The sequence below is a fragment of the Vicugna pacos genome, chromosome 15 (assembly GCF_048564905.1).
Source record: "Vicugna pacos chromosome 15, VicPac4, whole genome shotgun sequence".
NCBI lineage: Eukaryota > Metazoa > Chordata > Mammalia > Artiodactyla > Camelidae > Vicugna > Vicugna pacos.
This window is the reverse complement of record NC_133001.1, coordinates 5,595,073-5,720,429: the sequence shown is the minus strand read 5'-3', so window position 1 is coordinate 5,720,429 and position 125,357 is coordinate 5,595,073. Positions and strand designations below refer to the sequence as shown.

General features: G+C 50.8%; 2 protein-coding genes across 2 annotated transcripts; both read left to right on the top strand.

Annotated features, from left to right (window-relative positions):
• Positions 1-19,355: 19,355 nt before the first annotated feature.
• On the top strand, positions 19,356-112,500 carry LOC140685994 (uncharacterized). The gene is made up of 111 exons (XM_072938381.1): positions 19,356-19,412; positions 23,241-23,339; positions 24,693-24,714; positions 26,195-26,283; positions 26,875-26,985; positions 28,642-28,714; positions 30,783-30,921; positions 32,269-32,367; positions 33,048-33,108; positions 33,221-33,256; positions 33,332-33,399; positions 33,518-33,584; positions 34,535-34,697; positions 35,236-35,300; positions 36,887-37,040; positions 37,938-37,996; positions 38,879-38,993; positions 39,432-39,493; positions 40,405-40,519; positions 40,959-41,020; positions 41,932-42,046; positions 42,486-42,547; positions 43,459-43,573; positions 44,013-44,074; positions 44,986-45,100; positions 45,540-45,601; positions 46,513-46,627; positions 47,067-47,128; positions 48,040-48,154; positions 48,594-48,655; positions 49,567-49,681; positions 50,120-50,181; positions 51,093-51,207; positions 51,647-51,708; positions 52,620-52,734; positions 53,174-53,235; positions 54,147-54,261; positions 54,701-54,762; positions 55,674-55,788; positions 56,228-56,289; positions 57,201-57,315; positions 57,755-57,816; positions 58,728-58,842; positions 59,282-59,343; positions 60,255-60,369; positions 60,809-60,870; positions 61,782-61,896; positions 62,336-62,397; positions 63,309-63,423; positions 63,863-63,924; positions 64,836-64,950; positions 65,390-65,451; positions 66,363-66,477; positions 66,917-66,978; positions 67,890-68,004; positions 68,444-68,505; positions 69,417-69,531; positions 69,971-70,032; positions 70,944-71,058; positions 71,497-71,558; positions 72,470-72,584; positions 73,024-73,085; positions 73,997-74,111; positions 74,551-74,612; positions 75,524-75,638; positions 76,078-76,139; positions 77,051-77,165; positions 77,605-77,666; positions 78,578-78,692; positions 79,132-79,193; positions 80,105-80,219; positions 80,659-80,720; positions 81,632-81,746; positions 82,186-82,247; positions 83,159-83,273; positions 83,712-83,773; positions 84,685-84,799; positions 85,239-85,300; positions 86,212-86,326; positions 86,765-86,826; positions 87,738-87,852; positions 88,292-88,353; positions 89,265-89,379; positions 89,819-89,880; positions 90,792-90,906; positions 91,346-91,407; positions 92,319-92,433; positions 92,873-92,934; positions 93,846-93,960; positions 94,400-94,461; positions 95,373-95,487; positions 95,927-95,988; positions 96,900-97,014; positions 97,454-97,515; positions 98,427-98,541; positions 98,981-99,042; positions 99,954-100,068; positions 100,508-100,569; positions 101,481-101,595; positions 102,035-102,096; positions 103,008-103,122; positions 103,562-103,623; positions 104,535-104,649; positions 105,089-105,150; positions 106,062-106,176; positions 106,616-106,677; positions 107,589-107,703; positions 108,143-108,204; positions 109,116-109,230; positions 109,670-109,731; positions 112,459-112,500. Exons 1-111 carry the CDS (start codon positions 19,356-19,358, stop codon positions 112,498-112,500), a joined length of 9,723 nt encoding a protein of 3,240 aa, XP_072794482.1.
• Positions 110,652-117,070, top strand: LOC140685641 (actin, cytoplasmic 1-like). Its single transcript, XM_072937527.1, has 4 exons — positions 110,652-110,773; positions 111,191-111,228; positions 113,572-113,665; positions 115,419-117,070. Exons 3-4 carry the CDS (start codon positions 113,596-113,598, stop codon positions 116,678-116,680), a joined length of 1,332 nt encoding a protein of 443 aa, XP_072793628.1. The 5' UTR covers positions 110,652-110,773; positions 111,191-111,228; positions 113,572-113,595; the 3' UTR covers positions 116,681-117,070.
• Positions 117,071-125,357: the final 8,287 nt, after the last annotated feature.

Here is a 125,357-nt window from a genome sequence, read left to right as displayed (position 1 = left end):
TGTGTTTCTTCCTGTCTGGATTCTAAATATTGTTGGGACTCATCATGCTCACTCATGTTAGATTCAGTTTTCTATTTCCTTCGTCTGCACCTCACTTTGCATTTCTGTCTATTAAAAAGCCAGTTTTCAGTCTGTTTCCTTCCAAAGAATATGGAAAATACCGTGGGTGGAATTTCTATTGGTAAAGCAATAAAGATGGCAGTCTTTATTAGAGTTCTTCTTCCACAGGGGGAGGAGTAACTACAGCTGAAGTGACCTGGGTAGGTCGGAACTGTCTGCAGGACCTGCCTGAACGGTTGCAGATTTCTGTAAAGCAGAATGAAATTGTCACTTTTGTTTTTGAACAAAAGGCAAGAGCTTGCTGTCTTTTTATGTTCCTCTGCTGTGCTGTTTGCATTTTCTTGGACTGCTGAGTGTGTGATTCCTGTACTTGGGCACCTGTACTCTATGAAACTTAATGCCTGGTGCAGGATGCTTTCTCTTTATTCTCAGGTTGCTCATCCTAAAGTGGTGTGCTGACTCATCAGAATAGTGTGTTAGTGTGGACATACGTTACTGTGCAGTAGAGTAAACCCATCCCTGCCACCCCCATCTTCCTCACCCATTCAGGAAATTGCAAGAATAGGACCCCAAATGTATTTTTACTACAGAACCACAGACAGCTGCTCAGAGTTTATAATAGCAGCCCTCCTCTGTGTAGCAAAACAAAACAGACACACACATCAAACCCTCAGCACTTTTAATGAGCTGATTCTGGATGTGCTGTACTCTTTTCAGCTTCATTTAGATATTTTTACTTAGCGGGACGATCCCTAAGAACAACGGAGTGTCCATTCTGTATCTTGCGCAGAAACCAGAACTAACCTGTGCTGATGCTCTTAGCAGGCTGCTGTGGCTGGTGGTGCCACCACGCTGTGACCATTGCCTGTCCTCCTTGTATCTATTCATCTTATCACAGGTTTCAAAGCAACATTAACCCTGTTCTTTCTCAGTACGACTTTGCAGGATAGACAGTGCAGGTTTTCGTATCCTAAGTTTTATATATAAATGAAAATTGAAGTTCAGAGACTTGAAGGGGCCGGAATCAGAAGTGATTAGGTAGTAAGACGTAGTCTAGTAGGATGAAAATCAGTCTGTGCACTTTTGTTCTGGTTCCAGGTTTTCGCTGCTTGAAAGACAGGTCTGAGTCCTGGCTCTGCCACTGGCTGTCTTGGGAAAATTGCTTAACTTTTCCAAGCCACAGCTTCATTCTTTGTAAAATTGTCTGGTACAGATCTTTTTATGATTGATTGTCTTGTAAGTGAGATAATGTGAGTAAAGCCCTTAGCACAATGATCACCAAAGGAAGTGCCCAGGGTTGTTGTTATTGTTATTGTTGTTGTTGTTATTATTATTATTATTACTACTAATGTTGCTAAATTTTCACATTATCCCAAGTATATCCTTTTACAAATTGCATAGCCTTATTTGTTTGTGTGATTGTTTTTATTGAGCTAGAATAGACAAATAACTTTATCTTAGGTTCTGGCATACAGCATAATGATTTGATAGTTATATATATTGTGAAGTGATAACCACAGTAAGTTTAGTTAACTTCCATCGTATATGTTTACACATTTTTCTTGTGATAAGATTCTACTCCCTTAGTAATATCAAGTATTTTATGTGGTATTATTACTTACAGTCACCACACTGTATGTGTCACTTATTTTGTAAATGGAAATTTGTATGCATTGGCCCCATTCACCAATATTTCCCCTCCTCCTCCCCACACCTGACAACCACCAGTCTGTTCTCTGTATCTATGAGCCGCCTTTTGGTTTTGTCTTATTTAGCTTCCACCTGTAAATGAAGCCGTGTATGTTTATCTCTGATTTATTTCATTTAGCGTAATGCCCTTAGGGTCAATCCAGGTTGATGCAAATAGCAAGATTTCATTCTTTTTAATGACTTAATGGTACTTTGTTAGACGTATACATGCATACCAGATTTTCTTTGTCCATTCATCCACTGATGGACACTTAAATTGTTTCCGTATCTTGATTATTGAATTAATGCTGTAGTGAAGATGGGCATGCAGATCTCCTCTCAAATTAGTGTTTTCATTTCTTTCAGATAAAGAAGAGTGGAATTGCTGGATCATATAGTAGCCCTATTTTTAGTATTTTGGGAAACCTCCATGTTGTTTAACATTGTGGCTCCACTAATTTACGTTCCCAACAGTCACAGGTTTCCCATTTCTCCATGTCTTGCCGAACCTTGTTATGTCTTGTCTTTTTGGTAACAGGCATTCTGACACATGTGAGGTGATACCTTGTTGTGGTATTGATTTCTGTTTCCCTGATGACTAATGATATATTGGTCCTTTTCATGTTTTAATCAGATTGTGTTTTTTTAATGTTGTGATTATTGAGTTGTAGGAGCTTTTTTATATATTTTGTATATCACCCCCTTTTCAGTTACTATTTGCAGTTCTTTTCTCCCATTCTTACCATTCAGTAAGGTACCTTTTCATGTTTTTGTTAATTTCCTTTGCTGTGCAGAAGCTTTTTAGTTTGATATAATCCCACTTGCTTATCTTTATTTTTGTTTCTTTTGCTTTTGGTGTCAAATCCAAAAGTTCACCACCAAGATCCAAGACTGATGTCAGGGAGCTTACTGCCTACAATTTCTTACAGTAGTTTTATGGTTTCAGGTCTGACATTCAAATCCTTCATGCATTTTGAGTTGACTTTGGTAATAAGATAGGTGTCCATTTTCATTTGTCTGCATGTACTTATACAGTTTTCCCCACACTGTTTAGTGAAGAAACTGTCCTCTCCCCATTATATATTTTTGGCTCCCTTGTCATGAATTATTGTTGATATACGCACAGGTTTATTTATGAGCTTTATTCTGTTCCATTGCTATATGTGTCTGTTTCCAAGCCAACACTATACTGCTTTGATTATTTTCACTTTGTAATGGAAGTTGCTTTCTTTCACAGTTTTGCTAAGAGTTATTTTCATGACTACTCAATGAACCTTATTAGATACCTTTATACATTTATCCTACTTAATCATTATTTTATCATTGTACTTTCTGTTAAGGGGGTAATTTAGTTATTTTTTAAATATTAAAAAGTTTTTAAATACTAAATTATTTTTTAAATATTTAAATTTTTAAATATTAAAAATGCATATTTAATGAAGTCATATACTTATTGAACATTTAAATTGCTACATACTTACTGTAAAGGTATTAGTAATATAATGATGACTACAGTTTTAAATATTTAGTAAGCCACTGTAGTTTAGTTATTACCATATTTTAACTTCATAGTAGGGCTACAATGTGATTAATAGTAGTATTCTCAAGTTGAGTATTTGGGAAATGAGATTTATATGGATTAAGTCACCTGCCTAAGAAACAGAATATTGACCGTATGAATTCATGATGGTCTGGCTCTCATTCCATCTCCTATGCTCTGAACCGTATGAACAAGAAAGTGACTGAAGTTATTTTGGGGATCTCAAAAAAGTTTTGCATATTTATTTAATTTAATTATTTTTATTGTTTACCTACTTTTTAAAAAAGTTTATTTTATTGAGCTACAGTCAGTTTAAAATGTGTCAATTTCCAGTGTAGAGCACAATTTTTCAGCTATACGTGAACATACATATATTCATTGTCACAATCTCTTTCACTAAGAGCTACCACAAGATCTTGTATACATTTCCTTGTGCTATACAGTGTAATCTTGTTTATCTGTTCTGTGTATACCTGTCAGTATCTAAAATTTTGAATTCCCAGTCTGTCCCTTCCCACCCCCTCCCCCCAGCAACCACAAGTTTGTATTCTATGTCTTTGAGTCTGTTCCTGTTTCGTATTGATGTTCATTTGTATTTTTCTTTTCTTTTTAGACTGCATATATGAGCAGTGGTATTTTGGTATTTTTCTTTCTCTTTCTGGCTTACTTCACTTAGAATGACATTCTTCAGGGTTATCCACGTTGCTACAAATGGTGTTATGTTGTCATTTTATGGCTGAATAGTATTCCATTGTATAAATATACCACCTCTTCTTTATCTCCTGTCGATGGACATTTATTTCCATGTCTTGGTTATTGCAAATAGTGCTGCTATGAACATTGGGGTGCAGGTGTCTTTTTGAAGTAGGGTTCCTTGTGGATATATGCCCAGGAGTGGGGATTCCTGGGTCATATGGTAGGTCTGTTCCTAGTCTTTTGAGGAATCTCCATACTGTTTTCCACAGTGGCTGCACCAAACTACATTCCAACCAGCAGTGTAGGAGGGTTCCCATTTCTCCACAGCCTCTCCAGCATTTGTCATTTGTAGACTTTTTGAATGATGGCTATTCTGACTGGTGTGAGGTGATACCTCATTGTAGTTTTGATTTGCATTTCTCTGATAATGAGTGATATTGAACATTTTTTCATGTGTCTATTGATCATTTGTATGTCTTCCTTGGAGAATTGCTTGTTTAGGTCTTCTGCCCATTTTTGGGTTGGGTTGTTTGTTTTTTTCTTACTAAGACATATGAGCTGCTTGTATATTCTGGAGATCAAGCCTTTGTCAGTTTCATCTTTTGGAAAAATTTTCTCCCATTCGTAGGTTGTTTTGTTTTACTTACGGTTTCCTTTGCTGTGCAAAAGCTTGTAAGTTTCATTAGGTCCCATTTGTTTATTCTTGCTTTTATTTCTATTGCTTGAGTAGACTGCCCTAGGAGAACATTTTTGAGATCACATTTTTCCTGTTTTCTTCTAGGTTTATTGTATCTTGTCTTATGTTTAAGTCTTTGATCTATTTTGAGTTTATTTTTATGTAAGGTGTAAGGAAGTGTTCTAGCTTCAGTGAATTACAAGCTGCTGTCCAGTTTTCCCAACATGATTTGCTGAAGAGACTGTCTTTATTCCATTGTATGTTCTTGCCTCCTTTGTCAAAGATTAGTTGATCAAAAGTTTGTGGGTCATTTCTGGGCTGTCTGTTCTGTTCCAATGGTCCATATGTCTGTTTTTGTACCAATAGCATGCTGTTTTGATGACTGTAGCTCTGTAATATTGTCTGAAGTCCTGAAGAGTTAATCCTCCAGCCTTTTTTTCTTCAGTAATGCTTTGGCAATTCTGAGTGTTTTGTGATTCCATATAAATTTTAGGATGATTTGTTCTAGTTCCGTGAAATATGTCCCAGGTAATTTGATAGGGATTACATTAAATCTATAGATTGCCTTGGGAAGTATGAGCATTTTAACAATATTGATTCTTCCAATCCAAGAGCATGGGATGCCTTTCCGTTTTTTTAAGTATTCTTTAATTTCCTTAATGTTTTCTAGTTCTCTTGTGTATAAGTCTTTCACCTCCTTGGTTAGATTTATTTCTAGGTATTTTATTACTTTGGGTGCTATTTTAAAGGGGATTGTTTCTTTACTTTCTTTTCCTGTTGATTCATCATTACTGTAAAGAAATGCAACTGATTTTTGAATGTTAAACTCGTAACCTGCTACCTTGCTGAATTCTTTGATTAGTTCTCGTAGTTTTTTTGTGGACCTTTTAGGGTTTTCTGTATATAGTATCATGTCATCTGCATATAGTGAGAATTTTACATCTTCTTTTTCCAATTTGGATCCCTTTTATTTCTTTCTTGCCTGATTGCTGTGGCTGGGACTTCCAAGACTATGTTGAATGGGAGTGGTGATAGTGGGCAGCCTTGTCTTGTCCCAGATTTTAAATGGGAAGCTTTTGAGTTTCTCATCATTGAGTACTATGCTGGCTGTAGGTTTGTCATATATAGTTTTTATTATGTTGAGATATGTTCCCTCTATACCCACTTTGGTGAGAGTTTTTTTTTTTTTATCATAAATGGGTGTTGAATAGTTATTTTTGAATCTTGACCAGTATTGCATTTTCAGTATAGTCTACTATTACTCTGTTAATATAATGGCTTAATTCATATAATAATATTTTGTTTGAATATGTACAGCATAGTGTACATATATATATATACACACATATATATATATACACACACATATACATACATACATATATATATATATATTCCTTTCCTTACTCTTTTTCATTATGGTTTATTATAGGATATTGAAAAATGTTCCCTGTGCTATACAGAAGGACCTTGTTTTTCTACTTATTTTACATGTAGTACTTTATATCTACTGGAGTTTGTATCTGCTCATCCCAAACATCTAATTTATCCCCCTTCCTGCTTTCCACTTAGTAATCAAAGTTTGTCTTTTAAGCCTGTGAGTCTGTTTCTGTTTTGTAAATAAGTTCACTTGTGTCATGTTTTAAATTCCACATAAAAATTATATCATATGGCATTTGTCTTTCTGTAATGAACTTTATTAGTATAATTTGTAGATCCATACATTTTGCTGCAAATAGTATCATTTCATTCTTTTTTATGGCAGAGTAGTATTCTGGTGAGTGTGTTTATAAAATATATGTATATCTAAAACACTTCTTCTTTATCCATTTATCTCACAGGGGACATGTAGGTTGCTTCCATGTCTTGGCTATTACAAATAATGCTGTTTGAACATTGGGATGCATATATCTTTTTAATTTAGTGTTTTCTCTGGATGAGCCCAACAGTGGGATTGTTGGATGACATGGTAGCTCTACTTTTAGTTTTTTAAAGAACTTCCTTACCATTTTCCACAGTGGTTGTACCAATGTGCAGTCCCACCAACAGTGTAGGAGGGTTCCCTTTGCCCAGTGTCTCCAGCATTTGTTATTTGTAAACATTTCAATAATGGCCATTCTGACTGGTGTGAGGTGATACCTCATTGTAGTTCTGACGTGAATTTCTCTAGTTATTAGCAACATTGAGCATCTTTTCATGTGCCTGTTGGCCATTTGTAGTTTTCTTTGGAGAAATGACTAGGTCTTCAGACTGTTTTGGGGTTTGGATCATTTGTTTTGTTGTTGTTGTTACTGAGCTTTATGTGCTATCTGTAAATTTTGGAAATTAAGCCCTTTTTGGTCACATTGTGAATATTTTCTTCAATTTTGTAGTTTGTCTTTTCATTTTCTTTATGGTTTGCTTTGCTGTGTGTGCAAAAACTTGTAAGTTTGTTTGGGTCCCATCTGTTTATTTGTGCTTTTATTTCTTGCCTTGGGAGACTCACCTAAGAATACATTGCTACAATTCATGTCAGAATGTTTTCCCTATTTTCACTTCTAGGAGTTTTATGGTGCCATGTCTTATATTTCAATCTTTAAGCCATTGTGAGTTTATTTTTTATGTATGGTGTGAGGGAGTGCCCTAACTTCAGTCACTTACGTGCTGCTGTCCAGTTTTCCCAACACCACTTGCTGAGGGAACTGTCTTTTCTCGATTATATATCTTGTCACCTTTGCCAAAGATTAATTGTAGGTCTGTGTGTTTTATTTCTGGGATCCCTATTCTGTTGCATTGATCCATGTGTCTGTTTTTATGCCAGTACCACACTTTTTTGATTACTGTAGCTCTAATATTGTCTGAAGTTTGGGAGGCTCATTCCTCCAGCTCTATTTGTTTTCTTCAGTATTGCTTTGGCAATTCTGTGTCTTTTATGATTCCATGTGAATTTTAGGACTATTTGTTCTAGTTCTGTGAAAAATGTCCTGGGTAACTTGATAGGGAATGCTTTAACTGTGTAGATTGCCTTGGGCAGTGTGGCCATTTTAACATTATTAATTCTCCCAATCCAAGAGTATAGGATATCTTTCCATTTCTTTAAGTCCTCTTTAATTTGTTTAATCAATGTGTCATAGTTCTCCATGTGTAAGTCTTTCACTTGCTTGGCCAGATTTATTCCTAAGTATTTTATTGTTTTGGATGTGATTTTAAAGGGGATTTTTTATTTTATTTTTACTTTCTTTTTCCACTATTTCATTGTTAGTGTAAAGAAATGCAACTGATTTGTGTATGTTAATGTTGTATCCTTCTACCTTGCCAAATGTTTTTGTAGTTCTTCTCTGTCCTTCTTTCTTCATATTCTTCTCTTATGGTTGGTTGATTTTCTTTGTTGTTATGTCTGTGTTTCTCTAACTTGCCTTTGCATATCTAATGTCAGTTTTTGATTTATGATTACCATGAGGTTCATATATTTCACTCTGTTCCAATATCTGATTGTCTTAAAGTGATTGTGATTTAAGGACATGTAAGTTCTTTTTTTTTGGTTTTGATTTTATTTTCTACATCTTCATATGCCTTGTATAAATGTTTACTGTAAGTATAGTTTTTACAAGTTTTGTCTTTCAGTCTTTATAGTGGCTTATTTAAGTGGTTGATTCACAGCCGTTGCTCCATTTTTGCCCTAAAAGTGGGATTTCCCCCTTCACACAAGTTCTTATTTCTTGTTCCTTTTCACATAAAGAAAACCTTTTAATAATTCCTATAAGGTCAGTTTAGGATTGATGAACTCTTAGGTTTTGCTTATCTGAGAAACTCTTTAACTGTCTTTCAACTGTGATTAATAACTTTGCTGACTATGTAGCCTAGGTTCTAGGCTTTTCCCTTTAAGTACTTTAAATATATCATGGCTGTTCCTTCTGGCCTGCAATGACTGCTGAAAAACAGCTGATAGGCCTTCATGAGCTCTCCTGTCCTCACGACTACTGTGAAACCACAGCTGACTGCTAAACAAGCATCAAAAATAAGATGCACCTGGCAAAAAAGATCTTCAACTGGAAACAAAGCGGGGACCACAGCAGGATGGTAGGAGAGGTGTGCTCATGATATAATCAAGCCTCATACCCCCCGGGGTGGGCTACCCACAAGCTAGAGAGTAAATCAGAGAGACCCTCCCACAGGAGTTCTGAGCCCCATGTCAGTCTCCCCAGCCTGGGATTTCAGCATTGGGAGGAGGAAGAGGCCCCAGGACATCTGGTTTTGAAGGCAGGGGTGCTTAGCTCTAGGAGCCCCACGGGGCTGGGGGAAACAGAGAGTTCATTCTCTTGGGAGGCGTACACAGAATCTATTCATGTGTGCCAGGTTCAAGGGCAGAACTAGTGATTTCATAGAAACCTGGGCCAGGCCTGCCTGCTGGTTTTGGAAGGTCTCCTGGGGTCATAGGGGAAGGCTGTGGCTCACCCAGGGGATATAAAAACTGGTGGCTGACATTCCAGGAGTGTTTATCTATGTGAGCTTTCCTGGAGGCTGACATCTTGATTGAATCACTAGCACCAAAACCTAGCCCCACCCAACAACCTGTAGGCTTAAGAGCCGGGAAGCCTCAGGCCAAAGAACAAACTGGGTGGGAACACAGCCCCACCTATCAGTGGGCTTCCTGTCCTAAAAATACATCGAGACAAGGCCCTTCCCACCAGAGGTCCAGGAACAAGCAGTGGGCAGGCACTGACTTCTCCTGCCAAGAGACCTGCATAAGCCTCTAGCCCAGCCTCATCCACCAGGGAGCTGATACCAGAAGGAAGAAAACAATGCCCCCAAAGCCTGTGGAAGGAGCCCACAAACACAGGTCAGAGTCTTCACTGGGACTGGCTGGACTCTGGCCCTTGGGTGACAAGAGGAGTGTACTGCTGGGACACATAGAATGTCTCCCACAGAGGGCCACTTCTCCAAGGTTGAGAAACATAACTATCCTACCTAAAAGTAGAAATAGAAAGACATACAGAATGAGACAACAGAGGAGTATCTTCTAGGCCAAGGTACAAGATAAAATCCCAGAAAAAGTAAGTGATGAGACAGGCAGTTTATCTGAAAAAGAAGTTAAAGTAGTGATGGTGAAGATGTTCAGAGAACTCAAGAGGAGTATAGATGCACAGAGCAAAATTTTTAGCAGAAAGTTAGAAAATATAAAGAATACCCAGAGTTGACTAATAAAATCACTGAAATGATTTTAATGACCTAACACACTAGAAGGAACTAAGACTAGACTAAATGAAGCAGAACAGATCAGTGAGCTAGAAGACAGATTAGTGGAAATCACTACTGCAGAACAGGAAAAAAAAATGAAGAGGCATGAGGATAGTTTAAGAGAACTCTGGGACAACATGAAGTGCACTAATACTCATAGGGGTCTCAAAAAGAGGAGAGAGAGAGAAAGGACGTGAGAAAATTTTGGGACAGATAATAACCAAAAACTCCCCCAACTTGGGAAAGGAAACAGTCACCCAAGTCCAGGAAGTGCAGAGAGTACCACACAGCATCAGCACAAAGAGGAACACATGAAGGCACAGAGTCATCAAACTTACAAAATTAAGGGTAAGGAGAAAATGTTAAAATCAGCAAGAGGAAAACAACAAAATGACATACAAGGGAGCTCCCATAAGGTTATGTCAGCTGATTTCTCAGCAGATAGTCTTCAGGCCAGAGGGGAGTGGCACGACATATTTAAACAGATGAAAGTGAAAAATTTACAGCCAAGAATATTCTGTGCAGGAAGGCTCTTTTTCAGATTTGATGGAGAAATCAAAATCTTCTCAGATAAACAAAAGCTAAAAGAATTCACCGCCACCAAGCCAGCTTTACAACAGATGTTAAAGGAGCTTCTCTAGTTATCTAACCATAAGAAAACAGAACCATAAGAAGAAAGGGGGGGGGGGACATACACAAGATTGCTGTGGCTGTTCAGGGTCTTTTACGGTTCCATATAAATTTTGGAATTGTTTGTTCTAGTTTTGTGAAAAATGCCATAAGTGTTTTGACAGAGGTTGCGTTGGATGTGTAGTTTGCTTTGGGTAGATGACCATTTTGATAATGATGCTTCCAGTCCAAGAGCAGAAGATATCTTTCTGTTTCTTTGTATCATCTTCAGTTTCCTTCATCAGTTTTCAGAGTATAGTAACCTCCTTGGTTATTTATTTCTAAGCTTATTTCTAGGTGTTTTGTTGTGTTTGATGCAATGGAAATGTTTATGCCAGTTATGAGATTCTGGGTTTTGAAGTGAAAAAAAGTGAATGAAAAGCCACAAATTGCAAAATATCCTTCTCTTTTACGGGTGAGTTGTGTTCCATTAGGTAATGTGTATGGTGCATCTTCTTTATCCAGTCATCTGTTGATGTGCACTTGGGGTGCTTTCATGTCTTGGCAATTGCAAAAGTGCTGCTGTTAATAGCAGGGTGTATTACCTTTTTGAATTAATTCTTGCTTTGTGGTTGGCTTTACTCCTTTAGTAACTATGTAAGTTAAAAAAGCTACAGCTCTAAACCTTCTTAGAGACAGTGAACAGTAGATATATGTAAATTTAAAAAATACATGCAGTAAGAAGAGCTGATGGGCTTATGAAGGATTTCCTTTAATGTGACATTTTCCTCTTTTTTTGCCTTTAGAATTCTGTTATTGTCTTTCTTTTTGACTTTTTTTTATTGATTTATAATCATTTTACAATGTTGTGTCAAATTCCAGTGTAGAGCACAATTTTTCAGTTATACATGAACATATAGATATTCATTGTCACATTTTTTTGTCTGTGAGCTGCCATAAGATCTTGTATATATTTCCTTGTGCTCTACAGTATAATCTTATCTATTCTACAACTTTGAAATCCCAGTCTATCCCTTCCCACCCCCTTCCCCCTTGGTAACCACAAGTTTGTATTCTATGTCTATGAGTCTATTTCTGTTTTGTATTTATGCTTTGTTTTTTTTTTTGTTGTTTTTTTTTTTTTGGAGTCCACATATGAGCGATCTCATATGGTATTTTTCTTTCTCTTTCTGGCTTACTTCACTTAGAATGACATTCTCCAGGAGCATCCCTGTTGCTGCGAATGGCGTTATGTTGTCGGTTTTTATGGCTGAGTAGTATTTCATTGTATAAATATACCACCTCTTCTTTATCCAGTCATCTGTTGATGGACATTTAGGCTGTCTCCATGTCTTGGCTATTGTAAATAGTGCTGCTATGAACATTGGGGTGCAGGTGTCATCCTGAAGTAGAGTTCCTTCTGGATATATGCCCAGGAGCCGGATTCCTGGGTCATAGGGTAAGTCTATTTCTAGTCTTTTGAAGAATCTCCATACTGTTTTCCATGGTGGCTACACCAACCTGCTTTCCCACCAGCAGTGTAGGAGGGCTCCTCTTTCTCCACAGCCTCTCCAGCATTTGTCATTTGTGAATTTTTGAATGATGGCCATTCTGACTGGTGTGAGGTGATACCTCATTGTAGTTTTGGTTTGCATTTCTGTGATAATTAGTGATATTGAACATTTTTTCATGTGCCGGTTGATCACTTGTATTTCTTCCTTGGAGAATTGCTTGTTTAGGTCTTTTGCCCAGTTTTGGATTGGGTTGTTTGGTTGTTTCTGTCATTGTCTTTAAATTTCACTTTTTGAATAATGATAGGTCTTGGTGTGAGTTGGTTTGAGCTGATCACATTTGGGACTCTCTCTGATTCCTGTGCCTGGGTATCAGTTTTGTTCTTCAGATTAGGGGAGTTTCCAGCCATAATTTTATCAAAGGTTTTCTCACCCTTTCTCTCTCTTCCTTCAGGGACCCCTATAATGTGAGTGTTACTGTGCTTGATACTGTCTCAGAAGTCCCTTAACCTCATGTAATGTGCTTTTTCTTCTTACCTTTCTGATTGGGTGCTTTTCATTATTCTATCTTACGGATTGCTAATGGGTCGTCTGTACTGCCTGATCTTCTGTGTTACCTACACTTCTGCTCTGATTGGTTCTTTCTTAGACTTTCTACTTCTTTTTGAAAATTCGCCCTGTGTTCATCTGTTCTTTTTCCCAGTGCAGTTATCATTCTTAATACTGTTGCTTTGACCTTTTTGTCAGGTAAATTATTTATTTATTTTCATTATGATTATTTTCTTATTCTTTCACATAATATATGTTCCTGTGTGTTCTCATTTTAATTTGCTATATCTCTGTGAAATTAGATGAAACAGTTACCTGTCAGAATTAAAGGTGTGTCCTTGTGTGAGAGCACTCCTGTGCAGTCTTCTGTGCTCAGCAGGTTTGTGGGGAAGAGCTGGACCTGAAGTGATTCTGGGCTGCCCTCTTCCCTCAGGACGTGCTGGCAGCCCCTGCAATGGGGGTGACAGGGCTGGAGTCAGAGGGACTGGAGCCAGTTCCAGGATCAAGCAGGGGCTTCTCCTCTGCTCAGTGACTGTTCCAGCCCTATCAAGGGTGGCATAGGGTCCCGTAGGGCTGGAGCAGGATCTCTGTGGGAGTGGGGTTCGCCTGGGTGTGGTGGCAGTCTTTGCTTTGGTTTGGGATGTGGCTGAGGCCTGAGGGCTTGCAGCGGCCTTTCTGTACTGGTATAACCTTTTCTCTGACATGCACAGCTTGGCTAGAGGGTGGGTCAGGGCCAGAGAGATTGGGGCCGCAGCCCTGAGCTGGCCCCACCGCTTGTTGGGTGTGCACAGGAAAGTGAGTTCTGGGGATGGCAGGCTCTGCCCTGGTGCTAGTGCTGTTCCCTGTAGAGGGTGTGCAGGGACACTCTAGCTGGCCGTGACTGTTGGCCGTCTTTTCAGAGGCAGGGCCACACCCAGGCCGGCGCCACTTTCCCCCACTGTGTGCACGCTGACTGGCAGTGGAAGCCTCCATCTGAGAGGGGAGCAGGAGCCTGGGGAAGTCCAGGGGGCCCCCATCTGAGCCACCCCTGCAATCCGGCCAGAGCCCCAGGCAGTGTTCAGCCTGCTGTGTCCCTGCTGTGATGGGGAGTCACTGGGTCTCTGCACAGGCTCTTCATGAGCAGAGGCTCAGCTTCTTACAGTGCTCCAGCAAGCCCGCTGGTTTTCACCCCAGCTGAGGGGGCTCCTTATCCCAGTGCTGAACCCCATGCCTGGGGTGCCTAATACATGGTTCAAACCATGACATAAGGTGCGGGTGATTGTCAGGGCTGGAGCAGCGCTGGGACCTCATGCTGTCTGAGCATGGATGCCCACAGCTTCTAGTGTGTGTGGCCACTGGAGGGCCCTGTGGGGAGCGGCTGTAAATCTGTGTGGCATAGGTAGATGGGGCTTGTCATGATTATTCCTCACAAGGATGGTGTAAGGTCAGGATATGCCGTCTTATTTTCCAAGGGATTGATTATTATGTGTAATGTGCCCCAGCTGCCTAGTGTGAGCAGCATAACTGCAGGTACTCTGGGTCCAGGAATGCAAGCTCCAGTTATGCTCTCAGGAACAAAAGGAGCAGGTCCTAAACGGGCATGTTTACCATAAACGCTCTTACATGTCAGTCATGGGGAGCACCAGATTAAGAAATGGATGCTGCCTGAGTTTAGTATTGAATTATTAGAGAATGTAATGAATGTACAAGATTCAGGATCAGAATTAGGGGGGAAGGTATAGCTCAAGTGGTAGAATATGTGCTTAGCATGCGTGAGGTCCTGGGTTCAATCCCCGGTACCTCCACCATAAATAAATAAATAAATAAAGCAAGTGAGTAAGCAAAAGTAAGTAAATAAATAAATAACCCCTGCCCCAGAAAAGATTCTGGATCAAACTTAGTGCAATGAAAAGTGGAAATGATCCAAGGAGTACATACAGTAAGAAATTAAGTCCTGAACTGAATCATCTTGTTTGAGTTTCCCAGTGGGTAAAAAATGATTAGGGTTTTGACTAATGTTGTTTTGATTAAACTATAGAATGTGGTCAATTGTGAAGTGTGGAAGTCTAAGGATACTTGTAGTAAGGTTAACATTGTGATGATACCGTTTTAGGGGCTAATGATTCCTGGGATAGATGTAGTGGGCTGGCTATGTGTGCTGGGGGAAGAAGACAAGTTGCTGATGCAAGAGGAGGCACTGTGGTAGAGAGAAAGGCTAGTGAAAAGTGAAGGCTAGCGTCACTCAGAGTTGATTCAGGAAGAATGAGCTAATAAGGCTGGTTAATAGACCATGAGATGTAGTATTAATTCAGAGGATATAACTTTTGGTAATTATGTTAATGGTATTAATATAATGTTTGTAATAATGAGTTTTATTTAGCCTTGAAGAAGGTTAAGAATTTGTGCATAATCAGTACCGTAGCCGTTGGATCCCACAGCTATTAGCGGTGCAGCCGCACAGGCGGTGAGCACTGACGGTAGGTATTATGCCAGCTAATGTAGAATGGGTGCTGAGCATGCTGACAGTTGCTGTAATGAATAATGACGATATTATGCCATCTAAGCATAGTAATGGGGGTATTAAGTGTGATTGTATATTAGTATCCATATAGGACGCTATAAATGCAAAAATAACAGTAATGTAGACTGATGCCATTTGATAGTTATGAAGCTAATTATAATTTTACGAGTCAGAATGTTTTTCTTTAAACTAATTATCATACATTCATTCTAATCCTTGTAAATTCATTTATAGGCTACGTTTATGGCTGCTAGCAATGAGGATAGAGTGTGTGCTATGAAAACTTTAGTTTTTAAGTTATTCTTTTGAAATGTTCAGGGTAGGGGTAGGAGGAGGCCAATTTCTAGGTCAAATAATCGAAAAGTAGTGACAACTGAGAGTAAATAAATGGAGAAGGTGGCGTGCTGGCCCTGTAGAATCAGACCCACACTTGTGTGGGCTTGATTTTTCTGGACAGACACTTATTAGAGGAGGTCAGAGTGTGACCAGGACAAGCTATGAGTCTGGCAGTGCACTGGTGAGTGACGTCAGTATAAGCTTTATTATTCTTTCTCCAGTTACACGAAAAGCTGTAGGTTGGAAGTCAGTTGTACTGTTTAAGTCTAAAGAATAAAATGGTCATCAATAGATAGCGACCTGTAGGAACAATCACACTTCATCTACAAAACGCAGTATCAGGCCGTGGATTGAAATCCAAAGTGATTAGATGTAAGGGGAAATTTTAGCTGGTATAGAAAGCACAGAATGAGAAAAGTAGAGCCAATAATTTTGTGTAGTCAGTGGAAGCTTTTAGCCGTGAAAACTACTGAGCCAAAAACTCCATCTGCAATTGTGAATTTTATATTCTCCTGAGGCTAGCAGTGATGTAAAATAAGTTCCCAGAGCAACTGTAATGAATCAGACGAAGTATTGTTTATGACTTCTTTCTGTTAGATGATGGTGAGCGCAAGTGAGGGGAACTTCAGAGGCTCACGGAACTGAAGTATTAAGTTATTATGGGAACTGTGTGTGTGGTCAGTGTGCTGTTAGGTGGTGTGTGCACGTATTTTTATCATTTTTCTGATCAGAAGGTAGATTATCTTTTTAGGATCTACGTGCATTTGCCTGTGCCTGCGTGTGCGTGTGTGTGTGTGTGTTGAGAGTTTGGTCATGGGGTGAAATACTGTAAACTTACCCACCTTGTACTGAGAGCTGTAGGATCTCCTTCTCTGCTAAAAACACCCTGCTCTTGTCACCACATTCCCATCCGTGACAGCACTACTTTGTAATGAATGTATGTAGTGTTCTGCTTCTCATGGATCAATGCAATGCATCCATTTATAGTTCATAAAGTTATTTATTTATTTTATTTAAAGTTATTTATTCATATGTAGTACTCATAGGTATGACGGATCTTATGTTTTTACTCTTATTTACTTTGATGCCTGACTTGATGATAGAGGACCCATTTCCTGAGACAAAGCTGACTTGCTGTTAGAAGTCAGGAGCGCTCAGGAACATATCCTCGCCCTGCTTGTCCTGACAGCTGCGTTACTCAATGCCATTGGAAGAGGAGTTTCCCGAGACAAAGCCAGCAGTCTCCCTCAGAGCCTCAGGGAGCAGGTCAAAGGACGGGCTCCAGGTGGGTCCCTTTCCAAGGCAGACCTTGGTTCAGGGTAAAGTTCCAGCATTCACCACCCCTGAGACCCTTAGGTGATTCAAATCCCCTTTGTCTTCTCATCCATAAAATGGGTTATTGACAGTGTTGTGTAATTGGAGTACTGCACTTTGAATTTGGCCAGTTGGCACGTTTTATTGCTCAATGTGAGACCTCAATACCTTTGACCTGGTGTTCATTGGTAATTTATAGGTGGTGCCGACTCCTGAGGGCTGGAAGGAATTCTGACAGTACGAGGAGACCCAGGATCCCTGAAGCCTGCTCACCCTGGATGGGGCTCAGTCCCTCCAGGCTGGGGGATCCTCAGGCCAGCCCAGCACCTGAAGCCCGGCTGTGGAAGCAGGAAGGCCCATGGTGTAGTTGGAAACACAGCCCCACTGTGTCTGTGAGGATCAGGGTCAACTCCCCACAGGACAGGCTCTGGAGTTTCCTCCCTCAGGGCAGCCCATTTTCCTGGAAGTCAGCCCCTACAGGGATAGATATAGAGGCTGGAACAGCAGTCCCAAGAAAAATGGGAGGTACCAGTGTTTGAAAGTATGGTGACTCCTGGGGAGCTCAGCTCCAGGGGGATCAGAGCCTCAGAGTGGGAAGGACTGTGATGCCAGGATTCCTGCCTGTTCTGCTCCCTCCACTCTGGGCTTTCCCAGAGTCAGGCCACCCTGGCCCTTCGTCCCCCACCATGCACTGTGGGCTGGCTCCTTCTTGCCTTCTTGCCTTCTTGCCTTCTCTTGTCTCTGCTTCTCACTACCTGGTTACCCTCTGTCACCTCCTCTCTAGGACTTGACCACCACCTGTCTATCTGAATCACTCACGCGGTCTTTCTCCCTGCCTGTCTCTTTCTCTGTCTCTCCACCCAGATGCTCAGGCCCTGGGCTGTGGTCCAGCACTGTCCAGGGCCACAGGGCCCCAGCTCTCCCAGCCCTCCCACTCTCACAGCCAAGTTGTGGCCCCGGCCCTGCGCACAGTGGAGGAGCCCGGTTACAGAGGCTGCTCCTGCTGGTATTTACTGTTGCACCACTGTTCCCCCCTCTTTCTGGGCAGCACAGCCTCACCTTGACCTGTTGGTGGCCCTTGACTTGTTCGTGGCCCAGTCTGGACCCCAGAGCTGCTGCAGGGCTGGCCACCTCCCCCAGCTGGAAGGGGAGAGGGCCCTGTGGGCTTAAGGGGCTCCTGGGAGATTGGATTGAGAGACGTATAAGGAGCCAGATATTTTCACCCACCTCCTCTTTGTGAGTGGCAGAGTCCCAAACCACTGACTGTCCCCTGCCTGTTTCTCACTAAGAGCTCCTGAGCTCCTTAGACTTAGGAGGGAGCTGCTGCCCTCAGTCCTTTTCAGAGTTTGCCTGGAATTGAGGCTCCTGAGGGCAGCTGGCAGGGCAGGGCTGGGGCACAAAGCCTGTGTTAGTGCGGGGCCCTCTCACTGGACTCCCGTGGCCACTCCAGGCACCTTAGCCATCCCTCACTGTCAGCAGTTGGCCACTTCACGGGGACAGATAGGCTCTCTATGACCCTTGAGACTGGCAGGCCCTACGTGCTCAGTATTTCTTGATTGAGTGAACACAACCACGCCCCATATCAAGATACCAAATCTTCCCACCACCCCAGAAGGATTTCTCTAGCCCCCTCATAGCCAATACTGCCCCAAAGCATAACTTTGCTTCTGCCTCACCTCGGTAGTTTCTGCCTCCTCGGACCTGGGTGTACCTGAGTCACCCAAGTGCAGAGTGGAGGGTGTGACAATATACAATTATACTGTGTAGTTATATATATGGTAAAAATAATAGGGTTTATTTTTATGCATGTATCATGTGTACCTAAAATTAATGTGTCACATACAGGTGTACTACAGATAAGGACGGCCGTATGGGTGTGGTGATGTGATTAGGATGGTTTGCTGTTTAGATCTTCTCCATCTTGTGGACATTCTATCTGCCTTTTGTATGAAGTGCTGAGTGAGGGGGAGTGAAGACCTCCTACCCTGCTTGTGCAGGTGATTCCTCTTGGTTCTGTCATTCTTTTTCTTAGTCTTTTTCAGCCACTGCCTGTGGGAAACTCTGGGAATCTGGAGAAGAGGGAGGAAGCGCCCAGAATTGGAGGGCAGGGAACCTGAGTTGGGCAGGACCAGAAAGCATAAGGTCAGGAAAGTTTGCAGAGAGGACCCAGGGTTGGATGGCAGTTGGTGGGGGCGGGGATCAGGTGGGCGGGGCCCCCGCATTCTAGAAGTGAGGTCACCCGGAATGTCCACTGTGAGGACCAGGGGCAAAGGCAGGTGATTGGTCGAGAGAGGGCATGAAGCGTCAGCGTTGCTAAGGCAGCGTTCAGACAGGAGAAGGCTTGGAGGGAGGCATCTGGTCCCCTCCAGCTGCTCCTGAGAGTCCGCTTGACCTGCTGTTTGTTTTCCTGCCCTGCTGACCTTCTCCCCCGACTGAACCCTCCTTCCTCCCCTCAAGGGTTTGATTGACCCTCACCCTTTCTGTGACCCCTTCTCCTCCCAAGTGCCCAGCCCTTCTTCCTGTCACACTCCCTCCCCAATCCCATCCCCAGCCCCTCCCCTCCCCTCCCCTCCCCTCCCCTCCCTTCCCCTCCCTTCCCCTCCCCCCACCTCCTGCCTGTGGACCCCAGGGCCCTGGGAGGACCAGGACATGGAGATAATGGGGATGCTTTTCTGCCGCTACGTGCTGGGGTGTACTGGATATGAAAATACAACTGTGAGTAAACATTGGGCATCGGGTTTCCTCCTTTTTCCTGGGCTCTTCCACACTATGGTTAAATATCTGCTTTCTCACGGGGTCCTTGATGGGAACACATCGTTGGTGCAGACCAAGGCCCTCTGGGCAGGTTTCTTGACCAGCCTGCAGCGGCCCTGGCCACCAGCATTTTCATCAAGATCTGGGTCCTGTCACGACCTCTTGGACCAAACACAGCAGGCTGACAGGATGAAACCTGAAATAGTTACTTTATTGCATCAAAGAAGGAAATGTGAATGTACTAAAAGCCATTGAGTTGTATGCCTAAAATGAGGAAATGTGTGAATTATATCTCAATAAAGCTGTTTTTTAAAAAGTGAGAAGCTTATTTACTAGAAGTCATAGTTAGACTGGCTTCTGGAAAGCTTGTCAAGATCCTGCTTCAAGCTGTGCATGTTTGGGTGCAGTCGCTGTGAAGTGCGCTCTCCTGTGAGTACACTCTTCCCAGTGGTGACATGTGGCAGCCCTGGGAGCAGTTGTGTCTCAGCACTGGGTTGATGCTAGCCTGTTAAACAGTGAAGTGTCATTTGTGCTCTGTGCTTTCTGGTTTGTTAACTTCTAGCAACAATTCTTTTTTCTTTGAAGTGTATTCTTTTCAGAAATCTTAATGTAACAAAAGTATTCAGTAGCCCTGTAATTTTTAAAATATTTTTATTGACATATAGTCAGTTTGCAATGCTGTGTCAGTTTCTGGGGTACAACAGAATGCTTCAGTCATATAGGAACATACATATGTTCTCTTCCATATTCTTTTTTACCATAAATTACTACTAGTCATTAAATATAGTTCCCTGTGCTGTACAGTATAAGCTAGTTGTTGTCTACTTTATATAGATTAGTATTTGTGAATCTCAAACTCCCAACTTTTCCCTTCCCACTCCATTCCCCCCAATTATCATAAATTTGTTTTCTACATCTGAGTCTGTTTTTGTTTTGTAAATAAGTTTGTCTTTTTTTTTAAGAGTCCACATATAAGTGATACGGCATTTTTCTTTTGCTTTCTGACTACTTCACTTAGAATAACATTCTCCAGGTCCATCCTGGAGAATGGCATCATTTTATCATTTTCTATGGCTGAGTAGTATTCCATTCTATAAATATACCACAGATTCTTTATCCTGTGAGTGGACATTTAGGTTGTTTCCATGTCTTGGCTATTGTACATAGTGCTGTATGAACATTGGGGTGCATGTACCTTTTTGAATTAAGGTTCCCTCTGGATATATGCCCAGGAATGGGATTGTTGGATTATATGGTAAGTCTATTTTGAGGAATCTCCATACTGTTTTCCATAATGGCTGCACCAACCTGCATTCCCACCAGCAGTGTAGGAGGGTTCCCTTTTCTCCTCAGCTTCTCCAGCATTTGTTGTTGGTTGACTTTTGAATGATGGCCCTTCTGACTGGTGTGGGGTGATATGTCATTGTAGTTTTGATTTGCGTTTCTCTGATAATTAGTGATATTGAGCAGTTTTTCATGTGTCTTTTGGCCATTTGTATGTCTTCATTGGAGAATTGCTTGATTAGGTCTTCTGCCCGTTTTGAGATTGGGTTGTTTGTTTTTTCCTTAAGTCATATGAGCTGCTTATATATTCCAGAAATTAAGCCTTTGTCAGTCTCATTTTTGCAAATATTTTCTCCCATTCTGTAGGTTGTCTTTTTGTTTTATTTGTAGTTTCCTTTGCTGTGCAAAAGCTTCCAAATTTAATCAGGTCCCATTTGTTTATTTTTGCTTTTATTTCTATTGGACTTCTAGCAAATCCTGAGTCATCTCTTTCCTTCTCATCTTGGAGGCTACCCCCAGGGACTCTGTGTCTGACTAGGTTGACAGGAGCCCTGAGAGCCCCGTCGATGTGAAAATGAGTGGCTGCAGCCTGCTGGGATGTTTATAATGGGGAAATGCCTGGGAGAGACATGACCAGGAGGGGGATGAGTTGTCATTCTTTCTTTAGTAAAGTGTCCATGTTCAGAGTGTTGGTTTTCCCGAAGCAGAAAGGGCCCTTCATGTCCTTAGAATTGTCCAAATATGAAGAAATAGAGATACATGCTGTGAAATTTTCACTCTATCAGGAAAAAGCACCTCCACACCCCAAAAAAGAAAGACTGAGAACACCTCATGGATCTAAGTGGGTTTGTTCTGATGGGCTTTCAGCAGATTCTCATGGACCTGGAAAAATTGAGTGTCAGGAACAGTCTTTGCACGGAGGCAGAATCACACCACATGAACACTCCACCCAAAGAGGAGTCTGTTCTTTTTCTTTCGAGCCTACTGAGGAGGACGTTTCTAGGTCGTATTTCTTGGAATTTTTTCCCTCAAAGAGGCTGAGGCTGAGTTCTCATAGGTTAGTTAAGCCCTCTTTCCCTACCACGTCTTTGAGCATTTGGATAAACTAACTTGTCCTCCTCCTCCGTTGCTCATGGCCGCTGACAGAACCTGAGTCCATCAGCCTGGTGGATAGACTATAGGTAGGAGTCAGCTACTGACATCAGCGCTTAGACAGGACCGTGTGTTACAAGCATGCTCATGACGGAAGGGGTTTTACCAATTGGTGCCTAGATGGTGTTTGTCTTTTTGTCCCCTGGTCTGCATGTCTCCCCTTTGTGCTGAGACCCACTGCTCTCTCAGACTGTGGTTACGCAAAGACAGTGTGTGTTTCCCACAGCACACATTTTACTGACCTCAACGGTGAGAGCAGCTGACAATGACTATGTTACCGATTTCAGAGGCTGCTTTCTAGAGGTTTTATTTGCACAAGACTGAAACTTGGTGTCTAGATTAGTACAAATTACATTGTACATTTATTCCCTCCTATAATACTTATAAATCTAGTTTTTACAAAACTGAGTGTTTGCCTTTTGTTTTGGTGACCGTACATTCCAGAAATACGAATTAATTTTCATTGCAACTGTTAATGGACGTAGGTGCAATACTATGAAATATGCATGTGAATTATTTGTACTGATTATTTTGAATTTTCTTTTTATGTTAACTTCATTCTTAGGGTTTAACCATATTATACAAGATTACTCAATAATACAAATCCTTATTTACTTCAGAAGTCTGACATTACATGCTCTGGTTCAGAATCAGAGTGAACATTGAAAAAACCTCCATGGTTTTTAGAAAGTTGGGCTAAAATTAATCATTAATTTTTGCTGGAATAGTAATTTTGACATTATTATAAGAGCTGGTCTGCTTTCTCACTCATGTCCAATCTATAAATGTACAAATACATCTCTGTACATATCTCTGTATTCTAACACATTTTCATTGTGACTTTTCCGTACATTTTGGGTGCATTTTTGGAGATATTTCATAGAAGTTTGTCCAGATACTTCATTAACATACAATAGAAGATGTAGGCTTCCCATCCCCTGTAGGTTTGCGTTTCCTCATTTTCAATTTCAAGTTGGCTTCTACATTCATAAGTTAAGTTCTGTTAACTATTTTAAAAATATTTGCAATGTGTCGGCAAAGTCAAGTGTGTAACATTTTGTGTGTCATATTTTTCTGCAGCTTTAGTCTGGTGTGTTTACATGTAATATCAGCGCCTTTCCAGTGATACAGTTTATTGATATTTGACATATGTGAGCAGTAGTGAAACTATCACCAAATGAAGGCAGTAAACATGCCCACACTCCCAACAGCTTGCTCCTGCTCCTTTTGAACTCAAGTGTCCCTTCTTGCCTCTCTGAGGAGCTGTGGTTTAGGGTTTCTAAAGATGATTCTCTGTGACAGATAAGCTGCAAATGTCTTTGAGGTTCCTCATTATCTCCAATATCTTTTCAGATCCTCGAGATTTATGAACTTCTGTGGAAGCTTACTCTTCTTGCTGCCTCCTGGGGAGTTTCTAGTTTTCTCTTGTTTCTTTGGAGGACCGTCTGCGCTGTGAGTATTACTAAAGTACCTTATAGTGTCCTTTTAATCACACCTAACATGAATTTTTATAGTCACTGGACATTTTATTTGCCTGCCTGGGCCAGAATCCAGGAGTCTTTTCTTTGTTTCCTTTTAGATAACTAACTTGAACAGAAATTAATTTTGAAATGGAAATTTGTTGCAAAATACTATCTTTATAGTAAGAACTCAATGAGCAAGACAACAGTATATTCTCAGTGAGACAATGGCAATTTATAAACTCTTCTCTTCAGTAGCAAAACAGGAAGGTTAAGTGTTTGGTGAGCACATCTCTCTCCCCACCTGCCCCTGTCTGTGTGTTGGGTGACAGGGGACAGGGACTCTCTGTTCCCTGAGCAAGTGTGAAGTGAAGGGAACATCTGTGGTTTTCTGTTTGCCCTCCGTGCATACATTCTTCTATAGCCACATTATTGCCGCTGGAGCTTCAACCCTGTGATGATACTCCAATATCTTGGCAAGGTTAGGGCTGGCCTCAGTCTCTGATCATCACTTAAAGTTTTGAATGAAAAAATATGTGTTAAGGGTCAGGGAAGTGTGTCTTTACATGGTATTACAGTGGAGTCCTGCCTGGGTTTTATTGAGCTGTTATTCCTCAGATGATGACTCGTGTCTGAGTTAGGAAGCATGTTCGCTTCTTGAAAATGGTCACTGTCGGTCCTGCTGCTGCTTGTGCTTGTATTACAGCCATTGCTCACTTTCATTCTCATCTCATGTCTCATTTGATGTCCGTTTGTTTTTAGTGGTCTTGACAAATCTTACGACTTCATATGTTACAATTGCTTGTCAATTCAACAGTCAACTCTATACGATTTCAAAAAAGCTTTCACTGAATGAAAGTTGTGCATGTTAGTATAAAGATTTTGCCTTTATTTTTCTTTTAGTTTCTCCTCTCTCTCTCTCTCTCTCTCTCAAAGGTTGCACAGCAATCCAGGTTCTGGACTTACGTGTGGATGTTTGGTTTGACAAAAAAAAAATCGGATAAATGATGCATTACAACATATTATGAAAATAATACAGTTCAGTGTTATTAAACATGAATATGCATTATGAAAATTAAAGTAGATTGGTGTTTGTTTAATAGAATGTAACATCTTTTGTTCTAAAATAAGTTATTTACCATTGTGCTATCAGGAATGGTGAGTGAAAGATCATGCCTTAGGTAGGAAATTCTGATTTTTCTTGATTTTTAATCGTATGAATCGTTATGCTGATCCAAATTGATAATTGTAATTTCAATGGATTACTGTTTTAATAGTTTACTAGGAACTATATATTTACTAATTATATGTTTTGACTTCAAATTTAATGTTTCTTCCTCTCTAGGTAAAGCCTCCAAAGCCTCAAGGTAAGATGTTAGGGTTTAGTTTTCTTTGTAATGTTTTCTCAATACTGGGATTCAATATGGGTTTTAATTCAACTAAGAATTAACACAGTGACTTCTGATGTCTAACTGACTTAACTCTTGAAAATTTTACTCCTGGGATGGTGTCTAAATGACACCATAGAGGAAGTTGGCATCTATTGAGATATGAGACCAGGAGGATCACAGGAGTAGGGAGAGTAAGATGAGTTTAATTTTGCATAGAAACCTTTAGGAAGCAGGTGATGAGAATGTTCGCAGTGACTACCTGACATGACCTGGCTCTTGGTGAAAAGGAAAGATGCTGAAACACCACTGGAGCCTGTCAGGACTCTCCAGGCTGAGGGAGGGATGCAGATGTATCCAGGTGTGTGTGTCACAGCCGAGGGGAAGCCGTGGGCTGTGACTCGGAAGTGAAGGGGGCCATTCGTGCCAGTGGGGACTTAATGGAAGTGATTCAGCCTGAGAATGCTGCTTTCTGCTGACTCAGTGGGGCTGTGCTTGGCGGGCAGGGTGGCTGCCTGGCACTCAGTAGGCCCTCGAGGCCTGGTGTTGGTGACGGTGGATACAGAAATGCTGGTGCTTGGCAGAGTGATCTCAGCATCACAGCGTCCCTGCTGGGCAGAGAGAAGTTGCATGTGCGCTGTGCGGTCAGATGAGGGACTTAGATGCCCAAGAGAGGAGCCTGGAGCTGAGGGTCGTGTTCTAGAGCATCACACGTGGAGTCGCCTGTGACCGGCTGCTTTGTGTGTGCTGTTTTCCTGAAGCAGTGATGGGAACATTCTCATCCTGGCGATAGAAAAGCTTGTCATTCAGGGACTGTGTGTTACCCAGGCCCTTCAGTGACTAGGTGGTGAAGCCCACGTGGTACCAAAGTGTTTAATTCCAGCGACCTTGTCCTCCAGGGCCCGCAGCATGGTTTTCATGAAAGATGATCTGCCAGGCAGCAGGACGACACTGGGGGCTTGTGCGGGCCCAGTCAGGCGACGTGTTGAACTTGCCTTCTGTGGTGCTGCGGATAGGATAGGGCCTGGCTGTGGGGTGAACCTGCGTGGGATGAGGGTTTTTTTTTTCTTTTAAGCAGGGGCATGTTTACTTACCTTAGTAATTGGAGGAGGGAATCTTAAGGGGACAGGATGCTTGGTTTTTCTTTTTCATCTCTGGTGATGTCAGAAGTATTTGAATGATTGAATTTTCTAAGAATGGTGCTTATAGCTGGGAGAGAATTTAGGAGAAGACTTTATTGTGTTTCTGCATCCTTGAAAAAAATTGAACTAGGAATCTCAGCGATCTCACATGTAGAATGCCACTAAGATTTGCTTCCTTTAAGCACAGTAGTAAAGTTAAAAAGTTAGTTATACTCTTAGTGCCAGCCAAAGATATGTCTTTGCTGCTAATAAATTGGGGTAATTCTATTCTACTGGATTTTCCTACCAATATGAGAAACTGCTTTATCTCCTTTTAGTTCCTTTAAGGCAGATGGCTGAGAAGATCAAGAATGTTGAGGAAAAAAGCAGAGAACTTGCAGAAAATATATCTGCTTGGAAGCAGAAGGTATCATTGTCCTTCTGATATTCTTTTTCCGATTTCAGCTTCAGTTATTTGGCTCTCTTTTCTCTCATCCTTCTGTTCTGTTCCGTATGTTCTATAAGAGGTCTAGATTCAAAGCAAGTGTCCTAGATAAAAAAAAAAATGTCTTCTGTAGAGAACAGGGAACTCTACTTGATATCTTGTAATCTATAATGAAAAAGAATGTGAAGACAAATATAGGTATATATATATGTGTGACTGAAACACTATGCTGTATACCAGAAACCGACACATTGTAACTGACTATATTGCAGTAAAAAAATAAACAAAGCAAGTGTCGTAGATGTAAAGCACCACTTTCTGTATTAGTGGAAGGGGTCACACACAACGTGCGTTCAGCTACCAGTGTAATTAGTATTTGTAATTCCTTTATTACATATTTGCATAGGCCACTGACTCAAAGAAGCGCTTAGAGGAGACCATTAGGCAAAAGAAGATGCTCTCTGGTGAAGCGCTGACGTTTAAGGTGCAAACCTCTTCTTTTCCTAGATTACATTCTGAAAACAAATGAAAGTAATGAGTAATTGTTACTGATTCAATATGTTTTTTTTGAAGGAGAACTTGAAAACCGTTGAGAAGGATAATGCGTATTTGAATAACATCATTCAAATTACTCTAGCTAAACTGCAGGCAGCGAGGGCTCAGGATGCCAAGAGTCCACACTCGGTAAGAGTTTGGCTGCAACGTTGACCATAACTGGGCTTCTGAGGCTTTTTGTGCCCTGGGCGAGCTGCGCGCTCCAGGTCCACTTGCTTTTGGCCACAGCAGAATTTGGGAGCCCGGTAGCGGAACCTCCCTCTGAACAGTGATCCAGAATTTCACAGACTAAAACCTCCGTGACTTTTTAACTTCAGAGACTAGGAAATATGTCTTATTTTCACAACCTAGGGAGTTTTCTCTCCACTCACACTGTCCTCCAAGATACACAGAAAATGCCAGGAAACACCGGAGAGGTGAAGGAAGTTACTAGTCGAGCTGTGCAGCCCCTTGCCCTGTTTATGTTAAACAGAGAACTTTCCATGTGAGTTTGGGTAAACTTTATTTATATTCCACTAGGGACACTCATTTGTGAGCTCTTTGACATGAGCAGTTTCCCACCCTTGCTTTCCCCTTGTCATGCAGTTGTGTCTTCCATCGTCCAGTGAGGAGGAAGTCTGTGGAGGCTAGGGAGTACTTGTGCCTGATGGTCTCTTTTTTCTGCATTTCTTTATGGGCTTGACATTTGTCCTGGGCCCAGCCTGGATCAGCTGCCATCACAGGAAACTTAGGGGTGGCTGTGGGTACTGGCTGAGAAGGGACAGGATTCCAAATGGGTTGAAGAGAAGCAACTGTCCAACAGAAGAAACCAAGACTTGCTGGAAGAGCTTGACAGGCTGGCAGTGGAAGAGGACCAGCTGAAGAAGGAAATGCAGGACAAACAGGATCAGAACGAGCTGCTAGGGGGCCCAGTGCTAGAACTTGAAGGAAGAGGCTCTGTCTGCTGTAAACTCTCAAGTGGAGTAGACACTGTCTTTGACCTCAAACTGAAACTCATGGAAAGCCCCAGATGCTCTCACACATGTGTAAGGGGACGTATGACACTTGTTTTCCTTTCTTTTTAAAATTTTATGTTCAGAATCATATCACTGCCTTAATATCTTCTGGAGATAATGCTCACCAAAGTCTTTGTACCAGAGCTACTATGTTTATTTTGCACTTAACAAAGTAATTTGTTTTTGAAAAAAAAGTTACACGCTTTTTAAGCCTATCATCCTGAGTTTTCATTGAAATCTTAGTACATGCTTTGTTTCTGTTCTGCGTGAAGATACTGGGAAAAGGAACATCTCCAGAGAACCTGGAAGATGCTGTTTCAATGAACACTTCAGGAACTTCAGAGGTAAATGCCTCTAGTTGCAGCAGGATTGCCACTGTACACATTAGCTTTCACAAGGAACAACAATCTCATGTCTTAGATTAAATGTTGATATCTGTTCAAATTATTTTCTTGGGAATTTAGTCATCAATGAGAATGTTTTGGGTTGAAATTGCTCATAATAAAACTCGTGTCCATGAAGCCACAGTGAAATCTGAAGAAATGTATGTGCAGGAGGACGTTCAGCTCAGCAGCAAGAAGAGAGTAAGAAACATTACTCACCCCAGAGACACTGAACTCAGAGAGCAGAGCATCACTTTGTCAGTGTTTAATTGTGCTGTAATGCGCATAAATCAGATGACCCGTCTTGGCTGACGTCCAAGTGTGCAATCCTCTCATGGTAAGTACATTCACATTGCTGTGGACCAGTACTTCTTGTTCAACTTCTTGTTCTCACATCTGTCTTACAGCCAGGTGTTTTGAAGACCAGATCTGAGGACTCAATGCAGACAGTTGTGATGACTGAGGACTGCAACCCGGAAGGTATGTTGTTTGTTGGGAAGAAAACCATATGTAGGCTTCCTGGGAGATGATGTGGCTTCAGTTCTAGACCCTTAGAATAAAATAAATATTATAATAAAGAGAGACAAATGATTTTTTTTTGGTTTTCCAGTGCATATGACAGTTAAGTTTACACTATACGGTAGTCTATTAAGTGAGCAATACCACTGTGTCTAAAAGCCCCAATGTTTGTAGCTTAATGAAAATATACTTTATTACTAAAAACTACTAGCCATCGTCGGAGCCTTCAGTGAGGGGTAATCTTTTTGTTGGTCGATGGTCTTTTTTTAACTTTTTTTTTATAGAGTTATAGTCATTTTGGTGGATGGTATTGAATTGATGTTGGCGGCTGCTGACCGATCATTGTGACGGTCGCTGAAGATTGGTGTAACTTTTGCAATTTCTTACCGTAAGACCACAGTGAAGTTTGTCACAGGGTAACTCTTCCTTTCAGGAACAAGTCCTCTGTAGCAGGCAATTTGATACATTTTACACACAGCAGAACCTCTTTCCAAATTGGAGTCGGTCCTCTTGAAACCTTGCGGTAGTGTATCAGCTAACTTCATGAACTCTTGTAAGTCCTTTGTTATTTCAGCATTCTTCACAGCACCTTCACCAGTAGATTCCATCTCAAGAAACCAATTTCTTTGCTCGTCCATAAGAAGCAGCTCTTCATTCATGCACATTTATCAGGAGGTTGCAGCCACTCAGTCATGTCTTCAGGCTCCACTTCTAACTCTAGTTCTCCTGCTATTTTCAGCTCATCTGCAGTACCTTCCTGCACTGACGTCTTGAGCCCCTCAAAGTCACACATCAGGATTGGAATCAATCCCTTCCAAACCCCAGTTCATGTTGATATTTTGACTTCTTCCCATAAATCACAAATATTCTTAGTGGCACCTAAAATGGTGAATCCTTTCCAGAAAGTTTTCCATTCATTTGCCCAGACCCATCAGTGGTATCACTGTCTGTGGCAGCTAAAGCCTTCCAAAATGTATTTCTTTAATAATAAGACTTGAAAGTCATAATTACTCCTGATGCATGGGCTGCAGAAAGGATGTCGTGTTAAGCTTGGAAAAAGCATTCATCTCATATATCTCCGTCAGAGCTCCTGGGTGACCGGGTGCATTGTCCATGAGCAGTAATATTTTGAAAGAAATTTTTGTTTGTTTTCTCAGCAGTGGGTCTCAGCAATGGGCTAAAATGTTCATGTTGTAAATAGATGTGCTTTCATTCAGGCTTTGTTCCATTTATAAGAGCACAGAGTAGATTTCACATGATTCTCATTGGACGTGGGGTTTTCAGAATGTTAAATGAACACTGACTTCAACTTACAGTCACCAGGTGCATTAGCCCCTAACAAGAAAATCAGCCTGTGCACTGAAGCTTTGATACCAGGCACTGACTTCTCCTCTCCAGCTATTAAAGTGCTGGGTGGCCTCCTCTTGCATTTCTCTGCGTTGAAAACCTGTTGTTTCGTGGAGCCATCTTCATTAGGTATCCTAGCTTCATCTGGAGAACTTGCAGCAGCTTCTGCATTAGCTCTTCCTGCCTTACCTTGCACAGCTATGCAGTGGAGATGGAATCTTGCCTTAAACTTCATGGACCAACTCCTGCTGGCTTCAGACTTTCCTTTTGTAGTCTCTTCATCTCTCTCAGGGTTTATAGAATTGCTGAGAATTTGGGACTTCTGCTGGATTAGGCTTTGCCTTAAAGGAATGTCATGCCTATTTTAATTAAAATGATAATGAAATATTTCAAGAATTACCAAAACGTGATGCAGAAAAGAAATGAGCAAATGTTGTTGGAAAGAAATGTCACTGATAGAATTGCTGGACTCAGGATTGTTACAAATATTCAATTTGTTTAAAAAAATGCATTACTGGGAAGCGCAATAAAACAAGATACGCCTGTTGTAGAAACGAGTTTGCACTGGGAAGGTAAAAAGTGGGTTCCTACCTTCAGGATTCTCTCCTTTGTCTACTCCCCACCACAACCAAGCTCTTGAGTGCACTGTGCACCCACAGAGACAATTGTTTTATGTTTACAGGACGTAAAAAGAAAATGCAAGGCCACCATGCTGCATCAGGATCTGTGAAAGCAGCAGAGGAAGCCAGATTCCAAAGGCGGAAGAAGAAAGTACGCTGGTTTGATGAAACTTGTGGACAGAGAAATATGGGCACTGAAGGGTAAGACATTCCCGTGTTAATCATGATGAATAATCTATGAATGAGTGTGTAGAATTATGTGGATATTATAATATGTTTCAGAATACTTGCCACCTTATTTTCTTTACCATATTCATTCAGTACAGATTTGCTTTTCTGCCTTGGTTTTTGTAGTCTGCTGCTTCTGTTCATTCTAAGTGGTTACCAGAGTTCTTGTTTGTATTTAGTTTGTATTTATTTGTACTTAGATCTTAGTGGGTTTTTGGACCAGATTTAGTCACTGTATTATCTGAATCCCCCTAGGTCCATTTTTATTGTCCTTAGGTTTCAATCACATCATGTTGTCATGACCTGCCATGTGTCTATCATTTTTGTTAAACTCTAGACATTGGGTAGAAAATAGAGAAAATTGGAGGCCTAGTGTGAGGTTAACTTGCTGCAGAGAAGGTGGGCATTACAGCTGGCAGGTCATCAGGGTGCCAGAGTGCTGCATCCTGTTAACCTAGTTAGCAGCTGAGATCAATCAGTGCAGCCAGCCCTCCTGAGGCCCATGTGTCTCCTCACCTTTGTTCCTGGCATGATCTCACGGATCCCAGCTAAAGCCTGCAGGTGTCTCTGGGAATCACCTTCACTGATTGGCCGTGAGCTCCAGCTGGCTGACTGCGGTCCCCGTGGGGGGGGGGGAGCACCAGCTGCCAGGCTGCTCTGCATCTCAGTAGTTTCCTCTGACCCCCCAGGGAAGGTGGACCCAGTCCTGGGCTTCCTTTTTCTCCATCTTGGTCTCATGTTCCTTCCTGGCTTGTTAGCAATTTGGTACTTTCAATGATGGATTTCATAATTTGTCCAGAGTTTCCTGTCATTCTCAGGAGGAGGTCATGGACTTCACACCCATTAGCCCACATTCAGAACCAAACATTTTCCTATATTCCCTGAAGAACCAGGTTTTGCCCCAGGCTTTGACTGAAATCAGGGCTCTCTGTGGGAGAAATCAAACAAGTCATGAACACTTGCTTCACCCTAACGGGTTTGGTTGTGATACTTAGTCATGCTCACACTGTCCCAGTCACAGGAGCCTGAGCCCGGGGTTGGGGGGGGCACGCAGAGTGCACCTCACGTGGGCTTTTCACGTGTGTTTAATTTATGTACAAATGAATAAGGGTGGGGACGCTGAAGGGAAGCCCAGATACCAAACATTTGCCAGAGGCCTGGGCGTAATGTTGTATCTACTTGTGGGGGCCTTTCATTCTTTCCTCTGTGTTTGTCAGTCTGAGCATTTATGGGGAAGGGCGAAAGGGACATTGAATCGTTCCCTTCCAATTTCTGGGAGGGGAACTGGCAGAATTTCACAGAGTCTCTTTCCCCTCTCAGGAAGGTGGACGTGAAAGGATGTGAGCTGGTGGGAAAGCAGCAGCTGTTGGCAGCAGAGGAGAGGGCAAAACTGGCTGAGAAAGAGACAAAACAGCACAAGTGAGTTCAGCTTCTCTGCACCCACCGCTCCGAAACCCCTGTTGGATTTTTTGAAAACTTTTCTAAAATGTGTAGACACAATATCACACACAGACCCAAACAAATATTCAGAAGACATTTGTATACATACTTCACACAGGAGAAAAAAATGTTAAGTTTTACACGTTAAGTTAAAAGTTTAAGTTTAAAAAGTATTAAGTTACTAAGAATTTCCTGGTCCCCAGTGCTGGCCAGAGTCTGTGGAAAGACGGTTCACAGAGATGTTTCTGAAGGTGCTGTAAACTGTTCTCAATCTGAGGACAGCAGTTTGGTGTAACGTCAGTTGGACCAATAAATATGCCCGTGCCACTGGGGAGACCCACTTGTAGAGAAATAGGATCAGGATGTAAGGAAAAGAAGATTCAAGGTTTACTCGACACAGGGTAAGTGAGGGAAGTGTTGAGAATGGGAAAGGAAGCTATGTCAGTGCAGAACCTGGCTGGTGTCAAGTAATAATGACGGCAGGAGTGACTGCAGCAATAGCTTCGGACCTGCTGTACTTTTACAGCCGTGTGAAGTGTGTCTTGTACAGTTAGGTAATGTGTTTAAGTGTATAGTTCAGATAATGTGGACTTGGGCAGGTTACTTAAAATCATGCCCAGCATTGTATTTTCTCTGATGAAACAATTTGTAACTCGTAGGAGAAGACTTGAAGAATGTCATGGGCAAATGCGGGAAGCAGAGATCACCTTGGGACTCCAGGTACCCTGCCTTCCCCCTGACACGCCGAGTCCTCAGCACGTGATGCAGATCGTTATTGTGGCCCTGAGAACCGCTAACCATGGGTTGTTCCTTGATGTGTCGACTTTTTCAGGTCATTCTTGCTGAGAAGGAGGCCCAAGACAACTGGGTAAGAATTTGTTTCCTTCCTTCTCTTTGTGCACAGTCGGCCACAACTGAACGTGGATGTGTTTTTCTCCCACAGATAAGGGCTCGGGAGCTGGAGAGGGAAAATGCTGAGTGGAGAAGGGAGGTCGCCCACATGAAACAAAGGTACAGAGTTTTGACCCATTTTTAAGGGTGTTTTGAGATTTTTAAGGATTGGCTGTTTTGTGTCTAGGAGAGGAATTGATGTAATTCTTGTTGAAGCCGTTCTTTCTCTGTCTTTAAGATTGGATGCAATCTGCAGAGAGAGGCAGGCAGAAGAATACATGAGGCAGCAGGCCGAGGAGGCCCAGGTAAATGATTTTTTTCCAGTTGTGTTCCAGTGGTCATTTTGTGTTGGAACTGTCTCTGGAAATACCTGATATCTTTCCAGCCATCCTTTCCTGGCCTTGCCTCTGGATTGTGTATTTTGTAACACATCTACCGTGTCATTTACTTTTCAAATGCAAACTCTTGCCCGAATCTTCCCCCAAGCTTCCCCACGCAGCTGGTCACCTTTGGTGGGACCTTTTATATTTTTCTAAAAGTAGGAAAAACATTCCTAATAGTTATGTGGATTCCCACACAAACCCTGGAGAGCCACAGTAGTCTTCCTGAGAAAAGAACACAGGAGGGCATCACAGCTTGGGATTCCAAGCTGTATCATCAAACTATAGGTTTCAAAACTGACATGAAAACAGACCCAAGACCAGTGGAACACTCTCAAGAGCCCAGAAACACACCCACGCAAATACAGTCAATTGACATCTGACAAGGGAGCCAAGAGTACTCAATAGAGAAAAGGCAGTGTCTGAAATAAATGGTGCTGGGAAAACAGGGTATTGCCATGTAAAACACTGAAGTCCCTGTCACCTGCTTCTCAGAAAGATTGACTTGAAATGAATTAAAGACCTGAAACCACCATCCCCTCTCACTCTCTCTGCTCATAAAATGCACACAAGGGGCTTTTGTGCTGGTGAGCGGCCCTGGGAGTAGGTGCGTGCTTGTCTCTGTGATGCCCCAGGACTGGTCCCTTTCCTCCCTGCATTTGCAGACAGTGGCAGTGATGCACTGCCTGGCCTACAACTCCCGTAAGCTCACAGGGGGACCCAGGAGGGTAGAGTTTTTTGGCACTGATGCTCTGCTTATAAACCCTGGTTGATGTGAGGGTAACAGGGACTGTTCCTGTTTTGACTGGTACCGTGTGTGTGTGTCCTTTTCCATAATAGTCATATATTTCAAAACTGAATCTTCTGTCCTGCAGGTCTATGGGAATGAAAGAGTGCCCTATCCAATCTCAGCAGCTCCGTGCAGGTTCTACCCCTCGGAATATCCACCTGCACCATTCTTGGGTTACAGGCCACCGCCACCGAGTCCACCCTGGTGCTCTCCAGGACCTTATCAAACACCTCTGTCTCCACTCTTTGGTAAGACGAAAGCATATAACTCTGTTTCCGTGTTGAGTATTTGCAAGGAAGGGAAGAAGTCACTCCAGGGCTTTGCAAAGCCTGGGGAAATCAGATGTAAGGCATGGTAACATTCTTCTAGGTTCTTAGCACACATATTTATTTGATGGACCGACTGATTTCCCCATCTTGACCTGGGAAGCAGGTGTCTCTTGAAGAGGAAAAAAATCTCTTCTGACAGAAAGCAAAAATGTCACTGATAAACACATGCCTTCAACATAGAACATGTTCAGGGATCTGTGACAGATGAAACACACCCTTAGTGATTTGTCTAGCTAGTCTGAGCTATGACATTGCACAGATAATTAGTCAAGAAAATACCAGAAACTAGAAGATGTGGTCTCTACATCGAGAGTCAGGAGAGATGCCACTGCTGTGTTCTGGTGTGGGAACCAGCGTGAAGCGGTGAAGGAAGGCTTGGGAGTGTTGTAATGCTTGACGAGGGTCCACACAGGAAAGCCTGATCCTCCATCCTTTCTGTGGTTTTTCTCCAATGCAGGACCTGGGGCGGCTCCGGTGCAGCCCGGCAGCTCCCGCCAGCCTGAGGCAGCCCTGGAGGCCCAGGTAAGTGGGGTGTCGTTGTCGGTTGGAAGTCGTTCTGGAAAATGTGATCATTTTGTTTTCCCAGCAGCCGCTCCTGGCCTCGTCTCCAGATTGTGTGTTCTGTGACGGATCTGGCATTTCATTACGTTTGAAATTCAAACTCTTGCCCAGGAGCCAGTGGGCTTCTCCCTGAGCCCCGTCACCTTGGGTGGTGCCTACAGAAGCCATCAGGGAGTTCATGGAAGCTGAGGAGTGCAGACTTTGTGTGTTTCTCGAAATAGCATGAGGAGGGTGAGCCCTCGCTCTGCACTGACTTCTGGCTCGTCTGACTCCTTTTTACCTCCTTCACTTGGGATTGCTCTTGGGTCACTGAGACAGGTTCCTGTCGTCATTCTTTGACAGGTTTCCTGGCTCAGGCTGGGGATTCTCCTGTTTAGAATGTCCACTCAAGTCCTGGTAACTGAAAATTGAGCAAAGCCCTCCCTCCGGCTTTACACCGTGTGCTTTGTGCACCTGTGAGTCTTCGTGGGTGTAGTAAATGTCACAGCCCATCACTGTCTTTTCTGGGGAGGTAACTGTATCTTCCACACTCCCTCCAGTTGCACTCTGGGTAGAAAAGCCTGACTCTCAGAGATGCTGCATTTGTAGTAGGAAATAGAGGCTGGAACTGGAAGTGCCCGCAGCGAAAATGCCTGTTCCCTGCAGGGGGATTCCAATTGGCAGCAAAGTGGTGACATTGTATCCCTCACCCTGCACTGGGTGGGTCCTGCCCTGGAAGCTGTCAGAGCTGCTCCACTGTGTGATCACACACTGTGGGATTTTGCGCATGAGCTAAAATCCCTTTGATGTCAGCTGTGGGACTGAGACTTCCCACTTCACTTTCCCATAGGCTGCACATAGTGTGCGTTTCGTAGTGAACTTAAAATGCAGATGTCCCTGAGAATGAGGATGATTGTAGCGGAGCCTGACTACCTTCTGAGAACAACCTCGTCTCCTCTGGAGCACTTGGGCAGTGCCCCCGCAGGATTCCAGGATGCCCAGCTCTCCAGAGTTCTTTACACCCAGAGGCAGCCCCTGCAGGGAGGAGAGGGGCCCTTTGTGAGGAGGGAGCAGAGAGCGCCTGGCAGGGGTCTGCAGAGAGAGTGATGACCCTGCTGTGGCTCTGCTCCCATGTGTGGAGAATGGGCTCTCCACGTCCTTTCTTTCTCCGTGTTCCTAATCCACACCAAGCAAGCTTCCATGGTGTTGGGGAAGGCAGTGGGGAGGGCTGTTCTGCTCAGAGAGGCTGCCTGTTGGGAAGGCGCTACTTGGGCAGTGTGCTGGAACCTCTCTGTGCATGGTCTCAGGCAGGCCCCTTGGCTTCTTCCACGTACAGGCAGCGGTGGTGATGTGTGGCGACCGTGCTTTATCCCCATGTCCTCCTGTGTGGCCCAGGCTGCAGGCAGGCCCCAGAGGGATGGGTGGACTGTGTGGCACTGTGCTGCTGTCTGGGCACCTGATGGAGGGGAGGGTGCCCGGTGCTGACAGCTGCTGCGTTGGGTTCCAGCTTTTGTCCGTTTTGATCCTTTTGTCTGTCATCCAACCCAGCTCTCCCTTGTGTTCTGCAGGTGACACTGGGGGTTGGAGGGCCCCATCCTTTCACAGGACCAGCCTGCATGGCATGCCTCATAAGCAGCCCATCATCACCCAGTGGGCCGCCTGCACCTGGGCCACCCTTGTGCCCTGTGCAGCCTCGCCCACCAGCACCACCTGCTCCACTTGGTAAGATTAAAACATATTACTCTGTTTCTTCTTTGAGTCACTGCAAAAGAAGGGCAGATCGCTCTCCAGAGCTTCCCAGTGCATGGGCAACCCTGAATGGGGCCACTGGCGTGTTCCTCTAGTCCCTTAGCACACACACTTGATGGACCGCGTCTTCCCCACCCAGACCTGGGGAGGAGGTGTCTCTTGTAGAATGAAAAAGAGTCCTCTGATGGAAGGAAGATATGCTTGTGTTTCACACGGGCTTTCAACATCGACCACGTTCTAGGCTCCCTGAAGGAGAAGCCTGCCCATATCATCTTCTCCAGCGAGTGGAGCCTGGACCTTCCACAGCTGATGATTAGCTATGCAAACACCTGAACCTGTGGCCTGTGGTATCTTCCTCAAGGGTCCTGACACCTGTCTCCCACTCAGTGTGATGTGAGAAAGCTTGTAATCTGTCAGGGAAGGCTCAAACGTTGTTATGCTTCAGCAAACTAACATGTTTTGTAAGACAGTAAACACTGAAAGGTGTTTTCTTTTTGTATTTTATCAACGCTGAGCAGCTAGTTTACAGCGCGGAAGGATATAGGTGAGTTGTAAATAGAATACATGCTTACTTAGCATGAAGGCTTCCCTGGATTGAATCACCGGTACCTTCATATAAAAAGGCTTTAAATGTTACAAAACTACAGTGTGGAAATCTAAGTTTCATACCCTTTCTTTTTACATGAATTATTAGTGTGCATTTTGAAATATACATTAACTGATTAAATATTTTGTCCAGAAAATGCTGTCTTTCAACTTCTTTTCTGCAGATTTCTATTGAACTACCTACAAAACAGTATAGACGCCTACTGGGGTTTCAGTTTATACTACAGATACTCTCATTAATGTATGTCTCACTGCGTTCTACAGATGCTACATCAATGTGCCCATCTGAAGAAGTGAAACAAAAATCTTCTTACAATATGGAGGTACTTCCTCTTGTTAATATTTTTCCCATTATTTTAAAGTTTAAGTATAACACATTGATAAAAAATAAACAGGGGTTTGTTTTCACATTGCAGTCTCCCATTTCCATTAGTGGATTAAACGTTTTAACTACAATTTTTAATGTATTACTGAGAAATTATTCTTTCCTTAATGTCACAAGACAACATGACGTAATTTTATAATATGCCACACTGATCTAATCAAACCACTGATTGTATCTAAACACATTCATTTGGGGTCTTGAAATAATATTTTATTAAACAACATTGAAACATGGTACTTACGAGTGGAGGTTAGGTTTCCTTGCATTCTTTCTCCTTTTCATAGCTATCGTCATTTGAAAGTTATGAAGGGAAGTCTGGCCTTGAGTGTAGGGGCTTTTGCCCTTTTCCAGCCCATCGCCAGTAACAGTGCTGTAGTTTCCCTTGCGACTTCCTCTGATGCTTGACCCCGCAGCCTTTGGCCCAGGCTGCCCTTCCCCGGAAGCGCCCTCGCTTCCCCCTGTGTGCACTGGGTTGTGTCTCTGAAGACCCAGTGCGGGCTTCCCAGCGCTCCGTGACCTAGCGACCTGCCACGGGCTCTCCTGTCCCTTGTGCCGTTCGCCGTATGCCTCCGCCCTGGGTTGGAGAGCGGTCAGACTTCTGCGTGGCGAGTCGTCTTCCTGGCTCCCTCCCGGTGGCAGAGTCGAGAGAAGGGCCTCCCTTTTATGTGTATCGGCAGCTCCTCCCAGGGGAGAGGGCTTATGATCTGAGAGGTGGCGTGCGTACTTGTTGTCCCCATGACTAAGTGGGGGAAAGAGCCCGTGCGTGAATGTGATGGTTTCTGGCGTTGGGTTCTTGTTTCATTGCCCTCTGTGTTCCTAGGGGTTGGCGACTGAGCCAGCAACCGATAGCCAGACGTTTGGACTTGCTCCAGGGCCAGTAACAGCGCATGACACGTTGAGCTGTGTTGATGGAGCTGGCCCAGCTGACACGTTCGGTAAGCTAGTGTACACGTCTGGGGCTTTGCTGTCCCTCTCTTGGCTTGATCAGGCGTCTGTCCAGAAACTCAATTTTCGGAGGGAGCAGTGCAGCTCTGCGGTAGAGTGAATGCATGCTTAGCCTGCAGGACTTCCTGGATTCGATGCCCACTGCCTCCCTTAAACAGAACGCCTACTGTGAAACACCTGGAAGGTGTAGGTCCTGGCACAGTATCCGTCCCCTTTTGGGCGGTTGGCCTTTGCCACCTGTCCTCACAGAGATCCCAGCACGACGGCGCTTCTCCTTCCAGGAAGCGCTTTAGCCCCCTGACCTCCTTTTGTGCCCCTTGGTTGCACTGAAGCACGCATGAGTTGGGGATAGGTGAGGAGAGGAGGGGGGGGTTGAAGTCCCCAGAGGTTCGTGTCCCCATTAATGTACGTGTGACTCCTTCTTACAGGCCACGTGACAGTGCCCCAAAGCGGAGAACCGGACGAGGCCGATTTCTTTTCTGATAAAGAGGTACCGTCTCCCTTTGTCACTGTTCTTCTCCTTCGTTCGGTAGGTAAGCGTCAGGGCACGCTGCAGCGGGGACGCCTGGGTGCTTTGAGCCTGCGTCCCCAAGTTTGCATTTGCCCGGGAAGGTCTGCGGGCTTACAGGGTTTATCCCAGTGCACACCTCCTACAGTTACCGGGTGCTTCACGTCGTGTGACTGCACGACCGACGCACCTGCAGTAATTTTGGAGACTCACCTCGTGAAACGGGTGTCTGTATCTACGTGGTGTGGCCCAGTTCTTTTCCGTTAGCGTTTATGAGGGGACGCTGGAGGCGGACAGAGCCCTGTGGCAGTCAGGTGCTTTCCTGTCGTCGTTTGATCTTGGCTTTTTTTCCTGTGGCCATCCTGATCTGAAAGTTACCAGGGGATGTCTGGCCTTGAGTGTAGGGGCTTTTGCCCTTTTCCAGCCCATCGCCAGTAACAGTGCTGTAGTTTCCCTTGCGACTTCCTCTGATGCTTGACCCCGCAGCCTTTGGCCCAGGCTGCCCTTCCCCGGAAGCGCCCTCGCTTCCCCCTGTGTGCACTGGGTTGTGTCTCTGAAGACCCAGTGCGGGCTTCCCAGCGCTCCGTGACCTAGCGACCTGCCACGGGCTCTCCTGTCCCTTGTGCCGTTCGCCGTATGCCTCCGCCCTGGGTTGGAGAGCGGTCAGACTTCTGCGTGGCGAGTCGTCTTCCTGGCTCCCTCCCGGTGGCAGAGTCGAGAGAAGGGCCTCCCTTTTATGTGTATCGGCAGCTCCTCCCAGGGGAGAGGGCTTATGATCTGAGAGGTGGCGTGCGTACTTGTTGTCCCCATGACTAAGTGGGGGAAAGAGCCCGTGCGTGAATGTGATGGTTTCTGGCGTTGGGTTCTTGTTTCATTGCCCTCTGTGTTCCTAGGGGTTGGCGACTGAGCCAGCAACCGATAGCCAGACGTTTGGACTTGCTCCAGGGCCAGTAACAGCGCATGACACGTTGAGCTGTGTTGATGGAGCTGGCCCAGCTGACACGTTCGGTAAGCTAGTGTACACGTCTGGGGCTTTGCTGTCCCTCTCTTGGCTTGATCAGGCGTCTGTCCAGAAGCTCAATTTTCGGAGGGAGCAGTGCAGCTCTGCGGTAGAGTGAATGCATGCTTAGCCTGCAGGACTTCCTGGATTCGATGCCCACTGCCTCCCTTAAACAGAACGCCTACTGTGAAACACCTGGAAGGTGTAGGTCCTGGCACAGTATCCGTCCCCTTTTGGGCGGTTGGCCTTTGCCACCTGTCCTCACAGAGATCCCAGCACGACGGCGCTTCTCCTTCCAGGAAGTGCTTTAGCCCCCTGACCTCCTTTTGTGCCCCTTGGTTGCACTGAAGCACGCATGAGTTGGGGATAGGTGAGGAGAGGAGGGGGGGGTTTGAAGTCCCCAGAGGTTCGTGTCCCCATTAATGTACGTGTGACTCCTTCTTACAGGCCACGTGACAGTGCCCCAAAGCGGAGAACCGGACGAGGCCGATTTCTTTTCTGATAAAGAGGTACCGTCTCCCTTTGTCACTGTTCTTCTCCTTCGTTCGGTAGGTAAGCGTCAGGGCACGCTGCAGCGGGGACGCCTGGGTGCTTTGAGCCTGCGTCCCCAAGTTTGCATTTGCCCGGGAAGGTCTGCGGGCTTACAGGGTTTATCCCAGTGCACACCTCCTACAGTTACCGGGTGCTTCACGTCGTGTGACTGCACGACCGACGCACCTGCAGTAATTTTGGAGACTCGCCTCGTGAAACGGGTGTCTGTATCTACGTGGTGTGGCCCAGTTCTTTTCCGTTAGCGTTTATGAGGGGACGCTGGAGGCGGACAGAGCCCTGTGGCAGTCAGGTGCTTTCCTGCCATCGTTTGATCTTGGCTTTTTTTCCTGTGGCCATCCTGATCTGAAAGTTACCAGGGGATGTCTGGCCTTGAGTGTAGGGGCTTTTGCCCTTTTCCAGCCCATCGCCAGTAACAGTGCTGTAGTTTCCCTTGCGACTTCCTCTGATGCTTGACCCCGCAGCCTTTGGCCCAGGCTGCCCTTCCCCGGAAGCGCCCTCGCTTCCCCCTGTGTGCACTGGGTTGTGTCTCTGAAGACCCAGTGCGGGCTTCCCAGCGCTCCGTGACCTAGCGACCTGCCACGGGCTCTCCTGTCCCTTGTGCCGTTCGCCGTATGCCTCCGCCCTGGGTTGGAGAGCGGTCAGACTTCTGCGTGGCGAGTCGTCTTCCTGGCTCCCTCCCGGTGGCAGAGTCGAGAGAAGGGCCTCCCTTTTATGTGTATCGGCAGCTCCTCCCAGGGGAGAGGGCTTATGATCTGAGAGGTGGCGTGCGTACTTGTTGTCCCCATGACTAAGTGGGGGAAAGAGCCCGTGCGTGAATGTGATGGTTTCTGGCGTTGGGTTCTTGTTTCATTGCCCTCTGTGTTCCTAGGGGTTGGCGACTGAGCCAGCAACCGATAGCCAGACGTTTGGACTTGCTCCAGGGCCAGTAACAGCGCATGACACGTTGAGCTGTGTTGATGGAGCTGGCCCAGCTGACACGTTCGGTAAGCTAGTGTACACGTCTGGGGCTTTGCTGTCCCTCTCTTGGCTTGATCAGGCGTCTGTCCAGAAGCTCAATTTTCGGAGGGAGCAGTGCAGCTCTGCGGTAGAGTGAATGCATGCTTAGCCTGCAGGACTTCCTGGATTCGATGCCCACTGCCTCCCTTAAACAGAACGCCTACTGTGAAACACCTGGAAGGTGTAGGTCCTGGCACAGTATCCGTCCCCTTTTGGGCGGTTGGCCTTTGCCACCTGTCCTCACAGAGATCCCAGCACGACGGCGCTTCTCCTTCCAGGAAGTGCTTTAGCCCCCTGACCTCCTTTTGTGCCCCTTGGTTGCACTGAAGCACGCATGAGTTGGGGATAGGTGAGGAGAGGAGGGGGGGATTTGAAGTCCCCAGAGGTTCGTGTCCCCATTAATGTACGTGTGACTCCTTCTTACAGGCCACGTGACAGTGCCCCAAAGCGGAGAACCGGACGAGGCCGATTTCTTTTCTGATAAAGAGGTACCGTCTCCCTTTGTCACTGTTCTTCTCCTTCGTTCGGTAGGTAAGCGTCAGGGCACGCTGCAGCGGGGACGCCTGGGTGCTTTGAGCCTGCGTCCCCAAGTTTGCATTTGCCCGGGAAGGTCTGCGGGCTTACAGGGTTTATCCCAGTGCACACCTCCTACAGTTACCGGGTGCTTCACGTCGTGTGACTGCACGACCGACGCACCTGCAGTAATTTTGGAGACTCGCCTCGTGAAACGGGTGTCTGTATCTACGTGGTGCGGCCCAGTTCTTTTCCGTTAGCGTTTATGAGGGGACGCTGGAGGCGGACAGAGCCCTGTGGCAGTCAGGTGCTTTCCTGTCGTCGTTTGATCTTGGCTTTTTTTCCTGTGGCCATCCTGATCTGAAAGTTACCAGGGGATGTCTGGCCTTGAGTGTAGGGGCTTTTGCCCTTTTCCAGCCCATCGCCAGTAACAGTGCTGTAGTTTCCCTTGCGACTTCCTCTGATGCTTGACCCCGCAGCCTTTGGCCCAGGCTGCCCTTCCCCGGAAGCGCCCTCGCTTCCCCCTGTGTGCACTGGGTTGTGTCTCTGAAGACCCAGTGCGGGCTTCCCAGCGCTCCGTGACCTAGCGACCTGCCACGGGCTCTCCTGTCCCTTGTGCCGTTCGCCGTATGCCTCCGCCCTGGGTTGGAGAGCGGTCAGACTTCTGCGTGGCGAGTCGTCTTCCTGGCTCCCTCCCGGTGGCAGAGTCGAGAGAAGGGCCTCCCTTTTATGTGTATCGGCAGCTCCTCCCAGGGGAGAGGGCTTATGATCTGAGAGGTGGCGTGCGTACTTGTTGTCCCCATGACTAAGTGGGGGAAAGAGCCCGTGCGTGAATGTGATGGTTTCTGGCGTTGGGTTCTTGTTTCATTGCCCTCTGTGTTCCTAGGGGTTGGCGACTGAGCCAGCAACCGATAGCCAGACGTTTGGACTTGCTCCAGGGCCAGTAACAGCGCATGACACGTTGAGCTGTGTTGATGGAGCTGGCCCAGCTGACACGTTCGGTAAGCTAGTGTACACGTCTGGGGCTTTGCTGTCCCTCTCTTGGCTTGATCAGGCGTCTGTCCAGAAACTCAATTTTCGGAGGGAGCAGTGCAGCTCTGCGGTAGAGTGAATGCATGCTTAGCCTGCAGGACTTCCTGGATTCGATGCCCACTGCCTCCCTTAAACAGAACGCCTACTGTGAAACACCTGAAAGGTGTAGGTCCTGGCACAGTATCCGTCCCCTTTTGGGCGGTTGGCCTTTGCCACCTGTCCTCACAGAGATCCCAGCACGACGGCGCTTCTCCTTCCAGGAAGTGCTTTAGCCCCCTGACCTCCTTTTGTGCCCCTTGGTTGCACTGAAGCACGCATGAGTTGGGGATAGGTGAGGAGAGGAGGGGGGGGTTTGAAGTCCCCAGAGGTTCGTGTCCCCATTAATGTACGTGTGACTCCTTCTTACAGGCCACGTGACAGTGCCCCAAAGCGGAGAACCGGACGAGGCCGATTTCTTTTCTGATAAAGAGGTACCGTCTCCCTTTGTCACTGTTCTTCTCCTTCGTTCGGTAGGTAAGCGTCAGGGCACGCTGCAGCGGGGACGCCTGGGTGCTTTGAGCCTGCGTCCCCAAGTTTGCATTTGCCCGGGAAGGTCTGCGGGCTTACAGGGTTTATCCCAGTGCACACCTCCTACAGTTACCGGGTGCTTCACGTCGTGTGACTGCACGACCGACGCACCTGCAGTAATTTTGGAGACTCGCCTCGTGAAACGGGTGTCTGTATCTACGTGGTGCGGCCCAGTTCTTTTCCGTTAGCGTTTATGAGGGGACGCTGGAGGCGGACAGAGCCCTGTGGCAGTCAGGTGCTTTCCTGTCGTCGTTTGATCTTGGCTTTTTTTCCTGTGGCCATCCTGATCTGAAAGTTACCAGGGGATGTCTGGCCTTGAGTGTAGGGGCTTTTGCCCTTTTCCAGCCCATCGCCAGTAACAGTGCTGTAGTTTCCCTTGCGACTTCCTCTGATGCTTGACCCCGCAGCCTTTGGCCCAGGCTGCCCTTCCCCGGAAGCGCCCTCGCTTCCCCCTGTGTGCACTGGGTTGTGTCTCTGAAGACCCAGTGCGGGCTTCCCAGCGCTCCGTGACCTAGCGACCTGCCACGGGCTCTCCTGTCCCTTGTGCCGTTCGCCGTATGCCTCCGCCCTGGGTTGGAGAGCGGTCAGACTTCTGCGTGGCGAGTCGTCTTCCTGGCTCCCTCCCGGTGGCAGAGTCGAGAGAAGGGCCTCCCTTTTATGTGTATCGGCAGCTCCTCCCAGGGGAGAGGGCTTATGATCTGAGAGGTGGCGTGCGTACTTGTTGTCCCCATGACTAAGTGGGGGAAAGAGCCCGTGCGTGAATGTGATGGTTTCTGGCGTTGGGTTCTTGTTTCATTGCCCTCTGTGTTCCTAGGGGTTGGCGACTGAGCCAGCAACCGATAGCCAGACGTTTGGACTTGCTCCAGGGCCAGTAACAGCGCATGACACGTTGAGCTGTGTTGATGGAGCTGGCCCAGCTGACACGTTCGGTAAGCTAGTGTACACGTCTGGGGCTTTGCTGTCCCTCTCTTGGCTTGATCAGGCGTCTGTCCAGAAACTCAATTTTCGGAGGGAGCAGTGCAGCTCTGCGGTAGAGTGAATGCATGCTTAGCCTGCAGGACTTCCTGGATTCGATGCCCACTGCCTCCCTTAAACAGAACGCCTACTGTGAAACACCTGGAAGGTGTAGGTCCTGGCACAGTATCCGTCCCCTTTTGGGCGGTTGGCCTTTGCCACCTGTCCTCACAGAGATCCCAGCACGACGGCGCTTCTCCTTCCAGGAAGTGCTTTAGCCCCCTGACCTCCTTTTGTGCCCCTTGGTTGCACTGAAGCACGCATGAGTTGGGGATAGGTGAGGAGAGGAGGGGGGGGTTTGAAGTCCCCAGAGGTTCGTGTCCCCATTAATGTACGTGTGACTCCTTCTTACAGGCCACGTGACAGTGCCCCAAAGCGGAGAACCGGACGAGGCCGATTTCTTTTCTGATAAAGAGGTACCGTCTCCCTTTGTCACTGTTCTTCTCCTTCGTTCGGTAGGTAAGCGTCAGGGCACGCTGCAGCGGGGACGCCTGGGTGCTTTGAGCCTGCGTCCCCAAGTTTGCATTTGCCCGGGAAGGTCTGCGGGCTTACAGGGTTTATCCCAGTGCACACCTCCTACAGTTACCGGGTGCTTCACGTCGTGTGACTGCACGACCGACGCACCTGCAGTAATTTTGGAGACTCGCCTCGTGAAACGGGTGTCTGTATCTACGTGGTGCGGCCCAGTTCTTTTCCGTTAGCGTTTATGAGGGGACGCTGGAGGCGGACAGAGCCCTGTGGCAGTCAGGTGCTTTCCTGTCGTCGTTTGATCTTGGCTTTTTTTCCTGTGGCCATCCTGATCTGAAAGTTACCAGGGGATGTCTGGCCTTGAGTGTAGGGGCTTTTGCCCTTTTCCAGCCCATCGCCAGTAACAGTGCTGTAGTTTCCCTTGCGACTTCCTCTGATGCTTGACCCCGCAGCCTTTGGCCCAGGCTGCCCTTCCCCGGAAGCGCCCTCGCTTCCCCCTGTGTGCACTGGGTTGTGTCTCTGAAGACCCAGTGCGGGCTTCCCAGCGCTCCGTGACCTAGCGACCTGCCACGGGCTCTCCTGTCCCTTGTGCCGTTCGCCGTATGCCTCCGCCCTGGGTTGGAGAGCGGTCAGACTTCTGCGTGGCGAGTCGTCTTCCTGGCTCCCTCCCGGTGGCAGAGTCGAGAGAAGGGCCTCCCTTTTATGTGTATCGGCAGCTCCTCCCAGGGGAGAGGGCTTATGATCTGAGAGGTGGCGTGCGTACTTGTTGTCCCCATGACTAACTGGGGGAAAGAGCCCGTGCGTGAATGTGATGGTTTCTGGCGTTCGGTTCTTGTTTCATTGCCCTCTGTGTTCCTAGGGGTTGGCGACTGAGCCAGCAACCGATAGCCAGACGTTTGGACTTGCTCCAGGGCCAGTAACAGCGCATGACACGTTGAGCTGTGTTGATGGAGCTGGCCCAGCTGACACGTTCGGTAAGCTAGTGTACACGTCTGGGGCTTTGCTGTCCCTCCCTTGGCTTGATCAGGCGTCTGTCCAGAAACTCAATTTTCGGAGGGAGCAGTGCAGCTCTGCGGTAGAGTGAATGCATGCTTAGCCTGCAGGACTTCCTGGATTCGATGCCCACTGCCTCCCTTAAACAGAACGCCTACTGTGAAACACCTGAAAGGTGTAGGTCCTGGCACAGTATCCGTCCCCTTTTGGGCGGTTGGCCTTTGCCACCTGTCCTCACAGAGATCCCAGCACGACGGCGCTTCTCCTTCCAGGAAGTGCTTTAGCCCCCTGACCTCCTTTTGTGCCCCTTGGTTGCACTGAAGCACGCATGAGTTGGGGATAGGTGAGGAGAGGAGGGGGGGGTTTGAAGTCCCCAGAGGTTCGTGTCCCCATTAATGTACGTGTGACTCCTTCTTACAGGCCACGTGACAGTGCCCCAAAGCGGAGAACCGGACGAGGCCGATTTCTTTTCTGATAAAGAGGTACCGTCTCCCTTTGTCACTGTTCTTCTCCTTCGTTCGGTAGGTAAGCGTCAGGGCACGCTGCAGCGGGGACGCCTGGGTGCTTTGAGCCTGCGTCCCCAAGTTTGCATTTGCCCGGGAAGGTCTGCGGGCTTACAGGGTTTATCCCAGTGCACACCTCCTACAGTTACCGGGTGCTTCACGTCGTGTGACTGCACGACCGACGCACCTGCAGTAATTTTGGAGACTCGCCTCGTGAAACGGGTGTCTGTATCTACGTGGTGCGGCCCAGTTCTTTTCCGTTAGCGTTTATGAGGGGACGCTGGAGGCGGACAGAGCCCTGTGGCAGTCAGGTGCTTTCCTGTCGTCGTTTGATCTTGGCTTTTTTTCCTGTGGCCATCCTGATCTGAAAGTTACCAGGGGATGTCTGGCCTTGAGTGTAGGGGCTTTTGCCCTTTTCCAGCCCATCGCCAGTAACAGTGCTGTAGTTTCCCTTGCGACTTCCTCTGATGCTTGACCCCGCAGCCTTTGGCCCAGGCTGCCCTTCCCCGGAAGCGCCCTCGCTTCCCCCTGTGTGCACTGGGTTGTGTCTCTGAAGACCCAGTGCGGGCTTCCCAGCGCTCCGTGACCTAGCGACCTGCCACGGGCTCTCCTGTCCCTTGTGCCGTTCGCCGTATGCCTCCGCCCTGGGTTGGAGAGCGGTCAGACTTCTGCGTGGCGAGTCGTCTTCCTGGCTCCCTCCCGGTGGCAGAGTCGAGAGAAGGGCCTCCCTTTTATGTGTATCGGCAGCTCCTCCCAGGGGAGAGGGCTTATGATCTGAGAGGTGGCGTGCGTACTTGTTGTCCCCATGACTAACTGGGGGAAAGAGCCCGTGCGTGAATGTGATGGTTTCTGGCGTTCGGTTCTTGTTTCATTGCCCTCTGTGTTCCTAGGGGTTGGCGACTGAGCCAGCAACCGATAGCCAGACGTTTGGACTTGCTCCAGGGCCAGTAACAGCGCATGACACGTTGAGCTGTGTTGATGGAGCTGGCCCAGCTGACACGTTCGGTAAGCTAGTGTACACGTCTGGGGCTTTGCTGTCCCTCTCTTGGCTTGATCAGGCGTCTGTCCAGAAACTCAATTTTCGGAGGGAGCAGTGCAGCTCTGCGGTAGAGTGAATGCATGCTTAGCCTGCAGGACTTCCTGGATTCGATGCCCACTGCCTCCCTTAAACAGAACGCCTACTGTGAAACACCTGGAAGGTGTAGGTCCTGGCACAGTATCCGTCCCCTTTTGGGCGGTTGGCCTTTGCCACCTGTCCTCACAGAGATCCCAGCACGACGGCGCTTCTCCTTCCAGGAAGTGCTTTAGCCCCCTGACCTCCTTTTGTGCCCCTTGGTTGCACTGAAGCACGCATGAGTTGGGGATAGGTGAGGAGAGGAGGGGGGGGTTTGAAGTCCCCAGAGGTTCGTGTCCCCATTAATGTACGTGTGACTCCTTCTTACAGGCCACGTGACAGTGCCCCAAAGCGGAGAACCGGACGAGGCCGATTTCTTTTCTGATAAAGAGGTACCGTCTCCCTTTGTCACTGTTCTTCTCCTTCGTTCGGTAGGTAAGCGTCAGGGCACGCTGCAGCGGGGACGCCTGGGTGCTTTGAGCCTGCGTCCCCAAGTTTGCATTTGCCCGGGAAGGTCTGCGGGCTTACAGGGTTTATCCCAGTGCACACCTCCTACAGTTACCGGGTGCTTCACGTCGTGTGACTGCACGACCGACGCACCTGCAGTAATTTTGGAGACTCGCCTCGTGAAACGGGTGTCTGTATCTACGTGGTGCGGCCCAGTTCTTTTCCGTTAGCGTTTATGAGGGGACGCTGGAGGCGGACAGAGCCCTGTGGCAGTCAGGTGCTTTCCTGTCGTCGTTTGATCTTGGCTTTTTTTCCTGTGGCCATCCTGATCTGAAAGTTACCAGGGGATGTCTGGCCTTGAGTGTAGGGGCTTTTGCCCTTTTCCAGCCCATCGCCAGTAACAGTGCTGTAGTTTCCCTTGCGACTTCCTCTGATGCTTGACCCCGCAGCCTTTGGCCCAGGCTGCCCTTCCCCGGAAGCGCCCTCGCTTCCCCCTGTGTGCACTGGGTTGTGTCTCTGAAGACCCAGTGCGGGCTTCCCAGCGCTCCGTGACCTAGCGACCTGCCACGGGCTCTCCTGTCCCTTGTGCCGTTCGCCGTATGCCTCCGCCCTGGGTTGGAGAGCGGTCAGACTTCTGCGTGGCGAGTCGTCTTCCTGGCTCCCTCCCGGTGGCAGAGTCGAGAGAAGGGCCTCCCTTTTATGTGTATCGGCAGCTCCTCCCAGGGGAGAGGGCTTATGATCTGAGAGGTGGCGTGCGTACTTGTTGTCCCCATGACTAAGTGGGGGAAAGAGCCCGTGCGTGAATGTGATGGTTTCTGGCGTTGGGTTCTTGTTTCATTGCCCTCTGTGTTCCTAGGGGTTGGCGACTGAGCCAGCAACCGATAGCCAGACGTTTGGACTTGCTCCAGGGCCAGTAACAGCGCATGACACGTTGAGCTGTGTTGATGGAGCTGGCCCAGCTGACACGTTCGGTAAGCTAGTGTACACGTCTGGGGCTTTGCTGTCCCTCTCTTGGCTTGATCAGGCGTCTGTCCAGAAACTCAATTTTCGGAGGGAGCAGTGCAGCTCTGCGGTAGAGTGAATGCATGCTTAGCCTGCAGGACTTCCTGGATTCGATGCCCACTGCCTCCCTTAAACAGAACGCCTACTGTGAAACACCTGGAAGGTGTAGGTCCTGGCACAGTATCCGTCCCCTTTTGGGCGGTTGGCCTTTGCCACCTGTCCTCACAGAGATCCCAGCACGACGGCGCTTCTCCTTCCAGGAAGTGCTTTAGCCCCCTGACCTCCTTTTGTGCCCCTTGGTTGCACTGAAGCACGCATGAGTTGGGGATAGGTGAGGAGAGGAGGGGGGGTTTGAAGTCCCCAGAGGTTCGTGTCCCCATTAATGTACGTGTGACTCCTTCTTACAGGCCACGTGACAGTGCCCCAAAGCGGAGAACCGGACGAGGCCGATTTCTTTTCTGATAAAGAGGTACCGTCTCCCTTTGTCACTGTTCTTCTCCTTCGTTCGGTAGGTAAGCGTCAGGGCACGCTGCAGCGGGGACGCCTGGGTGCTTTGAGCCTGCGTCCCCAAGTTTGCATTTGCCCGGGAAGGTCTGCGGGCTTACAGGGTTTATCCCAGTGCACACCTCCTACAGTTACCGGGTGCTTCACGTCGTGTGACTGCACGACCGACGCACCTGCAGTAATTTTGGAGACTCGCCTCGTGAAACGGGTGTCTGTATCTACGTGGTGCGGCCCAGTTCTTTTCCGTTAGCGTTTATGAGGGGTCGCTGGAGGCGGACAGAGCCCTGTGGCAGTCAGGTGCTTTCCTGTCGTCGTTTGATCTTGGCTTTTTTTCCTGTGGCCATCCTGATCTGAAAGTTACCAGGGGATGTCTGGCCTTGAGTGTAGGGGCTTTTGCCCTTTTCCAGCCCATCGCCAGTAACAGTGCTGTAGTTTCCCTTGCGACTTCCTCTGATGCTTGACCCCGCAGCCTTTGGCCCAGGCTGCCCTTCCCCGGAAGCGCCCTCGCTTCCCCCTGTGTGCACTGGGTTGTGTCTCTGAAGACCCAGTGCGGGCTTCCCAGCGCTCCGTGACCTAGCGACCTGCCACGGGCTCTCCTGTCCCTTGTGCCGTTCGCCGTATGCCTCCGCCCTGGGTTGGAGAGCGGTCAGACTTCTGCGTGGCGAGTCGTCTTCCTGGCTCCCTCCCGGTGGCAGAGTCGAGAGAAGGGCCTCCCTTTTATGTGTATCGGCAGCTCCTCCCAGGGGAGAGGGCTTATGATCTGAGAGGTGGCGTGCGTACTTGTTGTCCCCATGACTAACTGGGGGAAAGAGCCCGTGCGTGAATGTGATGGTTTCTGGCGTTCGGTTCTTGTTTCATTGCCCTCTGTGTTCCTAGGGGTTGGCGACTGAGCCAGCAACCGATAGCCAGACGTTTGGACTTGCTCCAGGGCCAGTAACAGCGCATGACACGTTGAGCTGTGTTGATGGAGCTGGCCCAGCTGACACGTTCGGTAAGCTAGTGTACACGTCTGGGGCTTTGCTGTCCCTCTCTTGGCTTGATCAGGCGTCTGTCCAGAAACTCAATTTTCGGAGGGAGCAGTGCAGCTCTGCGGTAGAGTGAATGCATGCTTAGCCTGCAGGACTTCCTGGATTCGATGCCCACTGCCTCCCTTAAACAGAACGCCTACTGTGAAACACCTGGAAGGTGTAGGTCCTGGCACAGTATCCGTCCCCTTTTGGGCGGTTGGCCTTTGCCACCTGTCCTCACAGAGATCCCAGCACGACGGCGCTTCTCCTTCCAGGAAGTGCTTTAGCCCCCTGACCTCCTTTTGTGCCCCTTGGTTGCACTGAAGCACGCATGAGTTGGGGATAGGTGAGGAGAGGAGGGGGGGGTTTGAAGTCCCCAGAGGTTCGTGTCCCCATTAATGTACGTGTGACTCCTTCTTACAGGCCACGTGACAGTGCCCCAAAGCGGAGAACCGGACGAGGCCGATTTCTTTTCTGATAAAGAGGTACCGTCTCCCTTTGTCACTGTTCTTCTCCTTCGTTCGGTAGGTAAGCGTCAGGGCACGCTGCAGCGGGGACGCCTGGGTGCTTTGAGCCTGCGTCCCCAAGTTTGCATTTGCCCGGGAAGGTCTGCGGGCTTACAGGGTTTATCCCAGTGCACACCTCCTACAGTTACCGGGTGCTTCACGTCGTGTGACTGCACGACCGACGCACCTGCAGTAATTTTGGAGACTCGCCTCGTGAAACGGGTGTCTGTATCTACGTGGTGTGGCCCAGTTCTTTTCCGTTAGCGTTTATGAGGGGACGCTGGAGGCGGACAGAGCCCTGTGGCAGTCAGGTGCTTTCCTGTCGTCGTTTGATCTTGGCTTTTTTTCCTGTGGCCATCCTGATCTGAAAGTTACCAGGGGATGTCTGGCCTTGAGTGTAGGGGCTTTTGCCCTTTTCCAGCCCATCGCCAGTAACAGTGCTGTAGTTTCCCTTGCGACTTCCTCTGATGCTTGACCCCGCAGCCTTTGGCCCAGGCTGCCCTTCCCCGGAAGCGCCCTCGCTTCCCCCTGTGTGCACTGGGTTGTGTCTCTGAAGACCCAGTGCGGGCTTCCCAGCGCTCCGTGACCTAGCGACCTGCCACGGGCTCTCCTGTCCCTTGTGCCGTTCGCCGTATGCCTCCGCCCTGGGTTGGAGAGCGGTCAGACTTCTGCGTGGCGAGTCGTCTTCCTGGCTCCCTCCCGGTGGCAGAGTCGAGAGAAGGGCCTCCCTTTTATGTGTATCGGCAGCTCCTCCCAGGGGAGAGGGCTTATGATCTGAGAGGTGGCGTGCGTACTTGTTGTCCCCATGACTAAGTGGGGGAAAGAGCCCGTGCGTGAATGTGATGGTTTCTGGCGTTGGGTTCTTGTTTCATTGCCCTCTGTGTTCCTAGGGGTTGGCGACTGAGCCAGCAACCGATAGCCAGACGTTTGGACTTGCTCCAGGGCCAGTAACAGCGCATGACACGTTGAGCTGTGTTGATGGAGCTGGCCCAGCTGACACGTTCGGTAAGCTAGTGTACACGTCTGGGGCTTTGCTGTCCCTCTCTTGGCTTGATCAGGCGTCTGTCCAGAAACTCAATTTTCGGAGGGAGCAGTGCAGCTCTGCGGTAGAGTGAATGCATGCTTAGCCTGCAGGACTTCCTGGATTCGATGCCCACTGCCTCCCTTAAACAGAACGCCTACTGTGAAACACCTGGAAGGTGTAGGTCCTGGCACAGTATCCGTCCCCTTTTGGGCGGTTGGCCTTTGCCACCTGTCCTCACAGAGATCCCAGCACGACGGCGCTTCTCCTTCCAGGAAGTGCTTTAGCCCCCTGACCTCCTTTTGTGCCCCTTGGTTGCACTGAAGCACGCATGAGTTGGGGATAGGTGAGGAGAGGAGGGGGGGGTTTGAAGTCCCCAGAGGTTCGTGTCCCCATTAATGTACGTGTGACTCCTTCTTACAGGCCACGTGACAGTGCCCCAAAGCGGAGAACCGGACGAGGCCGATTTCTTTTCTGATAAAGAGGTACCGTCTCCCTTTGTCACTGTTCTTCTCCTTCGTTCGGTAGGTAAGCGTCAGGGCACGCTGCAGCGGGGACGCCTGGGTGCTTTGAGCCTGCGTCCCCAAGTTTGCATTTGCCCGGGAAGGTCTGCGGGCTTACAGGGTTTATCCCAGTGCACACCTCCTACAGTTACCGGGTGCTTCACGTCGTGTGACTGCACGACCGACGCACCTGCAGTAATTTTGGAGACTCGCCTCGTGAAACGGGTGTCTGTATCTACGTGGTGTGGCCCAGTTCTTTTCCGTTAGCGTTTATGAGGGGACGCTGGAGGCGGACAGAGCCCTGTGGCAGTCAGGTGCTTTCCTGTCGTCGTTTGATCTTGGCTTTTTTTCCTGTGGCCATCCTGATCTGAAAGTTACCAGGGGATGTCTGGCCTTGAGTGTAGGGGCTTTTGCCCTTTTCCAGCCCATCGCCAGTAACAGTGCTGTAGTTTCCCTTGCGACTTCCTCTGATGCTTGACCCCGCAGCCTTTGGCCCAGGCTGCCCTTCCCCGGAAGCGCCCTCGCTTCCCCCTGTGTGCACTGGGTTGTGTCTCTGAAGACCCAGTGCGGGCTTCCCAGCGCTCCGTGACCTAGCGACCTGCCACGGGCTCTCCTGTCCCTTGTGCCGTTCGCCGTATGCCTCCGCCCTGGGTTGGAGAGCGGTCAGACTTCTGCGTGGCGAGTCGTCTTCCTGGCTCCCTCCCGGTGGCAGAGTCGAGAGAAGGGCCTCCCTTTTATGTGTATCGGCAGCTCCTCCCAGGGGAGAGGGCTTATGATCTGAGAGGTGGCGTGCGTACTTGTTGTCCCCATGACTAACTGGGGGAAAGAGCCCGTGCGTGAATGTGATGGTTTCTGGCGTTCGGTTCTTGTTTCATTGCCCTCTGTGTTCCTAGGGGTTGGCGACTGAGCCAGCAACCGATAGCCAGACGTTTGGACTTGCTCCAGGGCCAGTAACAGCGCATGACACGTTGAGCTGTGTTGATGGAGCTGGCCCAGCTGACACGTTCGGTAAGCTAGTGTACACGTCTGGGGCTTTGCTGTCCCTCTCTTGGCTTGATCAGGCGTCTGTCCAGAAACTCAATTTTCGGAGGGAGCAGTGCAGCTCTGCGGTAGAGTGAATGCATGCTTAGCCTGCAGGACTTCCTGGATTCGATGCCCACTGCCTCCCTTAAACAGAACGCCTACTGTGAAACACCTGGAAGGTGTAGGTCCTGGCACAGTATCCGTCCCCTTTTGGGCGGTTGGCCTTTGCCACCTGTCCTCACAGAGATCCCAGCACGACGGCGCTTCTCCTTCCAGGAAGTGCTTTAGCCCCCTGACCTCCTTTTGTGCCCCTTGGTTGCACTGAAGCACGCATGAGTTGGGGATAGGTGAGGAGAGGAGGGGGGGGTTTGAAGTCCCCAGAGGTTCGTGTCCCCATTAATGTACGTGTGACTCCTTCTTACAGGCCACGTGACAGTGCCCCAAAGCGGAGAACCGGACGAGGCCGATTTCTTTTCTGATAAAGAGGTACCGTCTCCCTTTGTCACTGTTCTTCTCCTTCGTTCGGTAGGTAAGCGTCAGGGCACGCTGCAGCGGGGACGCCTGGGTGCTTTGAGCCTGCGTCCCCAAGTTTGCATTTGCCCGGGAAGGTCTGCGGGCTTACAGGGTTTATCCCAGTGCACACCTCCTACAGTTACCGGGTGCTTCACGTCGTGTGACTGCACGACCGACGCACCTGCAGTAATTTTGGAGACTCGCCTCGTGAAACGGGTGTCTGTATCTACGTGGTGTGGCCCAGTTCTTTTCCGTTAGCGTTTATGAGGGGACGCTGGAGGCGGACAGAGCCCTGTGGCAGTCAGGTGCTTTCCTGTCGTCGTTTGATCTTGGCTTTTTTTCCTGTGGCCATCCTGATCTGAAAGTTACCAGGGGATGTCTGGCCTTGAGTGTAGGGGCTTTTGCCCTTTTCCAGCCCATCGCCAGTAACAGTGCTGTAGTTTCCCTTGCGACTTCCTCTGATGCTTGACCCCGCAGCCTTTGGCCCAGGCTGCCCTTCCCCGGAAGCGCCCTCGCTTCCCCCTGTGTGCACTGGGTTGTGTCTCTGAAGACCCAGTGCGGGCTTCCCAGCGCTCCGTGACCTAGCGACCTGCCACGGGCTCTCCTGTCCCTTGTGCCGTTCGCCGTATGCCTCCGCCCTGGGTTGGAGAGCGGTCAGACTTCTGCGTGGCGAGTCGTCTTCCTGGCTCCCTCCCGGTGGCAGAGTCGAGAGAAGGGCCTCCCTTTTATGTGTATCGGCAGCTCCTCCCAGGGGAGAGGGCTTATGATCTGAGAGGTGGCGTGCGTACTTGTTGTCCCCATGACTAACTGGGGGAAAGAGCCCGTGCGTGAATGTGATGGTTTCTGGCGTTCGGTTCTTGTTTCATTGCCCTCTGTGTTCCTAGGGGTTGGCGACTGAGCCAGCAACCGATAGCCAGACGTTTGGACTTGCTCCAGGGCCAGTAACAGCGCATGACACGTTGAGCTGTGTTGATGGAGCTGGCCCAGCTGACACGTTCGGTAAGCTAGTGTACACGTCTGGGGCTTTGCTGTCCCTCTCTTGGCTTGATCAGGCGTCTGTCCAGAAACTCAATTTTCGGAGGGAGCAGTGCAGCTCTGCGGTAGAGTGAATGCATGCTTAGCCTGCAGGACTTCCTGGATTCGATGCCCACTGCCTCCCTTAAACAGAACGCCTACTGTGAAACACCTGGAAGGTGTAGGTCCTGGCACAGTATCCGTCCCCTTTTGGGCGGTTGGCCTTTGCCACCTGTCCTCACAGAGATCCCAGCACGACGGCGCTTCTCCTTCCAGGAAGTGCTTTAGCCCCCTGACCTCCTTTTGTGCCCCTTGGTTGCACTGAAGCACGCATGAGTTGGGGATAGGTGAGGAGAGGAGGGGGGGGTTTGAAGTCCCCAGAGGTTCGTGTCCCCATTAATGTACGTGTGACTCCTTCTTACAGGCCACGTGACAGTGCCCCAAAGCGGAGAACCGGACGAGGCCGATTTCTTTTCTGATAAAGAGGTACCGTCTCCCTTTGTCACTGTTCTTCTCCTTCGTTCGGTAGGTAAGCGTCAGGGCACGCTGCAGCGGGGACGCCTGGGTGCTTTGAGCCTGCGTCCCCAAGTTTGCATTTGCCCGGGAAGGTCTGCGGGCTTACAGGGTTTATCCCAGTGCACACCTCCTACAGTTACCGGGTGCTTCACGTCGTGTGACTGCACGACCGACGCACCTGCAGTAATTTTGGAGACTCGCCTCGTGAAACGGGTGTCTGTATCTACGTGGTGTGGCCCAGTTCTTTTCCGTTAGCGTTTATGAGGGGACGCTGGAGGCGGACAGAGCCCTGTGGCAGTCAGGTGCTTTCCTGTCGTCGTTTGATCTTGGCTTTTTTTCCTGTGGCCATCCTGATCTGAAAGTTACCAGGGGATGTCTGGCCTTGAGTGTAGGGGCTTTTGCCCTTTTCCAGCCCATCGCCAGTAACAGTGCTGTAGTTTCCCTTGCGACTTCCTCTGATGCTTGACCCCGCAGCCTTTGGCCCAGGCTGCCCTTCCCCGGAAGCGCCCTCGCTTCCCCCTGTGTGCACTGGGTTGTGTCTCTGAAGACCCAGTGCGGGCTTCCCAGCGCTCCGTGACCTAGCGACCTGCCACGGGCTCTCCTGTCCCTTGTGCCGTTCGCCGTATGCCTCCGCCCTGGGTTGGAGAGCGGTCAGACTTCTGCGTGGCGAGTCGTCTTCCTGGCTCCCTCCCGGTGGCAGAGTCGAGAGAAGGGCCTCCCTTTTATGTGTATCGGCAGCTCCTCCCAGGGGAGAGGGCTTATGATCTGAGAGGTGGCGTGCGTACTTGTTGTCCCCATGACTAACTGGGGGAAAGAGCCCGTGCGTGAATGTGATGGTTTCTGGCGTTGGGTTCTTGTTTCATTGCCCTCTGTGTTCCTAGGGGTTGGCGACTGAGCCAGCAACCGATAGCCAGACGTTTGGACTTGCTCCAGGGCCAGTAACAGCGCATGACACGTTGAGCTGTGTTGATGGAGCTGGCCCAGCTGACACGTTCGGTAAGCTAGTGTACACGTCTGGGGCTTTGCTGTCCCTCTCTTGGCTTGATCAGGCGTCTGTCCAGAAACTCAATTTTCGGAGGGAGCAGTGCAGCTCTGCGGTAGAGTGAATGCATGCTTAGCCTGCAGGACTTCCTGGATTCGATGCCCACTGCCTCCCTTAAACAGAACGCCTACTGTGAAACACCTGGAAGGTGTAGGTCCTGGCACAGTATCCGTCCCCTTTTGGGCGGTTGGCCTTTGCCACCTGTCCTCACAGAGATCCCAGCACGACGGCGCTTCTCCTTCCAGGAAGTGCTTTAGCCCCCTGACCTCCTTTTGTGCCCCTTGGTTGCACTGAAGCACGCATGAGTTGGGGATAGGTGAGGAGAGGAGGGGGGGGTTTGAAGTCCCCAGAGGTTCGTGTCCCCATTAATGTACGTGTGACTCCTTCTTACAGGCCACGTGACAGTGCCCCAAAGCGGAGAACCGGACGAGGCCGATTTCTTTTCTGATAAAGAGGTACCGTCTCCCTTTGTCACTGTTCTTCTCCTTCGTTCGGTAGGTAAGCGTCAGGGCACGCTGCAGCGGGGACGCCTGGGTGCTTTGAGCCTGCGTCCCCAAGTTTGCATTTGCCCGGGAAGGTCTGCGGGCTTACAGGGTTTATCCCAGTGCACACCTCCTACAGTTACCGGGTGCTTCACGTCGTGTGACTGCACGACCGACGCACCTGCAGTAATTTTGGAGACTCGCCTCGTGAAACGGGTGTCTGTATCTACGTGGTGCGGCCCAGTTCTTTTCCGTTAGCGTTTATGAGGGGACGCTGGAGGCGGACAGAGCCCTGTGGCAGTCAGGTGCTTTCCTGTCGTCGTTTGATCTTGGCTTTTTTTCCTGTGGCCATCCTGATCTGAAAGTTACCAGGGGATGTCTGGCCTTGAGTGTAGGGGCTTTTGCCCTTTTCCAGCCCATCGCCAGTAACAGTGCTGTAGTTTCCCTTGCGACTTCCTCTGATGCTTGACCCCGCAGCCTTTGGCCCAGGCTGCCCTTCCCCGGAAGCGCCCTCGCTTCCCCCTGTGTGCACTGGGTTGTGTCTCTGAAGACCCAGTGCGGGCTTCCCAGCGCTCCGTGACCTAGCGACCTGCCACGGGCTCTCCTGTCCCTTGTGCCGTTCGCCGTATGCCTCCGCCCTGGGTTGGAGAGCGGTCAGACTTCTGCGTGGCGAGTCGTCTTCCTGGCTCCCTCCCGGTGGCAGAGTCGAGAGAAGGGCCTCCCTTTTATGTGTATCGGCAGCTCCTCCCAGGGGAGAGGGCTTATGATCTGAGAGGTGGCGTGCGTACTTGTTGTCCCCATGACTAAGTGGGGGAAAGAGCCCGTGCGTGAATGTGATGGTTTCTGGCGTTCGGTTCTTGTTTCATTGCCCTCTGTGTTCCTAGGGGTTGGCGACTGAGCCAGCAACCGATAGCCAGACGTTTGGACTTGCTCCAGGGCCAGTAACAGCGCATGACACGTTGAGCTGTGTTGATGGAGCTGGCCCAGCTGACACGTTCGGTAAGCTAGTGTACACGTCTGGGGCTTTGCTGTCCCTCTCTTGGCTTGATCAGGCGTCTGTCCAGAAACTCAATTTTCGGAGGGAGCAGTGCAGCTCTGCGGTAGAGTGAATGCATGCTTAGCCTGCAGGACTTCCTGGATTCGATGCCCACTGCCTCCCTTAAACAGAACGCCTACTGTGAAACACCTGGAAGGTGTAGGTCCTGGCACAGTATCCGTCCCCTTTTGGGCGGTTGGCCTTTGCCACCTGTCCTCACAGAGATCCCAGCACGACGGCGCTTCTCCTTCCAGGAAGTGCTTTAGCCCCCTGACCTCCTTTTGTGCCCCTTGGTTGCACTGAAGCACGCATGAGTTGGGGATAGGTGAGGAGAGGAGGGGGGGGTTTGAAGTCCCCAGAGGTTCGTGTCCCCATTAATGTACGTGTGACTCCTTCTTACAGGCCACGTGACAGTGCCCCAAAGCGGAGAACCGGACGAGGCCGATTTCTTTTCTGATAAAGAGGTACCGTCTCCCTTTGTCACTGTTCTTCTCCTTCGTTCGGTAGGTAAGCGTCAGGGCACGCTGCAGCGGGGACGCCTGGGTGCTTTGAGCCTGCGTCCCCAAGTTTGCATTTGCCCGGGAAGGTCTGCGGGCTTACAGGGTTTATCCCAGTGCACACCTCCTACAGTTACCGGGTGCTTCACGTCGTGTGACTGCACGACCGACGCACCTGCAGTAATTTTGGAGACTCGCCTCGTGAAACGGGTGTCTGTATCTACGTGGTGTGGCCCAGTTCTTTTCCGTTAGCGTTTATGAGGGGACGCTGGAGGCGGACAGAGCCCTGTGGCAGTCAGGTGCTTTCCTGTCGTCGTTTGATCTTGGCTTTTTTTCCTGTGGCCATCCTGATCTGAAAGTTACCAGGGGATGTCTGGCCTTGAGTGTAGGGGCTTTTGCCCTTTTCCAGCCCATCGCCAGTAACAGTGCTGTAGTTTCCCTTGCGACTTCCTCTGATGCTTGACCCCGCAGCCTTTGGCCCAGGCTGCCCTTCCCCGGAAGCGCCCTCGCTTCCCCCTGTGTGCACTGGGTTGTGTCTCTGAAGACCCAGTGCGGGCTTCCCAGCGCTCCGTGACCTAGCGACCTGCCACGGGCTCTCCTGTCCCTTGTGCCGTTCGCCGTATGCCTCCGCCCTGGGTTGGAGAGCGGTCAGACTTCTGCGTGGCGAGTCGTCTTCCTGGCTCCCTCCCGGTGGCAGAGTCGAGAGAAGGGCCTCCCTTTTATGTGTATCGGCAGCTCCTCCCAGGGGAGAGGGCTTATGATCTGAGAGGTGGCGTGCGTACTTGTTGTCCCCATGACTAAGTGGGGGAAAGAGCCCGTGCGTGAATGTGATGGTTTCTGGCGTTCGGTTCTTGTTTCATTGCCCTCTGTGTTCCTAGGGGTTGGCGACTGAGCCAGCAACCGATAGCCAGACGTTTGGACTTGCTCCAGGGCCAGTAACAGCGCATGACACGTTGAGCTGTGTTGATGGAGCTGGCCCAGCTGACACGTTCGGTAAGCTAGTGTACACGTCTGGGGCTTTGCTGTCCCTCTCTTGGCTTGATCAGGCGTCTGTCCAGAAACTCAATTTTCGGAGGGAGCAGTGCAGCTCTGCGGTAGAGTGAATGCATGCTTAGCCTGCAGGACTTCCTGGATTCGATGCCCACTGCCTCCCTTAAACAGAACGCCTACTGTGAAACACCTGGAAGGTGTAGGTCCTGGCACAGTATCCGTCCCCTTTTGGGCGGTTGGCCTTTGCCACCTGTCCTCACAGAGATCCCAGCACGACGGCGCTTCTCCTTCCAGGAAGTGCTTTAGCCCCCTGACCTCCTTTTGTGCCCCTTGGTTGCACTGAAGCACGCATGAGTTGGGGATAGGTGAGGAGAGGAGGGGGGGGTTTGAAGTCCCCAGAGGTTCGTGTCCCCATTAATGTACGTGTGACTCCTTCTTACAGGCCACGTGACAGTGCCCCAAAGCGGAGAACCGGACGAGGCCGATTTCTTTTCTGATAAAGAGGTACCGTCTCCCTTTGTCACTGTTCTTCTCCTTCGTTCGGTAGGTAAGCGTCAGGGCACGCTGCAGCGGGGACGCCTGGGTGCTTTGAGCCTGCGTCCCCAAGTTTGCATTTGCCCGGGAAGGTCTGCGGGCTTACAGGGTTTATCCCAGTGCACACCTCCTACAGTTACCGGGTGCTTCACGTCGTGTGACTGCACGACCGACGCACCTGCAGTAATTTTGGAGACTCACCTCGTGAAACGGGTGTCTGTATCTACGTGGTGTGGCCCAGTTCTTTTCCGTTAGCGTTTATGAGGGGACGCTGGAGGCGGACAGAGCCCTGTGGCAGTCAGGTGCTTTCCTGTCGTCGTTTGATCTTGGCTTTTTTTCCTGTGGCCATCCTGATCTGAAAGTTACCAGGGGATGTCTGGCCTTGAGTGTAGGGGCTTTTGCCCTTTTCCAGCCCATCGCCAGTAACAGTGCTGTAGTTTCCCTTGCGACTTCCTCTGATGCTTGACCCCGCAGCCTTTGGCCCAGGCTGCCCTTCCCCGGAAGCGCCCTCGCTTCCCCCTGTGTGCACTGGGTTGTGTCTCTGAAGACCCAGTGCGGGCTTCCCAGCGCTCCGTGACCTAGCGACCTGCCACGGGCTCTCCTGTCCCTTGTGCCGTTCGCCGTATGCCTCCGCCCTGGGTTGGAGAGCGGTCAGACTTCTGCGTGGCGAGTCGTCTTCCTGGCTCCCTCCCGGTGGCAGAGTCGAGAGAAGGGCCTCCCTTTTATGTGTATCGGCAGCTCCTCCCAGGGGAGAGGGCTTATGATCTGAGAGGTGGCGTGCGTACTTGTTGTCCCCATGACTAACTGGGGGAAAGAGCCCGTGCGTGAATGTGATGGTTTCTGGCGTTGGGTTCTTGTTTAATTGCCCTCTGTGTTCCTAGGGGTTGGCGACTGAGCCAGCAACCGATAGCCAGACGTTTGGACTTGCTCCAGGGCCAGTAACAGCGCATGACACGTTGAGCTGTGTTGATGGAGCTGGCCCAGCTGACACGTTCGGTAAGCTAGTGTACACGTCTGGGGCTTTGCTGTCCCTCTCTTGGCTTGATCAGGCGTCTGTCCAGAAACTCAATTTTCGGAGGGAGCAGTGCAGCTCTGCGGTAGAGTGAATGCATGCTTAGCCTGCAGGACTTCCTGGATTCGATGCCCACTGCCTCCCTTAAACAGAACGCCTACTGTGAAACACCTGGAAGGTGTAGGTCCTGGCACAGTATCCGTCCCCTTTTGGGCGGTTGGCCTTTGCCACCTGTCCTCACAGAGATCCCAGCACGACGGCGCTTCTCCTTCCAGGAAGTGCTTTAGCCCCCTGACCTCCTTTTGTGCCCCTTGGTTGCACTGAAGCACGCATGAGTTGGGGATAGGTGAGGAGAGGAGGGGGGGGTTTGAAGTCCCCAGAGGTTCGTGTCCCCATTAATGTACGTGTGACTCCTTCTTACAGGCCACGTGACAGTGCCCCAAAGCGGAGAACCGGACGAGGCCGATTTCTTTTCTGATAAAGAGGTACCGTCTCCCTTTGTCACTGTTCTTCTCCTTCGTTCGGTAGGTAAGCGTCAGGGCACGCTGCAGCGGGGACGCCTGGGTGCTTTGAGCCTGCGTCCCCAAGTTTGCATTTGCCCGGGAAGGTCTGCGGGCTTACAGGGTTTATCCCAGTGCACACCTCCTACAGTTACCGGGTGCTTCACGTCGTGTGACTGCACGACCGACGCACCTGCAGTAATTTTGGAGACTCACCTCGTGAAACGGGTGTCTGTATCTACGTGGTGTGGCCCAGTTCTTTTCCGTTAGCGTTTATGAGGGGACGCTGGAGGCGGACAGAGCCCTGTGGCAGTCAGGTGCTTTCCTGTCGTCGTTTGATCTTGGCTTTTTTTCCTGTGGCCATCCTGATCTGAAAGTTACCAGGGGATGTCTGGCCTTGAGTGTAGGGGCTTTTGCCCTTTTCCAGCCCATCGCCAGTAACAGTGCTGTAGTTTCCCTTGCGACTTCCTCTGATGCTTGACCCCGCAGCCTTTGGCCCAGGCTGCCCTTCCCCGGAAGCGCCCTCGCTTCCCCCTGTGTGCACTGGGTTGTGTCTCTGAAGACCCAGTGCGGGCTTCCCAGCGCTCCGTGACCTAGCGACCTGCCACGGGCTCTCCTGTCCCTTGTGCCGTTCGCCGTATGCCTCCGCCCTGGGTTGGAGAGCGGTCAGACTTCTGCGTGGCGAGTCGTCTTCCTGGCTCCCTCCCGGTGGCAGAGTCGAGAGAAGGGCCTCCCTTTTATGTGTATCGGCAGCTCCTCCCAGGGGAGAGGGCTTATGATCTGAGAGGTGGCGTGCGTACTTGTTGTCCCCATGACTAACTGGGGGAAAGAGCCCGTGCGTGAATGTGATGGTTTCTGGCGTTGGGTTCTTGTTTAATTGCCCTCTGTGTTCCTAGGGGTTGGCGACTGAGCCAGCAACCGATAGCCAGACGTTTGGACTTGCTCCAGGGCCAGTAACAGCGCATGACACGTTGAGCTGTGTTGATGGAGCTGGCCCAGCTGACACGTTCGGTAAGCTAGTGTACACGTCTGGGGCTTTGCTGTCCCTCTCTTGGCTTGATCAGGCGTCTGTCCAGAAACTCAATTTTCGGAGGGAGCAGTGCAGCTCTGCGGTAGAGTGAATGCATGCTTAGCCTGCAGGACTTCCTGGATTCGATGCCCACTGCCTCCCTTAAACAGAACGCCTACTGTGAAACACCTGGAAGGTGTAGGTCCTGGCACAGTATCCGTCCCCTTTTGGGCGGTTGGCCTTTGCCACCTGTCCTCACAGAGATCCCAGCACGACGGCGCTTCTCCTTCCAGGAAGTGCTTTAGCCCCCTGACCTCCTTTTGTGCCCCTTGGTTGCACTGAAGCACGCATGAGTTGGGGATAGGTGAGGAGAGGAGGGGGGGGTTTGAAGTCCCCAGAGGTTCGTGTCCCCATTAATGTACGTGTGACTCCTTCTTACAGGCCACGTGACAGTGCCCCAAAGCGGAGAACCGGACGAGGCCGATTTCTTTTCTGATAAAGAGGTACCGTCTCCCTTTGTCACTGTTCTTCTCCTTCGTTCGGTAGGTAAGCGTCAGGGCACGCTGCAGCGGGGACGCCTGGGTGCTTTGAGCCTGCGTCCCCAAGTTTGCATTTGCCCGGGAAGGTCTGCGGGCTTACAGGGTTTATCCCAGTGCACACCTCCTACAGTTACCGGGTGCTTCACGTCGTGTGACTGCACGACCGACGCACCTGCAGTAATTTTGGAGACTCACCTCGTGAAACGGGTGTCTGTATCTACGTGGTGTGGCCCAGTTCTTTTCCGTTAGCGTTTATGAGGGGACGCTGGAGGCGGACAGAGCCCTGTGGCAGTCAGGTGCTTTCCTGTCGTCGTTTGATCTTGGCTTTTTTTCCTGTGGCCATCCTGATCTGAAAGTTACCAGGGGATGTCTGGCCTTGAGTGTAGGGGCTTTTGCCCTTTTCCAGCCCATCGCCAGTAACAGTGCTGTAGTTTCCCTTGCGACTTCCTCTGATGCTTGACCCCGCAGCCTTTGGCCCAGGCTGCCCTTCCCCGGAAGCGCCCTCGCTTCCCCCTGTGTGCACTGGGTTGTGTCTCTGAAGACCCAGTGCGGGCTTCCCAGCGCTCCGTGACCTAGCGACCTGCCACGGGCTCTCCTGTCCCTTGTGCCGTTCGCCGTATGCCTCCGCCCTGGGTTGGAGAGCGGTCAGACTTCTGCGTGGCGAGTCGTCTTCCTGGCTCCCTCCCGGTGGCAGAGTCGAGAGAAGGGCCTCCCTTTTATGTGTATCGGCAGCTCCTCCCAGGGGAGAGGGCTTATGATCTGAGAGGTGGCGTGCGTACTTGTTGTCCCCATGACTAACTGGGGGAAAGAGCCCGTGCGTGAATGTGATGGTTTCTGGCGTTCGGTTCTTGTTTCATTGCCCTCTGTGTTCCTAGGGGTTGGCGACTGAGCCAGCAACCGATAGCCAGACGTTTGGACTTGCTCCAGGGCCAGTAACAGCGCATGACACGTTGAGCTGTGTTGATGGAGCTGGCCCAGCTGACACGTTCGGTAAGCTAGTGTACACGTCTGGGGCTTTGCTGTCCCTCTCTTGGCTTGATCAGGCGTCTGTCCAGAAACTCAATTTTCGGAGGGAGCAGTGCAGCTCTGCGGTAGAGTGAATGCATGCTTAGCCTGCAGGACTTCCTGGATTCGATGCCCACTGCCTCCCTTAAACAGAACGCCTACTGTGAAACACCTGAAAGGTGTAGGTCCTGGCACAGTATCCGTCCCCTTTTGGGCGGTTGGCCTTTGCCACCTGTCCTCACAGAGATCCCAGCACGACGGCGCTTCTCCTTCCAGGAAGTGCTTTAGCCCCCTGACCTCCTTTTGTGCCCCTTGGTTGCACTGAAGCACGCATGAGTTGGGGATAGGTGAGGAGAGGAGGGGGGGGTTTGAAGTCCCCAGAGGTTCGTGTCCCCATCAATGTACGTGTGACTCCTTCTTACAGGCCACGTGACAGTGCCCCAAAGCGGAGAACCGGACGAGGCCGATTTCTTTTCTGATAAAGAGGTACCGTCTCCCTTTGTCACTGTTCTTCTCCTTCGTTCGGTAGGTAAGCGTCAGGGCACGCTGCAGCGGGGACGCCTGGGTGCTTTGAGCCTGCGTCCCCAAGTTTGCATTTGCCCGGGAAGGTCTGCGGGCTTACAGGGTTTATCCCAGTGCACACCTCCTACAGTTACCGGGTGCTTCACGTCGTGTGACTGCACGACCGACGCACCTGCAGTAATTTTGGAGACTCGCCTCGTGAAACGGGTGTCTGTATCTACGTGGTGTGGCCCAGTTCTTTTCCGTTAGCGTTTATGAGGGGACGCTGGAGGCGGACAGAGCCCTGTGGCAGTCAGGTGCTTTCCTGTCGTCGTTTGATCTTGGCTTTTTTTCCTGTGGCCATCCTGATCTGAAAGTTACCAGGGGATGTCTGGCCTTGAGTGTAGGGGCTTTTGCCCTTTTCCAGCCCATCGCCAGTAACAGTGCTGTAGTTTCCCTTGCGACTTCCTCTGATGCTTGACCCCGCAGCCTTTGGCCCAGGCTGCCCTTCCCCGGAAGCGCCCTCGCTTCCCCCTGTGTGCACTGGGTTGTGTCTCTGAAGACCCAGTGCGGGCTTCCCAGCGCTCCGTGACCTAGCGACCTGCCACGGGCTCTCCTGTCCCTTGTGCCGTTCGCCGTATGCCTCCGCCCTGGGTTGGAGAGCGGTCAGACTTCTGCGTGGCGAGTCGTCTTCCTGGCTCCCTCCCGGTGGCAGAGTCGAGAGAAGGGCCTCCCTTTTATGTGTATCGGCAGCTCCTCCCAGGGGAGAGGGCTTATGATCTGAGAGGTGGCGTGCGTACTTGTTGTCCCCATGACTAACTGGGGGAAAGAGCCCGTGCGTGAATGTGATGGTTTCTGGCGTTGGGTTCTTGTTTCATTGCCCTCTGTGTTCCTAGGGGTTGGCGACTGAGCCAGCAACCGATAGCCAGACGTTTGGACTTGCTCCAGGGCCAGTAACAGCGCATGACACGTTGAGCTGTGTTGATGGAGCTGGCCCAGCTGACACGTTCGGTAAGCTAGTGTACACGTCTGGGGCTTTGCTGTCCCTCTCTTGGCTTGATCAGGCGTCTGTCCAGAAACTCAATTTTCGGAGGGAGCAGTGCAGCTCTGCGGTAGAGTGAATGCATGCTTAGCCTGCAGGACTTCCTGGATTCGATGCCCACTGCCTCCCTTAAACAGAACGCCTACTGTGAAACACCTGGAAGGTGTAGGTCCTGGCACAGTATCCGTCCCCTTTTGGGCGGTTGGCCTTTGCCACCTGTCCTCACAGAGATCCCAGCACGACGGCGCTTCTCCTTCCAGGAAGTGCTTTAGCCCCCTGACCTCCTTTTGTGCCCCTTGGTTGCACTGAAGCACGCATGAGTTGGGGATAGGTGAGGAGAGGAGGGGGGGGTTTGAAGTCCCCAGAGGTTCGTGTCCCCATTAATGTACGTGTGACTCCTTCTTACAGGCCACGTGACAGTGCCCCAAAGCGGAGAACCGGACGAGGCCGATTTCTTTTCTGATAAAGAGGTACCGTCTCCCTTTGTCACTGTTCTTCTCCTTCGTTCGGTAGGTAAGCGTCAGGGCACGCTGCAGCGGGGACGCCTGGGTGCTTTGAGCCTGCGTCCCCAAGTTTGCATTTGCCCGGGAAGGTCTGCGGGCTTACAGGGTTTATCCCAGTGCACACCTCCTACAGTTACCGGGTGCTTCACGTCGTGTGACTGCACGACCGACGCACCTGCAGTAATTTTGGAGACTCGCCTCGTGAAACGGGTGTCTGTATCTACGTGGTGTGGCCCAGTTCTTTTCCGTTAGCGTTTATGAGGGGACGCTGGAGGCGGACAGAGCCCTGTGGCAGTCAGGTGCTTTCCTGTCGTCGTTTGATCTTGGCTTTTTTTCCTGTGGCCATCCTGATCTGAAAGTTACCAGGGGATGTCTGGCCTTGAGTGTAGGGGCTTTTGCCCTTTTCCAGCCCATCGCCAGTAACAGTGCTGTAGTTTCCCTTGCGACTTCCTCTGATGCTTGACCCCGCAGCCTTTGGCCCAGGCTGCCCTTCCCCGGAAGCGCCCTCGCTTCCCCCTGTGTGCACTGGGTTGTGTCTCTGAAGACCCAGTGCGGGCTTCCCAGCGCTCCGTGACCTAGCGACCTGCCACGGGCTCTCCTGTCCCTTGTGCCGTTCGCCGTATGCCTCCGCCCTGGGTTGGAGAGCGGTCAGACTTCTGCGTGGCGAGTCGTCTTCCTGGCTCCCTCCCGGTGGCAGAGTCGAGAGAAGGGCCTCCCTTTTATGTGTATCGGCAGCTCCTCCCAGGGGAGAGGGCTTATGATCTGAGAGGTGGCGTGCGTACTTGTTGTCCCCATGACTAACTGGGGGAAAGAGCCCGTGCGTGAATGTGATGGTTTCTGGCGTTGGGTTCTTGTTTCATTGCCCTCTGTGTTCCTAGGGGTTGGCGACTGAGCCAGCAACCGATAGCCAGACGTTTGGACTTGCTCCAGGGCCAGTAACAGCGCATGACACGTTGAGCTGTGTTGATGGAGCTGGCCCAGCTGACACGTTCGGTAAGCTAGTGTACACGTCTGGGGCTTTGCTGTCCCTCTCTTGGCTTGATCAGGCGTCTGTCCAGAAACTCAATTTTCGGAGGGAGCAGTGCAGCTCTGCGGTAGAGTGAATGCATGCTTAGCCTGCAGGACTTCCTGGATTCGATGCCCACTGCCTCCCTTAAACAGAACGCCTACTGTGAAACACCTGAAAGGTGTAGGTCCTGGCACAGTATCCGTCCCCTTTTGGGCGGTTGGCCTTTGCCACCTGTCCTCACAGAGATCCCAGCACGACGGCGCTTCTCCTTCCAGGAAGTGCTTTAGCCCCCTGACCTCCTTTTGTGCCCCTTGGTTGCACTGAAGCACGCATGAGTTGGGGATAGGTGAGGAGAGGAGGGGGGGGTTTGAAGTCCCCAGAGGTTCGTGTCCCCATTAATGTACGTGTGACTCCTTCTTACAGGCCACGTGACAGTGCCCCAAAGCGGAGAACCGGACGAGGCCGATTTCTTTTCTGATAAAGAGGTACCGTCTCCCTTTGTCACTGTTCTTCTCCTTCGTTCGGTAGGTAAGCGTCAGGGCACGCTGCAGCGGGGACGCCTGGGTGCTTTGAGCCTGCGTCCCCAAGTTTGCATTTGCCCGGGAAGGTCTGCGGGCTTACAGGGTTTATCCCAGTGCACACCTCCTACAGTTACCGGGTGCTTCACGTCGTGTGACTGCACGACCGACGCACCTGCAGTAATTTTGGAGACTCACCTCGTGAAACGGGTGTCTGTATCTACGTGGTGTGGCCCAGTTCTTTTCCGTTAGCGTTTATGAGGGGACGCTGGAGGCGGACAGAGCCCTGTGGCAGTCAGGTGCTTTCCTGTCGTCGTTTGATCTTGGCTTTTTTTCCTGTGGCCATCCTGATCTGAAAGTTACCAGGGGATGTCTGGCCTTGAGTGTAGGGGCTTTTGCCCTTTTCCAGCCCATCGCCAGTAACAGTGCTGTAGTTTCCCTTGCGACTTCCTCTGATGCTTGACCCCGCAGCCTTTGGCCCAGGCTGCCCTTCCCCGGAAGCGCCCTCGCTTCCCCCTGTGTGCACTGGGTTGTGTCTCTGAAGACCCAGTGCGGGCTTCCCAGCGCTCCGTGACCTAGCGACCTGCCACGGGCTCTCCTGTCCCTTGTGCCGTTCGCCGTATGCCTCCGCCCTGGGTTGGAGAGCGGTCAGACTTCTGCGTGGCGAGTCGTCTTCCTGGCTCCCTCCCGGTGGCAGAGTCGAGAGAAGGGCCTCCCTTTTATGTGTATCGGCAGCTCCTCCCAGGGGAGAGGGCTTATGATCTGAGAGGTGGCGTGCGTACTTGTTGTCCCCATGACTAACTGGGGGAAAGAGCCCGTGCGTGAATGTGATGGTTTCTGGCGTTGGGTTCTTGTTTCATTGCCCTCTGTGTTCCTAGGGGTTGGCGACTGAGCCAGCAACCGATAGCCAGACGTTTGGACTTGCTCCAGGGCCAGTAACAGCGCATGACACGTTGAGCTGTGTTGATGGAGCTGGCCCAGCTGACACGTTCGGTAAGCTAGTGTACACGTCTGGGGCTTTGCTGTCCCTCTCTTGGCTTGATCAGGCGTCTGTCCAGAAACTCAATTTTCGGAGGGAGCAGTGCAGCTCTGCGGTAGAGTGAATGCATGCTTAGCCTGCAGGACTTCCTGGATTCGATGCCCACTGCCTCCCTTAAACAGAACGCCTACTGTGAAACACCTGGAAGGTGTAGGTCCTGGCACAGTATCCGTCCCCTTTTGGGCGGTTGGCCTTTGCCACCTGTCCTCACAGAGATCCCAGCACGACGGCGCTTCTCCTTCCAGGAAGTGCTTTAGCCCCCTGACCTCCTTTTGTGCCCCTTGGTTGCACTGAAGCACGCATGAGTTGGGGATAGGTGAGGAGAGGAGGGGGGGGTTTGAAGTCCCCAGAGGTTCGTGTCCCCATTAATGTACGTGTGACTCCTTCTTACAGGCCACGTGACAGTGCCCCAAAGCGGAGAACCGGACGAGGCCGATTTCTTTTCTGATAAAGAGGTACCGTCTCCCTTTGTCACTGTTCTTCTCCTTCGTTCGGTAGGTAAGCGTCAGGGCACGCTGCAGCGGGGACGCCTGGGTGCTTTGAGCCTGCGTCCCCAAGTTTGCATTTGCCCGGGAAGGTCTGCGGGCTTACAGGGTTTATCCCAGTGCACACCTCCTACAGTTACCGGGTGCTTCACGTCGTGTGACTGCACGACCGACGCACCTGCAGTAATTTTGGAGACTCACCTCGTGAAACGGGTGTCTGTATCTACGTGGTGTGGCCCAGTTCTTTTCCGTTAGCGTTTATGAGGGGACGCTGGAGGCGGACAGAGCCCTGTGGCAGTCAGGTGCTTTCCTGTCGTCGTTTGATCTTGGCTTTTTTTCCTGTGGCCATCCTGATCTGAAAGTTACCAGGGGATGTCTGGCCTTGAGTGTAGGGGCTTTTGCCCTTTTCCAGCCCATCGCCAGTAACAGTGCTGTAGTTTCCCTTGCGACTTCCTCTGATGCTTGACCCCGCAGCCTTTGGCCCAGGCTGCCCTTCCCCGGAAGCGCCCTCGCTTCCCCCTGTGTGCACTGGGTTGTGTCTCTGAAGACCCAGTGCGGGCTTCCCAGCGCTCCGTGACCTAGCGACCTGCCACGGGCTCTCCTGTCCCTTGTGCCGTTCGCCGTATGCCTCCGCCCTGGGTTGGAGAGCGGTCAGACTTCTGCGTGGCGAGTCGTCTTCCTGGCTCCCTCCCGGTGGCAGAGTCGAGAGAAGGGCCTCCCTTTTATGTGTATCGGCAGCTCCTCCCAGGGGAGAGGGCTTATGATCTGAGAGGTGGCGTGCGTACTTGTTGTCCCCATGACTAACTGGGGGAAAGAGCCCGTGCGTGAATGTGATGGTTTCTGGCGTTCGGTTCTTGTTTCATTGCCCTCTGTGTTCCTAGGGGTTGGCGACTGAGCCAGCAACCGATAGCCAGACGTTTGGACTTGCTCCAGGGCCAGTAACAGCGCATGACACGTTGAGCTGTGTTGATGGAGCTGGCCCAGCTGACACGTTCGGTAAGCTAGTGTACACGTCTGGGGCTTTGCTGTCCCTCTCTTGGCTTGATCAGGCGTCTGTCCAGAAACTCAATTTTCGGAGGGAGCAGTGCAGCTCTGCGGTAGAGTGAATGCATGCTTAGCCTGCAGGACTTCCTGGATTCGATGCCCACTGCCTCCCTTAAACAGAACGCCTACTGTGAAACACCTGAAAGGTGTAGGTCCTGGCACAGTATCCGTCCCCTTTTGGGCGGTTGGCCTTTGCCACCTGTCCTCACAGAGATCCCAGCACGACGGCGCTTCTCCTTCCAGGAAGTGCTTTAGCCCCCTGACCTCCTTTTGTGCCCCTTGGTTGCACTGAAGCACGCATGAGTTGGGGATAGGTGAGGAGAGGAGGGGGGGTTTGAAGTCCCCAGAGGTTCGTGTCCCCATTAATGTACGTGTGACTCCTTCTTACAGGCCACGTGACAGTGCCCCAAAGCGGAGAACCGGACGAGGCCGATTTCTTTTCTGATAAAGAGGTACCGTCTCCCTTTGTCACTGTTCTTCTCCTTCGTTCGGTAGGTAAGCGTCAGGGCACGCTGCAGCGGGGACGCCTGGGTGCTTTGAGCCTGCGTCCCCAAGTTTGCATTTGCCCGGGAAGGTCTGCGGGCTTACAGGGTTTATCCCAGTGCACACCTCCTACAGTTACCGGGTGCTTCACGTCGTGTGACTGCACGACCGACGCACCTGCAGTAATTTTGGAGACTCACCTCGTGAAACGGGTGTCTGTATCTACGTGGTGTGGCCCAGTTCTTTTCCGTTAGCGTTTATGAGGGGACGCTGGAGGCGGACAGAGCCCTGTGGCAGTCAGGTGCTTTCCTGTCGTCGTTTGATCTTGGCTTTTTTTCCTGTGGCCATCCTGATCTGAAAGTTACCAGGGGATGTCTGGCCTTGAGTGTAGGGGCTTTTGCCCTTTTCCAGCCCATCGCCAGTAACAGTGCTGTAGTTTCCCTTGCGACTTCCTCTGATGCTTGACCCCGCAGCCTTTGGCCCAGGCTGCCCTTCCCCGGAAGCGCCCTCGCTTCCCCCTGTGTGCACTGGGTTGTGTCTCTGAAGACCCAGTGCGGGCTTCCCAGCGCTCCGTGACCTAGCGACCTGCCACGGGCTCTCCTGTCCCTTGTGCCGTTCGCCGTATGCCTCCGCCCTGGGTTGGAGAGCGGTCAGACTTCTGCGTGGCGAGTCGTCTTCCTGGCTCCCTCCCGGTGGCAGAGTCGAGAGAAGGGCCTCCCTTTTATGTGTATCGGCAGCTCCTCCCAGGGGAGAGGGCTTATGATCTGAGAGGTGGCGTGCGTACTTGTTGTCCCCATGACTAAGTGGGGGAAAGAGCCCGTGCGTGAATGTGATGGTTTCTGGCGTTGGGTTCTTGTTTCATTGCCCTCTGTGTTCCTAGGGGTTGGCGACTGAGCCAGCAACCGATAGCCAGACGTTTGGACTTGCTCCAGGGCCAGTAACAGCGCATGACACGTTGAGCTGTGTTGATGGAGCTGGCCCAGCTGACACGTTCGGTAAGCTAGTGTACACGTCTGGGGCTTTGCTGTCCCTCTCTTGGCTTGATCAGGCGTCTGTCCAGAAACTCAATTTTCGGAGGGAGCAGTGCAGCTCTGCGGTAGAGTGAATGCATGCTTAGCCTGCAGGACTTCCTGGATTCGATGCCCACTGCCTCCCTTAAACAGAACGCCTACTGTGAAACACCTGAAAGGTGTAGGTCCTGGCACAGTATCCGTCCCCTTTTGGGCGGTTGGCCTTTGCCACCTGTCCTCACAGAGATCCCAGCACGACGGCGCTTCTCCTTCCAGGAAGTGCTTTAGCCCCCTGACCTCCTTTTGTGCCCCTTGGTTGCACTGAAGCACGCATGAGTTGGGGATAGGTGAGGAGAGGAGGGGGGGGTTTGAAGTCCCCAGAGGTTCGTGTCCCCATTAATGTACGTGTGACTCCTTCTTACAGGCCACGTGACAGTGCCCCAAAGCGGAGAACCGGACGAGGCCGATTTCTTTTCTGATAAAGAGGTACCGTCTCCCTTTGTCACTGTTCTTCTCCTTCGTTCGGTAGGTAAGCGTCAGGGCACGCTGCAGCGGGGACGCCTGGGTGCTTTGAGCCTGCGTCCCCAAGTTTGCATTTGCCCGGGAAGGTCTGCGGGCTTACAGGGTTTATCCCAGTGCACACCTCCTACAGTTACCGGGTGCTTCACGTCGTGTGACTGCACGACCGACGCACCTGCAGTAATTTTGGAGACTCACCTCGTGAAACGGGTGTCTGTATCTACGTGGTGTGGCCCAGTTCTTTTCCGTTAGCGTTTATGAGGGGACGCTGGAGGCGGACAGAGCCCTGTGGCAGTCAGGTGCTTTCCTGTCGTCGTTTGATCTTGGCTTTTTTTCCTGTGGCCATCCTGATCTGAAAGTTACCAGGGGATGTCTGGCCTTGAGTGTAGGGGCTTTTGCCCTTTTCCAGCCCATCGCCAGTAACAGTGCTGTAGTTTCCCTTGCGACTTCCTCTGATGCTTGACCCCGCAGCCTTTGGCCCAGGCTGCCCTTCCCCGGAAGCGCCCTCGCTTCCCCCTGTGTGCACTGGGTTGTGTCTCTGAAGACCCAGTGCGGGCTTCCCAGCGCTCCGTGACCTAGCGACCTGCCACGGGCTCTCCTGTCCCTTGTGCCGTTCGCCGTATGCCTCCGCCCTGGGTTGGAGAGCGGTCAGACTTCTGCGTGGCGAGTCGTCTTCCTGGCTCCCTCCCGGTGGCAGAGTCGAGAGAAGGGCCTCCCTTTTATGTGTATCGGCAGCTCCTCCCAGGGGAGAGGGCTTATGATCTGAGAGGTGGCGTGCGTACTTGTTGTCCCCATGACTAACTGGGGGAAAGAGCCCGTGCGTGAATGTGATGGTTTCTGGCGTTGGGTTCTTGTTTCATTGCCCTCTGTGTTCCTAGGGGTTGGCGACTGAGCCAGCAACCGATAGCCAGACGTTTGGACTTGCTCCAGGGCCAGTAACAGCGCATGACACGTTGAGCTGTGTTGATGGAGCTGGCCCAGCTGACACGTTCGGTAAGCTAGTGTACACGTCTGGGGCTTTGCTGTCCCTCTCTTGGCTTGATCAGGCGTCTGTCCAGAAACTCAATTTTCGGAGGGAGCAGTGCAGCTCTGCGGTAGAGTGAATGCATGCTTAGCCTGCAGGACTTCCTGGATTCGATGCCCACTGCCTCCCTTAAACAGAACGCCTACTGTGAAACACCTGGAAGGTGTAGGTCCTGGCACGGTATCCGTCCCCTTTTGGGCGGTTGGCCTTTGCCACCTGTCCTCACAGAGATCCCAGCACGACGGCGCTTCTCCTTCCAGGAAGTGCTTTAGCCCCCTGACCTCCTTTTGTGCCCCTTGGTTGCACTGAAGCACGCATGAGTTGGGGATAGGTGAGGAGAGGAGGGGGGGGTTTGAAGTCCCCAGAGGTTCGTGTCCCCATTAATGTACGTGTGACTCCTTCTTACAGGCCACGTGACAGTGCCCCAAAGCGGAGAACCGGACGAGGCCGATTTCTTTTCTGATAAAGAGGTACCGTCTCCCTTTGTCACTGTTCTTCTCCTTCGTTCGGTAGGTAAGCGTCAGGGCACGCTGCAGCGGGGACGCCTGGGTGCTTTGAGCCTGCGTCCCCAAGTTTGCATTTGCCCGGGAAGGTCTGCGGGCTTACAGGGTTTATCCCAGTGCACACCTCCTACAGTTACCGGGTGCTTCACGTCGTGTGACTGCACGACCGACGCACCTGCAGTAATTTTGGAGACTCACCTCGTGAAACGGGTGTCTGTATCTACGTGGTGTGGCCCAGTTCTTTTCCGTTAGCGTTTATGAGGGGACGCTGGAGGCGGACAGAGCCCTGTGGCAGTCAGGTGCTTTCCTGTCGTCGTTTGATCTTGGCTTTTTTTCCTGTGGCCATCCTGATCTGAAAGTTACCAGGGGATGTCTGGCCTTGAGTGTAGGGGCTTTTGCCCTTTTCCAGCCCATCGCCAGTAACAGTGCTGTAGTTTCCCTTGCGACTTCCTCTGATGCTTGACCCCGCAGCCTTTGGCCCAGGCTGCCCTTCCCCGGAAGCGCCCTCGCTTCCCCCTGTGTGCACTGGGTTGTGTCTCTGAAGACCCAGTGCGGGCTTCCCAGCGCTCCGTGACCTAGCGACCTGCCACGGGCTCTCCTGTCCCTTGTGCCGTTCGCCGTATGCCTCCGCCCTGGGTTGGAGAGCGGTCAGACTTCTGCGTGGCGAGTCGTCTTCCTGGCTCCCTCCCGGTGGCAGAGTCGAGAGAAGGGCCTCCCTTTTATGTGTATCGGCAGCTCCTCCCAGGGGAGAGGGCTTATGATCTGAGAGGTGGCGTGCGTACTTGTTGTCCCCATGACTAACTGGGGGAAAGAGCCCGTGCGTGAATGTGATGGTTTCTGGCGTTCGGTTCTTGTTTAATTGCCCTCTGTGTTCCTAGGGGTTGGCGACTGAGCCAGCAACCGATAGCCAGACGTTTGGACTTGCTCCAGGGCCAGTAACAGCGCATGACACGTTGAGCTGTGTTGATGGAGCTGGCCCAGCTGACACGTTCGGTAAGCTAGTGTACACGTCTGGGGCTTTGCTGTCCCTCTCTTGGCTTGATCAGGCGTCTGTCCAGAAACTCAATTTTCGGAGGGAGCAGTGCAGCTCTGCGGTAGAGTGAATGCATGCTTAGCCTGCAGGACTTCCTGGATTCGATGCCCACTGCCTCCCTTAAACAGAACGCCTACTGTGAAACACCTGGAAGGTGTAGGTCCTGGCACAGTATCCGTCCCCTTTTGGGCGGTTGGCCTTTGCCACCTGTCCTCACAGAGATCCCAGCACGACGGCGCTTCTCCTTCCAGGAAGTGCTTTAGCCCCCTGACCTCCTTTTGTGCCCCTTGGTTGCACTGAAGCACGCATGAGTTGGGGATAGGTGAGGAGAGGAGGGGGGGGTTTGAAGTCCCCAGAGGTTCGTGTCCCCATTAATGTACGTGTGACTCCTTCTTACAGGCCACGTGACAGTGCCCCAAAGCGGAGAACCGGACGAGGCCGATTTCTTTTCTGATAAAGAGGTACCGTCTCCCTTTGTCACTGTTCTTCTCCTTCGTTCGGTAGGTAAGCGTCAGGGCACGCTGCAGCGGGGACGCCTGGGTGCTTTGAGCCTGCGTCCCCAAGTTTGCATTTGCCCGGGAAGGTCTGCGGGCTTACAGGGTTTATCCCAGTGCACACCTCCTACAGTTACCGGGTGCTTCACGTCGTGTGACTGCACGACCGACGCACCTGCAGTAACTTTGGAGACTCACCTCGTGAAACGGGTGTCTGTATCTACGTGGTGTGGCCCAGTTCTTTTCCGTTAGCGTTTATGAGGGGACGCTGGAGGCGGACAGAGCCCTGTGGCAGTCAGGTGCTTTCCTGTCGTCGTTTGATCTTGGCTTTTTTTCCTGTGGCCATCCTGATCTGAAAGTTACCAGGGGATGTCTGGCCTTGAGTGTAGGGGCTTTTGCCCTTTTCCAGCCCATCGCCAGTAACAGTGCTGTAGTTTCCCTTGCGACTTCCTCTGATGCTTGACCCCGCAGCCTTTGGCCCAGGCTGCCCTTCCCCGGAAGCGCCCTCGCTTCCCCCTGTGTGCACTGGGTTGTGTCTCTGAAGACCCAGTGCGGGCTTCCCAGCGCTCCGTGACCTAGCGACCTGCCACGGGCTCTCCTGTCCCTTGTGCCGTTCGCCGTATGCCTCCGCCCTGGGTTGGAGAGCGGTCAGACTTCTGCGTGGCGAGTCGTCTTCCTGGCTCCCTCCCGGTGGCAGAGTCGAGAGAAGGGCCTCCCTTTTATGTGTATCGGCAGCTCCTCCCAGGGGAGAGGGCTTATGATCTGAGAGGTGGCGTGCGTACTTGTTGTCCCCATGACTAAGTGGGGGAAAGAGCCCGTGCGTGAATGTGATGGTTTCTGGCGTTGGGTTCTTGTTTAATTGCCCTCTGTGTTCCTAGGGGTTGGCGACTGAGCCAGCAACCGATAGCCAGACGTTTGGACTTGCTCCAGGGCCAGTAACAGCGCATGACACGTTGAGCTGTGTTGATGGAGCTGGCCCAGCTGACACGTTCGGTAAGCTAGTGTACACGTCTGGGGCTTTGCTGTCCCTCTCTTGGCTTGATCAGGCGTCTGTCCAGAAACTCAATTTTCGGAGGGAGCAGTGCAGCTCTGCGGTAGAGTGAATGCATGCTTAGCCTGCAGGACTTCCTGGATTCGATGCCCACTGCCTCCCTTAAACAGAACGCCTACTGTGAAACACCTGAAAGGTGTAGGTCCTGGCACAGTATCCGTCCCCTTTTGGGCGGTTGGCCTTTGCCACCTGTCCTCACAGAGATCCCAGCACGACGGCGCTTCTCCTTCCAGGAAGTGCTTTAGCCCCCTGACCTCCTTTTGTGCCCCTTGGTTGCACTGAAGCACGCATGAGTTGGGGATAGGTGAGGAGAGGAGGGGGGGGTTTGAAGTCCCCAGAGGTTCGTGTCCCCATTAATGTACGTGTGACTCCTTCTTACAGGCCACGTGACAGTGCCCCAAAGCGGAGAACCGGACGAGGCCGATTTCTTTTCTGATAAAGAGGTACCGTCTCCCTTTGTCACTGTTCTTCTCCTTCGTTCGGTAGGTAAGCGTCAGGGCACGCTGCAGCGGGGACGCCTGGGTGCTTTGAGCCTGCGTCCCCAAGTTTGCATTTGCCCGGGAAGGTCTGCGGGCTTACAGGGTTTATCCCAGTGCACACCTCCTACAGTTACCGGGTGCTTCACGTCGTGTGACTGCACGACCGACGCACCTGCAGTAATTTTGGAGACTCACCTCGTGAAACGGGTGTCTGTATCTACGTGGTGTGGCCCAGTTCTTTTCCGTTAGCGTTTATGAGGGGACGCTGGAGGCGGACAGAGCCCTGTGGCAGTCAGGTGCTTTCCTGTCGTCGTTTGATCTTGGCTTTTTTTCCTGTGGCCATCCTGATCTGAAAGTTACCAGGGGATGTCTGGCCTTGAGTGTAGGGGCTTTTGCCCTTTTCCAGCCCATCGCCAGTAACAGTGCTGTAGTTTCCCTTGCGACTTCCTCTGATGCTTGACCCCGCAGCCTTTGGCCCAGGCTGCCCTTCCCCGGAAGCGCCCTCGCTTCCCCCTGTGTGCACTGGGTTGTGTCTCTGAAGACCCAGTGCGGGCTTCCCAGCGCTCCGTGACCTAGCGACCTGCCACGGGCTCTCCTGTCCCTTGTGCCGTTCGCCGTATGCCTCCGCCCTGGGTTGGAGAGCGGTCAGACTTCTGCGTGGCGAGTCGTCTTCCTGGCTCCCTCCCGGTGGCAGAGTCGAGAGAAGGGCCTCCCTTTTATGTGTATCGGCAGCTCCTCCCAGGGGAGAGGGCTTATGATCTGAGAGGTGGCGTGCGTACTTGTTGTCCCCATGACTAAGTGGGGGAAAGAGCCCGTGCGTGAATGTGATGGTTTCTGGCGTTGGGTTCTTGTTTCATTGCCCTCTGTGTTCCTAGGGGTTGGCGACTGAGCCAGCAACCGATAGCCAGACGTTTGGACTTGCTCCAGGGCCAGTAACAGCGCATGACACGTTGAGCTGTGTTGATGGAGCTGGCCCAGCTGACACGTTCGGTAAGCTAGTGTACACGTCTGGGGCTTTGCTGTCCCTCTCTTGGCTTGATCAGGCGTCTGTCCAGAAACTCAATTTTCGGAGGGAGCAGTGCAGCTCTGCGGTAGAGTGAATGCATGCTTAGCCTGCAGGACTTCCTGGATTCGATGCCCACTGCCTCCCTTAAACAGAACGCCTACTGTGAAACACCTGGAAGGTGTAGGTCCTGGCACAGTATCCGTCCCCTTTTGGGCGGTTGGCCTTTGCCACCTGTCCTCACAGAGATCCCAGCACGACGGCACTTCTCCTTCCAGGAAGTGCTTTAGCCCCCTGACCTCCTTTTGTGCCCCTTGGTTGCACTGAAGCACGCATGAGTTGGGGATAGGTGAGGAGAGGAGGGGGGGGTTTGAAGTCCCCAGAGGTTCGTGTCCCCATTAATGTACGTGTGACTCCTTCTTACAGGCCACGTGACAGTGCCCCAAAGCGGAGAACCGGACGAGGCCGATTTCTTTTCTGATAAAGAGGTACCGTCTCCCTTTGTCACTGTTCTTCTCCTTCGTTCGGTAGGTAAGCGTCAGGGCACGCTGCAGCGGGGACGCCTGGGTGCTTTGAGCCTGCGTCCCCAAGTTTGCATTTGCCCGGGAAGGTCTGCGGGCTTACAGGGTTTATCCCAGTGCACACCTCCTACAGTTACCGGGTGCTTCACGTCGTGTGACTGCACGACCGACGCACCTGCAGTAACTTTGGAGACTCACCTCGTGAAACGGGTGTCTGTATCTACGTGGTGTGGCCCAGTTCTTTTCCGTTAGCGTTTATGAGGGGACGCTGGAGGCGGACAGAGCCCTGTGGCAGTCAGGTGCTTTCCTGTCGTCGTTTGATCTTGGCTTTTTTTCCTGTGGCCATCCTGATCTGAAAGTTACCAGGGGATGTCTGGCCTTGAGTGTAGGGGCTTTTGCCCTTTTCCAGCCCATCGCCAGTAACAGTGCTGTAGTTTCCCTTGCGACTTCCTCTGATGCTTGACCCCGCAGCCTTTGGCCCAGGCTGCCCTTCCCCGGAAGCGCCCTCGCTTCCCCCTGTGTGCACTGGGTTGTGTCTCTGAAGACCCAGTGCGGGCTTCCCAGCGCTCCGTGACCTAGCGACCTGCCACGGGCTCTCCTGTCCCTTGTGCCGTTCGCCGTATGCCTCCGCCCTGGGTTGGAGAGCGGTCAGACTTCTGCGTGGCGAGTCGTCTTCCTGGCTCCCTCCCGGTGGCAGAGTCGAGAGAAGGGCCTCCCTTTTATGTGTATCGGCAGCTCCTCCCAGGGGAGAGGGCTTATGATCTGAGAGGTGGCGTGCGTACTTGTTGTCCCCATGACTAAGTGGGGGAAAGAGCCCGTGCGTGAATGTGATGGTTTCTGGCGTTGGGTTCTTGTTTAATTGCCCTCTGTGTTCCTAGGGGTTGGCGACTGAGCCAGCAACCGATAGCCAGACGTTTGGACTTGCTCCAGGGCCAGTAACAGCGCATGACACGTTGAGCTGTGTTGATGGAGCTGGCCCAGCTGACACGTTCGGTAAGCTAGTGTACACGTCTGGGGCTTTGCTGTCCCTCTCTTGGCTTGATCAGGCGTCTGTCCAGAAACTCAATTTTCGGAGGGAGCAGTGCAGCTCTGCGGTAGAGTGAATGCATGCTTAGCCTGCAGGACTTCCTGGATTCGATGCCCACTGCCTCCCTTAAACAGAACGCCTACTGTGAAACACCTGGAAGGTGTAGGTCCTGGCACGGTATCCGTCCCCTTTTGGGCGGTTGGCCTTTGCCACCTGTCCTCACAGAGATCCCAGCACGACGGCGCTTCTCCTTCCAGGAAGTGCTTTAGCCCCCTGACCTCCTTTTGTGCCCCTTGGTTGCACTGAAGCACGCATGAGTTGGGGATAGGTGAGGAGAGGAGGGGGGGGTTTGAAGTCCCCAGAGGTTCGTGTCCCCATTAATGTACGTGTGACTCCTTCTTACAGGCCACGTGACAGTGCCCCAAAGCGGAGAACCGGACGAGGCCGATTTCTTTTCTGATAAAGAGGTACCGTCTCCCTTTGTCACTGTTCTTCTCCTTCGTTCGGTAGGTAAGCGTCAGGGCACGCTGCAGCGGGGACGCCTGGGTGCTTTGAGCCTGCGTCCCCAAGTTTGCATTTGCCCGGGAAGGTCTGCGGGCTTACAGGGTTTATCCCAGTGCACACCTCCTACAGTTACCGGGTGCTTCACGTCGTGTGACTGCACGACCGACGCACCTGCAGTAACTTTGGAGACTCACCTCGTGAAACGGGTGTCTGTATCTACGTGGTGTGGCCCAGTTCTTTTCCGTTAGCGTTTATGAGGGGACGCTGGAGGCGGACAGAGCCCTGTGGCAGTCAGGTGCTTTCCTGTCGTCGTTTGATCTTGGCTTTTTTTCCTGTGGCCATCCTGATCTGAAAGTTACCAGGGGATGTCTGGCCTTGAGTGTAGGGGCTTTTGCCCTTTTCCAGCCCATCGCCAGTAACAGTGCTGTAGTTTCCCTTGCGACTTCCTCTGATGCTTGACCCCGCAGCCTTTGGCCCAGGCTGCCCTTCCCCGGAAGCGCCCTCGCTTCCCCCTGTGTGCACTGGGTTGTGTCTCTGAAGACCCAGTGCGGGCTTCCCAGCGCTCCGTGACCTAGCGACCTGCCACGGGCTCTCCTGTCCCTTGTGCCGTTCGCCGTATGCCTCCGCCCTGGGTTGGAGAGCGGTCAGACTTCTGCGTGGCGAGTCGTCTTCCTGGCTCCCTCCCGGTGGCAGAGTCGAGAGAAGGGCCTCCCTTTTATGTGTATCGGCAGCTCCTCCCAGGGGAGAGGGCTTATGATCTGAGAGGTGGCGTGCGTACTTGTTGTCCCCATGACTAAGTGGGGGAAAGAGCCCGTGCGTGAATGTGATGGTTTCTGGCGTTGGGTTCTTGTTTCATTGCCCTCTGTGTTCCTAGGGGTTGGCGACTGAGCCAGCAACCGATAGCCAGACGTTTGGACTTGCTCCAGGGCCAGTAACAGCGCATGACACGTTGAGCTGTGTTGATGGAGCTGGCCCAGCTGACACGTTCGGTAAGCTAGTGTACACGTCTGGGGCTTTGCTGTCCCTCTCTTGGCTTGATCAGGCGTCTGTCCAGAAACTCAATTTTCGGAGGGAGCAGTGCAGCTCTGCGGTAGAGTGAATGCATGCTTAGCCTGCAGGACTTCCTGGATTCGATGCCCACTGCCTCCCTTAAACAGAACGCCTACTGTGAAACACCTGGAAGGTGTAGGTCCTGGCACAGTATCCGTCCCCTTTTGGGCGGTTGGCCTTTGCCACCTGTCCTCACAGAGATCCCAGCACGACGGCGCTTCTCCTTCCAGGAAGTGCTTTAGCCCCCTGACCTCCTTTTGTGCCCCTTGGTTGCACTGAAGCACGCATGAGTTGGGGATAGGTGAGGAGAGGAGGGGGGGGTTTGAAGTCCCCAGAGGTTCGTGTCCCCATTAATGTACGTGTGACTCCTTCTTACAGGCCACGTGACAGTGCCCCAAAGCGGAGAACCGGACGAGGCCGATTTCTTTTCTGATAAAGAGGTACCGTCTCCCTTTGTCACTGTTCTTCTCCTTCGTTCGGTAGGTAAGCGTCAGGGCACGCTGCAGCGGGGACGCCTGGGTGCTTTGAGCCTGCGTCCCCAAGTTTGCATTTGCCCGGGAAGGTCTGCGGGCTTACAGGGTTTATCCCAGTGCACACCTCCTACAGTTACCGGGTGCTTCACGTCGTGTGACTGCACGACCGACGCACCTGCAGTAACTTTGGAGACTCACCTCGTGAAACGGGTGTCTGTATCTACGTGGTGTGGCCCAGTTCTTTTCCGTTAGCGTTTATGAGGGGACGCTGGAGGCGGACAGAGCCCTGTGGCAGTCAGGTGCTTTCCTGTCGTCGTTTGATCTTGGCTTTTTTTCCTGTGGCCATCCTGATCTGAAAGTTACCAGGGGATGTCTGGCCTTGAGTGTAGGGGCTTTTGCCCTTTTCCAGCCCATCGCCAGTAACAGTGCTGTAGTTTCCCTTGCGACTTCCTCTGATGCTTGACCCCGCAGCCTTTGGCCCAGGCTGCCCTTCCCCGGAAGCGCCCTCGCTTCCCCCTGTGTGCACTGGGTTGTGTCTCTGAAGACCCAGTGCGGGCTTCCCAGCGCTCCGTGACCTAGCGACCTGCCACGGGCTCTCCTGTCCCTTGTGCCGTTCGCCGTATGCCTCCGCCCTGGGTTGGAGAGCGGTCAGACTTCTGCGTGGCGAGTCGTCTTCCTGGCTCCCTCCCGGTGGCAGAGTCGAGAGAAGGGCCTCCCTTTTATGTGTATCGGCAGCTCCTCCCAGGGGAGAGGGCTTATGATCTGAGAGGTGGCGTGCGTACTTGTTGTCCCCATGACTAAGTGGGGGAAAGAGCCCGTGCGTGAATGTGATGGTTTCTGGCGTTCGGTTCTTGTTTAATTGCCCTCTGTGTTCCTAGGGGTTGGCGACTGAGCAAGCAACCGATAGCCAGACGTTTGGACTTGCTCCAGGGCCAGTAACAGCGCATGACACGTTGAGCTGTGTTGATGGAGCTGGCCCAGCTGACACGTTCGGTAAGCTAGTGTACACGTCTGGGGCTTTGCTGTCCCTCTCTTGGCTTGATCAGGCGTCTGTCCAGAAACTCAATTTTCGGAGGGAGCAGTGCAGCTCTGCGGTAGAGTGAATGCATGCTTAGCCTGCAGGACTTCCTGGATTCGATGCCCACTGCCTCCCTTAAACAGAACGCCTACTGTGAAACACCTGAAAGGTGTAGGTCCTGGCACAGTATCCGTCCCCTTTTGGGCGGTTGGCCTTTGCCACCTGTCCTCACAGAGATCCCAGCACGACGGCGCTTCTCCTTCCAGGAAGTGCTTTAGCCCCCTGACCTCCTTTTGTGCCCCTTGGTTGCACTGAAGCACGCATGAGTTGGGGATAGGTGAGGAGAGGAGGGGGGGTTTGAAGTCCCCAGAGGTTCGTGTCCCCATTAATGTACGTGTGACTCCTTCTTACAGGCCACGTGACAGTGCCCCAAAGCGGAGAACCGGACGAGGCCGATTTCTTTTCTGATAAAGAGGTACCGTCTCCCTTTGTCACTGTTCTTCTCCTTCGTTCGGTAGGTAAGCGTCAGGGCACGCTGCAGCGGGGACGCCTGGGTGCTTTGAGCCTGCGTCCCCAAGTTTGCATTTGCCCGGGAAGGTCTGCGGGCTTACAGGGTTTATCCCAGTGCACACCTCCTACAGTTACCGGGTGCTTCACGTCGTGTGACTGCACAACCGACGCACCTGCAGTAATTTTGGAGACTCACCTCGTGAAACGGGTGTCTGTATCTACGTGGTGTGGCCCAGTTCTTTTCCGTTAGCGTTTATGAGGGGACGCTGGAGGCGGACAGAGCCCTGTGGCAGTCAGGTGCTTTCCTGTCGTCGTTTGATCTTGGCTTTTTTTCCTGTGGCCATCCTGATCTGAAAGTTACCAGGGGATGTCTGGCCTTGAGTGTAGGGGCTTTTGCCCTTTTCCAGCCCATCGCCAGTAACAGTGCTGTAGTTTCCCTTGCGACTTCCTCTGATGCTTGACCCCGCAGCCTTTGGCCCAGGCTGCCCTTCCCCGGAAGCGCCCTCGCTTCCCCCTGTGTGCACTGGGTTGTGTCTCTGAAGACCCAGTGCCGGCTTCCCAGCGCTCCGTGACCTAGCGACCTGCCACGGGCTCTCCTGTCCCTTGTGCCGTTCGCCGTATGCCTCCGCCCTGGGTTGGAGAGCGGTCAGACTTCTGCGTGGCGAGTCGTCTTCCTGGCTCCCTCCCGGTGGCAGAGTCGAGAGAAGGGCCTCCCTTTTATGTGTATCGGCAGCTCCTCCCAGGGGAGAGGGCTTATGATCTGAGAGGTGGCGTGCGTACTTGTTGTCCCCATGACTAAGTGGGGGAAAGAGCCCGTGCGTGAATGTGATGGTTTCTGGCGTTGGGTTCTTGTTTCATTGCCCTCTGTGTTCCTAGGGGTTGGCGACTGAGCCAGCAACCGATAGCCAGACGTTTGGACTTGCTCCAGGGCCAGTAACAGCGCATGACACGTTGAGCTGTGTTGATGGAGCTGGCCCAGCTGACACGTTCGGTAAGCTAGTGTACACGTCTGGGGCTTTGCTGTCCCTCTCTTGGCTTGATCAGGCGTCTGTCCAGAAACTCAATTTTCGGAGGGAGCAGTGCAGCTCTGCGGTAGAGTGAATGCATGCTTAGCCTGCAGGACTTCCTGGATTCGATGCCCACTGCCTCCCTTAAACAGAACGCCTACTGTGAAACACCTGGAAGGTGTAGGTCCTGGCACGGTATCCGTCCCCTTTTGGGCGGTTGGCCTTTGCCACCTGTCCTCACAGAGATCCCAGCACGACGGCGCTTCTCCTTCCAGGAAGTGCTTTAGCCCCCTGACCTCCTTTTGTGCCCCTTGGTTGCACTGAAGCACGCATGAGTTGGGGATAGGTGAGGAGAGGAGGGGGGGGTTTGAAGTCCCCAGAGGTTCGTGTCCCCATTAATGTACGTGTGACTCCTTCTTACAGGCCACGTGACAGTGCCCCAAAGCGGAGAACCGGACGAGGCCGATTTCTTTTCTGATAAAGAGGTACCGTCTCCCTTTGTCACTGTTCTTCTCCTTCGTTCGGTAGGTAAGCGTCAGGGCACGCTGCAGCGGGGACGCCTGGGTGCTTTGAGCCTGCGTCCCCAAGTTTGCATTTGCCCGGGAAGGTCTGCGGGCTTACAGGGTTTATCCCAGTGCACACCTCCTACAGTTACCGGGTGCTTCACGTCGTGTGACTGCACGACCGACGCACCTGCAGTAACTTTGGAGACTCACCTCGTGAAACGGGTGTCTGTATCTACGTGGTGTGGCCCAGTTCTTTTCCGTTAGCGTTTATGAGGGGACGCTGGAGGCGGACAGAGCCCTGTGGCAGTCAGGTGCTTTCCTGTCGTCGTTTGATCTTGGCTTTTTTTCCTGTGGCCATCCTGATCTGAAAGTTACCAGGGGATGTCTGGCCTTGAGTGTAGGGGCTTTTGCCCTTTTCCAGCCCATCGCCAGTAACAGTGCTGTAGTTTCCCTTGCGACTTCCTCTGATGCTTGACCCCGCAGCCTTTGGCCCAGGCTGCCCTTCCCCGGAAGCGCCCTCGCTTCCCCCTGTGTGCACTGGGTTGTGTCTCTGAAGACCCAGTGCGGGCTTCCCAGCGCTCCGTGACCTAGCGACCTGCCACGGGCTCTCCTGTCCCTTGTGCCGTTCGCCGTATGCCTCCGCCCTGGGTTGGAGAGCGGTCAGACTTCTGCGTGGCGAGTCGTCTTCCTGGCTCCCTCCCGGTGGCAGAGTCGAGAGAAGGGCCTCCCTTTTATGTGTATCGGCAGCTCCTCCCAGGGGAGAGGGCTTATGATCTGAGAGGTGGCGTGCGTACTTGTTGTCCCCATGACTAAGTGGGGGAAAGAGCCCGTGCGTGAATGTGATGGTTTCTGGCGTTCGGTTCTTGTTTAATTGCCCTCTGTGTTCCTAGGGGTTGGCGACTGAGCAAGCAACCGATAGCCAGACGTTTGGACTTGCTCCAGGGCCAGTAACAGCGCATGACACGTTGAGCTGTGTTGATGGAGCTGGCCCAGCTGACACGTTCGGTAAGCTAGTGTACACGTCTGGGGCTTTGCTGTCCCTCTCTTGGCTTGATCAGGCGTCTGTCCAGAAACTCAATTTTCGGAGGGAGCAGTGCAGCTCTGCGGTAGAGTGAATGCATGCTTAGCCTGCAGGACTTCCTGGATTCGATGCCCACTGCCTCCCTTAAACAGAACGCCTACTGTGAAACACCTGAAAGGTGTAGGTCCTGGCACAGTATCCGTCCCCTTTTGGGCGGTTGGCCTTTGCCACCTGTCCTCACAGAGATCCCAGCACGACGGCGCTTCTCCTTCCAGGAAGTGCTTTAGCCCCCTGACCTCCTTTTGTGCCCCTTGGTTGCACTGAAGCACGCATGAGTTGGGGATAGGTGAGGAGAGGAGGGGGGGTTTGAAGTCCCCAGAGGTTCGTGTCCCCATTAATGTACGTGTGACTCCTTCTTACAGGCCACGTGACAGTGCCCCAAAGCGGAGAACCGGACGAGGCCGATTTCTTTTCTGATAAAGAGGTACCGTCTCCCTTTGTCACTGTTCTTCTCCTTCGTTCGGTAGGTAAGCGTCAGGGCACGCTGCAGCGGGGACGCCTGGGTGCTTTGAGCCTGCGTCCCCAAGTTTGCATTTGCCCGGGAAGGTCTGCGGGCTTACAGGGTTTATCCCAGTGCACACCTCCTACAGTTACCGGGTGCTTCACGTCGTGTGACTGCACAACCGACGCACCTGCAGTAATTTTGGAGACTCACCTCGTGAAACGGGTGTCTGTATCTACGTGGTGTGGCCCAGTTCTTTTCCGTTAGCGTTTATGAGGGGACGCTGGAGGCGGACAGAGCCCTGTGGCAGTCAGGTGCTTTCCTGTCGTCGTTTGATCTTGGCTTTTTTTCCTGTGGCCATCCTGATCTGAAAGTTACCAGGGGATGTCTGGCCTTGAGTGTAGGGGCTTTTGCCCTTTTCCAGCCCATCGCCAGTAACAGTGCTGTAGTTTCCCTTGCGACTTCCTCTGATGCTTGACCCCGCAGCCTTTGGCCCAGGCTGCCCTTCCCCGGAAGCGCCCTCGCTTCCCCCTGTGTGCACTGGGTTGTGTCTCTGAAGACCCAGTGCCGGCTTCCCAGCGCTCCGTGACCTAGCGACCTGCCACGGGCTCTCCTGTCCCTTGTGCCGTTCGCCGTATGCCTCCGCCCTGGGTTGGAGAGCGGTCAGACTTCTGCGTGGCGAGTCGTCTTCCTGGCTCCCTCCCGGTGGCAGAGTCGAGAGAAGGGCCTCCCTTTTATGTGTATCGGCAGCTCCTCCCAGGGGAGAGGGCTTATGATCTGAGAGGTGGCGTGCGTACTTGTTGTCCCCATGACTAAGTGGGGGAAAGAGCCCGTGCGTGAATGTGATGGTTTCTGGCGTTGGGTTCTTGTTTCATTGCCCTCTGTGTTCCTAGGGGTTGGCGACTGAGCCAGCAACCGATAGCCAGACGTTTGGACTTGCTCCAGGGCCAGTAACAGCGCATGACACGTTGAGCTGTGTTGATGGAGCTGGCCCAGCTGACACGTTCGGTAAGCTAGTGTACACGTCTGGGGCTTTGCTGTCCCTCTCTTGGCTTGATCAGGCGTCTGTCCAGAAACTCAATTTTCGGAGGGAGCAGTGCAGCTCTGCGGTAGAGTGAATGCATGCTTAGCCTGCAGGACTTCCTGGATTCGATGCCCACTGCCTCCCTTAAACAGAACGCCTACTGTGAAACACCTGGAAGGTGTAGGTCCTGGCACGGTATCCGTCCCCTTTTGGGCGGTTGGCCTTTGCCACCTGTCCTCACAGAGATCCCAGCACGACGGCGCTTCTCCTTCCAGGAAGTGCTTTAGCCCCCTGACCTCCTTTTGTGCCCCTTGGTTGCACTGAAGCACGCATGAGTTGGGGATAGGTGAGGAGAGGAGGGGGGGGTTTGAAGTCCCCAGAGGTTCGTGTCCCCATTAATGTACGTGTGACTCCTTCTTACAGGCCACGTGACAGTGCCCCAAAGCGGAGAACCGGACGAGGCCGATTTCTTTTCTGATAAAGAGGTACCGTCTCCCTTTGTCACTGTTCTTCTCCTTCGTTCGGTAGGTAAGCGTCAGGGCACGCTGCAGCGGGGACGCCTGGGTGCTTTGAGCCTGCGTCCCCAAGTTTGCATTTGCCCGGGAAGGTCTGCGGGCTTACAGGGTTTATCCCAGTGCACACCTCCTACAGTTACCGGGTGCTTCACGTCGTGTGACTGCACGACCGACGCACCTGCAGTAACTTTGGAGACTCACCTCGTGAAACGGGTGTCTGTATCTACGTGGTGTGGCCCAGTTCTTTTCCGTTAGCGTTTATGAGGGGACGCTGGAGGCGGACAGAGCCCTGTGGCAGTCAGGTGCTTTCCTGTCGTCGTTTGATCTTGGCTTTTTTTCCTGTGGCCATCCTGATCTGAAAGTTACCAGGGGATGTCTGGCCTTGAGTGTAGGGGCTTTTGCCCTTTTCCAGCCCATCGCCAGTAACAGTGCTGTAGTTTCCCTTGCGACTTCCTCTGATGCTTGACCCCGCAGCCTTTGGCCCAGGCTGCCCTTCCCCGGAAGCGCCCTCGCTTCCCCCTGTGTGCACTGGGTTGTGTCTCTGAAGACCCAGTGCGGGCTTCCCAGCGCTCCGTGACCTAGCGACCTGCCACGGGCTCTCCTGTCCCTTGTGCCGTTCGCCGTATGCCTCCGCCCTGGGTTGGAGAGCGGTCAGACTTCTGCGTGGCGAGTCGTCTTCCTGGCTCCCTCCCGGTGGCAGAGTCGAGAGAAGGGCCTCCCTTTTATGTGTATCGGCAGCTCCTCCCAGGGGAGAGGGCTTATGATCTGAGAGGTGGCGTGCGTACTTGTTGTCCCCATGACTAAGTGGGGGAAAGAGCCCGTGCGTGAATGTGATGGTTTCTGGCGTTCGGTTCTTGTTTAATTGCCCTCTGTGTTCCTAGGGGTTGGCGACTGAGCCAGCAACCGATAGCCAGACGTTTGGACTTGCTCCAGGGCCAGTAACAGCGCATGACACGTTGAGCTGTGTTGATGGAGCTGGCCCAGCTGACACGTTCGGTAAGCTAGTGTACACGTCTGGGGCTTTGCTGTCCCTCTCTTGGCTTGATCAGGCGTCTGTCCAGAAACTCAATTTTCGGAGGGAGCAGTGCAGCTCTGCGGTAGAGTGAATGCATGCTTAGCCTGCAGGACTTCCTGGATTCGATGCCCACTGCCTCCCTTAAACAGAACGCCTACTGTGAAACACCTGGAAGGTGTAGGTCCTGGCACGGTATCCGTCCCCTTTTGGGCGGTTGGCCTTTGCCACCTGTCCTCACAGAGATCCCAGCACGACGGCGCTTCTCCTTCCAGGAAGTGCTTTAGCCCCCTGACCTCCTTTTGTGCCCCTTGGTTGCACTGAAGCACGCATGAGTTGGGGATAGGTGAGGAGAGGAGGGGGGGGTTTGAAGTCCCCAGAGGTTCGTGTCCCCATTAATGTACGTGTGACTCCTTCTTACAGGCCACGTGACAGTGCCCCAAAGCGGAGAACCGGACGAGGCCGATTTCTTTTCTGATAAAGAGGTACCGTCTCCCTTTGTCACTGTTCTTCTCCTTCGTTCGGTAGGTAAGCGTCAGGGCACGCTGCAGCGGGGACGCCTGGGTGCTTTGAGCCTGCGTCCCCAAGTTTGCATTTGCCCGGGAAGGTCTGCGGGCTTACAGGGTTTATCCCAGTGCACACCTCCTACAGTTACCGGGTGCTTCACGTCGTGTGACTGCACGACCGACGCACCTGCAGTAACTTTGGAGACTCACCTCGTGAAACGGGTGTCTGTATCTACGTGGTGTGGCCCAGTTCTTTTCCGTTAGCGTTTATGAGGGGACGCTGGAGGCGGACAGAGCCCTGTGGCAGTCAGGTGCTTTCCTGTCGTCGTTTGATCTTGGCTTTTTTTCCTGTGGCCATCCTGATCTGAAAGTTACCAGGGGATGTCTGGCCTTGAGTGTAGGGGCTTTTGCCCTTTTCCAGCCCATCGCCAGTAACAGTGCTGTAGTTTCCCTTGCGACTTCCTCTGATGCTTGACCCCGCAGCCTTTGGCCCAGGCTGCCCTTCCCCGGAAGCGCCCTCGCTTCCCCCTGTGTGCACTGGGTTGTGTCTCTGAAGACCCAGTGCGGGCTTCCCAGCGCTCCGTGACCTAGCGACCTGCCACGGGCTCTCCTGTCCCTTGTGCCGTTCGCCGTATGCCTCCGCCCTGGGTTGGAGAGCGGTCAGACTTCTGCGTGGCGAGTCGTCTTCCTGGCTCCCTCCCGGTGGCAGAGTCGAGAGAAGGGCCTCCCTTTTATGTGTATCGGCAGCTCCTCCCAGGGGAGAGGGCTTATGATCTGAGAGGTGGCGTGCGTACTTGTTGTCCCCATGACTAAGTGGGGGAAAGAGCCCGTGCGTGAATGTGATGGTTTCTGGCGTTGGGTTCTTGTTTAATTGCCCTCTGTGTTCCTAGGGGTTGGCGACTGAGCCAGCAACCGATAGCCAGACGTTTGGACTTGCTCCAGGGCCAGTAACAGCGCATGACACGTTGAGCTGTGTTGATGGAGCTGGCCCAGCTGACACGTTCGGTAAGCTAGTGTACACGTCTGGGGCTTTGCTGTCCCTCTCTTGGCTTGATCAGGCGTCTGTCCAGAAACTCAATTTTCGGAGGGAGCAGTGCAGCTCTGCGGTAGAGTGAATGCATGCTTAGCCTGCAGGACTTCCTGGATTCGATGCCCACTGCCTCCCTTAAACAGAACGCCTACTGTGAAACACCTGAAAGGTGTAGGTCCTGGCACAGTATCCGTCCCCTTTTGGGCGGTTGGCCTTTGCCACCTGTCCTCACAGAGATCCCAGCACGACGGCGCTTCTCCTTCCAGGAAGTGCTTTAGCCCCCTGACCTCCTTTTGTGCCCCTTGGTTGCACTGAAGCACGCATGAGTTGGGGATAGGTGAGGAGAGGAGGGGGGGGTTTGAAGTCCCCAGAGGTTCGTGTCCCCATTAATGTACGTGTGACTCCTTCTTACAGGCCACGTGACAGTGCCCCAAAGCGGAGAACCGGACGAGGCCGATTTCTTTTCTGATAAAGAGGTACCGTCTCCCTTTGTCACTGTTCTTCTCCTTCGTTCGGTAGGTAAGCGTCAGGGCACGCTGCAGCGGGGATGCCTGGGTGCTTTGAGCCTGCGTCCCCAAGTTTGCATTTGCCCGGGAAGGTCTGCGGGCTTACAGGGTTTATCCCAGTGCACACCTCCTACAGTTACCGGGTGCTTCACGTCGTGTGACTGCACGACCGACGCACCTGCAGTAATTTTGGAGACTCACCTCGTGAAACGGGTGTCTGTATCTACGTGGTGTGGCCCAGTTCTTTTCCGTTAGCGTTTATGAGGGGACGCTGGAGGCGGACAGAGCCCTGTGGCAGTCAGGTGCTTTCCTGTCGTCGTTTGATCTTGGCTTTTTTTCCTGTGGCCATCCTGATCTGAAAGTTACCAGGGGATGTCTGGCCTTGAGTGTAGGGGCTTTTGCCCTTTTCCAGCCCATCGCCAGTAACAGTGCTGTAGTTTCCCTTGCGACTTCCTCTGATGCTTGACCCCGCAGCCTTTGGCCCAGGCTGCCCTTCCCCGGAAGCGCCCTCGCTTCCCCCTGTGTGCACTGGGTTGTGTCTCTGAAGACCCAGTGCGGGCTTCCCAGCGCTCCGTGACCTAGCGACCTGCCACGGGCTCTCCTGTCCCTTGTGCCGTTCGCCGTATGCCTCCGCCCTGGGTTGGAGAGCGGTCAGACTTCTGCGTGGCGAGTCGTCTTCCTGGCTCCCTCCCGGTGGCAGAGTCGAGAGAAGGGCCTCCCTTTTATGTGTATCGGCAGCTCCTCCCAGGGGAGAGGGCTTATGATCTGAGAGGTGGCGTGCGTACTTGTTGTCCCCATGACTAAGTGGGGGAAAGAGCCCGTGCGTGAATGTGATGGTTTCTGGCGTTCGGTTCTTGTTTCATTGCCCTCTGTGTTCCTAGGGGTTGGCGACTGAGCCAGCAACCGATAGCCAGACGTTTGGACTTGCTCCAGGGCCAGTAACAGCGCATGACACGTTGAGCTGTGTTGATGGAGCTGGCCCAGCTGACACGTTCGGTAAGCTAGTGTACACGTCTGGGGCTTTGCTGTCCCTCTCTTGGCTTGATCAGGCGTCTGTCCAGAAACTCAATTTTCGGAGGGAGCAGTGCAGCTCTGCGGTAGAGTGAATGCATGCTTAGCCTGCAGGACTTCCTGGATTCGATGCCCACTGCCTCCCTTAAACAGAACGCCTACTGTGAAACACCTGGAAGGTGTAGGTCCTGGCACGGTATCCGTCCCCTTTTGGGCGGTTGGCCTTTGCCACCTGTCCTCACAGAGATCCCAGCACGACGGCGCTTCTCCTTCCAGGAAGCGCTTTAGCCCCCTGACCTCCTTTTGTGCCCCTTGGTTGCACTGAAGCACGCATGAGTTGGGGATAGGTGAGGAGAGGAGGGGGGGGTTTGAAGTCCCCAGAGGTTCGTGTCCCCATTAATGTACGTGTGACTCCTTCTTACAGGCCACGTGACAGTGCCCCAAAGCGGAGAACCGGACGAGGCCGATTTCTTTTCTGATAAAGAGGTACCGTCTCCCTTTGTCACTGTTCTTCTCCTTCGTTCGGTAGGTAAGCGTCAGGGCACGCTGCAGCGGGGACGCCTGGGTGCTTTGAGCCTGCGTCCCCAAGTTTGCATTTGCCCGGGAAGGTCTGCGGGCTTACAGGGTTTATCCCAGTGCACACCTCCTACAGTTACCGGGTGCTTCACGTCGTGTGACTGCACGACCGACGCACCTGCAGTAACTTTGGAGACTCACCTCGTGAAACGGGTGTCTGTATCTACGTGGTGTGGCCCAGTTCTTTTCCGTTAGCGTTTATGAGGGGACGCTGGAGGCGGACAGAGCCCTGTGGCAGTCAGGTGCTTTCCTGTCGTCGTTTGATCTTGGCTTTTTTTCCTGTGGCCATCCTGATCTGAAAGTTACCAGGGGATGTCTGGCCTTGAGTGTAGGGGCTTTTGCCCTTTTCCAGCCCATCGCCAGTAACAGTGCTGTAGTTTCCCTTGCGACTTCCTCTGATGCTTGACCCCGCAGCCTTTGGCCCAGGCTGCCCTTCCCCGGAAGCGCCCTCGCTTCCCCCTGTGTGCACTGGGTTGTGTCTCTGAAGACCCAGTGCGGGCTTCCCAGCGCTCCGTGACCTAGCGACCTGCCACGGGCTCTCCTGTCCCTTGTGCCGTTCGCCGTATGCCTCCGCCCTGGGTTGGAGAGCGGTCAGACTTCTGCGTGGCGAGTCGTCTTCCTGGCTCCCTCCCGGTGGCAGAGTCGAGAGAAGGGCCTCCCTTTTATGTGTATCGGCAGCTCCTCCCAGGGGAGAGGGCTTATGATCTGAGAGGTGGCGTGCGTACTTGTTGTCCCCATGACTAAGTGGGGGAAAGAGCCCGTGCGTGAATGTGATGGTTTCTGGCGTTCGGTTCTTGTTTAATTGCCCTCTGTGTTCCTAGGGGTTGGCGACTGAGCCAGCAACCGATAGCCAGACGTTTGGACTTGCTCCAGGGCCAGTAACAGCGCATGACACGTTGAGCTGTGTTGATGGAGCTGGCCCAGCTGACACGTTCGGTAAGCTAGTGTACACGTCTGGGGCTTTGCTGTCCCTCTCTTGGCTTGATCAGGCGTCTGTCCAGAAACTCAATTTTCGGAGGGAGCAGTGCAGCTCTGCGGTAGAGTGAATGCATGCTTAGCCTGCAGGACTTCCTGGATTCGATGCCCACTGCCTCCCTTAAACAGAACGCCTACTGTGAAACACCTGGAAGGTGTAGGTCCTGGCACGGTATCCGTCCCCTTTTGGGCGGTTGGCCTTTGCCACCTGTCCTCACAGAGATCCCAGCACGACGGCGCTTCTCCTTCCAGGAAGCGCTTTAGCCCCCTGACCTCCTTTTGTGCCCCTTGGTTGCACTGAAGCACGCATGAGTTGGGGATAGGTGAGGAGAGGAGGGGGGGGTTTGAAGTCCCCAGAGGTTCGTGTCCCCATTAATGTACGTGTGACTCCTTCTTACAGGCCACGTGACAGTGCCCCAAAGCGGAGAACCGGACGAGGCCGATTTCTTTTCTGATAAAGAGGTACCGTCTCCCTTTGTCACTGTTCTTCTCCTTCGTTCGGTAGGTAAGCGTCAGGGCACGCTGCAGCGGGGACGCCTGGGTGCTTTGAGCCTGCGTCCCCAAGTTTGCATTTGCCCGGGAAGGTCTGCGGGCTTACAGGGTTTATCCCAGTGCACACCTCCTACAGTTACCGGGTGCTTCACGTCGTGTGACTGCACGACCGACGCACCTGCAGTAACTTTGGAGACTCACCTCGTGAAACGGGTGTCTGTATCTACGTGGTGTGGCCCAGTTCTTTTCCGTTAGCGTTTATGAGGGGACGCTGGAGGCGGACAGAGCCCTGTGGCAGTCAGGTGCTTTCCTGTCGTCGTTTGATCTTGGCTTTTTTTCCTGTGGCCATCCTGATCTGAAAGTTACCAGGGGATGTCTGGCCTTGAGTGTAGGGGCTTTTGCCCTTTTCCAGCCCATCGCCAGTAACAGTGCTGTAGTTTCCCTTGCGACTTCCTCTGATGCTTGACCCCGCAGCCTTTGGCCCAGGCTGCCCTTCCCCGGAAGCGCCCTCGCTTCCCCCTGTGTGCACTGGGTTGTGTCTCTGAAGACCCAGTGCCGGCTTCCCAGCGCTCCGTGACCTAGCGACCTGCCACGGGCTCTCCTGTCCCTTGTGCCGTTCGCCGTATGCCTCCGCCCTGGGTTGGAGAGCGGTCAGACTTCTGCGTGGCGAGTCGTCTTCCTGGCTCCCTCCCGGTGGCAGAGTCGAGAGAAGGGCCTCCCTTTTATGTGTATCGGCAGCTCCTCCCAGGGGAGAGGGCTTATGATCTGAGAGGTGGCGTGCGTACTTGTTGTCCCCATGACTAAGTGGGGGAAAGAGCCCGTGCGTGAATGTGATGGTTTCTGGCGTTCGGTTCTTGTTTCATTGCCCTCTGTGTTCCTAGGGGTTGGCGACTGAGCCAGCAACCGATAGCCAGACGTTTGGACTTGCTCCAGGGCCAGTAACAGCGCATGACACGTTGAGCTGTGTTGATGGAGCTGGCCCAGCTGACACGTTCGGTAAGCTAGTGTACACGTCTGGGGCTTTGCTGTCCCTCTCTTGGCTTGATCAGGCGTCTGTCCAGAAACTCAATTTTCGGAGGGAGCAGTGCAGCTCTGCGGTAGAGTGAATGCATGCTTAGCCTGCAGGACTTCCTGGATTCGATGCCCACTGCCTCCCTTAAACAGAACGCCTACTGTGAAACACCTGGAAGGTGTAGGTCCTGGCACGGTATCCGTCCCCTTTTGGGCGGTTGGCCTTTGCCACCTGTCCTCACAGAGATCCCAGCACGACGGCGCTTCTCCTTCCAGGAAGTGCTTTAGCCCCCTGACCTCCTTTTGTGCCCCTTGGTTGCACTGAAGCACGCATGAGTTGGGGATAGGTGAGGAGAGGAGGGGGGGGTTTGAAGTCCCCAGAGGTTCGTGTCCCCATTAATGTACGTGTGACTCCTTCTTACAGGCCACGTGACAGTGCCCCAAAGCGGAGAACCGGACGAGGCCGATTTCTTTTCTGATAAAGAGGTACCGTCTCCCTTTGTCACTGTTCTTCTCCTTCGTTCGGTAGGTAAGCGTCAGGGCACGCTGCAGCGGGGACGCCTGGGTGCTTTGAGCCTGCGTCCCCAAGTTTGCATTTGCCCGGGAAGGTCTGCGGGCTTACAGGGTTTATCCCAGTGCACACCTCCTACAGTTACCGGGTGCTTCACGTCGTGTGACTGCACGACCGACGCACCTGCAGTAACTTTGGAGACTCACCTCGTGAAACGGGTGTCTGTATCTACGTGGTGTGGCCCAGTTCTTTTCCGTTAGCGTTTATGAGGGGACGCTGGAGGCGGACAGAGCCCTGTGGCAGTCAGGTGCTTTCCTGTCGTCGTTTGATCTTGGCTTTTTTTCCTGTGGCCATCCTGATCTGAAAGTTACCAGGGGATGTCTGGCCTTGAGTGTAGGGGCTTTTGCCCTTTTCCAGCCCATCGCCAGTAACAGTGCTGTAGTTTCCCTTGCGACTTCCTCTGATGCTTGACCCCGCAGCCTTTGGCCCAGGCTGCCCTTCCCCGGAAGCGCCCTCGCTTCCCCCTGTGTGCACTGGGTTGTGTCTCTGAAGACCCAGTGCGGGCTTCCCAGCGCTCCGTGACCTAGCGACCTGCCACGGGCTCTCCTGTCCCTTGTGCCGTTCGCCGTATGCCTCCGCCCTGGGTTGGAGAGCGGTCAGACTTCTGCGTGGCGAGTCGTCTTCCTGGCTCCCTCCCGGTGGCAGAGTCGAGAGAAGGGCCTCCCTTTTATGTGTATCGGCAGCTCCTCCCAGGGGAGAGGGCTTATGATCTGAGAGGTGGCGTGCGTACTTGTTGTCCCCATGACTAAGTGGGGGAAAGAGCCCGTGCGTGAATGTGATGGTTTCTGGCGTTCGGTTCTTGTTTAATTGCCCTCTGTGTTCCTAGGGGTTGGCGACTGAGCCAGCAACCGATAGCCAGACGTTTGGACTTGCTCCAGGGCCAGTAACAGCGCATGACACGTTGAGCTGTGTTGATGGAGCTGGCCCAGCTGACACGTTCGGTAAGCTAGTGTACACGTCTGGGGCTTTGCTGTCCCTCTCTTGGCTTGATCAGGCGTCTGTCCAGAAACTCAATTTTCGGAGGGAGCAGTGCAGCTCTGCGGTAGAGTGAATGCATGCTTAGCCTGCAGGACTTCCTGGATTCGATGCCCACTGCCTCCCTTAAACAGAACGCCTACTGTGAAACACCTGGAAGGTGTAGGTCCTGGCACGGTATCCGTCCCCTTTTGGGCGGTTGGCCTTTGCCACCTGTCCTCACAGAGATCCCAGCACGACGGCGCTTCTCCTTCCAGGAAGTGCTTTAGCCCCCTGACCTCCTTTTGTGCCCCTTGGTTGCACTGAAGCACGCATGAGTTGGGGATAGGTGAGGAGAGGAGGGGGGGGTTTGAAGTCCCCAGAGGTTCGTGTCCCCATTAATGTACGTGTGACTCCTTCTTACAGGCCACGTGACAGTGCCCCAAAGCGGAGAACCGGACGAGGCCGATTTCTTTTCTGATAAAGAGGTACCGTCTCCCTTTGTCACTGTTCTTCTCCTTCGTTCGGTAGGTAAGCGTCAGGGCACGCTGCAGCGGGGATGCCTGGGTGCTTTGAGCCTGCGTCCCCAAGTTTGCATTTGCCCGGGAAGGTCTGCGGGCTTACAGGGTTTATCCCAGTGCACACCTCCTACAGTTACCGGGTGCTTCACGTCGTGTGACTGCACGACCGACGCACCTGCAGTAATTTTGGAGACTCACCTCGTGAAACGGGTGTCTGTATCTACGTGGTGTGGCCCAGTTCTTTTCCGTTAGCGTTTATGAGGGGACGCTGGAGGCGGACAGAGCCCTGTGGCAGTCAGGTGCTTTCCTGTCGTCGTTTGATCTTGGCTTTTTTTCCTGTGGCCATCCTGATCTGAAAGTTACCAGGGGATGTCTGGCCTTGAGTGTAGGGGCTTTTGCCCTTTTCCAGCCCATCGCCAGTAACAGTGCTGTAGTTTCCCTTGCGACTTCCTCTGATGCTTGACCCCGCAGCCTTTGGCCCAGGCTGCCCTTCCCCGGAAGCGCCCTCGCTTCCCCCTGTGTGCACTGGGTTGTGTCTCTGAAGACCCAGTGCGGGCTTCCCAGCGCTCCGTGACCTAGCGACCTGCCACGGGCTCTCCTGTCCCTTGTGCCGTTCGCCGTATGCCTCCGCCCTGGGTTGGAGAGCGGTCAGACTTCTGCGTGGCGAGTCGTCTTCCTGGCTCCCTCCCGGTGGCAGAGTCGAGAGAAGGGCCTCCCTTTTATGTGTATCGGCAGCTCCTCCCAGGGGAGAGGGCTTATGATCTGAGAGGTGGCGTGCGTACTTGTTGTCCCCATGACTAAGTGGGGGAAAGAGCCCGTGCGTGAATGTGATGGTTTCTGGCGTTCGGTTCTTGTTTAATTGCCCTCTGTGTTCCTAGGGGTTGGCGACTGAGCCAGCAACCGATAGCCAGACGTTTGGACTTGCTCCAGGGCCAGTAACAGCGCATGACACGTTGAGCTGTGTTGATGGAGCTGGCCCAGCTGACACGTTCGGTAAGCTAGTGTACACGTCTGGGGCTTTGCTGTCCCTCTCTTGGCTTGATCAGGCGTCTGTCCAGAAACTCAATTTTCGGAGGGAGCAGTGCAGCTCTGCGGTAGAGTGAATGCATGCTTAGCCTGCAGGACTTCCTGGATTCGATGCCCACTGCCTCCCTTAAACAGAACGCCTACTGTGAAACACCTGGAAGGTGTAGGTCCTGGCACGGTATCCGTCCCCTTTTGGGCGGTTGGCCTTTGCCACCTGTCCTCACAGAGATCCCAGCACGACGGCGCTTCTCCTTCCAGGAAGCGCTTTAGCCCCCTGACCTCCTTTTGTGCCCCTTGGTTGCACTGAAGCACGCATGAGTTGGGGATAGGTGAGGAGAGGAGGGGGGGGTTTGAAGTCCCCAGAGGTTCGTGTCCCCATTAATGTACGTGTGACTCCTTCTTACAGGCCACGTGACAGTGCCCCAAAGCGGAGAACCGGACGAGGCCGATTTCTTTTCTGATAAAGAGGTACCGTCTCCCTTTGTCACTGTTCTTCTCCTTCGTTCGGTAGGTAAGCGTCAGGGCACGCTGCAGCGGGGACGCCTGGGTGCTTTGAGCCTGCGTCCCCAAGTTTGCATTTGCCCGGGAAGGTCTGCGGGCTTACAGGGTTTATCCCAGTGCACACCTCCTACAGTTACCGGGTGCTTCACGTCGTGTGACTGCACGACCGACGCACCTGCAGTAACTTTGGAGACTCACCTCGTGAAACGGGTGTCTGTATCTACGTGGTGTGGCCCAGTTCTTTTCCGTTAGCGTTTATGAGGGGACGCTGGAGGCGGACAGAGCCCTGTGGCAGTCAGGTGCTTTCCTGTCGTCGTTTGATCTTGGCTTTTTTTCCTGTGGCCATCCTGATCTGAAAGTTACCAGGGGATGTCTGGCCTTGAGTGTAGGGGCTTTTGCCCTTTTCCAGCCCATCGCCAGTAACAGTGCTGTAGTTTCCCTTGCGACTTCCTCTGATGCTTGACCCCGCAGCCTTTGGCCCAGGCTGCCCTTCCCCGGAAGCGCCCTCGCTTCCCCCTGTGTGCACTGGGTTGTGTCTCTGAAGACCCAGTGCGGGCTTCCCAGCGCTCCGTGACCTAGCGACCTGCCACGGGCTCTCCTGTCCCTTGTGCCGTTCGCCGTATGCCTCCGCCCTGGGTTGGAGAGCGGTCAGACTTCTGCGTGGCGAGTCGTCTTCCTGGCTCCCTCCCGGTGGCAGAGTCGAGAGAAGGGCCTCCCTTTTATGTGTATCGGCAGCTCCTCCCAGGGGAGAGGGCTTATGATCTGAGAGGTGGCGTGCGTACTTGTTGTCCCCATGACTAAGTGGGGGAAAGAGCCCGTGCGTGAATGTGATGGTTTCTGGCGTTCGGTTCTTGTTTAATTGCCCTCTGTGTTCCTAGGGGTTGGCGACTGAGCCAGCAACCGATAGCCAGACGTTTGGACTTGCTCCAGGGCCAGTAACAGCGCATGACACGTTGAGCTGTGTTGATGGAGCTGGCCCAGCTGACACGTTCGGTAAGCTAGTGTACACGTCTGGGGCTTTGCTGTCCCTCTCTTGGCTTGATCAGGCGTCTGTCCAGAAACTCAATTTTCGGAGGGAGCAGTGCAGCTCTGCGGTAGAGTGAATGCATGCTTAGCCTGCAGGACTTCCTGGATTCGATGCCCACTGCCTCCCTTAAACAGAACGCCTACTGTGAAACACCTGGAAGGTGTAGGTCCTGGCACGGTATCCGTCCCCTTTTGGGCGGTTGGCCTTTGCCACCTGTCCTCACAGAGATCCCAGCACGACGGCGCTTCTCCTTCCAGGAAGCGCTTTAGCCCCCTGACCTCCTTTTGTGCCCCTTGGTTGCACTGAAGCACGCATGAGTTGGGGATAGGTGAGGAGAGGAGGGGGGGGTTTGAAGTCCCCAGAGGTTCGTGTCCCCATTAATGTACGTGTGACTCCTTCTTACAGGCCACGTGACAGTGCCCCAAAGCGGAGAACCGGACGAGGCCGATTTCTTTTCTGATAAAGAGGTACCGTCTCCCTTTGTCACTGTTCTTCTCCTTCGTTCGGTAGGTAAGCGTCAGGGCACGCTGCAGCGGGGACGCCTGGGTGCTTTGAGCCTGCGTCCCCAAGTTTGCATTTGCCCGGGAAGGTCTGCGGGCTTACAGGGTTTATCCCAGTGCACACCTCCTACAGTTACCGGGTGCTTCACGTCGTGTGACTGCACGACCGACGCACCTGCAGTAACTTTGGAGACTCACCTCGTGAAACGGGTGTCTGTATCTACGTGGTGTGGCCCAGTTCTTTTCCGTTAGCGTTTATGAGGGGACGCTGGAGGCGGACAGAGCCCTGTGGCAGTCAGGTGCTTTCCTGTCGTCGTTTGATCTTGGCTTTTTTTCCTGTGGCCATCCTGATCTGAAAGTTACCAGGGGATGTCTGGCCTTGAGTGTAGGGGCTTTTGCCCTTTTCCAGCCCATCGCCAGTAACAGTGCTGTAGTTTCCCTTGCGACTTCCTCTGATGCTTGACCCCGCAGCCTTTGGCCCAGGCTGCCCTTCCCCGGAAGCGCCCTCGCTTCCCCCTGTGTGCACTGGGTTGTGTCTCTGAAGACCCAGTGCCGGCTTCCCAGCGCTCCGTGACCTAGCGACCTGCCACGGGCTCTCCTGTCCCTTGTGCCGTTCGCCGTATGCCTCCGCCCTGGGTTGGAGAGCGGTCAGACTTCTGCGTGGCGAGTCGTCTTCCTGGCTCCCTCCCGGTGGCAGAGTCGAGAGAAGGGCCTCCCTTTTATGTGTATCGGCAGCTCCTCCCAGGGGAGAGGGCTTATGATCTGAGAGGTGGCGTGCGTACTTGTTGTCCCCATGACTAAGTGGGGGAAAGAGCCCGTGCGTGAATGTGATGGTTTCTGGCGTTGGGTTCTTGTTTCATTGCCCTCTGTGTTCCTAGGGGTTGGCGACTGAGCCAGCAACCGATAGCCAGACGTTTGGACTTGCTCCAGGGCCAGTAACAGCGCATGACACGTTGAGCTGTGTTGATGGAGCTGGCCCAGCTGACACGTTCGGTAAGCTAGTGTACACGTCTGGGGCTTTGCTGTCCCTCTCTTGGCTTGATCAGGCGTCTGTCCAGAAACTCAATTTTCGGAGGGAGCAGTGCAGCTCTGCGGTAGAGTGAATGCATGCTTAGCCTGCAGGACTTCCTGGATTCGATGCCCACTGCCTCCCTTAAACAGAACGCCTACTGTGAAACACCTGGAAGGTGTAGGTCCTGGCACGGTATCCGTCCCCTTTTGGGCGGTTGGCCTTTGCCACCTGTCCTCACAGAGATCCCAGCACGACGGCGCTTCTCCTTCCAGGAAGTGCTTTAGCCCCCTGACCTCCTTTTGTGCCCCTTGGTTGCACTGAAGCACGCATGAGTTGGGGATAGGTGAGGAGAGGAGGGGGGGGTTTGAAGTCCCCAGAGGTTCGTGTCCCCATTAATGTACGTGTGACTCCTTCTTACAGGCCACGTGACAGTGCCCCAAAGCGGAGAACCGGACGAGGCCGATTTCTTTTCTGATAAAGAGGTACCGTCTCCCTTTGTCACTGTTCTTCTCCTTCGTTCGGTAGGTAAGCGTCAGGGCACGCTGCAGCGGGGACGCCTGGGTGCTTTGAGCCTGCGTCCCCAAGTTTGCATTTGCCCGGGAAGGTCTGCGGGCTTACAGGGTTTATCCCAGTGCACACCTCCTACAGTTACCGGGTGCTTCACGTCGTGTGACTGCACGACCGACGCACCTGCAGTAATTTTGGAGACTCACCTCGTGAAACGGGTGTCTGTATCTACGTGGTGTGGCCCAGTTCTTTTCCGTTAGCGTTTATGAGGGGACGCTGGAGGCGGACAGAGCCCTGTGGCAGTCAGGTGCTTTCCTGTCGTCGTTTGATCTTGGCTTTTTTTCCTGTGGCCATCCTGATCTGAAAGTTACCAGGGGATGTCTGGCCTTGAGTGTAGGGGCTTTTGCCCTTTTCCAGCCCATCGCCAGTAACAGTGCTGTAGTTTCCCTTGCGACTTCCTCTGATGCTTGACCCCGCAGCCTTTGGCCCAGGCTGCCCTTCCCCGGAAGCGCCCTCGCTTCCCCCTGTGTGCACTGGGTTGTGTCTCTGAAGACCCAGTGCGGGCTTCCCAGCGCTCCGTGACCTAGCGACCTGCCACGGGCTCTCCTGTCCCTTGTGCCGTTCGCCGTATGCCTCCGCCCTGGGTTGGAGAGCGGTCAGACTTCTGCGTGGCGAGTCGTCTTCCTGGCTCCCTCCCGGTGGCAGAGTCGAGAGAAGGGCCTCCCTTTTATGTGTATCGGCAGCTCCTCCCAGGGGAGAGGGCTTATGATCTGAGAGGTGGCGTGCGTACTTGTTGTCCCCATGACTAAGTGGGGGAAAGAGCCCGTGCGTGAATGTGATGGTTTCTGGCGTTGGGTTCTTGTTTCATTGCCCTCTGTGTTCCTAGGGGTTGGCGACTGAGCCAGCAACCGATAGCCAGACGTTTGGACTTGCTCCAGGGCCAGTAACAGCGCATGACACGTTGAGCTGTGTTGATGGAGCTGGCCCAGCTGACACGTTCGGTAAGCTAGTGTACACGTCTGGGGCTTTGCTGTCCCTCTCTTGGCTTGATCAGGCGTCTGTCCAGAAACTCAATTTTCGGAGGGAGCAGTGCAGCTCTGCGGTAGAGTGAATGCATGCTTAGCCTGCAGGACTTCCTGGATTCGATGCCCACTGCCTCCCTTAAACAGAACGCCTACTGTGAAACACCTGGAAGGTGTAGGTCCTGGCACGGTATCCGTCCCCTTTTGGGCGGTTGGCCTTTGCCACCTGTCCTCACAGAGATCCCAGCACGACGGCGCTTCTCCTTCCAGGAAGTGCTTTAGCCCCCTGACCTCCTTTTGTGCCCCTTGGTTGCACTGAAGCACGCATGAGTTGGGGATAGGTGAGGAGAGGAGGGGGGGGTTTGAAGTCCCCAGAGGTTCGTGTCCCCATTAATGTACGTGTGACTCCTTCTTACAGGCCACGTGACAGTGCCCCAAAGCGGAGAACCGGACGAGGCCGATTTCTTTTCTGATAAAGAGGTACCGTCTCCCTTTGTCACTGTTCTTCTCCTTCGTTCGGTAGGTAAGCGTCAGGGCACGCTGCAGCGGGGACGCCTGGGTGCTTTGAGCCTGCGTCCCCAAGTTTGCATTTGCCCGGGAAGGTCTGCGGGCTTACAGGGTTTATCCCAGTGCACACCTCCTACAGTTACCGGGTGCTTCACGTCGTGTGACTGCACGACCGACGCACCTGCAGTAACTTTGGAGACTCACCTCGTGAAACGGGTGTCTGTATCTACGTGGTGTGGCCCAGTTCTTTTCCGTTAGCGTTTATGAGGGGACGCTGGAGGCGGACAGAGCCCTGTGGCAGTCAGGTGCTTTCCTGTCGTCGTTTGATCTTGGCTTTTTTTCCTGTGGCCATCCTGATCTGAAAGTTACCAGGGGATGTCTGGCCTTGAGTGTAGGGGCTTTTGCCCTTTTCCAGCCCATCGCCAGTAACAGTGCTGTAGTTTCCCTTGCGACTTCCTCTGATGCTTGACCCCGCAGCCTTTGGCCCAGGCTGCCCTTCCCCGGAAGCGCCCTCGCTTCCCCCTGTGTGCACTGGGTTGTGTCTCTGAAGACCCAGTGCGGGCTTCCCAGCGCTCCGTGACCTAGCGACCTGCCACGGGCTCTCCTGTCCCTTGTGCCGTTCGCCGTATGCCTCCGCCCTGGGTTGGAGAGCGGTCAGACTTCTGCGTGGCGAGTCGTCTTCCTGGCTCCCTCCCGGTGGCAGAGTCGAGAGAAGGGCCTCCCTTTTATGTGTATCGGCAGCTCCTCCCAGGGGAGAGGGCTTATGATCTGAGAGGTGGCGTGCGTACTTGTTGTCCCCATGACTAAGTGGGGGAAAGAGCCCGTGCGTGAATGTGATGGTTTCTGGCGTTGGGTTCTTGTTTCATTGCCCTCTGTGTTCCTAGGGGTTGGCGACTGAGCCAGCAACCGATAGCCAGACGTTTGGACTTGCTCCAGGGCCAGTAACAGCGCATGACACGTTGAGCTGTGTTGATGGAGCTGGCCCAGCTGACACGTTCGGTAAGCTAGTGTACACGTCTGGGGCTTTGCTGTCCCTCTCTTGGCTTGATCAGGCGTCTGTCCAGAAACTCAATTTTCGGAGGGAGCAGTGCAGCTCTGCGGTAGAGTGAATGCATGCTTAGCCTGCAGGACTTCCTGGATTCGATGCCCACTGCCTCCCTTAAACAGAACGCCTACTGTGAAACACCTGGAAGGTGTAGGTCCTGGCACGGTATCCGTCCCCTTTTGGGCGGTTGGCCTTTGCCACCTGTCCTCACAGAGATCCCAGCACGACGGCGCTTCTCCTTCCAGGAAGCGCTTTAGCCCCCTGACCTCCTTTTGTGCCCCTTGGTTGCACTGAAGCACGCATGAGTTGGGGATAGGTGAGGAGAGGAGGGGGGGGTTTGAAGTCCCCAGAGGTTCGTGTCCCCATTAATGTACGTGTGACTCCTTCTTACAGGCCACGTGACAGTGCCCCAAAGCGGAGAACCGGACGAGGCCGATTTCTTTTCTGATAAAGAGGTACCGTCTCCCTTTGTCACTGTTCTTCTCCTTCGTTCGGTAGGTAAGCGTCAGGGCACGCTGCAGCGGGGACGCCTGGGTGCTTTGAGCCTGCGTCCCCAAGTTTGCATTTGCCCGGGAAGGTCTGCGGGCTTACAGGGTTTATCCCAGTGCACACCTCCTACAGTTACCGGGTGCTTCACGTCGTGTGACTGCACGACCGACGCACCTGCAGTAACTTTGGAGACTCACCTCGTGAAACGGGTGTCTGTATCTACGTGGTGTGGCCCAGTTCTTTTCCGTTAGCGTTTATGAGGGGACGCTGGAGGCGGACAGAGCCCTGTGGCAGTCAGGTGCTTTCCTGTCGTCGTTTGATCTTGGCTTTTTTTCCTGTGGCCATCCTGATCTGAAAGTTACCAGGGGATGTCTGGCCTTGAGTGTAGGGGCTTTTGCCCTTTTCCAGCCCATCGCCAGTAACAGTGCTGTAGTTTCCCTTGCGACTTCCTCTGATGCTTGACCCCGCAGCCTTTGGCCCAGGCTGCCCTTCCCCGGAAGCGCCCTCGCTTCCCCCTGTGTGCACTGGGTTGTGTCTCTGAAGACCCAGTGCGGGCTTCCCAGCGCTCCGTGACCTAGCGACCTGCCACGGGCTCTCCTGTCCCTTGTGCCGTTCGCCGTATGCCTCCGCCCTGGGTTGGAGAGCGGTCAGACTTCTGCGTGGCGAGTCGTCTTCCTGGCTCCCTCCCGGTGGCAGAGTCGAGAGAAGGGCCTCCCTTTTATGTGTATCGGCAGCTCCTCCCAGGGGAGAGGGCTTATGATCTGAGAGGTGGCGTGCGTACTTGTTGTCCCCATGACTAAGTGGGGGAAAGAGCCCGTGCGTGAATGTGATGGTTTCTGGCGTTGGGTTCTTGTTTCATTGCCCTCTGTGTTCCTAGGGGTTGGCGACTGAGCCAGCAACCGATAGCCAGACGTTTGGACTTGCTCCAGGGCCAGTAACAGCGCATGACACGTTGAGCTGTGTTGATGGAGCTGGCCCAGCTGACACGTTCGGTAAGCTAGTGTACACGTCTGGGGCTTTGCTGTCCCTCTCTTGGCTTGATCAGGCGTCTGTCCAGAAACTCAATTTTCGGAGGGAGCAGTGCAGCTCTGCGGTAGAGTGAATGCATGCTTAGCCTGCAGGACTTCCTGGATTCGATGCCCACTGCCTCCCTTAAACAGAACGCCTACTGTGAAACACCTGGAAGGTGTAGGTCCTGGCACGGTATCCGTCCCCTTTTGGGCGGTTGGCCTTTGCCACCTGTCCTCACAGAGATCCCAGCACGACGGCGCTTCTCCTTCCAGGAAGTGCTTTAGCCCCCTGACCTCCTTTTGTGCCCCTTGGTTGCACTGAAGCACGCATGAGTTGGGGATAGGTGAGGAGAGGAGGGGGGGGTTTGAAGTCCCCAGAGGTTCGTGTCCCCATTAATGTACGTGTGACTCCTTCTTACAGGCCACGTGACAGTGCCCCAAAGCGGAGAACCGGACGAGGCCGATTTCTTTTCTGATAAAGAGGTACCGTCTCCCTTTGTCACTGTTCTTCTCCTTCGTTCGGTAGGTAAGCGTCAGGGCACGCTGCAGCGGGGACGCCTGGGTGCTTTGAGCCTGCGTCCCCAAGTTTGCATTTGCCCGGGAAGGTCTGCGGGCTTACAGGGTTTATCCCAGTGCACACCTCCTACAGTTACCGGGTGCTTCACGTCGTGTGACTGCACGACCGACGCACCTGCAGTAACTTTGGAGACTCACCTCGTGAAACGGGTGTCTGTATCTACGTGGTGTGGCCCAGTTCTTTTCCGTTAGCGTTTATGAGGGGACGCTGGAGGCGGACAGAGCCCTGTGGCAGTCAGGTGCTTTCCTGTCGTCGTTTGATCTTGGCTTTTTTTCCTGTGGCCATCCTGATCTGAAAGTTACCAGGGGATGTCTGGCCTTGAGTGTAGGGGCTTTTGCCCTTTTCCAGCCCATCGCCAGTAACAGTGCTGTAGTTTCCCTTGCGACTTCCTCTGATGCTTGACCCCGCAGCCTTTGGCCCAGGCTGCCCTTCCCCGGAAGCGCCCTCGCTTCCCCCTGTGTGCACTGGGTTGTGTCTCTGAAGACCCAGTGCGGGCTTCCCAGCGCTCCGTGACCTAGCGACCTGCCACGGGCTCTCCTGTCCCTTGTGCCGTTCGCCGTATGCCTCCGCCCTGGGTTGGAGAGCGGTCAGACTTCTGCGTGGCGAGTCGTCTTCCTGGCTCCCTCCCGGTGGCAGAGTCGAGAGAAGGGCCTCCCTTTTATGTGTATCGGCAGCTCCTCCCAGGGGAGAGGGCTTATGATCTGAGAGGTGGCGTGCGTACTTGTTGTCCCCATGACTAAGTGGGGGAAAGAGCCCGTGCGTGAATGTGATGGTTTCTGGCGTTGGGTTCTTGTTTCATTGCCCTCTGTGTTCCTAGGGGTTGGCGACTGAGCCAGCAACCGATAGCCAGACGTTTGGACTTGCTCCAGGGCCAGTAACAGCGCATGACACGTTGAGCTGTGTTGATGGAGCTGGCCCAGCTGACACGTTCGGTAAGCTAGTGTACACGTCTGGGGCTTTGCTGTCCCTCTCTTGGCTTGATCAGGCGTCTGTCCAGAAACTCAATTTTCGGAGGGAGCAGTGCAGCTCTGCGGTAGAGTGAATGCATGCTTAGCCTGCAGGACTTCCTGGATTCGATGCCCACTGCCTCCCTTAAACAGAACGCCTACTGTGAAACACCTGGAAGGTGTAGGTCCTGGCACGGTATCCGTCCCCTTTTGGGCGGTTGGCCTTTGCCACCTGTCCTCACAGAGATCCCAGCACGACGGCGCTTCTCCTTCCAGGAAGCGCTTTAGCCCCCTGACCTCCTTTTGTGCCCCTTGGTTGCACTGAAGCACGCATGAGTTGGGGATAGGTGAGGAGAGGAGGGGGGGGTTTGAAGTCCCCAGAGGTTCGTGTCCCCATTAATGTACGTGTGACTCCTTCTTACAGGCCACGTGACAGTGCCCCAAAGCGGAGAACCGGACGAGGCCGATTTCTTTTCTGATAAAGAGGTACCGTCTCCCTTTGTCACTGTTCTTCTCCTTCGTTCGGTAGGTAAGCGTCAGGGCACGCTGCAGCGGGGACGCCTGGGTGCTTTGAGCCTGCGTCCCCAAGTTTGCATTTGCCCGGGAAGGTCTGCGGGCTTACAGGGTTTATCCCAGTGCACACCTCCTACAGTTACCGGGTGCTTCACGTCGTGTGACTGCACGACCGACGCACCTGCAGTAACTTTGGAGACTCACCTCGTGAAACGGGTGTCTGTATCTACGTGGTGTGGCCCAGTTCTTTTCCGTTAGCGTTTATGAGGGGACGCTGGAGGCGGACAGAGCCCTGTGGCAGTCAGGTGCTTTCCTGTCGTCGTTTGATCTTGGCTTTTTTTCCTGTGGCCATCCTGATCTGAAAGTTACCAGGGGATGTCTGGCCTTGAGTGTAGGGGCTTTTGCCCTTTTCCAGCCCATCGCCAGTAACAGTGCTGTAGTTTCCCTTGCGACTTCCTCTGATGCTTGACCCCGCAGCCTTTGGCCCAGGCTGCCCTTCCCCGGAAGCGCCCTCGCTTCCCCCTGTGTGCACTGGGTTGTGTCTCTGAAGACCCAGTGCGGGCTTCCCAGCGCTCCGTGACCTAGCGACCTGCCACGGGCTCTCCTGTCCCTTGTGCCGTTCGCCGTATGCCTCCGCCCTGGGTTGGAGAGCGGTCAGACTTCTGCGTGGCGAGTCGTCTTCCTGGCTCCCTCCCGGTGGCAGAGTCGAGAGAAGGGCCTCCCTTTTATGTGTATCGGCAGCTCCTCCCAGGGGAGAGGGCTTATGATCTGAGAGGTGGCGTGCGTACTTGTTGTCCCCATGACTAAGTGGGGGAAAGAGCCCGTGCGTGAATGTGATGGTTTCTGGCGTTCGGTTCTTGTTTAATTGCCCTCTGTGTTCCTAGGGGTTGGCGACTGAGCCAGCAACCGATAGCCAGACGTTTGGACTTGCTCCAGGGCCAGTAACAGCGCATGACACGTTGAGCTGTGTTGATGGAGCTGGCCCAGCTGACACGTTCGGTAAGCTAGTGTACACGTCTGGGGCTTTGCTGTCCCTCTCTTGGCTTGATCAGGCGTCTGTCCAGAAACTCAATTTTCGGAGGGAGCAGTGCAGCTCTGCGGTAGAGTGAATGCATGCTTAGCCTGCAGGACTTCCTGGATTCGATGCCCACTGCCTCCCTTAAACAGAACGCCTACTGTGAAACACCTGGAAGGTGTAGGTCCTGGCACAGTATCCGTCCCCTTTTGGGCGGTTGGCCTTTGCCACCTGTCCTCACAGAGATCCCAGCACGACGGCGCTTCTCCTTCCAGGAAGCGCTTTAGCCCCCTGACCTCCTTTTGTGCCCCTTGGTTGCACTGAAGCACGCATGAGTTGGGGATAGGTGAGGAGAGGAGGGGGGGGTTTGAAGTCCCCAGAGGTTCGTGTCCCCATTAATGTACGTGTGACTCCTTCTTACAGGCCACGTGACAGTGCCCCAAAGCGGAGAACCGGACGAGGCCGATTTCTTTTCTGATAAAGAGGTACCGTCTCCCTTTGTCACTGTTCTTCTCCTTCGTTCGGTAGGTAAGCGTCAGGGCACGCTGCAGCGGGGACGCCTGGGTGCTTTGAGCCTGCGTCCCCAAGTTTGCATTTGCCCGGGAAGGTCTGCGGGCTTACAGGGTTTATCCCAGTGCACACCTCCTACAGTTACCGGGTGCTTCACGTCGTGTGACTGCACGACCGACGCACCTGCAGTAACTTTGGAGACTCACCTCGTGAAACGGGTGTCTGTATCTACGTGGTGCGGCCCAGTTCTTTTCCGTTAGCGTTTATGAGGGGACGCTGGAGGCGGACAGAGCCCTGTGGCAGTCAGGTGCTTTCCTGTCGTCGTTTGATCTTGGCTTTTTTTCCTGTGGCCATCCTGATCTGAAAGTTACCAGGGGATGTCTGGCCTTGAGTGTAGGGGCTTTTGCCCTTTTCCAGCCCATCGCCAGTAACAGTGCTGTAGTTTCCCTTGCGACTTCCTCTGATGCTTGACCCCGCAGCCTTTGGCCCAGGCTGCCCTTCCCCGGAAGCGCCCTCGCTTCCCCCTGTGTGCACTGGGTTGTGTCTCTGAAGACCCAGTGCGGGCTTCCCAGCGCTCCGTGACCTAGCGACCTGCCACGGGCTCTCCTGTCCCTTGTGCCGTTCGCCGTATGCCTCCGCCCTGGGTTGGAGAGCGGTCAGACTTCTGCGTGGCGAGTCGTCTTCCTGGCTCCCTCCCGGTGGCAGAGTCGAGAGAAGGGCCTCCCTTTTATGTGTATCGGCAGCTCCTCCCAGGGGAGAGGGCTTATGATCTGAGAGGTGGCGTGCGTACTTGTTGTCCTGGTGACTATTTTACTGAAAGTCCATGTGTATTATGTTAATTGTTTGTAACTTTTGGTTCTTGTTTTTGTGTGTGTGTTTGTTCATAGGAAGTCTTGACTGGGCCTGAAATTGACAGATCACTTCATGTTTCTGAGTCGGTTCACATTGCTCCAGAGGAACTAGCCGATCATGGCTCTTTGACGTCTGTTACTGCAACAGAAAAAAGCTGTACATTAAGTAAGTTGATGAACATGCATGATAGTTTTTTTCTCTATCGTAATACGTAGTGTGCCAGGGTGGATTTTTTAGCTCAGTAAGAGATAGAATGTATGCATTACAGGTAGTAATATTCGGTTCAGTTTTCAGTTCTCAAAAAAATATTATGAAATTCTGCTGTTTGTAAATGTATATGTTCTGACCATTTGTTTTTAATGGTTTCCATTTAACATCTATCTTTATAACTGTCCCATGTTTGATGATGTTTTTCGTCCAGAAAATGGTACAACTTTTTAAAGAGGCTTTTCTGCTTTATTATATAGTAATATGCATGAGTGACAGTTGATGTATATGTGTGTTCAAAATTTAATTTGTAAGTATTCTCATTTATGTGTCTGTGCCTTAGTTTTATATGTAACATTTCATCTTTTCATTCAGGTATCCAGGAAGATACAGAATCATCTTCTCGTTTAGAGGTAGTATTCTATTTTTATTATTAGTAGTATTGCCCTTAAATATTAACTAGTTTTGTTAATACATAAGTGAAGGTATGCTTTGAGGTTAGTTTCTCTTTTTGCATTTTCCCATCCATATTTTTCTTATGTTTTTGAATCTTCCATTAAGAAATTCTTTGAGTGCTAATGGTCTTACTAGTACCTAGTACCCTCTTGTTAATTTTCCAGTGTTACCTAATGAAACCAGTGTTTATAGCCCAGAAAGCAATGCTTATTTGTCCTATGGAATCGATTTGACTTCTTGAGCTGTTTTCTCTAAAAATTAGAGAGTTATTCTTTTTCAGCCTGTGACCAATTGTGTGTGTTTCTAATAAATGGATTTGTCCAACTCTCAAGGCATATTCAGAGAAAAATGTTTTGGGTCAAAAAGAAGACTGTTTTCATATTGTTGTGTTTTGTTTTATGTTTTTGCCAATTTGACCTTCAAAAGCAAATGCCTGTGAGTTGGAAATATTACAGTTTTCTTGTCAAGTAGATCTGCAGGGATAGTTTCATGTAAATCAAAAGCATGGTGAAGATTAGTAAATATGTGGGGTTAGTATACCAACAGTTTGGGTTAGTGACATTGTAATGAGGACAGCCCATATGGGATAGTTAGTGTGGCCTGCATGTTGTACTTTAATCGTGACCGTAGTTGAAGTATTGTAAGTAACAATGGTGGAGTGTTCTAAGCTGACAGCTGTGAAGAGAGGTAAATTGACCCTGAACTCTTGGATCTAGACAGGTGCTGCCTAGTGGCACAGCACTGTATTTCAAGTCAGCAGATATGTTGGCATCTTTGTTCTGTCATGCATAAGCTGTGGGGTCTTGGAAAAACTTGTTGGAGCTGATTGAATGTCAGTGGCCTTGTTGGTAAAAGGGCACTGGCACTTAACTCTGAGGTGTGTGCAGTGAACAAATGTAACAAATGTGAAAAGATGTCATCTGTAAATGGTGCTATAAAGTGTAAGACAGGATGATCACAGTGACAATGAATGACTTACTAAGTGCTGAGGACACTTTTTGACACCTGAAGGACAAGAAAATGGCAGTGGATAGTTAAGAATGGGAAAGTTAGAGTGGGCATGTGGAGTTCTCATTAAAATGGGGGTATGTCGTGTTTTAGTAGACTATTAGTGGAGATCTCTGATAGGTATAGAGTGATTTGGTGCTTGTGGGCATCTTGAGATTTTCGATGTTTTGACCTTAAAGGAATTCCTGCTTCTGAACACCAACTGCGTGCCAGGCAGTTAAGACACTGAACTGACCGAAGGGTTGAGGGGTTAGGCTGTAGTGGTAGGAACAGAAGGACAAGTAAACAGGAATCCTCTGTCAGTCACAGTAAGTCCTTCAGGTAAAGGAAGTGGAGAACTTTGGTTTTTGACAGAAGGGGCGTGTCTGTAGTTATGATGGGTGTGGAGTAAGAGTGGAATTCACTTAGTTGGCACAGATCAGAATGTGACCAAAGCTGCCAAGGGAAGGACGGGAAGGAGCCAGTGACGTGAAGGCCCAGGGAAGGAACACTCTGGACAGAGAGAAATCCTTGTAGTTTTTTGAAGAATTGCATAACTGTACTTAAAGATTCCGCTGTTATTAAGGCATCAATGTTTTTCTTATTACTTTGCTACTTTATTCAACTAGTTTTCCTAACTATAAAAGTTTTATCAAATAATAAGATTGTGCTAAGCCATTGTTTACTGAAATGAAGCAGCTTCTACAGTGTTCTGTCAGTACTCAATGTGACAGTCTCCAAGGTTTGTTTTCATGTCAAGGATCTCAATTTAATACTAAATCTGTATCTGTCGTTAGAAATATTTTAAATTTATAGGAAGTATATTTATGAAAGTACTTGTTTTAAAATAAGTGCATTTTAAGTTTTGCTTTTTTATTGAAGTGTGGTCAATTTACCATGTTAGTTTCACATATACTACAAAGCAATTCAATTTTACCAACAAAAATACTTATTTTTAACTATATCTTCATTTTTGTGGGGGAATGTAGAGTGAAGTTAGGTGTTTTGAAGTTAATTCTTTGTTGAAATGTGAATATAAGTCAATATTTTGCCTGTGAAAATACTTGCTCTGGCTTTCCATGTTCAGCTTACTGAATCAAAAGCCAAATGAAAATAAAAGATAGGCTTATTCTAGAAAATGTATATGAAGTTTTCTATTTATATGTTTGGTTTCCCAAGATACTCTTCTCTTGTTTTTAAGTCTAAATTGCTTTTAAAATAGGAAGGCTTTTTTTTTAAGTTTTGAAATGCAGGGATTTTCTTAGGGATTAGGAATTCTTTATGTGACTCATTATTAATATTGATTTTAACAGAGTATCTCTGAGAGTCTACCACAAATGTATGTGGATATTTCATCTGGAGCTGCAGGTCAAACAGGAAAAAATATATTAAGTGGACAAGTAGAAGGTAAGACCTGTATTTTATTAAAAAGCCATCTGACAGAATGTTGATTTCCAACATGAATTCTGATATATTCTAAAAGCCAAAGAAAAATCACCCGGTGAAGGTATAGTGAGGGAAAAATGAGAAAAGGAGGTAAATTTTATAACTTAGGTGTCAACGACAGATTAAATTGAGAGTGCCATTTAAGGAGCTTAATTGTTTCATTTCAGGATGCTCTGTGACCTAAGGACAGTCAGAAAATGAGGCAGGAAAGAGGGGATGAAGAATGAGAGTGGCAGAGGGGACAGGCAGTAAATGAAGGGAAAGGAGGTAGGGGCCTGTGGGAGAGGGTGGGAAGGTAGATCAGTTCTTTGGAAAAAGAAAGTGTCTGAAATGTGAGATGGACCTGAAGTGAGCTTCCAGCACTGTAGCTTGTCCGAGAAGCACGAATGTTCCCACTGTCCCCATATTCCTCATTGTTAGGCAGGCAGTGAGGACTGAGGTGCCTGATCACGCAGAGCTGGGTTTTACCTGCCGTGGGTGAACACAGGCAGATGTGGGTAGCTGTAAATGTCTGGACCTTCATGTCATGTAGTGTGTTGCTGCCTTACTGGATGGTGTCACCTACGCCAAAAGAGAATAAGGAAGAGGAAGAGAGCAGGGTGTGTTATGGGGGGTGAGGGGGGCAGGGAAGCTGTTTCCCGATAAATAGTCCATTAGAAAGTTTGCAACTTCTAATGCAGTTTCAATTTGGAGAAGTGTTATAGTGGGCACTTGAGGCTAGATTTTTCAGAAGGATCAGTTAAGTCGAGTAGACTCGGTATAGATGAGACTGTCTCAAATTTTAACTAGTCACCTGGGGACCCATTGAAAAGTGTGCATTCTGAACAGTAGGTCTGAGATTCTGCATTTCTAATGAGTTCTAAGCTGACACTCTTGTTGCTTGTCTTGAGACCACGCTCAGAATAGCAAGAGGGTAGATTTGTGTTTAGAGAAATCTGGGAGAAGAGCCACTAGAGAACTCAAGACATAAAGCATCAAGGAAAAGCGTAATTTTGTTTTTCTTTCTGAGCACGTTTATAGCCAGAGGGAGGCAAAGAGTTGAAGCAGAAATTACCGATGTAAGTTCCTGCCATTAAGCAGAGAGAAAAAAGAAGTGGTGGGGATAATCCATCAAAAGAATATAAAAGGGGGGAAGAATTAAGACCACAGATCTAGAGCTACCTTTGAAAAGGGAAGGATACAGTGAAAGGAAAGAGAAAAAAAGGTGATAGGTGATCTGGGAACTGATGAGGAAACTTGAGAGAACTCCTTTCAGATGGCGTCATATGTTTGCACTGAAGCAAGATTAGATCATTGCCACTGCAGAGAATTCCGGAAGCAGGAAGGGGCTAGAACTGGGGTAAACCACAGCCACTCCTCACAACTGTCAGACATCAAGACTATCTGTTGAATTGGCATTTGTTACTCAAATGAGATTAATTTCTGTATGGAAGCACTAGCTTTTTTTTTTTTTAGGATAGCTAATTTTTTGATGATTCTCTCATAGAAAGGCTTTTAAACATTAGCATGAGGTAACAAACCAAACTAATTTTGGAAACAGAAGAAATTAATAGCATTCATTCCCTAAATGCTAAAAATGTTTTCAGTGAATACTACAGTGATCTTGAAATATAAAAGACTTAATTTCTCATAATTCTGTGGCAATTAAATTAATTTTTTACCTTTTCAATAACCTTATGTCAACATTGAAAACCTAATATACATTATTTCTTAGGTGTGTCTTACATACCTTCTTGCACGAGTGGGTCAAGAAACTTCAAGATGACAGCTGAGACCACGTCCACTCCAACAGCACAGGCCTCTCACCGCTCCACCTTTGCCACTGGTCTACTCCACCACCAGTTTGCCATGGATAACGATACTGCTGCAATCGTGGTTGACAGTGGCTCCGGCATGTGCAAGGCCGGCTTCGCGGGCAGCGATGCCCCCCAGGCCGTCTTCCCCTCCGTCGTGGGACGCCCCCGGTACCAGGGCGTCATGGTAGGCATGGACCAGAAGGACTCCTACGTAGGTAATGAGGCCCAAAGCAAGAGAGGCATCCTGACCCTCAAGTACCCCATTGAACACGGCATTGTCACCAACTGGGATGACATGGAGAAGATCTGGCACCACACCTTCTATAATGAGCTGCGCGTGGACCCAGAGGAGCACCCCTTGCTGCTGACTGAGGCCGCACTGAACCCCAAGGCCAACCGTGAGAAGATGATTCAGATTATGTTCGAGACCTTCAACACCCCAGCCTTGTACGTGGCCATCCAGGCTGTGCTGTCCTTGTACACCTCTGGCCGCACCACTGGCATTGTGATGGACTCTGGTGATGGGGTCACTCACACTGTGCCCACCTACGAGGGGCATGCCCTCCCCCACGCCACCCTGCGTCTGGACCTGGCTGGCCGGGACCTGACAGACTACCTTATGAAGATCCTCATGGAACGTGGCTACAGGTTCACCACCACGGCCGAGCGGGAAATCGTGCGTGACATCAAAGAGAAGCTCTGCTACGTCGCCCTGGACTTGGAGCAGGAGATGGCCACTGCCGCCTCCAGCTCCTCCCTGGAGAAGAGCTATGAGCTGCCCGATGGTCAGGTCATCACCATTGGCAGCGAGCGCTTCCGCTGCCCTGAGGCTCTCTTCCAGCCTGCCTTCCTGGGCCTGGAAGCCTGTGGCATCCACGAGACTACCTTCAACTCCATCATGAAGTGTGACATGGACATCCACAAGAACCTCTATGCCAACACGGTGCTGTCTGGTGGGACCACCATGTACCCCGGCATCACCGGCAGGATGCAGAAGGAGCTCACTGCCCTGGCCCCCAGCACGGTGAAGGTCAAGATCATTGCGCCCTCTGAGCGCAAGTACTCCGTGTGGATGGGTGGCTCCATCCTGGCCTCACTGCCCACCTTCCAGCAGATGTGGATCAGCAACCAAGAGTATGATGAGTTTGGTCCCTCCATCGTCCACCGCAAGTGCTTCTAGGCGGACTGAGTTACCTTCCACCCTTTTCATGACAAAACCTAACTTGCACAGAAAAGGTGACGAGATTGGCATAGTTTTATTTTTTTTTCTTTTGAATATTTTTTTTTTTTTGGTACTGACTCAGGACTTAAAAACTGGAACAGTGAAGGTGACAGCAGGCAGTTGGATCAACCATCCCCAAAGTTCTACCTTGTGGCTGAGGACTTCGTACATTTTTTAAAATAGTCATTTCGAATGTAAGATGCATTGTTATAGGAAGTCCCTTGCCTTCCTGAAAGCTGCCCCACTTCTCTAAGGAGAAGGGCCAGTCCTTGCCTAAATCCACACAGGGGAGGGTGATGGCATTGCTTTTGTGTAAGTGATGGTCTCCAAAAAAAAAAATTACATTAAGTCTTGCTTTTGTTTTATTTTGAATGATCAGCCCCCCTTTTTTGTCCCCAAACTTGAGATGTATGAAGGCTTTTGGTCCCCTTGAGAGTAGGCTGAGGCATGGAGGCAGCCAGGGTTTACCTGTACACTGACTTGAGACCAGTTCGATAAAGTGTACAGCTTTAAAAGAAGGGGGGTGGGGGATCAGCCAAGATGGTGGAGTAGAGGAATCCTCGTAGCTCACCGTCTCCCACAAATACACCAAAACTCACATCCATGGACCCACCCAGCCAAGCAGAGCACCTGCTGAACTCTGACAGAACATTGCCTTCTTCAAAAGACGGAGACACCACAAATATGGTAGGAAAAAAGTAGAAGTAAAATAACTTGGGACTAGTCCTGCAGGGAGGAAGCTGCAAAGGAGAAATAGCGTTCACTTGCTGGGTCTACCCCTCTCCAAGGGAGAGGTCATTGGGACTGAGGGGGATCCTCCAAGGCCCAGATCTATATGAAATAGCTCTTGACAAACAGAACTAAGTTAAATGGGCACAGAGGTTCTCTGCAACCCCTAGCCCTAGAGGGAAAGTGGCAGGTGGAGGACAGGACAAGCTGCCTGAGCCGGGCGGAGGACAGGCAGGCTGCACAGAGGCAATCCCAGGGAACTATAGGGTATTTCACACTGTGGATTAGTGGGTACACAGGGCAGAAAAACCTGGGCCCTCCATAAAATACAAAAAAAAAAAAAAGCAACATGGCTGACGTGCCCTGAGGGGAAGGGTACAATATCTCCTACCTCTGAAAATCTGTCGAGCCAAGAGGCGGTGCTCAGACACAGCTTCCATATCCTCCAGTGCTTAGCACCCAGGTGTGGCGTGGTTGAAACCTGAATTCATACCTAAGGGCTTAGCAGCCTCAAAGGGCAGACTGAGACTTGTTCATAGCACAAGGCAGATAGGATAGTTCTGTCCTGGGAACTCTTGAGAACTTAAGCCTCCAAGACAAACAAGGAGCTGAGTTTGGGCACAAATCATGGGTGGCGCTGTTCTGCTGTCTCCTGGAGCGCAGACCCGAGGTGGAGCGGGCAGCTGCACAGAGCAGGGGAGTGATCTGCACTGGGAGAGGGCAGGTGGCTACCTGCCTTCTTGGCAGGAGTGCAGTATGTGACCGTGGCATAAGGAAGGGTGTAACCCACCCGCCCACTGTGTAAGAGCGCAGCACCTGACTGCAGTTTTGGGAGGGGATGTGATCTGCTTGCCGACCTGCACTGGGAGCAGCACAGACCAGGGGCTTGGCCAACGGAGGGGTTCTGAATGCAGCGAGCTCAGTTCATGCAGCAGGGAGAGGACAGAAAGACCTCTCGATAAAACCATTAAGAGCATACGGTCTCCATGAGAACACAACCACTTTATTTCTATTTCTCTTTTTCATCTGTTCTATTTTCTATTACCTTTTGAATTTTTAAATTTTTAAACAACTGTATATGTTTCCCATTTTAATCCCTTTAAAATATTTCTTTTATTTTTATTATTACTAGTTTTCAAAATCCACTGCAATTTCAGTTTCATTTATCTTGGTTTTGATCTCCTGTTATTGATTATACTCAAGTTTCAAAATTTTGGAGGGTCTTTTCTCCTTTTTTTGAGGTTTTTAAAAGACGTCTCAACTCAAATTGTTACATTGCTCCAACTTGTTCTTCTGTTGTTGATTATACACTTTTTTCAAGCTTTTTATCTTTCTTCTTTAAAAATTCTTTTTAAATTTTATTCCTGCATAGGCTTAGATAGATTAATAAACTCCTTAATGACCACAATAGATAACTGATACGCCATAAGAAATAATGCCAGAGAGAGATAAGCAAGATGAAGCAGAGGGACCACTCCCAATTACACGAGAAATTCCCTGATGATCAGTGAAATAAGCACTGATGGCCTACTAGATAAAGATTTCAAAAAAGTGATCCGAGTACTGAAGGAACTAAGAGTGTATAGAGATATAAAATATGTCAAAAATGAAATTGAAGCTATAAAGAAGAGCCAAGTAACATTGGAAAACCCACTTGCTAAGATAAGAGCTGATCTAAAGGTTGTACAAAAGCAGGATAGATAATGCAGAGGAACAAATAAGTGACCTAGAAGGCAGGACAATAGAAAGCACCCAATCAGAACAGCTTAGAGAGAAACAAAAACCAATGAAAACAATATAAGGGACCTATGGGATAATATAAAGCTTGCCAATCTACACATAATAGGGGTTCCAAAAGGGGAAGAAAGAACAAAGGGTATTGAAAAGGTATTTGAAGAAATCATGACTGAAAACTTCCCAAACCTTAAGAAGGAATCAAAATATCCAAGTACAGGAAGTTCAGAGAGTCTCAAACAGAAGAACCCAAGTAGACCCACACCAAGACATATTATAATCAAGATGGCCAGGGTTAAAAGGATAAAGAAATGATCCTAAAGGCAGCAAGAGAAAAACAGAGTGAGTTACAAGGGAACTCCCATAAGGCTCTCAGCTGATTTCTCTACACAAACACTACAGGCCAGAAGGGAGTGGTTAAGATACATTCAAAGTCTTGAATGAAAAAAAAAGATGCAGCTTCGGACACTATCCAGCAAGGTTATACTTTAGAACAGGAGAGATGAAGAACTTCATGGACAAGAGAAAACTAGAAGAGTTTAGCATCATTAAGCCTATGCTAAAAGAAATACTGACAGGTCTACTCTAAATAGAAAAGAAGCAGAATGCTACAGAAATGAGAAAATCATGACTGGAAAGGTGATAACTACCATGAATTACAAATAGAATAAACACAAAGTTGTAAAAGAAGACATCTAAATCATAAAGAGTGGGAAAGGAAAGCAAGGAAATAAATATTTTTTTTCTTTTCCAAATTTTGTGTTCTTGGTAGGATGGGTTTGAGCTTATAGTACTATCTGTTTAATACAAACAGTTATTGTAATGGGTTAATAGACTTCCAAAAAAAGGGTAACCGCAAGCCAAAAACTTACAAGTGAGTCACAAAAACTAAATAAAATCCAAGATAATACAAAGGAAAATTATCAAACCACAAAAGGAAGAAGAAAGGAACAAAGAGGAAATACCAAATCAACTGCAAAAATAAATACAAAATGGCAATAAACACACATCATTAATTACTGTAAATGTTAATGGACTAAATGCTCCAGTTGAAAGATGTAGAGTGGCAAACTGGATAATAAAAGAAGAATCGTCAATATGCTGCATACAAGAGACCCTCTGTAGGGAGAAGGATACATATAGATTGAGAGTGAAAGGATGGAAAAGGATATTCCATGCAAATGGAAAAGCCAAGGAAGCAGGTGTAGCAGTACGGACTTCAGACAAAATAGACTTTAATACAAAGGCCATAAAGATAAAGAAGGACATTTTATCATGATTAAAGTAGTAATACAAGATGAGGATATTACACATTAATATATATGCACCCAATATAGTAGCACCTAAGTACATAAAAAATTACTAACAGAGATAAAGGGGGAAATCGATGGGAATACAATCATTATTGGAAATTTTAATACCGCATTAACATCACTAGACAGATCTCCTGGACAGAAAATAAATAAAGCAACAGAGAAACTAAATGATACAATAGAAAAATTAGATTTGGCTATTTTCAGAGCATTACACTCCCCAAAATAGGATATACATTCTTTTCAAGTACACATGGAGCATTTTCTAGGATTGATCATGTACTTGGGCACAAAAGAAGCCTCAACAATTTTAAGAAGATAGAAATTATCTCAAGCATCTTTACTGACCACAAAGCCATGAAACTAGAAATCAACAATAGAGAAACAAAGGAGAAAAAAAAGGAAAGCATGGAGATTAAACAACATGCTACTAAAAAACAATGGTTCAATGAAGAAATCAAAGTTGAAATTTTAAAAGTACCTTGAGAGAAATGAAAATGAAAACACAACCACACAAAATTTATGGGACACAGCAAAGGCAGTGCCAAGAGGGAAGTTTATAGCAATACAGGCCCTCCTCAAAAAAAGAAAAAAGAAAAAAAAAACCTATCTCAAATAAACAATCTAACCCACCAACTAAAAGAATTAGAAAAAGAAGAGCAAAAAATCCCGAAGTCAGCAGAAGGAAGGAAATAATAAAGACGAGGGAGGAAATAAATAAAATAGAGATTTTAAAAAATTAGAAAAAAGTCAATCAAACCAAAAGCTCTTTTTTTGAAAGAATAAATAAAATCAACAAAACTATGGCCAAAGTCACAAAGAAGAAAAAGGAGAGAGCACAGATAAGCAAAATAAGAAAGGAAAATGGAGAAAGAACAACAAATAACATAGAAATACAGAATATCATATGAGAATATTATGAAAAAATATATGGAACCAAAATGGATAACCTAGAGGAGATGGACAAGTTTCTGGAAACATACAGCCCACCAAGACTGAATCAAGAAGAAACTGACCGCATGAACAAACCAATCACTAGAAATGGAATCAAATTAGCAATAAAAAAAACTTCCCCACAAATAAAAGTCCAGGACCAGACGGCTTCACAGGGGAATTCTACCAAACATACAAAGAACTCATACCAGTCCTTCTCAAACTCTTCCAGAAGACTGAAAAGGAGGGAATACTCCCAAACTCATTCTATGAAGCCACCATCACCCTGATACCAAACCCTGTCAAAGACACCATCAAAAAAGAGAATTACAGACCAATATCACTGATGAACATAGATGCAAAAATCCTAACCACAATATTAGCAAGCAGAATCCAACAGCACATAAGAAAGATCATACATCATGATCAAGTGGGATTCATCCCAGGGACACAAGGGTGATTCAACATACACAAATCAATCAATGCAATACAACACATCAACAAGAGGAAGGACAAAACCACATGATCATCTCAATAGATGTAAAAAAAGCATTTGATAGAATTCAACACCCATTTATGATCAAAACTCTCACCAAAGTGGGAATAGAGGGAAGGAACATAGCTCAACATAATTAAAGCCATATATGACAAACCTACAGCCACCATAGTATCAACAGTGAGAAACCCAAAAGCTTCCCACTAAAATCTGGGACAAGACAAGGCTGCCCACTATCACCACTCCTATTCAACATAGTCTTGGAAGTCCTAGCCACAGCAATCAGGCAAGAGAGAGAAATAAAAGGGATCCAAATTGGAAAAGAAGAGGTAAAAGTGTCACTATATGCAGATGACATGATACTATATATAGAAAACCCTAAAAGTTCCACACGAAAACTACTAGAAATAACCGAAGAATTCAGCAAGTTAGCAAGTTACAAGATTAACGTTCAAAAATCAATTACATTTCTCTACATTAATGATGAATCAACAGAAAAAGAAAGTAAAGAAACAATCCCCTTAAAAATAGCACCCAAAGTAATAGAATGCCTAGGAATTAATCTAACCAAGGAGGTGAAAGACTTATACATGGAAAACTATAAAACACTGAGTAAGGAAATGAATGAAGACTTAAAAAAATGGAAAGATATCACGTGCTCCTGGATTGGAAGAATCAATATTGTTAAAATGGTCATACTGCCCAAGGCAATCTATAGATTTAATGCAATCCCTATCAAATTACCCAGGACATATCTCACAGAACTCGAACAAATCATAGTAAAATTTATATGGAACCACCAAAGACCTAGAATTGCTGAAGAGAAAGAAAGAGGCTGGAGGAATAACTCTCCCAGACTTCAGACAATACTACAAAGCTACAGTAATCAAAAGAGCTGGTATTGGTACAAAAACTGACATATGGACCAATGGAACAGAATAGAAAGCCCAGAAATGAACCCACAAACTTTTTGTCAACTAATATTTGACAAAGGAGGCAAGAATATACAATGGAATAAAGACAGTCTTTTCAGCAAATGGTGTTGGGAAAACTGGACAGCAGCATGTAAATCAGTGAAGCTAGAACACTCCCTTACACCGTACACAAAAATAAACTCAAAATGGATCAAAGACTTAAACATAAGACAAGATACAACAAGCCTCCTAGAAGAAAATATAGACAAAACATTATCTGACATACATCTCAAAAATGTTCTCTTAGGGCAGTCTACCCAAGCAATAGAAATAAAAGCAAGAATAAACAAATGGGACCTAATGAAACTTACAAGCTTCTGCACAGCAAAGAAAACCATAAGTAAAACAAAACGACAACCTTTGGAATGGGAGAAAATTTTTGCAAGTGGAACCAACAAAGCTTGATCTCCAGAATATATAAGCAGCTCATACGACATAATAAGAAAAAATAAAGAAGAATAACCCAATCCCATAATGGGCAGAAGACCTAAACAAGCAATTCTCCAAGGAAGAAATACAAATGATCAATAGGCATATGAAAAAAAAGTGCTCAATATCACTAATTATCAGAGTAATGCAAATCAAAACTACGAGGTATCACCTCACACCAGTCAGAGTGGCCATCATTCAAAAGTCTGCAAGTGAGAAATGCTGGAGAGCTGTGGAGAAAAGGGAACCCTCCTACACTGCTGGTGGGAATGCAGGTTGGTGCAGCTACTGTGGAAAACAGTATGGAGATTCCTCAAAAGACTAGGAATAAACTTACCATATGACCCAGGAATCCCGCTCCTGGGCATGTATTGAGAAGGAGCCCTACTTCAAAAAGAAAACCTGCACCCCAATGTTCATAGCAGCACTATTTACAATAGCCAAGACATGAAAACAGCCTAAATGTCCATCAACAGATGAGTGGATAAAGAAGATGTGATATATTTATTCAATGGAATACTATTCAGCCATAAAAACGACAAAAACGCCATTTGCAGCAACATGGATGTTCCTGGAGAATGTCGTTCTAAGTGAAGTAAGCCAGAAAGAGAAAGAAAATACCATATGAGATTGCTCATATGTGGAAATTTAAAAAAAAAGACATAAATACAAAACAGAAATAGACTCATAGACATAGAATATAAACTTGTGGTTGCCAAGTGGGTGGTTGGTGGGAAGGTACAGACTGGGATTTCAAACTTTGTAGATACTGACAGACATGTGCAGAATACAAAGAAAAAGGTTTATAGTGTATAGTACAGAGAAATATGTACAAGATCTTGTGGTAGCTCACAGCAAAAAAAAAAGACTGAATACATGTATGTTCATGCATAACTGAAAAATTGTGCTCTATACTGGAATTTGACACATTGTAAAATGACTATAATTCAGTAAAAAATGTTTTTTAAAAAAAGTGAAGTGACTTACACAGTAGAGAAATCAGGATTGGAACCCAGTTTTGTTTGATGCCCAAACTCATTCATTCATTCATTCATTCATCTACAGACTGGGACTTGTGTTGTGGTGTTGAATAGGGGCTAAGTCCTATGTCTGAAACAAGAAGCTAAACAACACTTACTGAAGATTTGAGCAAGACCCTCAGTGGCAGGTTTATGAAGCAGCAGCAGGATGGGACCTGTCATCACCCACTGCTCTCCCTCTAGCCCCTCCCCAGGCTATTTGGGAAGAGGACTGGGAGGCAAAGGTAGGGGTGGTCTTTCTGGCACTCAGGCCATATGTGTGCTGGTATCTCACCATGAGGAAAGGAATGTTTTCCCTTCTTCTATGCCATGTGCAAAGGCTGGGTGACCCATTAGAAGGGAAACCAGCTGCTAGAGGATGGCTGAGATGCAGAACCCACAGGCTCACCCTGTGTTCTTACCAAAATTCAGCATGATGAAGGAAAGGCAACCTGGGCCCCTGAAGGAGAGAAAATGTGGACATAAAACTTGTCCAATGGTCTAGAGAGTTCTGAAGACAGAAGGCCCACTAGAGTTGCTGGTACCAGTAAGACATGGATTATAGGACAGTGTCCTTGGGAAGAGGAGGGAGCAGCTCTCACCCTATCTTGTTCTCTACAGTCCTTAGAGAATAGTAGAAGTACCCCTAAAGCTTGTCCTCTTCTTTGTTCATTCTTAACAAAGTTCCCTGGTGTTAAAAAGAAAAACCATAGGATCAAAATGACATAAATTGAGCCAAAGCCCATGATACCAAATCTATACTTAATTGTAGTTTTGACCTTCCCCACAAATGTAATCTTTTCAAAATTTGAAGTATAGTTGATTTACAATATTGTGTTAGTTTTAGGTGTACAGCATTATAATTTTTTTCCTGCAGATTATATTCCATTATAGGTTATTACAAAATATTGGGCATAATTCCCTTTGCAATATAGTAAATCCTTGTTGCTTATCTAGTTTATGCTTACTAGTTTGTATCTGTTAATCTCATATTCCTAATTTTGTCCC

What these genes read in the sequence shown, in the direction of transcription:
- LOC140685994 (XM_072938381.1), top strand. Translation starts at nt 19,356, where the DNA reads ATGGGGATGCTTTTCTGCCGCTACGTGCTGGGGTGTACTGGATATGAA. An exon ending in TGGCCCAGCTGACACGTTCG is followed by an intron (nt 43,574 to 44,012) that starts GTAAGCTAGTGT and finishes TCCTTCTTACAG; the next exon opens with GCCACGTGACAGTGCCCCAA. An exon ending in TGGCCCAGCTGACACGTTCG is followed by an intron (nt 48,155 to 48,593) that starts GTAAGCTAGTGT and finishes TCCTTCTTACAG; the next exon opens with GCCACGTGACAGTGCCCCAA.
- LOC140685641 (XM_072937527.1), top strand. Translation starts at nt 113,596, where the DNA reads ATGTATGTGGATATTTCATCTGGAGCTGCAGGTCAAACAGGAAAAAAT. An exon ending in ATTAAGTGGACAAGTAGAAG is followed by an intron (nt 113,666 to 115,418) that starts GTAAGACCTGTA and finishes ATTATTTCTTAG; the next exon opens with GTGTGTCTTACATACCTTCT.